The sequence below is a fragment of the Podarcis erhardii genome (genome assembly GCF_964252035.2).
Source record: "Podarcis erhardii genome assembly, chromosome: 10".
Lineage (NCBI taxonomy): Eukaryota > Metazoa > Chordata > Lepidosauria > Squamata > Lacertidae > Podarcis > Podarcis erhardii.
Genome location: NC_138500.1, coordinates 50,756,315 through 50,900,493, shown reverse-complemented (window position 1 = coordinate 50,900,493; position 144,179 = coordinate 50,756,315). Strand labels below are relative to the sequence as shown.

At 41.8% G+C, this 144,179-nt stretch overlaps 1 protein-coding gene across 4 annotated transcripts; it reads right to left on the bottom strand.

Annotated features, from left to right (window-relative positions):
• Window positions 1-49,857: 49,857 nt before the first annotated feature.
• ADAMTS20 (ADAM metallopeptidase with thrombospondin type 1 motif 20) lies at window positions 49,858-124,605 on the bottom strand. 4 transcript variants are annotated; one of them, XM_081877775.1, is made up of 39 exons: window positions 124,382-124,605; window positions 122,672-123,018; window positions 108,610-108,775; window positions 104,345-104,604; window positions 102,726-102,809; window positions 102,025-102,149; window positions 101,469-101,509; window positions 101,114-101,219; window positions 100,038-100,184; window positions 99,504-99,645; window positions 97,593-97,697; window positions 94,685-94,830; window positions 93,107-93,288; window positions 92,874-93,010; window positions 91,887-92,004; window positions 91,057-91,152; window positions 90,595-90,761; window positions 90,360-90,489; window positions 88,766-88,892; window positions 88,234-88,444; window positions 87,779-87,943; window positions 87,010-87,174; window positions 86,435-86,557; window positions 86,215-86,322; window positions 85,254-85,418; window positions 84,716-85,006; window positions 83,651-83,812; window positions 82,599-82,775; window positions 63,196-63,363; window positions 59,777-59,950; window positions 58,832-59,002; window positions 57,797-57,997; window positions 57,558-57,687; window positions 57,353-57,447; window positions 57,174-57,268; window positions 56,463-56,596; window positions 54,453-54,544; window positions 51,814-51,918; window positions 49,859-51,142 (listed from the first exon to the last, which is right to left on the bottom strand). In XM_081877775.1, exons 1-39 carry the CDS (start codon window positions 124,470-124,472, stop codon window positions 51,053-51,055), a joined length of 5,739 nt encoding a protein of 1,912 aa, XP_081733901.1. In that variant the 5' UTR covers window positions 124,473-124,605; the 3' UTR covers window positions 49,859-51,052. The 4 variants fall into 4 exon arrangements, with proteins under 4 accessions (XP_081733902.1, XP_081733901.1, XP_081733903.1 ...); XM_081877777.1 differs by lacking the exon at window positions 124,382-124,605 and adding an exon at window positions 117,367-117,471 and having other exon boundaries at window positions 49,860-51,142; window positions 122,672-122,788; XM_081877776.1 differs by lacking the exon at window positions 54,453-54,544 and having other exon boundaries at window positions 49,858-51,142.
• Window positions 124,606-144,179: the final 19,574 nt, after the last annotated feature.

Here is a 144,179-nt window from a genome sequence, read left to right as displayed (position 1 = left end):
AGCCTTAAGAAATCGGAGTTTGACAGCTGTCAACTGAGCTGTCAAACAGCTGAACAAAGGACAAAATTGTATTACTATATATCTCTTTGGTTTAAAGGTGTTACATATAAACAGACGTGTTTTGAAACAAAGTAAATAAACAATAGGGTAAAGGATTGCTGGCGTAGAACTGTGAACAATGGAAATCCCCCTAGGGGAAACCAGTGACACTACAATGGCTGCAGAAGGAAAATTACTAGCACAAATTGAGAGAGCTTCTTTTCTCGTGGGAATCTTACAAGAACAATACACGACCTTGACTTTCAAAACAAACAATCTTGCTGACGGAACTAGAGATTTGTTCTTGAGAGACTCTGTAGCTCAACCAAATATGACATCTTTGGAGGGGGTGAAGGAGGAAGTCGGAGAAGAGAAAGTGTGGAAACCTATGGTGCCAGAGAACAAAGAAATCTTTTGGATTACAAAGTATGAAGACATGAGACTGAGGAGAAAAGTGAAGGAGGAAGCCCTTGGAAACTGTGGAATTATGAAAATTAAAGGAGTAAAGAAATATAACTGGGACTTCCTCCTCTTTTCTGGCCTTTATTATCTGCAACCTGGAGGACTTTTGGTAGAACCCTGGCAACAAGTTTTCTCAATTAGGTTTGAACTGGGAGAAGAGGAAGTAACTGCAACAGACACCCTTCGAGACCTGGAAACCAGCAAAAAGGAATATCAACAGAAAAACCGGAGAGAGACTGAAATAGACTTGAGGGCTGGAGATGTGAGGAATCCTGGCTAGGAATTTTATGGAAGGATAGCTACTTGGGAAGGGACAGATACCCGGGCAGGGAGGGAGGGGGGAAAACAGATTTTTGAAAAACTTTATGATTTTTGGCTATTGTAAATTCGATTTATACTTTAATATAAAAAAAGGGGAGATTGGTATATAAATTTTGATTGATCTTAGAAACAAGGATTTATTGCATATAAGAAGATAGGGTAATATTATGGGGTTTAATAAGATGAACTAAGTTGGAGAATAAAGAGATTAAGTTTAGAGAGAGGAATAAGAACTTGCTGAATTAAATGGGGGAAGTGGGATGTATGTGGGGGGGTGGGGGGAAGTCATATATGTTGTGTGTTGTTAAAAAATTTGAAAACCCAATAAAAATTTAATAAAAAAAAAAAATATTTTTGCTACCCAAAACTACTTCCACATGGTGGAACAAGCATAAATAGGAACTTAAGAGCTGTAAACCATTTGTACGAGGTCCACAGGAAAGTGCAATGCATCATGTGATCAGGTCAATATACATTTACAGACTTTGAAGATCGGGCCTCTGTGTGGAGCTCCGCCATGAGGAGGCATGGCCACCATCCCACTAGAGGCGTAATGTGGGCGGGGCAAGGGAGAGGCCATTGCCTCAGGTGCAGTTTTTCCCAGGGTGCATTTTGCTCCTCATGCCATCCCTGCATTGATTTCTGAGTCCGATGCCACATCCCATCTTCACAAAGCAGCGTTATGCTGGCAGGGCGTCAGGAGAACGCAGCAGCCATGTGTGATGGAAAAGTTTGTTTTGCTGAGCAGGTTGGGTCAACAAGTGTTTTCTTTTTCCTTTTTCCCTGCCAGCACCCCTGCACAGTCTCATCAGGGCTGACTTTAAGGCAATTGGAGCAATTGGGCCAAATTGGGCCCCACAGGCTGCTCCTAAGGGGACCCCTGCACCAGAGCAATCTACAGTGGTGCCTCGCAAGACAAAATTAATTTGTTCCGCGAGTTTTTTCGTCTTGCGATTTTTTCGTCTTGTGAAGCACGGACTTTGGAAAAGCTTCAAAAATCACAAAGTCTTCAAAAACCTCAAAAAAGGCTACCACACCGCGTGCTATGAGTTGCTCCTCGAAATGAATGCACGGTTTTAAGATAAAGGAAACAAACTTGCATGACAAAGGAAACAAACTTGCAAGACGTTTTCGTCTTGCGAAGCAAGCCCATAGGGAAATCCGTCTTGCGAAGCAACTCAAAAAACGAAAAACTCTTTCGTTTTGCGAGTTTTTCATCTTTCGAGGCATTCGTCTTGCGAGGTACCACTGTAGATGGATTTTATTTATATCTATAAGATTTTGCAGACTTTGGCTGTGAAGAGGGGCTCTACAAGGGGGGAAAAATTCAAGTTGTGCCCCACTGCTTCAAATTGGGGCCCACTGGCTAGCCCTAAGTCTAATAGTTGCTGGGCCTGAGTTGCCCTGCCCTTGCATGAAGTCTTGGGTTTACAATTTTGTGAGAGGGGAGACAAAACCAGTTAAGAGGGGTGTGGCGATCCCTTGGGTCTGTTACTTGGAGTACTTCAGGAGTAGGGTTGTCAACGGGGTGTGTAACTGACAGGAAGTACCACCTTGTTTCAGAACCAAAGTATTAAGCTGCAGCAGCTGTGCAACAACTGAGAAAGAACTGAAGTGAAATAGCATTATAATCTGAAGTATCCTATGTTTTACCCACTTTTTGTCATAAACTTCCTTTGTTTAATAAAATCTTTATTGTTTATTTGATCAAATCCTGCCTGAGACTCTAAATTATTATGTCCCCCCCCCACAAGTCCCCCACAAGATAATCTGGGGTAGTTTGTAGGAATTTGTGGAATTGGTGTTCTGTGAGGTAGGTGCACTATATTTAAGTGAGGGTGGGCCCAACAGCGCTAGGGAGGAAAGTGCCATTGTGCCATCGCACCATGCGCCCTTCCAATCAGTCCAATTGGGCTGATTGGGAGGGCGCATGCCTGCCCTGCTGCATCCTCCTCACGTCACTCTCCGCCCCCTCGGCACACCCAGGCGCTAGGAAGACATGCTCCGCTGCTGCATCCCACCTATGTCAAAGTTAAAGTTAAAGTACCTTTTAGCTCAGCTGGAGACCAAGGGCAAAGCTAAATGTTAAATGTTTTTAATATGTCTTGTTCTTTACTTTGAAAAATAATGACTGGGGAGGGTTGGGGACCCTCGCTTCTGCCTCACGCTGCTCTTTCCTTCCATTTGGCTTCCTTCCTGGTATGGTTATCAGCTGGGGGAGAGGATTTTGCACAGAAGCACACACTACAGGAGGGAAGCATTGCACCACTTCCTGATACTGATTCCATCATGACTGTCATCACCACACAATTGCTATTTCTGAAATAGAAACAAGTTATGTTCAAGTGCGTATATGCACTTAAGGTATAGTCTCAAGAGCTACATGCAGGAGCTTAGCATGAGAAGTCTGGTGAGATATTTCCATGTGGGTCCTGCGTGTCTGCTCTGCTTTCGATTTTTGCATTGTCTGTGCTGACAGTTGCTACCTCTCAGCCATTATTTCACAAACTCCAACTGTTTAAAGAAATTTTAAAAAAATATTATCACAAAAGTATTATAAGAACCTAGGCTGTCTTTTCTGATGAAGACAGACCCTGGGATCTGCTCTTAGGGGAAGATCACTTTATTACTATAAAATTGCATCTGCATATGTGCAGTGCTCTGCTGCAGGACGGTGGAAAATATGCTAAACTTGCACAAATAAGATGGGAAACAATGCAAAGCTAACAAAATAAGAAGTTTTTTGACATTGGCTTTCTGAATGAAAACAACGGCAGTTTTTCAAGATCAGCAGCCAGAAACAATCTTTCCTAGGGCTATGTATTTTCCCAGGGCTATGTGTGATTTTGTGTATGCATGCCACACGTTATAGCCTGGTGGTCCCACAGATGAAAGTGCATTTGGAGTACAGTGGTACCTTGGGTTAAGTACTTAATTAGTTCCGGAGGTCCATTCTTAACCTGAAACTGTTCTTAACCTGAAGCACCACTTTAGCTAATGGGGCCTCCCACTGCCACCACGCCGCCAGAGCATGATTTCTGTTCTCATCCTGAAGCAAAGTTCTTAACCCGAGGTACTATTTCTGGGTTAGCGGAGTCTGTAACCCGAAGCGTATGTAACCTGAAGTGTATGTAACCTGAGGTACCACTGTATCTATTTTGGGGTATCTATTTCAAGTAACATGTCTCCAAAAACCTCTCTCAGCACCCAAGTGCATGTTCAGAGAGCCTGTTCCCAGTAAGACTGCATACACACCACACATGTAAAACATGCTTAAAGCACATGGCTTCCCCAAAGAATCACGGGAACTGCAGTTTGCCACTCACAGAACTAGGATTCCCAGCACTCTTAACAGGTTGCAGTTCCCAATATTCTTTGGGAGGAAGCCACATGCTTTAAATGTGTTATAAATGTATGATATGTGCACAGCCAAAGGCAAGTTTAAGTCATGCCACTACAGTAAAAAGGTAAAGGTAAAGGACCTCTGACAGTTAAGTCCAGTCACAGACGACTCTGGGGTTGTGCCGCTCATCTCGCTTTACAGGCCGAGGGAGCCGGATTTGTCCACAGACAGTTTTTCCGGGTCATGTGGCTAGCATGACTAAGCCGCTTCTGGTACAATGGAACACCAAAACCAGAGGAGCACATGGAAATGCTGTTTACCTTCCTGCCAGAGCGGTACCTATTTATCTACTTGCACTTTTTGGCGTGCTTTCATATTGCTAGGTTGGCAGGAGCTGGGACCGAGCAACGGGAGCTCACCTCGTTGCAGGGATTTGAACCCCCGAATTTTTGATCAGCAAGCCTCAGAGGCTCAGTGGTTTAGACCACAGCGCCACCCGCGTCCCATTACAGTAGCCACTACAGTAGTGGTGTGCTACTTCAGGCATATTGCCAGAACCAGGAGCTTTGAATGCACAGTGAAGATGCCCAGGCTAACTTTGATCCTAGATATTAGTGTCATGCTTATGGCTCTCTTCCAAAACCTGTGAAGAAACCTCACCCATTTTTGCCCTCCGAAAGCATCGCTGTTACTTCTGCCAACTCATCCTTAATTCCGCTATTTGATATTTTTTTTAAAAGCCCCCTAACTTTCAGATCCAGTTTCTTTTTACACAGACTTTCCATCTTAAAACGACCCGCCAATTTGTCTCTTTTAGATTTTCAAAGAGATGTTGTTTTATTTATTTATCTTTCCTGGGTAAGGAAGATATCAGATGCATGCATGGAGAAAATGGGTTGCAAGCTGTGAAATCCCCATTTCACACGCTCGATAGGCAAATGTGACAAAGTTTCTTGAGAGTCAGTGAAACAGTTACAGATAAGCTAATTTCCTCCTCCTCTTCTTCTCCTCATCTGAAGAGCTGTTAAAGTCATCATACTGAAACACTGCACTCTGAGGTCTTTTTCAATAAATAGTTTTATATTAATGCTCCAGACAGAATTTAACATGCCATTTTAAAACCGTCTGTCCAAAACTCTCTTTCTTGTGTTAAGGGCTTTCATTTGGTAGTTTGTCTGCAGCAGACCCAGTAGGGCTGTATAAATCAAAGACGAATAATAATAGACAGCTGATGCAAACTCTCATAGCCTGATTGTTCACCTTCTTCCTGTGCTAGTCTTGTAAAGGGAGTATGGAGATTCTCTGACTCTGCCAGGCTCTCTTGCTACTTTGGCCTTGAAGCAACTGCAAACGGTTTAAGGGAAATAATTGAAACTCAGGCTATGTACACATTGGTGGCTTAAAACACAGCATTTCACATCCACCCTGCTGCACTTCAAGTCACATTTTCACCTCTTTGGTCTCCCTACCCACAAAATAACACACCTTTGTTGTTGTTTTTGTTTAGTCGTTTTGTCATGTTCCACTCTTCGTGACCCCATGGACCAGAGCACGCCAGGCACTTCTGTCTTCAACTGCCTCCCACAGTTTGGTCAAACTCATGCTGGTAGCTTCAAGAACACTATCCAACCATCTTGTCCTCTGTCGTCCCCTTCTCAATGTGCCCTCCATCTTTCCCAACATCAGGGTATTTTCCAGGGAGTCTTCTCTTCTCATGAGGTGGCCAAAGTATTGGAGCCTCGGCTTCAGGGTCTGTCCTTCCAGTGAGCACTCAAGGCTGATTTCCTTCAGAATGGAGAGGTTTGATCTTCTTGCAGTCCATGGGACTCTCAAGAGTCTTCTCCAGCACCATAACTCAAAAGCACCAATTCTTCGGCGATCAGCCTTCTTTATGGTCCAGCTCTCACTTCCATACATCACTACTGGGAAAACCATGGCTTTAACTATACGGACCTCTGTTGGTAAGGTGATGTCTCTGCTTTTTAAGATGCTTAGCTAGCCTCAGTTTGAATGTGGCTTAAGTTTTCCTTTTGGACTGAAGCAGGTTTGAGGGAAGATGCATGAAACAGCAGCATTTCTCAAAAAACTACAGAATAGCTCTGCATTGTGGGTAATGTCATGTGTACATGGATTCAAAAACCAGCATTGGGAGCACACACTAGAGCCAGAATAATGTGTTTACAAGCTTAGAAAGTTTGGTGTTCATTGCACACAGATTTCTTGGCACAATGTCACCTCTTCCTTTTCCCCAACCCTTTGAACCTGCCCCCACCGCCATACACACCCTGACAAACACACACTTTATGTACAGATCAGCTCTTTTCAAACATATTGTGGTGATCAGTTGTTAGAAGCATTCCTTCTTTGAACTTCTGGGAATACGTCAGCATGTCAGCAACCTGTTTTACATAACAAAACCAGTCAGGACTTGTAGGTCTCTCAAGGTGTATTTAGATGGAGATTTTCTCAAAAGGAAACAATAGGTTGGCTAAATCAAAGCAGTGTGTGTTCCACATTTGTAATCCCCTGACCCCATACATTGTGTGGGTAGTTATTGCTCAAGTAATGGTTTAATGTCATCATATTTTTTGTGTGGTCTGCCTATTTCAGAAGTGTTACCTTGCAGATTTCGGGCAGTCAGTATATATTGGTGTCATTGGTCTGTTTCTAGCACTGCTAAGAACCCACTGGGTGCTTGGCACTTGATCTGAAGTATGGGTGATCAAAGGCAACTGAAGAAAGCATGTCCTTTGCCACTGAATTTGGTCTTGCCAAAGCTGAAGGCAAGAAACATATGAGAAATCCCAAGGGCATAGCAAGAGTTGCTCCCGTGAAATCCAATGCAGGGCCTCTTTTTAAGGATTTGTACTCTGCCAAACTGTGTATTATGTTTCCATAATTTCCTTGCATTGTTCCTTTTGCTTTCTCCAGTAAGAATCTTGAGAGTTGCTTTTTGGGTTGTTGCTAAGTTAACGATTAAGCCAGGGATAGCCACTGTGGTGCTCTCCAAAAGTCGTTGGGACTACAACTCCCATCAGCCTCAGCCAGCATGACAAGTGGACAGGGGTGTTGGGAATTGTAGTCCAACATCTGGAGGGTCCCACTTTGGCTCTTCCTGATTTAGATCATCCTCGGCGATATTTACAGGGTAGGAGTGTGGCATGCGCTTCAGATTATTTTGACAGCAAATTTAGAAAAAATGACTAGTCTGGCTTGAGTCCAGAGGAATCACCACAAACAGATGTGTCTGGATGAATAACAACACTGCCTTATGTATGCACAGAACTCTGGATTTAAAGGGCTGAAAGATTCAAACCATTTATGAAGGGATATTTGCCTCATGGGGCTGAATTGCTTTTTGTTTTAGAAGTTATTAATTTCACTATGTGCAAAGTGGCTTAGCTAGTGTAATCCCAATGTTAAAAAGTATTCCTGCTGTTTCAATAAATTAATGTTTAAAATACTTGACCATGATTTGATAATTGTCTAGGTGAAGCTATTCATCTAGAGAAATACTGTCTACAGAAAATACTCATCTAGACCAGTTTTCAAAAGGTGTGGGACGCCACATTGGTGTGGCAGGAAAGGATAAGTGTGATGGGAAGTTCCAAGAACAATCAAAGAAACAGTTAAATATTTCTGTGTGGTATATATTGTATGGCATCAATTTTTTTTTTTATTTGCAGAATATGGATGGATATCCTTTCAGAATGAGAGCAAGAGAACGAAGAGATATGGAGGACAATTCTAGTTGTGATCTAGAATTGTTGTTCAAACAGAGTGCTGGAGAAGGTTGGTTTATAATTAAATTTTGGGAATGATCTGTGTTTTTATGTAGCTGCATTGTTTTATACTGTCCTGTGATCATATTATAAAGTTGTTGGTGTTCGGTGTTATAAATCAAGCCCTCCTAGCAGTTGTTTCTTTTTCCAAAGTATTTCTTATCAATAAAAAAAAGTATGTCACGAGTAATTTTTTATTCTGTGTAGCCCAGAGAAAAAAGTATGAGAACCATTGATCTATTCTACACAATTGGCAGAGGGTTTTTTGTTTTTAAGGCCAACTCTATCTCAAATCAAGTGTAAGTCAACAAATGGCATCCCTGTGCTGTAGCTTTTTGAAGACACCTCAAGGCAACCCTATATCAGGAAGTTTTTAATGTTTGATGTCTCACTGAGTTTTTAAATTATGTTGGAAGCTGCCCAGAGTGGCTGGGCAACCCAGTCAGATGGGCGAGGTATTATTATTTTTATCCCTTAAATATATTTTTCATTCTAGTTATCAGTCATAATGTCAAGCATCTTAATGCTGTCCCTCACATATTAAGTAACTGGAAGGCCACTTTCCTTAAGAAGTAGAAAGTAAATATGGCATGTCATTTTGTTTCCAGCTTGAATCCAAAAGAAGAGAGATAATTGACCATAATATTTAAGTGGCTATTTAGACATATTATCATTTTGTGCCTTTAGACTGAATTTACAAGGGGATGGTCATTCAATAGATTTCCAGTCATATTAACAACGCTTCAACTAGAAATTTATTATCATTACCCACAAGGGTCTTTCGCAAAGGACTGGGAGCTCATGTCTATGAAAGATGCAGCTGCATTAAATAACATTTTTCTTCTCCATTAACTTAACAACCATAATGTGGTTTCCTGCCATATGAAATTATCTGGCTAAGCATAAACAGCAGCAAAAGGAGTGTTGGGGGATTTACTCTTCGTCTTGTTACAGCGCTGGCCATTTTTATAATTCATCTGATAAAAAGTAATGAGTTTGTCAAGGTGCTGACATGGATAATCCAGATCACCATTGCTCCCTAAAATGGAGACGCTGGTTTTCCTGCTTGCGGTGGAATAGGTACCATGCACTTATACTTTAATTTTGAATCATTGATCAGAGTTGTTCTGGATAATTACTCAGAGCGCGACTGCAAGACAAAACATCATGTCCTTCTGCATAATTCTGAGGGTGATTTATCCCCAATTTCTGAATCTTCTTGCAGACTTTTATCCAACAGTATTGAATAATAGTTTGTAAATTCTCTCTGTCTCTGTCTGTCTGTCTGCGCTCTCTCTCTCGCTCGCTCGCTCTCTCTCTCTCTCTCTCTCTCTCACACACACACACACACAAACATTTAGGGAAAGTCAGAAGAGCAGCCAAAGTTTGATGAAGCTCAAATTGCTCCCTGTTTCCCATTTTCTTATTCAACCCAGAGGTTCAGATGCAGCTGAAATAAAGAACTTCGTACATTCTCTGCTCCCCAAAAATACCCCTTTTCACCTTGCAAAGGTCTGGGCCAGTTGCAATGCCAAAGGAGGAATATCCCAGAAACAGGGATGTATGACCCGGGCTAACACAAAGTTAAATTAGTAGCAAAGCCTCGGAGTCCTTATTTGTGGATATAGTGGCAAGAGTGAGGATGTTGTCCTTATAAGCATCTGGCCCATTAAGTAATGCTTTGGACCTGATATTATGTTAGGACATCACAAAAGAGACTGTTTCCCAGTGGCAAGAGTTTATTGTTTTGGGTTGGCCGAATCCTGAGTTTCCTATTGGTAGGTATATGCTTGCCATCAAGACATTATGCTTCCTGCTTCCTGTATGAAAATGACATTTTAGACCAGACACAATGCTAGATCATCTCATAGGAAAGAGTTTCCCTATAGCAGTGTTGTGACTATGGAGTCCCTCAAAAGTTATTTTGGGAAACAAAGGTATGTATCAGAATGTTCTTTATGCAAATTGCTGGTGTGTAGAATAAAGGAACTGGAAATGAGGAACAACCTTTGCCTTTGAAGTCTTTGAATGTTTAACCCGCCCTTCAAATTATTACCTGTAGAATGAATGAACACGGGGGCAGTCTTTCTAGCTTGTCCAGAAATTATTAGAATTAGTTATATCAGCATATTCTCCTTCTCTGTATAGCATATAATTTTATTTCACTTTCCAGTCCATGGCGGAATTATTTTTCATGCAACTCATGTGCTTATTTTCTTCAAGTTTGGGTCAATTTAGGAAACAGTTTGACACAGCATATTTTTTTAGTGATTTACTTGGAGTGGATGGATGCGAAGCCTACTCTCTGTGTCGCTGTCATAGTGCCTCCATCATCATAATGTTAAGTATCATACAGTGGAGTGGAGCAAACAATTAGAGCACACTCCACAAAGTGCCGACTCATCACAAGCTGTTTTGAAACGGGAGTTGCACGCAGCTAGCGCTTAGTGGATTATCCTCTGAAGCGAGAGCCTACACAAATGAAAACCCGATAAGATAACTGTTATGATGAAAAGTGCACACAGAACAAAGGCACATAAAGGATGAGAGCATCGGTCTTCCCGCTAGGGCAAGAATGACTCAGCTAAGATGATAGGCCTTGCGTGACTTGCTCAAGATAAAACAGAGGAAGATTTGGGTTCATATTTGCATGTTATCAGTGCTATCAAGATAATGGCCGAGTGATGCTGATCTCGGGTGCTATGGAAAGTTAAGCCATTATAGCAAGATCAGCAACACTGGGCTATCTAGTCTTACAGGCTGGTTTTGCTTATGGTAGAACAACCAACCATTTGCCCTAAATCATGTAAAGCAAGTCTCCTTTACTTGCAATAATTTCTGATTTCTTTCTTTCTTTTTTTACTGTTTTTTAAAAATAAATAATAATAATAATTAAGTATTTACCTGGAGGGTCCAGGCCCTTAGTTAATCAAACCCTTATAAAATTCCCTTGCTCAGAATTAGAATTGCTCAGTTAGAAGAGGATTTATCAGCACAGTAGTATCTGTGGCAATGGAGTTGTCAGCTGCCGTAGATCTTAAATGTCCAGGGTGGAATATACATAAGTATTTTAAAAAACACTGTGAAAATGCTTTTAAAATAAATGCTTTTTTAAAATATATTGAATTTGCCATTAGCTCACCATCGCCATCTAGTGTCATATTTGTAAAATGCACTTAAAACATTATATCCACAGCTGTATAGCTGAGTCCCAGGGCTGGCCCAATACATTCTGCTGCCTGAGGCAAAGGACAAGACTGTGCCCGATGGTGTGGCAGCACACCTGATGGTAGTAGGCTCACACAGGGAGTAGGGGTGTGCTGTGTGTACCCCGCATTGTGAGGCAAAGCTGGGTAATTTAAGCAAGGTCATCATATTTCCAAGTATGAAATGTGACATTCTGCTTATTCCAGAAAAAGGCAACTATACAAAACCAACCATGAGGAGCCATAAAGCACAACCCAAGCAATTTCTGGTCTTATTGAAGTCAATGGCATTTACTGCCAAGTAAGTGTGGCTAGGATTTCAGGCTGAAATATTGTAGCAGCTTCCACATTGATTTTGATGGGTCCTAAGTGTAACTTTGGGATGTGGGTGGCGCTGTGGGTTAAAACCACAGAGCCTAGGGCTTGTCGATCAGAAGGTCGGCGGTTCCAATCCCTGCGATGGGGTGAGCTCCCGTTGCTCAGTCCCAGCTCCTGCCAACCTAGTAGTTCGAAAGCACGAAGTGCAAGTAGATAAATAGGTACCGCTCCAGCAGGAAGGTAAACGGTGTTTCCGTGTGCTGCTCTGGTTCGCCAGAAGCGGCTTAGTCATGCTGGCCACATGACCCGGAAGCTGTACGCCAGCTCCCTTGGCCAATAAAATGAGATGAGTGCCGCAACTCCAGAGTCGTCTGCGACTTGACCTGATGGTCAGGGGTCACTTTACCTTTACCTTAAGTGTAACTTCATGGGTGTCAGGGACCCAACTGGCACCAATATTTCACGGCATGGATTTCTGAAGGATTCATGAGATAGAGAAAATGAAGAAGTTAAGAGTAGGGAATGATGGTGTGATAAAGTACTTCAAAAAGAACTCCAGTAGTAAAAAAATACTTCCAAAGGGCATCCAAGAATGGGAAGTACTTCAAACAGGGATAGAAAGAGGGGAGGGGGAACCACCCTCCCTCAAGAGATTGTTGAAAATTACCCTGTAGCACAACTTCTCTCAGTTCATTATAATTAGTATTACTTTTTTAGTTCTGCTTTTAGAACACCCGGCAGTGTAATAGGGTGCAGAAGTCCTCATGTCATACCAAGGAAATACATACTCCAGAAGGGAGATGTGTTGGCTGCAGCAGCAGCAGCAAAAACAAAGAGTCTTGTTGAGTAAGGGCAGATGTTTTGTGAACTCTAATGCATCTATACCAGGGGTAGGCAACCTAAGGCTTTTGGGCTGGATGCGGCCCAATCACCTTTGAAATCCAGCCTGCGGACGGTCCGGGAATCAGCGTGTTTTTACATGAGTAGAATGCGTGCTTTTATTTAAAATGCATCTCTGGGTTATTTGTAGGGCATAGGAATTTGTTCATTTCCCCCAGAAAAATATAGTCCGCCCACCACAGATCTGAGGGACGGTGGACTGGCCCACGGCTGAAAAAGGTTGCTGACCCTGATCTATACTGTAGAGCAAGTCTCACCAAGTTCAATGGGGCTTATTCCTAGGCAACCATGTGATCCCTGCATATCCTTCCTGGGCCAAAAAATGGCATTCTCAGAAGCTCCTGTGTGTTCCCTCTTGCTACAGATACTCTACTTTGCAGCATGTTAAGACATTCAGTGACATGGCTCATGTGGGGCAAACTACACATTATGTTTAATGCATGATGCTTAATTTATTTTTTTAAATTGCAGGTACAGAGGTAATTGCTATCATTGTAACAATGTGTAGGGAGGAGATGTGTAAAGGTAACAATAAAGGACCCCTGGACGGTTATGTCCAGTCAAATTTGACTATGGAGTTGCAGCATTCATCTTGCTTCAGGCCGAGGGAGCTAGCATTTGTTTGCAGACAGCTTTCTGGGTCATGTGGCCAGCATGACTAAACTGCTTCTGGTGCACGGAGCACCATGACATATGCCAGAGAGCATGGAAATGGCGTTTACCTTCCTGCCACAGTGTTACCTATTTATCTACTCAGACTGGTATGCTTTCAAACTGCTAGTAGCTGGGCAGGAGAAATGGGAGCTTGCTCTGCCATGGGGATTCGAACCGCCAACCTTCTGATTCGCAAGCCCAAGATGCTCAGTGGTTTAGACCACAGCGCCACTCACTCCTAGGTGATGTGCACCCCTCCCTATTCCTCATAGTTAAATGGGTTATGCCAATGGGAGTCTTTTTCTAATCCTCATATCCACAATTTTCACACAGATGGCAAGGGAGGAGGGAAGGGATATATTCCTCTTCCAGTCCCAGTCCTAATAACATTTCTAATAAAATTTGCCTATTATTAAATAAAGGAGGGGAACTAGAAATGTACCTGTGTAGTACCCGTTAAACGTGACATGCAATTTGATCCTAACATTTCTTGACTGTGGAAAGATGCAGAATGGGAGCGAATCTAGGTGACTTTGGGCAGATCCACACCATACATTTGAAGCATGTCCAATGCACATTTAAAGCACATGACTTCTCCCAAAGAATCCTGGGAACTGTAATTTGCTAAGGGCACTGGGAATTGTAGTTCTGTGGGGGGGGGGAGAGTCACAATACCCATTATTCTTTGGGAGAAGCCATCTGTTTTAACAAACCTAGACAACATCTTAAAAAGTAGAGACATCACCTTGCCAACAAAGGTCCGTATAGTAAAAGCTATGGTTTTCCCAGTAGTGATGTATGGAAGTGAGAGCTGGACCGTAAAGAAGGCTGATCGCCGAAGAATTGATGCTTTTGAATGATCTTGAGAGTCCATGGACTGCAAGAAGATCAAACCTATCCATTCTTAAGGAAATCAGCCCTGAGTGCTCACTGGAAGGACAGATCTTGAAGCTGAGGCTCCAATACTTTGGCCACCTCATGAGAAGAGAAGACTCCCTGGAAAAGACCCTGATGTTGGGAATGATGGAGGGCACAAGAAGAAGGGGACGCCAGAGGATGAGATGGTTGGACAGTGTTCTCAAAGTTACCAGCATGAGTTTGACCAAACTGCGGGAGGCAGTGGAAGACAGAAGTGCCTGACGTGCTCTGGTCCATGGGGTCACGAAGAGTCGGACACGACTAAATGACTAAACAACAACAACAAATGTGTTTTAAAAGTGCGTTGAATATGCTTCAAATGTATGATATGGATGCATACTGTGTCTGCTTCAAAAACAGGCTCAGACACTGTTTCTCTTCTAAGCAATGGTCCTCTGAGCCTGCTGTCCAGAACACAACTTGTCTTTCCCAATGGAAGAAGACACTTCTGGAGAAGCTTTGTGCCAGGGAGTGTCAGGGGGTGGGCTTTAGCAATTAAGGCATTTCCACATTTCTCCATTATCTTAGAGTTGAATATGTCTTAACAAAATAAAAAAATTCCTTCCAGTAGCACCTTAAAGACCAACTAAGTTAATTCTTGGTATGAGCTTTCGTGTGCATGCACACTTCTCCAGATACGAATCTGAAGAAGTGTGCATGCACACGAAAGCTCATACCAAGAACTAACTTAGTTGGTCTTTAAGGTGCTACTGGAAGGAATTTTTTTATTTTGTTTTGACTATGGCAGACCAACACAGCTACCTATCTGTAACTTTAATATGTCTTGTCTCTCGGCCTAAGGAAGCAGCCACACCCACCCACAACACAACCATCCATTTCCATGCAGCATAAATTCTGTCCAGACCCAAAGCCAGATATCGCAGCTTAATCCAGCCAAAGCCTTTCGAGAAGCACCACTTCACTCTTCTACCAATGAACTATGTCACTTGCAAAAGATCAAACAGAGCATCAGGAAAGCTATGCACATGTCTAGACTTGTCTCACCAAACTTCAGTCAGTGTGCTTTAATGCCATCTTTTCCTCCTGAAGCTTTCTGTCGCCTGCATTTCTTGATAATCTAACAGCATAAGATACTTGCCAAGTATATAACGTCTACAAGGGTTTGTAATATGATGGGGGTGGGGGTGGGGCGAGATAGCATTTTAATTGCCAATCATTGCACATGGATTGTTTGTGGCTCATGGGCACCTGGCGTCATGTGGGGGGGGGGGGGAGAAGCAGGCTGTATGAGAGACTGTTCTAATCCCTGGATTCAGGAAATGTTAAAATAGAAGCCAGGGTAGCTTCCTGATGAGGTGATCGCCTGGCCATTAAGAGAACAAAGGAAATGGGTTCTGTGTAAGATGACAAATGGGTATCCCCCACTGGTTCTGGTTGGTAAGAAGGATGAATCCAGAATTTAGAGCTGTTGCTATGGGCTGTGTGAATAAACATTTTATTTGTCTGTCCTTTAGGGACGTGGGTGGCGCTGTGGGTTAAACCACAGAGCCTAGGACTTGCCGATCAGAAGGTTGGTGGTTCGAAACTCCATGACGGGGTGAGCTCCCGTTGCTCGGTCCGTGCTCCTGCCAACCTAGCAGTCTGAAAGCACGTCAAAGTGCAAGTAGATAAATAGGTACCACTCTGGTGGGAAGGTAAACGGCATTTCCGTGCGCTGCTCTGGTTCACCAGAAGCGGCTTAGTCATGCTGGCCACATGACCTGGAAGCTGTACGCTGGCTCCCTCGGCCAATAAAGTGAGATGAGCGTCACAACCCCAGAGTCAGTCACGACTGGACCTAATGGTCAGGGGTCCCTTTACCTTTTGTCTGTCCTTTATCTTCCAACACTCAGTTTCATTGAATGTACCCAGGTTCTAGTATTATGTGGGGGAGGAGAAAGCTTTTTGGTGTCCACTTTCTATATACATAATTTTGTCCACTTCTACTATGATGCCTGTTCTCTGAACTAAAAATAATCAAATGCTGTAGCCTCCATTCCCCTTGATGACTTTGGTTGCCTTTCCCTGAACCTTTTCCTGCTGCAGTACAATATTCTTTTTGGAGCGAGAGACAGCCAGAATGGTGCACAGTATTTCTAGAGAGGTTGAAAGATTTGTAAGCCTCTTGAAGGAATTGCATTTGAAACTGTATATTGTAATGTGTATAACATGAAATGGGTTGTGCTTAAATTGAGCTAGTGAAACGGAATGCTGGAAAAGGGACATGTCTTTTTCCCTGACCTTGCAGTTGGCTACAATAATCTTTCAGCCCAATAATACTGATTCAGTTCAGCACAACCTGAAAATTATTGCCGCACTCTTCAGGAGTGTGGAGAAACACAATAATACAGTCCGAATAACCCTGGTTCTGAAGTATCAATGCTTACTTTATTTCACAAAATTTATGTACCAGTTAATAAAACAAAAAAAATCTCTAAGTGGTTTACATAAAATAATGTAAAATATTTCAAAATAGTTGACAACAAAAACAGTAAAAAGACTAAAATTATAAAAATATAGATAAAATTGGCAGTTTTAAAAGCAAATATACACAAAAACATTGTGTTTTAATTGTAATAATGATGATGATGATGATGTCTGGTGAACTTGCTCAAACAAGAAAGCTTTTAGCTGGCACCTGAAATAATTCAACACTAAAAGACTGGTTTCTTGCAAGTGCAAAACAAACATCATGTGGAAGTTGTAAAAATGCCAGTTTTTGTAGTTCAAAGTGGTTGAGTGAGTGGGTAGGCAAATAAGGGAGTAAGAGACACAAGTTTCAGAGTGGTCTAACAGTCAATTGCACTTCCCAGGGAACTCTGGGAACTGTAGTTCTGAGAGAAGAATAGTGTTGTAACACCTTTCAGCACCCTTAACAAACTGCAGCTTCCTGAATTCTTTGAGGGAAGCATTGGCTGTTTAAAGTGGTATCATAATGCCTTAAATGTATGGTGTGGATGTGGCTTAAACCACAATGGCTCTTAGAACAAATAGCCCTACATTCTAGATGAAAAAACCTAGTTGCACACCCTGGATAGAATTGTACAATATTGTTACAGGCCACTCCAATCTCCAAGTGGTGTGAGATTCCAGGAATTCCAGGATCCATGTTTCCTTTTGGAAAATGAGGCACCGACTGTGGTGTCTTTATGATATATGGTTTGTTTACACATATGTACAACCTGAGCATATGTGTAAGGGGTTCCTAGCGTCACACTCCAGGAGGGTCTTTCTTAATCCATAAGCACAGCCTTGTATTCCAGCCAGCCATTGCTCTGCCTCCTGCTTCCCACTTCTCACGGAACACAACTCCTCTCAGCTTCTAACCCATGTTGCTTTATCTGTGGAGTAAAAGGGGCTCTATCCCTTTGCCGTTTCACACAGAGTTCCCTTTGAAGTTTTGTTGTCCTAATGGGTCCTTACCCCCAGGCTAACACCTCACGCAAGAAGCTAGTCCTGGCTGAATTAGCTTTTGACACATGTTGATTACAGGATTTAGAAGTGTCCAATACACAGCTTACATACACACAGGTTTGGCCTAATACACACAAGTCTAGCTATGTTTTGACACTCCTAGTCTTAATTAACTTCTATCACCCACTGGACCCAGGAATTTAAGGGTGTTCTGCAGCTGCAAGTCATAACAATATCGTATTACATCGATACATGCTGAAAGTAAAGACCGGCAGGCTATGATTTAATATTGGACCCAATGGTCTTGCTATTTGTCTATGTAAGCTCTAATGTCCTTCCTGAAGACAGAGCAATGGTAATTCATTTATTAATGGCAGAAAGAATGGTCATAGGGAATAAGTGTAAAAAAAAAAATGAATTCACTTTTTATCTGTGATGGGTGGTTACTAGCCTGAAATATGTTACAAATATGCTTAGAACCGAGACACTAGTGCAATTGACTTCAGCAGGATAAAGATGATTTAAGTGCATTGACTTAAATTTAAGCATTTTGGTCAGGCTACATGGTTATGCTGATTAACCTGGGAACCCATTCAAATGATGCTTTACACAAAGGCAGCAATTTCCAGATCTAAATCCTGCACATATCTATACAGAAGGAAGTGTACTTGAGCTTCAATCCATACCCTCTTACCTAGGAGTAAACCCCACTGAGGTCAGTGGGACTTACCTCTGAGTAGATGTGTATAGTAGGATTGCATTTTATAGTTTCTCTCTTTTCAATAGATCTTCTTTTCCTGGCATCAAAGGAAGGGATTTAAAAACACCAAATTGCACTATCCAGACTTTGAAGAGTAGCTTTCTGGTCAAATATGCTTGTAAGATTTATGTCACCAAATACATAAAGACAGAGCTTGAGGCAAGAAGCTGATGAGCTTTAGGAAAGGGCTTGTTGCAAGAAAGTGTTAACATATTTATTGTCACTCTAGGGGAAGGTGTATTTTACAGTCTTATTAGAGCAGCTGCTAAACTATAAAGACACCGAGCTTTGCATCTGGTTTTGAACATCAGACGTGGACACATGATTGACATCCAGCGCCGAGCTGATCAGATCTATTTATTAACTCTTGTTACATTAGACCTTAAAGCGAGAAACCTGACCAGTGTGGCCTACATGCAGCAGTGGAAGTTTCTGCCTGTATTAATTTTGTTGTCAAAGATACAGCTGTTATAGGAAATATTTTGAATTTTTAGTACCATCTGGCATGTCGAAAGCGGCGGCAGCGGTACGTCAAATGTTGGCAGATTTCCATTTTTTAAGTGGGTAATATTGGTGCTTTGAAAAGGGGGCTGTCGGAACATGGGCTGAGAGGAGTCATTAATCTGGGCTGTTTTCATCTTTCAGTCGTGCTACAAATCCTACCATGCCTCAATTACAGCAAACATGTTTATGACTGTATAGGAGTCAACAGACAATGGTTCATTTCTATTTTATTTTTTTTTAAAAAAAATATATTGAGAGTTTTTTTTATTACAATAGAAAGAAGAAACAGCATAGCAAAAAACAAACAAAAAAGAAAAACAAACATAAAATTTAGAATCAAGACAATGGTTCATTTCTAAAGCTATTTGCATTATCAGACACTGATCCCCTGCAACTGCCCAAAGTTCAACAGTAAGGAAGAATGGTTGACTCACAAAGAATTGGGCAAACATCAGGAAAATGCTCACCTTGTGGCCAGGTAATGAAAATACATCATTAGGTGGGTGAATATACTTTCTAAATGACTATCATAGCATTTCATCTGCCTCAATAATCTTCTTTGCTTGTTCCCATCTCTTGCTATTCACATCATTTTTCCTTTCCTTTTTATTTTACAGATGGCTTATTTGAATGCTAAATATATTTAGTTGGAGAAATTTTTAAAAAGAAAACTATTGGGTTGTATCCAACTTTAACCCTATCCAGATTAGAGCAGTCTCAAGTGGTTCAGCCCATTCTGAAGTGTGAATAATTGTGAAGGTCTGAATAGATTACTTTGAAGAAATCTTGGAAAAGGCAAAAAGAACACCTGCAATTTGTATATAGGGTTTTGAGATCCCCACATCCTCTCCCCACTGAAATTTATAGCCACTTTCCATGGTTTCCCTACCCAGCCACCCATGTTACCGAGAGTCTTGTTGCATTCAATAAGCAGAGCCTGTTGTGAGCCATTGTGTGCCTTCAAGAAAGCTAGATTGTGAAAACAACTGCAACCTCAATCCATAAACTAGTGGTAAAGAATACAGCACCATTCCCAGCTTTCCATGGAGAATGGAAATAATGGCTCCTAGTCACAGTGCAGAGGTGGGCTGCACTGAGGAAGAATAGTGGGAGCTGCCACTCCCCTCCTGATCCTGAATCTTGCCAGGAGCAGGAGGACAGTATAGATTTGGAACAGTGGTTTGCAGAGGGGCATAGTTTCAGAAGGCAGAAGCTGGGAAATACTGGATGGGGAACAGCTAGCAGAAGAAACACTAGAAGAGAGAGACTTAACAGATCCACAGTCTCTGGAGAGTATCCACCCCACTTCCCCAAAGTCCCAGAGAGCTCAGAAAGCTCTGAACTGGATGGGCCTCTGGTCTAATCCTGCAGGACTCCTGTTTTTATGTTATGAACTGCTATAGAAGGGAGTGAACCTTCAAGGATAAGTGAGAAGGAGCGCTTAGAGTGTGAGCCCCAGAATTCCTTCATAAATCTGTCTTACCCTTTCAAGGATTCTATCCAGGTTATTTTCAGGTCAAACTTCAAATTGCCCTCTATTGACTGTCATTTGCTCAGCTCTGCCTGCTTTTATTAGGATTAAGGGATTTCTTGTTGGCAAAAACAACAGCCTTTGCTTTGGAATTCTAAATACTGCCAGATACATTTGTTACTACTCTGCGACTTTCTTGAAGTGGGAAGAAAAATCACACTATAGAGAGATATGTTAAACTACAGATTCACAGTGAATCGCAGAAATATAGCCAGGAGTAGAAAGGTGGAGGGAGAGCAATCTGCATGTGCATCTATCAGCAGGCAGAGCATTTATATTTGGTTCAGAGAGTTTCTATCTTCAATTTTGTAGCAAGAGCATCCTAGGCAGGGCCAAGGTTTCCATAAGCAGCAGCTGAATCAAGCTCTAAACTAATCAGGTCCCTTATAATGTTAAATAAGAAGAGGCTTGATGAGGCGCAGCTGCACCCAATCCTCATAAAACCTTCCGAAAAAGAAAAGAAAAAAATAAATTAAGGGAAAGAAGGAACATCATAATCATGGGATGGTCTCCTGCTGTCACAAAACCCCACAGTCCTGTACGTGACACTTCTTTTCAATGGGAGAGGGATAATTACCTCATCAATGTCTCCCACTCTTCGTTATTGTGCTTGATTTCTGCTATTCTAAGGGCTGGTTCATATTTTGTTTGTTATCTTCCCTGCAATGGCTCCACACCAATTCCAGCTTCTGGATCCCATTGAGTGGTTTCAGGTATTTTTCCAACCCTAAATTTGGCTTTCCACATTTCCGCAGCACATTTTTGCAGATCCTCGTGAAAATTCATCAACATCTTAGCTCGAATTTCTCATGGTAAAACACATTTCCGTATCCTGTTTTGACCAGTGCACATATTTGTGTAAGCAATTTCCCCTACTGTAATGGATGTCAGGGCAATCTGGCTGCAACACCTGTCACTCCATTGATCACTAGGATTGATTCAGCTGATCTGGCTAGCTTGTCGGGTGTCCCTCACCGCTCCATGTCCATCCTTCCCTACTATAATACATTTTTTTAATGTTATGTTCACTAATACATTGATTTTTCATGCATGCTTTTTCTAACATATGTGCTTTTATAAGCACTGTTCAGTTAGAGAGCTGCATCACAAAATTCGGATAAGAGCGAATTTTGAAAGATGACTACATTTCTGTTCTTGTATTGCTTTGGAAAGGACAAATTGGATAGACTCTGCTTGGAATGTGAACTGAATTGTCTCTCTCCCCATCTCCAGTGGTAGTCACGCAGCACCTCAGGAACAGACAGGTAAAAGAAGGATCTCTTCTTCGGTGTGACTCATCTTACCTCTACGACAAAAATGTAGCCCATGTTCAAATATATAAAAGGATGTCACATAGAGGAGGGAGAAAGGTTGTTTTCTGCTGCTCCAGAGAAGCGGACACGGAGCAATGGATCCAAACTACAAGAAAGAAGATTCCACCTAAACATTAGGAGGAACTTCCTGACAGTAAGAGCTGTTCGACAGTGGAATTTGCTGCCAAGGAGTGTGGTGGAGTCTCCTTCTTTGGAGGTCTTTAAGCAGAGGCTTGACAACCATATGTCAGGAGTGCTCTGATGGTGTTTCCTTGGGGGTTGGACTTGATGGCCCTTGTGGTCTCTTCCAACTCTATGATTCTATGATTTCTCACCTTGTGAAGTGGCAAACCTAGGTCTCCCATTATATGCACACTCAACTGAAAATACTGGATAGCTACTGTGCAGACAGTACTGAGCTAGATTGATAAATAGTCTGAGTGGCATAAGACAGCTTCCAATGGTCCCCTTAGCCACACACCAAAACAATAAACTGGGTAAAATGAGACTGTGTTCGTTTCTACCCATTCAAAGTATCTTGGCTGTGACAAATGAGTTTCCATCAAAGCATTGCTGGCTTGCACAGAGTTGTAATGCCCACACAGTGAATTGTTCAACACTGGATTGTAACACATTGGAACAATAGAAATGGAGGCAGAACTGTCATTCCTTCTAATAGCAAACACAAGTGTTTGAGCACCAACGGCAAACCAAAGGGTGACATCAACAAAGTATGCAAGACTACATTTTTCTATCTAAAGAGGGCAACCGCTAAACTGGAAAAGAAAATTGGAAGAAGCCGGATTGCCATCTGGAATCCTATAATACCCTAGAAATGGGCATGGGTCACTGGTACCCTGAAGAAGAGCTCTCCTGGTAGGGGATGAAGATATACTGCACTATTTTGTTGTAGGTCCTGGTTGTGACTGCGCCAATGGAAAATCCTCCAGCGTATCACAATAAGTGTATGCATTTTTTTCATTCCCTCACCCCCATGTCACACTCTACTCATCACCCTCGGGGCCAGACCCACACCTCCCAAAACTACTTAAAACATTTATGGCTCTCCCCAACTCAACCACCAGCCCTGGGGAACACACAGGTGTCTGAATTTCCCATTTCTTAAGTGCATCCAGCTGGACCTTTTGACAAGGGGGGGGCGAACTGGTGGAGCTGAGCAAATCATCTGAGAAATTCCACAGAACTAACCGAATGCCTCCAATATAGCATCTTCTGCCATAGCATATTTACTGTTGCTTCTTTCAACACCTTTATCATCAATCTCTATGCATAGGAATGCAGAGCAAGTTAGAATTAAACCTCGAAAAACCACAACAATAGGATGGGTTAGAAGACCAACAAAGCAAGTTTGTGTTCCTCCCTCTCTCTCTCTTTTACAACAGGGTCTATAAATTCTTCTTGGGAAAACTAACACAGATTTGCACCTGGTCTCGACTGCAGCACTTTTCTCTCTTGAAATCTTTAGAAACTGCATTCTTTGAGCCCATTGGACAGCAATCTTGTGCACACTAAATTGGGGAGAAAAGCCCACGGAACTCAGATTTATTTGTGGGTAAACTTGCACCTGAGGGTCATGAACTGATTTGAGGGTGAAGCATACCCACCAACAAAGAATACAGACTCTTCTTCTGTGACCAGGTCCTGCTCCCAACTTAATAATAATAATAATAATAATAATAATAATAATAATGATGATGATGATGATGGAGGGAAGCCTAGTAGTGTGATTATTTATGATGCACATGCTTGTATCACTGGGATACAGTTTCAATGGTGATTTCCACACAGCTGTGAAACTACCTTAAAATGGAGCGATTCAAGGTTGCTGGAGAAAAAAGCAAGAACAGCCAGAAGTTTTTTGCGATTCTGCTTAATGAAAGTGGAATTTTTGCACCGTGTTCCAAACGTCTTGGCATATCCCTTTGGCAAATATGGCATGCTGTATATGCAAAATGGCTTTTTTCAATTAAAAAAATTAACCCATTCTAAATGCATAGCAGATGAAAGCAGTGAGGTGGGTTGTTGTTTTTACAACTGACAATAGCTATGGGGCATAGGAGGCATCATGGCAATTTTGAAAATAGTAACATGCCAGGCCTGTTGTTGTTGCTTGATAGATATCAATTAATCTCTGAGATACCACACCTGGGACAGAGGACAGACTCTGCCAATTAACAGTCCACATTCCTTCTATTCTATGAGCTTTCACCTGAGAGCTTCCCCTTCTTTCACCAGCCTCCTGGGAGATCCTCTCTAGCCTTCTCCTCTCGCAAGGTCCTCCTTCTTCCATCCATTCCTGTGTGCATCTTCATTAATCCAACATAGGGAACTTCAAAAAGCACTCATGCCACTCATGCAACAGGTTATCACAGGCTTCCTCAACCTCAGCCCTCCAGATGTTTTGAGACTACCATTCCCATCATCCCTGACCACTGGTCCTGCTAGCTAGAGATCATGGGAGTTGTAGGCCAAAAACATCTGGAGGGCCAAGGTTGAGGAAGCCTGGGTTATCAGCTCATCCTGTCAGTTCTATATTCTGGTTTTAATTCTGCCCACTCTAAAATATTCTAGATTAAATTTGGCTTCATGGGTCTCTATCCCCCTCCAACCTGCAACTTTTATCTGCAGGTGGTTGAAGAAGAACTATGTAAGGAAATACATGAGTGCCCCCACAAGTCCGAAACAAGATAAAACAAATTAGTGATTTTACCAAAGATGGAAAATAATCCAAACTGGTTTTCTTATATCCCTTTAAAAATAATCATCCCAACTTGCTTCCAGGCTGAAATCAATCAAGTTTGCCCAAATTAAGTAGCATATGATTACAGATGAAAAACATAGATGCACATAGTATGGCAAGAATCCCATCATTTCTTCATATTTCTGTAAAAGAACAAGAAAAAAAATGCTCATTCTTTGATCAAAAAGACATGCCTAATCAGTAATTCATTTTTTTTTAGATTAAATAAAAGCCCCACACCCCTCAGCATGATGATAAATGAGATCCAATATTTCCCTGAAAGGGGATTATGAAAATGATTCTGCTGTGTTATTAAGAGCTCTGATTTCTTAGATAACCACTCATAAATATTAATAGACTTTTCAGCCCCTCTGGAATATTAAGAGACTATCAGCTGCTCTTACAAAGCTATTGAGATGAAGACCTCTAGATGCAAATAGTTGCTGGATGCTTCACAAAGGAAGGACACTAGCAGTAAACTGTTGGATGCAAGTGGATCACCATAATAACTGTGGCAGTACTGTCATCTTCAGGATGCTTGCAAAATAGGCAGGAATGTTTTGCAGCTTATTGTAGACCTTATAGGTAGGAGGAGGAGGAGTCTCATTTGAATTTTTCATGCTTTCTTTACAATTTACTTTTGCATAATTTTCTAGGTGAACTGTCAGAACAACAACAACACTGCCAAGGTGACCTAAGTAAAAACATACATAAAACCACAATGGATAGTTTCCATAAAATGCAATGAACAGCAGCTAAAAAGATCCCAAAGTCCCACTCAGAAGCAAACAAAACGAATTAAGCCACTAGGAAAACTTAAAGCCATTGGTGAAATTGGCCAGAAATCAGCCCCAGTGAGCAACTAGATAACTATTTGGCTATGAATAAAATATAAAATAAAAATCAGAGGTGGGGGAATAGAACATCTTTTGTGCTACCTGGAGCTCCTGAAGGAAAGGTGGGATATAAATGTAATTATAAATAAGTGTGAGGGCGCCCTAAATTAGAGGATTGATTGGGTCTTTCTTGAGATGTCCACATTAATGGTATGAGAATCACAGCCTCTCAAAGACTTGTCTCTTTCCAAAATGAACTCATCTTCAAAACTTTAGTTTAGAGCAGTTATGGGGAACTGTGGCTCTTCAGATGTTGTTGGACTCCATCAGCCTCAGTCAACAAGGTCCCTTGTCAGGGATTATGGGAGTTGGAGTCTAGAGGGCCACCGGATTTCTCAACCCTGTTTTAGAGAATCCAACTTTGGTTTCTTTTTATAATAGATTTCTCTTTTCTTTGCCCTTCTTTCCTCTATTAAAAATGGGTTTTAACCGGATATTTGATTTGAACGTTATCTGATAAGAGGCACTGTATAATTGATAAAAGCAACAGCAACTATTAATATAATTCCATGGGTTTATCCTGAATCTGCTGGAAGCTTTGCTTAGTTTTCTCGGCAAAGGAATTGAGTAATTCTCTTTAATCCCTTAAAATGATATTAAACAGAAAATGAGCTCACTGGGCTTTCATGTGGGAGAAACATATCATTCCACGTGGGCTTTATTTCAATTTGGCACCTACTTAAATCTGCTTTTTTGACATTTCGGCTGGAAAATGAACATATCCCAGAGGTTCTCACAATAGTCTCATTTAGTAATCTTACATCTTCAGTATATTTCCAAACACACGTGCGCACAAAAGTCAGTGGAATGAAAAAATAAGTACAACGGAACACAGACACTGATGTTTTATGTATGTGAGGGCTCTTTGCTGAGTGCAGCAATGTTGTTCTTACCACTATAGAACAGATTGTCTGCCTCTAGTTCAATTCCCATCCATAGCAGGCAAGCCTGCTTCAGCAGAGTCACGCATCCTCTTTGGCGGTTCCTCCTAACAAATAGCTCTCAAAGTAGAAAGTAGAAGCTCCTCCCTGATCTTTCCCCCCCATTTTTTTATCCATTCTTGAGCCAGAATTACAAATTTAACTTTTGGTGAATTACAAAAGCACATTATATGTGCTTCTCTTTCAAGAATTCTCCTTCTCCTCCAAGGTATTAAGAAGGCTACTACTGTGACATGCTCAGTGATAGCAAAGGAGGGTCTCTTCCTCCTCTGATTGCCTGGCCTGTTCCTCCAGCCATCTTTTTTTACCTTCCAGCTGATACAGTGGCGTTGCATGGGGGACCCCACCAGGGTGGTCACCCCGGGCGCAAAATTGTTAGGGGCGCAAAATTTCAACATCTTGTGCTGCCTCAATACAGTCGCGTGTTTCTGTCGCTGGGCTCTATTAAAAACAGCTTCTCCATGTGTTATGTACTGAGTTGAATAGGATCCAAAATGCAGCAGTCTGATTGGTCTGCAGGAGCCACCCAATCCAGCTCCAGATGGAAGTGAATCCACAACCTGATTGGCCTACAGGAGAATTCCGGAATTAGCCAATCACGTGCAGCCCATTGTGTAAATAATGTATATAAAGCAGATACTTTGGGGAAACTTTCATTCCTCCTCACCACTATGAGCTGAATAAAGAGCATGAAATCCACTCTCAACTCCGAGTATATTTCACCATGAGAACCAGGAAGTGACCTCTCCAGACAATGGAACAATTCTTCTTTTCTGATCTCTGTGGCTGTGATCTCCTGGGTGATGCGGATGCCATTATGCATGCATACTTCATCTGTTTCCTACCCTCCCACCCACCCTTCTCATGGCCCTGGGCGCTGGCAACTCATGCTACACCACTGCTGCATGGGCCATGACCAGTCTTCCCCTTCAAAGGCAAAATAGAGTCCCAATAGTCCTCTAGGGACTGAAACTAGGAACACTGTCTTTCTCTGAGCCCAGCTGGTGGTAGCCCTGAACAGTTGCTTCCCCCTTCCTTTTGTTTGCTTCAATAGTTTTCTGGCAGTCCAATAAGTTCCTTCTTCCCTCAGTTAGTCTTCTGGTGGACACTTTATCAACTGCTTCCTATGTAGCCCATCTCTGGATTGTTCCTAAACTATGACAGGAGAGTTCAAAATGGTGCTCAAGAAAATAAGAAGAAGAAGAGAAGAGTTTGGATTTGATATCCCGCTTTATCACTACCTTAAGGAGTCTCAAAGGAGGTAACAACCTCCTTTCCCTTCCTCCCCCACAACAAACACTCTGTGAGGTGAGTGGGGCTGAGAGACTTCAGAGAAGTGTGACTAGCCCAAGGTCACCCAGCAGCTGCATGTGGAGGAGCGGGGAAGTGAACCCCGTTCACCAGATTACGAGTCCACCGCTCTTAACCACCATGGGCTTGCACACCCGATCCTGTTATTTGCTCCTCTCCTTGACTAATGAATCTCTCAGCTTGTTGCCTTGCCTTCCTCTGACAATAGAATATGGTGATATGAAGTCTCTGTTAAAAGTGGAAGCACATCTCACTGAAATTATAAGGCTGAGAGCTTGAGTGGAGCAGCTGGGGTTAGTAAGCACATTTTTAACTTCAGAATCCTTTAATTCCCCCACCCCCTTATAGACATAAGGTATACTACTGATAGTACATCAGGGTGGATTGTTTTCAGCTTAAATTGTTAAGGAAAAAAAATACTAATTCAAAGTATGTTTCAAATTTTGAAATTTAAATATTTCCTGAACAAGCATGCTTAGTACCCGGTTGCTATACCAACTGAAACATATTGGTTTGCAACTGAATAAAGCCTTTATGCAACTCAGGAGCAAACTTCTGGCCACACAGCCACGAAGGAGAGAGCTGGCATGGCAGAAAGAGGTGTAATAAATGGGGATTGTTCCTTGTTTTAGGGGTACAGAAATTCTGTGGTCAAATCTCGGGATATTTTAAATAAGGACAAAGCAGAATGGTCAGCTATATTGATTGTTAAGAATATGAAATGGTAAAGTTTCTGTACAGTTGGGATAAACTCTTGGATAAACTTTGAAACCCACAATGTCTGCTAACTAGCTGCTCAATGATATAATTATGTCTCTTGATGAGAAAGGCATCAAATAGATTTTGCTAAGTGGAACAAATTGAAGTACTTTTGCTTTGCATGGAGTTCTGCAATTAAGATGTCAGTTTGGGCTATAGTTAGAGATAATATAGATAAACCTGTGGAATCCAATTATTAAAAATTAGATGGAGAACTTTGGTCAAGGGTACAAGCTGTTTGGATTTCAAATGTAACTTTTTAATTTTTTTGCCCAACCTTTCATACTTAATGCACAAAAATCCATTGTCGGGGTTTTTTCAAATTCTAAAAATAGCCAAATAGCCAAATTTGATGTGATGTTAAATATGTCATTAGAAATATGTCATTTAGCTTTTTTACATAATAAAAAAGCAGCAAGAATAAAGCAGGAAGGGCCAATTAAGATCACAGCACACAGAGAAGAATATTTCATCCTTTTTCTTCTCAGGCCTGGTCTCACTGAACAGCACTGAGGTAAATGGCAGGTTCTCTTTTTTTAAAAAAGCTCATAACTTTGTGTGTTGGTTGGCATCCATTTGTCTCAGAAGACCATGTGCCTTCAGTGGGGAGTCAAACCATTGGAAACTGATACAGGAGAGACATGTGTTGTTGCAACTGGGGCAGATGAAGGCATCTAGGCTGCTCACTAGGGCAAGACTTTTTGAGCATATTACACCAATCCTAGCTCAACTGCACTGGCTGCCAATTAGTTTCTGGGCCCAAATCAAAGTGTTGGTTTTGACTTATAAAGCCTTAAACTGCTCAGGACTGCAACACCTCAAGGACTGCCTCTCCCCAGATGAACTGCCTTGAACTCTGCAGTTGTCATCGGAGGACCTTTCTGGTGGTGGCTCCCCTCTTGTGGAATGCTCTCCTCAGGAGGCACCATCATTTTATATCTTTAGGTGCCAGGCAAATCTTTCTTCCGTATCTATACTTTTGGCCTTTAACTATCTGTGGCCTTTTAGAAGTGAGTGGGATGTTTTCAATGAATTCCACCCCACCCCCCGGTTTAAATGTATCTGTGTGGTGGTTTTGTTTGTTTGTTTGATGTTTGGTTGTTGCTTTGGGTTGCCTTGGGCTAGATAAAGCAACCAATACATTTAATTAATCATCATCATCAATGTTAGTCACTGTTATTACTTTCAATAAGTTTACTCTGAGTAAACATTAGCTGACTACAGGATCCTGCCTCAGTAACTTGGCACATCAAGCCTCTTTTCCTGAGTGCTAAAATTGTAAAAACAACAATTAGTACCATCTCTGGTAAAGCTTCAACTCATTAAAAGTCTTGTTACACAGACGGCTTGACAGGAAGCGATATGTTCCTCTTCCTCAGCTGACTCTAAGCAGTGACACTTGTTCTAAGAAGGTATGAAATGATTTGTGCCACTTTGTCGGGCAAAGTTTGGTTTTGTCCATGGTGTTGGGCTATTTTCATTCACACTTCAATTCTTTGGAGTGATAGAGCCGCTCGGCTGCTCAGCTATTCACTTGCTGTTTGGTGGACAATGTCTCCGGCTCTTCCCAAATCATCGCCTTGGCAAAGAAGCCCTTATTAACAGCCAGGATGGTGGGCTTCTTGATAAATGCAGTGATTTAGAACAAAGCCATCATTCTTCCGAGCAGTTTAATGTACCATAATGAACTAAAATAAAGCAGAATGGAAGGGGAGGGAGATACAAGCACTCTGCTGGAAAGCAAAGTCATTAAAAATAATGAGCAGCCTTTCACTTCCTTCTTTTTATTAACTTTCTGCAAAAGACAGCCCAACACTTTATTTTTAACGCAGTCGCCATGTTTCTAATATCCGTCAGACTGACGGCTGAAAAAAGTTTCCACAGTACAGTTCATGATATTCACAAACAACAACAACAACTCACAAGAATTGCTCTGCTTTTTGCTCTCTCCCCCTCCATTTTATTTCTGGGCTGTTATGCCTTCCTCGTTATTTTAAATGAATCTTTTATTTTATTGTTCTCATAAACAGGGAGAACAAACAACCAGTATGAAATTGCAAAGCTTGGAGTTTTAAGTTCTCCGCGATTCTGGGGTAGACTTCTAGAAATAGAATATTACCGAGATATAAAAGGAAACAGTGAAATAAAGCCCATTGCCAAACTCCAGCTAGTATCTCAAAAGTTGGCATCCTCAAGAATGTAAGAAAAGCCCTGCTAGATCAGGTGAGAAGCCCATCTGGTCCATTTTCCTGTTCTCACCATAGCCAACCAGATTCAACAGCATTCTCCTCACTTGTGACTCCTGACAGCTGGTGCCTTTTCCGAATACCTTCTCCTCCAGAAGATTTGCAAATTTTGCTAGAAGTGTTGGATGAATCCCTACACCAATACAGCTTCACAACACAGCCTTGTATAATAAATATTGTACAGTGGTACCTCAGGTTACATACGCTTCAGGTTAAAGACTCCGCTAACCCAGAAATAGTGCTTCTAGTTAAGAACTTTGCTTCAGGATGAGAACAGAAACCGTGCTCCGGTGGCGCGGCAGCAGGAGGAGGCCCCATTAGCTAAAGTGGTGCTTCAGGTTAAGAACAGTTTCAGGTTAAGTACGGAACGAATTAAGTACTTAACCTGAGGTACCACTGTAATGAGGAAACAAAGCTTGGGCTGCAAATAGTGCAATAGTGAAACAATGCCGAAAAGGATTTGGTTCCAGAGCCGATTTCGGGAGACAGTTCTCTGCATGAGGCAGAACAGCAAGTGAGCTTCCCTGCCCACTGCAAACTGGACGAGGTGTAGAACCATTTTGACACCTGAGGCAGAAAACCCCACAAAATAGCTCTTCCCCTTCATGGCAGTGGGGAAAAAAAATACAACAGCAGCAGACTGAATAATTAACAAGTCACTGCCTTTTGTGACACTTAAAATCAGCTGCCTGAGATAGCTGGCTCATTTCGCCTAATGCAGAGGTGGAGACCCTCAGGGCTACAGGCCAAATGTGTCCCCCTCAGACTCCTTCAGCTACTCCGTGGGACTCTTCCCAGGCTACATCCTCTTCCCAGTGTGGTGTAGTGGTTAAGAGCAGTAGACTCGTAATCTGGTGAACCGGGTTCGCGTCTCTGCTCCTCCATGTGCAGCTGCTGGGTGACCTTGGGCTAGTCACACTTCTCTGAAGTCTCTGAAGTCTCTGAAGTCTCACAGCCCCACTCACCTCACAGAGTGTTTGTTGTGGGGGAAGAAGGGAAAGGAGAATGTTAGCCGCTTTGAGACTCCTTCGGGGAGTGATAAAGTGGGATATCAAATCCAAACTCTTCTCCTTCTTCTTCCCAACTCCCTTTCTGCAGGCTACACCTCTCAGTGATCTCCCTCCTTGAATCTTCTTGCTTGGCTGACATGTATCCTTGGAACTGGATAATAACTCTGCCTGGTTTGAGGACAGAGAGGTGTATGTGTAGAAACTATGCTACTGTAGAACGGTAAAATTTATATTCATTGCCCACTTTTGCCTCTGGCCCCTCAAGAAGGTTGACCAGAATGGAATGTGGCCATGAGACTGAAAAGGGCTCTTCAGCCCTGGGGGACAATGGAAGGGTGAGCCCTGTATACAGTTACTCTGGCAAGCTCTTCCAGTCCTGCTGCTCTTCTCCCTCACTTTGCCAGTAATGAGCAAGCAGTGAATCAACCCGAGCAAGTAGAGTTAACTCTTTATTAGCAAAACCTGCACAGGAGTGTGAGGCCTAATGAGCATAGCAAATGATCTCCGGTAGGTCTTGCTCTCATGAAGCAGTTGCCGAGATTGAAGGTCCCTGCTTCTCCACAGCTGCCTCTTCAAGGTTTTCCCCAAGCAATCTGAGACTGCATCTGCATGCCTGTCTTTGCTCTTCCTGTTTCATGCCTCTTCTGGTTCTGGCAAACCAGTGGGGAGGGGAGCTTGTTGCAGCAGGAGCGAGAGATACCTACAACTCTTCACTAGCCTGACTTGGTGTTGGTGCTGACCTTTAAAGCCCTATTTGGCCTCAGCTCAGTATACCTGAAGGAGCATCTCCACCTCCATTCAGCGCAGACACTGAGGTCCAGCTCTGAGGGCCCTCTAGCGGTTCCCTCCCTGCGAGAAATGAAGTTACAGGGAACCGGGCAGAAGGGCTTCTCGGTGGTGGCACCCACCCTGTGGAACGCCCTCCCATCAGATGTCAAAGAAATAAACAACTATCTGACTTTTAGAAGTCATCTGAAGGCAGCCCTGTTTAGGGAAGTTTTTAATGCTTGATGTTTTATCGTGTTTTTAATATTCTGTTGGAAATGATTCTGTTGGCTGGGGAAATTGTTGTTGTTGTTCTTACAGTGGTACCTTGGGTTACAGACGCTTCAGGTTACAGACACTTTGGGTTACAGACTCCACTAACCCAGAAATAGTACCTCGGGTTAAGAACTTTGCTGCCGGATGAGACCAGAAATTGCGCTACAGCAATGCGGCGGCAGCAGGAGGCCCCATTAGCTAAACCGGTACCTCAGGTTAAGAACAGTTTCAGGTTAAGAACAGACCTCCAGAACAAATTAAGTTCTTAACCCGAGGTACCACTGTATTGCCTGAGTCATCTCTCCCTCTTGGCCTCCCTCACCCCACTCTCCTGCTTCAGCTTCTGCCTCTGATTCTGGACTTCTCTGCCACAGAGTCTGCCACAGACTCTCCCCACTCATTTAGCCCTGTTAGCCCTTCTGCTTCTGACACCTCCTCTTCCCAGTCTTCCCCCTCTGACCACTTGTCATTGTCCCACCATTCATATGCACCCAACCAGTCCCTGACAAGCAAGCTAAGAAACTAATTGCTTTCAACTGAACGTTTTTAGATAACCAAAAGGTCATAGAGTGAGACATAAAATGAGTTTGGTGGGTGCTTCACTTCTATCACTTCTGACACAAAGATCCAAATATGTAGCCTAGCATAACAAAATAGCTTTTGTGTCGTGACTGAGCAATGGGCCACTTTGATAGAAGATTCTTATTTATTATTTATTTCATTGATTACTGCTATTTATTATTGATCAACGCTTGGCATTAAATGTAAGCTGTAGAGCTTTCTGATGAAGTGCTGTGCTTTGGTTAGACACTCCATAGCTCTTCACTGTTCCAGTTGGAATACACACACACACACACACAGAGAGAGAGAGAGAGAGAGAGGGTTCTTTTATTAAAAAAATGTTTAGGACTACTCTCATTTTCCTACTCATATTGAAATACTGCCCCTCAATGAGGTCAAAGTTATATTCACAAAATGTTTACAGGTATGCGTCCCCCTTTGTCCCCCCAGAAAAATGCAATATATAATCACAATCCAGTGATGGATGTATGTTCATCCATCACTGGATTGTGAAACCAATGGATTCCCGAAGAGCATTCCATATAAAGAGCACTGGAGCCCATCCAAGTGCTTGCGTTAGTGAGTCAGCTATTATCGTCTAATAAATTCAGAATGAAAGGTTTGCAGTTTTAATGGAAGACTGCTAATCACTTTACTGACACAAGAGTAATAAAGAAATCGAAGGCAGACTTATGAGAGAATGTCTCAGGAGAATCACACACACACACACACATATATATTGTTGATCTTGACAATTTCTCAACACATTTCCCGACTGAGCCGACTACTGGGTTTAGTCATGCAACAATAAACAGTCTTTCCTGTCTTGCGATTTTTGCGCAAACACCTTTTGAAAGTGGGAGGGCTGCCATTTTGTGAAAATGAGGAAGGGCTGTTGGATGACTAATGCCAGTTCTAGAGTGTATGGATGAAGCAGAAATTTGACACAGTTTGCATTTAAAAGCAAGCCTAATAAATTTGCACCTTCTGAAACAATATGCGAACAAGCCAAACGCAAGTATGAAAATGATTGTGGCTATAATTCTTTGTTTATGGCTAGAGACGTCACTGAATTGTATCACTATTTGAGCACCTCATTGCTAATTGCAGGACCTAATGCTCCGAAGGGAGAGTGTGTGCCTTTTTTTCCTGGGGGTATGCAGAGGTACGCATACCCCTAAACATTTTGTGAATCTAGCGGGAGAAGAAACAAAACAAAAAAAAATAGTTTCTTCTCTAGCACGGTGAATCGTCAGTTCCATTGCTACCCCCAATGGCGGCCTCATTTTCTGTCATAGTGTTTCCTGAGTCTCAGACGGAAGCAAGCGTTTAATGTGTGAAGCAATGTGGATGTGTGGTGTTTAACTGATGAAAGTTTGACCTCATTGAGGAGCAGTATTTCAATATGAGTAGGAAATTTATTAACCTCATGCCAATGTGGAAGTTACTGTGAGCTGTCAGCTGTGTAATATGAGGCAATGCATGTTCTTTGTACTTTTGTCCATTTACTGTATTTATTTTTCCTGATTTGAACTATAAAATGGTGATTTTCTTGAGTCAAAATAAGAGTACCCCTAAACAGGGCCAGATTTAGGTTTGATGAGGCCCTAAGCTACTGAAGTAATGGGGCCCTTTATATGTCCAGCTGTCCTTTGCCAACAATGAATTGTCATTTTTTTGTGTTGAATATATGCTATATGGTAATTTATGAACCTAATAGGTATCTAAAGCCATTTGCACACTGTTGCTGTATGTAGGTTTTATTTTATTTGTTTTTTATCTTATATTTTGGAAATGTACATCCAGTTTTTTTTCCTTTCATTTTTTTTGGGGGGGGGGGCAAGAGAGTGGGGCCCTAAGCTATAGATTGTTTAGTTTATACGTAAATCCGGCACTGCCCCCAAACATTTGTTTTAGAAATAAAAGCAGTTTTTACATATTCCAGTTGACTTCATTAGTGATTTCATCTTGTTTTTTAATTGGAGATTAGGGACTAAAAGAAAAGGATTGTAAATCCATTGTCACCATCGTAAAATGAAAAGGGGAATAAACAGCAGACGATTTTCGATATCCTTGAGTTTACAAGGACTGATCTAATCAGATCAGATGTTCTCACCTAACACATAAGGCCATGTGCCTTGGAATATGAGTTGCTGAGAAATGCAGGTGTGCAGAGTGCTGATGCCCTAGTGTGCTACTCTCAGGCTTCCCACAGGCATCTGGTTGGCCAGGATGCTGGCCTAGGTGGGCCATTGACCCAGTCCAGCAAACTGTTCTTGTGTTCTTGTGGTGTAGTGGTTAAGAGCAGTTGACTCATAATCTGGTGAACCGGGTTCAATTCCCTGCTCCTCCACATGCAGCTGTTGGGTGACCTTGGGCTAGTCAGACTTCTCTGAAGTCTCTCAGCCTCACTCACCTCACAGAGTGTTTGTTGTGGGGGCGGAAGGGAAAATGAGATTGTTAGCTGCTTTGAGACTCCTCCGGGTAGTGATAAAGTGGGATATCAAATCCAAACTACTACTACTACTACTCTTCTTCTTCTTCTTCTTCTTCTTCTTCTTCTTCTTCTTCTTCATGGCTTTCCTCCTAATTTCACAGCCAAAGATTCAGCATCTTTGCGATCCTCTCAGAGAAAAAAGGTTACTGTCTATAATACTGTAAAGAATGAAATGAACAAAGCAAACCTGGAAGTCCAACCCCCCTGCCACAAATAAGGTAAGATCAACCCACAGAGACCAGTTTCTGAACTCTTTGGTGTGTTGTGGAGGGCGCTGGAGAGCAAGGAGCTACAGGTGACTCGAAACATGTGGGAAACCATTTCCTAGCCAATATTGCACCTTTGTTCAACCCAAGGCCAAGAAAGCATGTTAAAAACTAAAGTAAATCTGCAGAAACGGTGCGGCAGAGGTTTACTCACTGGCCATGTGGTGCATTTGAGCAGCCTTGGCAAGGAGCCCGTGTGTCTAGGAATGGGATACATTTCCCTCGCTTCCTTTAGAATAGCTGCTAGGCAGCAGCTGTCCGATGCACAGCTTGTCAGTATCATAGGCATGTACTGTGTTTATAAGAGGCTGTGTTTAGTGTAAAAATGACAACTGAGTTCTACCAGCAATGAAAGGTCTCCCGGCAGGTACTTTGGGGACTAAACTCTAAGGCCAATAGCTAGCTTGTCTTTCCATTGTTATCAATAAACTTCGAAGCGCACACACACACTCACCCCAGACAAATCGAATGGCATTCCCACTGCAACTAGTTTGACCTGGGAAGTTGTTTTCCACAAGCCATGCCCACCACCAAGCAAAGAGGTGAGTCCTTGAGACAGCTCATTGGTGCTTGCAGAAGCTGAGGACTTTGCAACCCATACTGGTTGCTAGCACTTGCAAAGACCTGTTTCTTTGCCCGTGTAGCTTGATTTCAGGCAAAGAATAGTGCTTGTCAGGCGACAGATAAGTGGCTAGCCATGCCCACCTGTCAAAATGATCCACAAGGGGGAAGGAGGTCAGGATCCAGATTGCAAGCTGCACCCTCCCCTGGCTTGTTTTAACTGGCACTACCTTTCAAACTATTTTAATTTGACTTTCTTTCCATCTTTCCCCCCTGCGGAATTAGAAATATCATCCATGAGGCCATTTCCTTGTTCTGATCCAGCTGGTATGTTTGAATTAGCACCAATCAAATTGGATACAGGGTTGCCGACATGATACCATCCCCATAAAAAATAATGATGCTGTGGACTACAGATCCCATGAGCACCAGTCAACACAGACAATGGACAGGAATGATGGGAGTTTGAGTCCACAACATCTGGAGGGTCTCTAATTGGTTCAGGGTGAAGGTTATTGGCCTTCAAATGAAATCTAGGTCCCATCTGCACTGTACATCTAGCAGGCATCTCTAAAGTCCATTTCGGGGGCCTAAGCTGGCCCTCTGGTCGATTTAATCTGCTTCCTGTGGCAGTTAAAATCCGCCCCCCCCCCAAGCTCTATAACTTCAATCCTAAAAAAAGCAAAGCTCAACAACTCCAATCCTAAAAAAAAAGGTCAACAGCTTTGGTTGGCCCTCATTCATGTTCACTTCATCAGATCCGGCCCTCTTTGAAAAAAGTTTGGGCACCCCTGAAGCATTATGAGATCACTTTAAACTGTTATGGTTTCACCAAAGAATATTGGGAACTGCAGTTTGTTAAGGGTGCTGAGAGTTGTTAGGAGAGCCCTACCCCCAATTCCCCTCACATGCTGCCACACGAAAAGTCTGATTTCTTGCAAGTACAGAACAAACATTATGTGGAACTTGTAAAAGTGCCTGTTTCCGTAGATCAAAGTGGCCGGATAGGGACACAGGGGGCAAGCGCTATAATTCTCAGAGTGCTTTAACAGTCAATTCCTCTTCCCAAGTAACTCTGGGGAACAGAGATCTCCTAACAACTCTCCGTACCCTTAACAAACGAAAGCTCTCAGAATTTAAAGTGGCTGAAAACTATTTAAAGTGGTATAGTAGTGCTTTAAATGTACAGTGGTACCTCGGGTTAAGTACTTAATTCGTTCCGGAGGTCCGTTCTTAACCTGAAACTGTTCTTAACCTGAAGCACCACTTTAGCTAATGGGGCCTCCTGCTGCCACCACGCCGCCAGAGCACGATTTCTGTTCTCATCCTGAAGCAAAGTTCTTAACCTGAAGCACTATTTCTGGGTTAGCGAAGTCTGTAACCTGAAGCGTATGTAACCTGAAGCGTATGTAACCTGAAGCGTATGTAACCTGAGGTACCACTGTCTAGTGAAGATGGTTGTGGGTGCCCTACACTGGCACCTGGGCGCTGTTTCAAGCAACCACTGTGGTTCTGCAATGCTGCTCCCCTACAAAAAAACCCACTGTGCTTGCTTCAAGCAGCCTGGATCTGGAAATTCTGGCCACATAGAGTCATGCAGATTAGACCAAAGGATAGGGCGTTTCCTAGACCCCTGTAACCTTTTTTTAACACAAACAAACCATTGCCAGCCAAAAATAGTCAAGCAGCAAAAAGAACTCTGGATTTTCTCTTCAGGATCTAGGGTGGCTTGGACTCCAGTGGCTAAATTCCCATTAAATTAAAAGAAACCAGATTTGCAACTTAATCTATTAGGCCATTAGGGATAATTCAATCTCTCCTCACACTCTTTTTAAGTTCTAAGTGTTCATTTACAATTCTTATTACATTGGCATTTCAGGAACCTCAGCTATATGCTTGAGTTTTCTCAGCCGGGTGTTTTAACGTCTCGGAAGCCACCCTGAACGGTTAAAGAAGCAAGGATATGTATGTGTGCGCTGCATCAAAATATCCGAAAGAGGCCACAGAATCTCAGATCCTTAAATGTGTCATTTAAAAGGCGTCCTAGGATCCTTGGGGCAGTCAGACTGATTGGGGGTGAAGGAAGCCCTCTTCCGTGTGCTTTCTGCCAAATCTCCACAGCCTTCGACGTCTGCACGAGGGTCTCTGATCATCATTTCTGTTTATGAATGCTTGGCAGAAACATCTTGCCTTGGATCCAGACAAGAAAGTTGTGGGCTGTACACATTTGGACTGCGAGGCGAGTTTCTGTCTCTGTTAATAAAACATCTCTTGGAATTAACGCAGAAAAGAGTGGGCGCCACTTGAAGTCATGCAAAGCCACAAGTTTCCTCTGCTTTAAAATTCTGCCAGAGATACTACATCCTTCGGAAAACTGCAACTAGAAGTAGTACATCTGGCAGAAACACGGCATCTTCAAAACTCAAAACAAACTAAATCGAACATGGATGTTCCCAAGTTTTTTATATCCACCAAAGTGCATATACTTTACTGGGAGTTGGTACCCACCCATATGTTATTTACATGTACAGTGGTACCTCAGGTTACATATGCTTCAGATTACAGACTCTGCTAACCCAGAAATAGTGCTTCAGGTTAAGAACTTTGCTTCAGGATGAGAACAGAAATTGTGCTCCTGTGGTGTGGCGGCAGCAGGAGGCCCCGAGGTACCACTGTATGGGGAAAGCATTCAGATGCAAGACTGGTATCCATAGATGGACAATTTTTTCCTAGACCTGGTTCTCCTCTTCACTGTCTCAACCTACATCTTCGCCTGCCTCTCCCTCTGATCATAAGTGGCTCACCCAGGGGCATCGCATGGGGAGGCAGTAGCCCTGAGAGCACAATTTGGGGGGAATGAACCAGGTGCCCCCATGCAGAGATCCTTGACCTGACCTGCCTGCTGCCAGGGGTCTCTGGGGCCTGGAGCCCAGACTTGCCTTGCTGCTGCACCCCTGGCCCCCTTACTGAATGGCTGCCCAGCCAGCATTGGTGATTAATATACACAGAACAATAATTATACATACTATATCAACCTTCTGAGAAAAATACAAAACATTAAACAAAGCCACAAAGACTTGCGAACCACCCAGCCTAAAATGAACTTATAATGTCTGGTTTCAATAGATTTTTCAAATGCTTAGCTCAGTCTTTTGGATAAGTTCATGAAGATACCAACAAAAGATAAGTTCGGTGATATTCACAATACCGAGAGGTGCTAGTAGAATTGTAGATAGATGTTAATAAAGTTGTAGACGACAGGGTGCCAGCGTTTTGCACCTGTTTCGCCCTGGCAGTCCAAGTAATCAAAAGGCCGCTGTTCGCCCCCGATGTGGCCCTTTAACTGGGGCTTGCAAGTAGCACACTCCCAAGATAGTTTTCCGGGCTTCTTCAGTGGTCTAATCCTAAACTCGATACTTATATTGATATTCAGTCTTATAGTGAATACTGTCTCTTGGCTTAAGCTTAAGAGACTGATTTGCGGGCCCCTGAACCCTCTTTGTCCTGTGCCCATCCAGCAGCAGCAGCGAGAGCTGGGCTAGTGGGGGGGGGGTGTTCATTTTCCACACCCAGCCCCCAGTCCTGCCCTGTGTAATTGAACTATATCCTTTATAACCAGTTTGGATACGATGCACTAAGTCTCACTGATTCAGGAGGACTTCCTTCTGAATGAGCATGATCAGGACTGTTGTTTGGTATTTAGTTGAGGTCAATTTGACGTTTTCTTCCCTAGAACGGCTAGTAGGTCTGTTAGTGGCATTGCTGCCAATTTGCCGGTGACTTTCTTTGCTGTATTATGTTTTTAAAAAGAGAAAAGAGCCAGTCCTTTGCCTAACTGAATAATTATTCCTGCAGGTTTCAGATTTATAGATGTGTGGGATTTATAGAGTATCCCAAACCTATTAGTAATAATATAATAATAATAATTTATTAATGATACCCCGCCCATCTGGCTGAGTTTCCCCAGCCACTCTGGGCGGCTCCCAATCGAGTGTTAAAAACAATAAAGCATTAAATATTAAAAACTTCCCTAAACAGAGCTGCCTTCAGAACTACAACAGACATGTAAGTAAGAAAGACCCCTGACCTAAGAAGTTTGTAATCTTTTTTTTAAAAAAGGTGCTTAAAATCTAAAATGTAAGCTCTCAGTTTATTATTTGCAGAATTTCCTATTCTGTTGCTCCCTTCATATTCAGATATATTCCATTCACCAATGTCCAACTGCTGTCATCCACGTGAACTGTCTGGATTGATGTGTGCGAGAGAGTGATTTATTCTAGTCTCCTGATAGAAAGGCAGCAGCATTATTCTTCCTTGGCGGGTCTTCAAACCTCTTTGGCCATTTTGGCAATGGCCTTTCAGATGTAGGAATACTGACCCGGAGTGGCTAGACTAAGGTACTGCATGCAACAATATTACTTAGTAGCACCACAGCTACCACCATACACTACTTCATGTTGTAAACCCCTAATTGCATTTATTTGGAAATTACTCCTACTAATGTTATTGGATCCTACAGCCAATAAAGTATGCACATGATCACTTCCACACTGGCTTATCTACTTACACTCTTCTCAGAGAACTGAAATACAAATTTGCCTACTGAGAGAAATTGAAATGGAAAGCTGTGCCACCCCTAATGTGCAGAAGCCGACTTCCATAAGCAATCCCAAGATAAATCCACATTGGGTCTGGAAGCAAACATAGACTCATAGAGTTGTAGACTTGTAAGGGACCGTGAGGGTCATCTAGGACAAACCCCTGCCTGCAATGCAGAAATCCCAACATGAGGTCGCCCATCCAATTTGAAACCATACCAGACTCTGCTTAGCTTTACAAATGTGGCACTATGAGGCCAACACTCATCAATATCATCTATCTATCTATCTATCTATCTATATCTATCTATCTCTCTATCGATCTATCATCTCCTGCTGATCTATAAAGTCCTATTTGGGAGTGGGAGCAGAGACTATGCAGTGTTTCTCAAACTCGGCCCTCCAGATGTTTTTGGGACTACAACTCCCATCATCCTTAGCTAGCAGGACCAGTGGTCAGGAATGATGGGAGTTGTAGTCCAACAACAGTTGGAGACCCATGTTTGAGAAATACTGATTAAAGAGTCTAAGGCAGGGTGCAGAACCTGTGACCCTGCAGGTGGTGTTCAGCTCCAACTTCCATCAGCCCCAATGAGCAAGGCTGACAGAAAATGGATGATGGGAGATATAGTCCAGAAGTGTCCAGGCTGGAAAACCACAGGATCAAACTCAATGGAACTTATTTTTGAATAGACGTGTATATGATTGCATTGCTAATTTATTATTTTCTTCACAAGTCACGGCTTTCAAGTTTCAGATAAGCTGGAGATATACCTAACTGGTGGGCCAAGTTAAAACCATTTGCTTTTTTGTGTTTTTCTCCCAAACTCCTTTGAACTATTTTTAAAGCTCTTAGCTCTATCATCAAATCCCTATCCTTTCCTGTTCCAAGTTTTCAATATCCTAAAGAGAGAGCTTTTTTATTTATTTAATAAGTGCACATGCCAATTGTATGTCGTATAATTACAGCTTGAATTATTTAACTGTATAAAAAGCATTATATCCCTCTTGACATATGGAATGTCCCGTGAATTAAACTTGTTTTGCTCCTGTATCAAAATTGATGTACCTTTTCAGATTGGAATGACTTCAGATTAGCATTTCTCCTGCTGCACAAGGCCATCTACATTAAATTGGAAGAGGGGGAACTTGTAAGGGGATACATAATGTGATAAACTGTGCAGGAACTGTTCTTTTGGCCATTTGCTTGCTTAAAGAATGGTTGTCATGAAGGTCATTGTGGAACAGACATTTTCAGACAACCTCCTTCCATTGAGGATTCTACTTGAGGTGGCCATAAAAGTTACCATGCAATGAGGATAACTGGCCTCTAATTTCTGCATAGTCCTTTTCAGGAGCTTGTTTTGAACACTCAAAGGGTAAATGAGTGTGTACAGGATGCAGCCCACCTCCTAAATGAACCTGTGTACGTCAAGGTCTAATTCCTCTGTTGCAAACCCTATGTGTAAGTGTGACACAACAGACACGCCACAAAGGAATGGAAAACCAACTGCAAGATGGTGAAAACTTTTCCACCTCTCCCCATCCAGAGAGGAAGCACATTTAAAAACAAAAAGCCAGAAATATCTGCTCCCAAACTGTCAGCAAACATCACAGCTACAAATGTGTAACAATTGTCTATGTTTCCTATTACAGCTTTTGGGTTTTACCAGGTTTTACTCAGAGTTGACCCATTGAAATGAATGAACCTAAGTTAGACATCCCCCTTCATTTCAAAGAGTATGGTTAACATTGGATACAACCTGGTATCTTGATCCATCTTTACAAAATAAATAAAAATACAGATAATATTGGAAAAATATGTGTAGGCTAGGAAATCATATTGCAATAATGTAAACATAATCCCCAAGAAACTTTTTCGAAAAGGGTTTCTTGGATGTAGTGGAGAATCGGCCGTGCGCCAGATCAATGTGTGCACAGCTGTTGATGTTTAAGGACAGACTACAGACATAAATATAATATAGCCAGAGATGCCTGTCTTGTGCTATGGTATTTTTCTTCAGCAAAGCATATTCAAAGGGAGATCTGTCATAACTGAACTCGAGGGAAACTTATCAGAAAACAGAGCACAGAATCTTTTCCTACAGCCAGAATAAACACATGCAGTACCTATGAAGCTGAAGCCTTGTAAAACGAACCGCCACAAACTGTAAAAGAAAAACTTTATGTGTTAAAAAGGGATCTGAAGCCAAACAAGCTAATCCTCTATGGGCTTAAGTATAAAAAAGGCCCAAGGATGCGGAGATTATGTACTTGCTATTCTTAAAATTACTGCCATCTTTCCCCCCGAAAAGAAAATCCTAATATTTGTGTTAAACTGTAGGCTATGTAAGAACAAGGGAGACTTTACAAAGCAGTCAGAAAGCTCAATTCTTCTTGCTTAGGATAGCACACTCGCTTAGGATGATACACACAGTGGAAGCTAGTTCATTAGGGCAAGTGAGGCAATGGGCCACAAAATCCACTCCATGCTCAGTCAGTCCCACCTGCCATAGGGGGACACCAGCTGTCCGCCTGCTCATCCTTAGTCCCAGTGTTGCCCTTATAAAAATGCAGCAGTTGTCTCCACCTACCACTGGCTCTAGCACCATCAGCCATTTGCTCTAGCGACCCCTACTGTTGTCCTCCCTAACTCCTACCTAGCAGTATCAATTAGTATTAGCCTCAAATGGTGGCACACCCTATCACATTCGATTTTGTGAAAACCACATTTAGTGTCGAACACACTGATCTCCAGCAAACCAGGAACGATTGCTTTGCTTAATCTGAATAACGTAGAAGAACTAACTCTTCTTCTAAGGGGAGGGGAAAAGGACTAAAGAGTGCACAGATCTGTCTTAAAACGTTCCTACTTGCAAATGAATTTAATGTAAACAGGAACACAATGTATTTTGCTATAGGAGGAATGACTGCAGCAAGGTGATCTGTGCGCCTCGTCATTAATTTGATGGAAGTTGCCCAGAGTGGCTGAGGTAACCAGCTGTGACTGGCAAAATTGTTGCAAGGATCTGAGCAAACCGCCTCCTAACTATATCCAAGGCTACCCTTCCTGAATCCCAAAATAGTTTTCGACCTTCTAGGCGGACAGTGGACATGATTTTCTCTGCTCGACAGCCTCAATAAAAATGCAGAGAGCAAAACCAACCCCTGTATACAGCATTTATTGACCTGACTAAGGCTTTCAGCACTGTAAATCGTAATGCCCTGTGGACTGTTCTTCTGAAAACTGGCTGCCCAGATAAATTTGTGGACATCCTTTGGCTCCTCCATGATAACATGACAGCAACCATTGCAGATAACAATGACTCTCAAAATGAACCATTCACAGTGGGATCAGGTGTTAAACAGGGTTGTGTTATCGCCCCAACTCTGTTTATTATTTTCACTGCCATGATTCTACACATTGTCAAAGGGAAACTCCTCACTGGGGTAGAAATCATATTTCGAACAGATGGAAAGCTGAAAGCAAAGAGTAAGGTTACCATAACTTCCATCATAGAGCTTCAATATGCTGATGACAACGTAGCGTGTGCACACTCGGAAGATGACCTCCAAACCATCCTAAATATCTTCGCAGAAGCTTATGAAAAGCTTGGCATATATCTCAACATGATACAGAAGGCCAACCACATGGGAATCCCTTGGAGACAATCGCAGTGCCTGAAGACAATCAGGTTGTGTGTCCACAGCAGTGACCAAAGGAAAGCAGAGAGAAGAAACACCATGGAACACCTGTAGCAGCAAAAATGGACGCCTTCATCGGCCTCACCTGCAATAAAACATGTCTCTTCTGTTTTGGTCTCTACAGCCACAGCAGGCGTTGTAACTTTCCTTGACTTTACCCCCAAAGGCACAGTCTTCCATCATCTCCCGAGACAGACAAATGGCAACAACTGCCTCAAAACTGCACTTTTCCAGCAAAGCATTTTATGCTTGTTTATAGGTCACTGGGCTTAACATCTGTGCATTAAATTGTAAGGATGGTTACTTTGAATCAGTGTAGTTTATAACAATGTTAAGCATAGCCACTAGATGGGGCTGTGCACATTATTCTACAGCACACATACCAAAAAAGAAAGAAATAAGAATAAGAATAAAATAAAGAGTGCTCTGTAAGTTTTCTGTCATTTCACTTAAGTAATGGAATGGAAATTCAACATGAACATGATATCACTGAAGCTTTCGTTTCAATATTCCACATTTTAACCCAGCAGCAAGTATCTTCAATCATATCAGATTGTCAGATTTGATATAGATGTTATAGACATATGGTCTTGCCAGACTTCAGAAGCTGACCACTCCTGATTTTTTTTTAATCAAATATAAAAAGTGTTGACTTTCTCCTTCCCATTTTGAATCCTAAAGCTTAGGATGTCCTGAAGTAGGTCACAACAGTGAAATATACTCCCTTGAAAGTACTGAAAATTAAAGATCTAGGCGAAAAACTTGGCATTCATTTCTTGCTTTGTTCAAACTCCATCTTTCCTTCTGTAGCTGTGAACTCAGAAATTCATCTGAAAATTTCTGACTTTTTTCTCAGGACATAGCCTTCAAGCTGAACAATGCCTCCCTTTGTATGAGCACCCTGTGAACTAATGCTGATTACCTTAACATCTCAGTCTGAAGAAGAAATTGTCTAGCGGAATATTATACATGCACTAAAATATGAATCCCCTGAGCCTGAGCCCCTACCAAGGTTGGATAAGCATGTTTCCATTTTCACTGGTTTACCTTGGCAAAGCAGCTGGGCTCCACATCCCTCCCCATACTTTCCCATCTTCCATGCAGATGTCATTGTGACTTTCAAGTACAAATAAAGTCATTTGCTAATGCCTCAGATCTTTTCTGTGGTGAACAACAAAACTGAGGTGCAATCCCAGCTGAGCCACACTAATAATAATAATAATAATAATAATAATAATAATAATAATAATAATACTACAGTGGTACCTCGGGTTACATACACTTCGGGTTACATACATACAGACTCTGCTAACCCAGAAATATTACATTGGGTTAAGAACTTTGCTTCAGGATGAGAACAGAAATCGTGGAGCGGCAGTGCAGTGGCAGCAGGAGGCCCCATTAAGCTAAAGTGGTGCTTCAGGTTAAGAACGGACCTCCAGAACAAATTAAGTTCTTAACCTGAGGTACCACTGTAATTTATTTCTACACCGCCCATTTGGCTGGGTTTCCCCAGCCACTCTGGGCAGCTTCCAACAAAAGATTAAAAATACATTAAAACAACAGTCATTAAAAACTTCCCTAAACAGGGCTGCCTTCAGATGTCTTCGGAAAGCCAGCTGGTTGTTTATTTCCTTGACATCTGATGGGAGGGCATTCCACAGGGCGGGCACCACTACTGAGAAGGCCCTCTGCCTGGTTCTCTGTAACCTCACATCTTGCAGTGAGGAAACCACCAGAAGGCCCTCGGTGCTGGACCTCAGTGTCTGGGTTGAACGATGGGGGTGGAGACGCTCCTTCAGGTATACTGGACCGAGGCTGTTTAGGGCTTTAAATGTCAGCACCAACACTTTGAATTGTGCTCAGAAACGTACTGGGAGCCAACGTAGATCCCAGACTGTAAACATTTCTTCACAATATAGACTTAACTGGGTTTCACCAGCATCTTTTTAAACATAGCAATGCGCCAGCAAGATGGAGTGAAAGCTGTGAATTTGGATGCTGCTTCCAATAACTTTCAAGGAAATCTCGAAGGAACACGATGACATGGATATGATGTCTGGCTGTGATAATGAGCTAGAGGAGAGCTCAGAGCCAGACAAGACAGACATGCTGTCAAGTAGATGGTCATCCCTGTCTGGATGAGTGGTGTTCAACCTGTTCAGCCTTGTAGCTTGGGAAACAGGGGCACACCTAGGGGTTGGCCAAGTTGGCCTCCGCCAAGGGCTCAGGCCTGGTGAGGTGGTCATGAAAATCATGCCTCTGTGCTCTAGCTCAGAGTGGCTAGGAGCCTGCCCTCCCATGCACATGCTCCCCCAAGGATTCTGCTCCACTGCTCTGGGGGTGGAAAAAACCTGCCATAAATAAGTCATAAATTAAATTGTTATAACAAAAGGGAGGGGGGAGCCTCTGTCAAATTGCAGAGTAAAGTTTTGTGTTCTACAGCGCCACCTGGTGTTGCATGTTTATAAAATATTTAAAACACTGTTTTTAAACTTATGCAGCTGACTCCTGGGTGACCAATGTCTCCTTGCCAAGGGCACAAGGGAGCCTAGGGAGGCCTCTGTTTGCAGGTGCTCTTTGATCCATTACCTACATTGGAGGCACTAGTCTCCTCCATGACATGCACTACCTTTCTCCAGCATGGGTTGGTATCCCAGTGATGCTGCTATCTGGCTCCAGGTAACCAGGCTTCTGTGACTCACGTTCTGGTACCCTACCATTTGGGTTACTGTAGTTTGTTCCGGAGGTCCGTTCTTAACCCGACACCATTCTTAACCTGAAGCGTGCTTTCACTAAAGGGGCCATGCCGCCACCGCCTGATTTTTATTCTCATCCTGGGTCAAAGTTCTCAACCTGAGGTACTACTTCCAGGTTAGCGGAGTTTGTAACCCAAAGTGTTTGTAACCTGAGGTACCACTGTAATGCCCTAAGACCAGGGCTTTCTTTTCCAGTTGTGCGTCATTTGCAGACCGACAATAACAAAAAGAAGTGAATGCTGATCATATTCCCTTGATGGATTTCCATTTCAGATGCAGGATTTCTACTCCCATTTCTGTATTCATCGGAATTATCTGATATCGCTACTCTCAGTGGTACCTCGGTCTACGAACAGCCCTGTTCACGAACAATTCAGACAACAAACTCCTCAAAACCGGAAGTAGGTGTTCTGGTTAGCGAACTTTGCCCTGGAAGCCAAACAGAAGCCGAACGGTGGAAGGGCACCGGTGGCGGGAGGCCTCAGTAGGGAAACTGCCCCTCAGTTTAAGAACGGTTTCGATTTAAGAACTGACTTCCAGAACGGATTAAGTTCGTAAACCGAGGTACCACTGTACAGAGGACTGCAGTCTTAATAAATTAAGTTGCACAGGCTCTTTCTTCCCAATGTAGAGAAAAATGTCAAAGGTTGAAGAGACGCTGAATGATTTGCACAAACATCCCATAAGTGATTTACTGACACATTTAAGCAGTGTATTTAAGCAGTGATCACATGGCATATTTATTACATAAAGTTTTTTTTATAATTTATAACATAGGTATTGTAAATGTAAACATTTCTAGGAAAATAATGTTACAGTTTTCATGTTTACAAGTAGAATAAGGCACATAGTGCAAAAAAAAAAAAATACTTTTCTGATACAGAGGTCACAAAATAGTTATCTATATGTGTTAGCTCAAAGGCAGTTAACTGCTCAAAATCCCGTGGTATGACTTAGCCCTTATTTTAAATATCTTTGTGGGTGATATTAGTATAGCTGCCATTTTTCCCTCTACCAATGCTTTACTGGCAGTTGACGGTATTTGGTTTAATTGTCTAGGTTGCAATGCTGATCCATTAAGATGAATGCGGTGTTTGTCACAGACTTGAATGGAATGAGGATTGTACCTTTAGCTGGTATTTGGCTTCAACAGTAGGCATCACAAAGAAAATAGAATCGTACTATATGTTATACATTCCAAATACCTGAGAACTTGTTATGAAATAGTGTCTAAATTCAATGTAATATTAATTATATTATTATAATTAATTAATATTGGGGGTTTCTGGCAAGTCCAACAACCAGAACACTTCTGAAAGACAAAACTCTCTACCTATGTGGAGACAAAGTGGCACAGAGCAATGACTTCCTGATGTGGAAAAAGCAGGACACTTGAACAAGGAGCACTAGGAGCACTAGAAATCTAAACTAGATCTCCCTAAAGTTAATGAGCTCTACTTCCTACATAGCTTCTTGCACGAGAGTTTCAAAGATGCAACAGAGGTTTCCTTTAACATATAGTATGGGCATTCATTCTGAAGTATTTGGGCAATCGTTGTATACTTCCATGTGTGTATATACACAACTGAATAAAAAACCCCCTATAATATACAAAATTAATTTGTTTTCATAGTACATAGATGAGAGGTAGGATCGCTAACATTAGGTTCAGAACTATGGTGGTTTTCCTTATGTGATTACTTGCTTTTAGCCACAATAGACATTAACTTTGCTAAGCATGTGCCAGGGAGATTTCTGAAGCTGAGCTGCTGCGTCTGTGTAAGTACCAAAAATGTGATGTGAAAAGAGGACAAGGGCACAATGAAGAAAGCTACAGGAACTGTATCAGCAGAAAGTATATTGATATGCACCTATCTGAGATAGATCTGGGGACAAATATAATGTCTGGCAGGGTTTTGCAAAGTTGATCAGTTGCCATCCTAAAGCAACTTACTAGATAGTAAGTCCCAGTGAACCTAGAGGGATTTAAAGATTATTAAATATATTTAGGATTATGCTGGACATTGTATATTTTAACACCTTCCATGCTTTCTAACGTAACTGATCAAGCCAGCTTAGCAAATGTGAACTCTTTGTTTTGTACAATAATAAGGATCTTAAGGGACGCGGGTGGTGCTGTGGGTTAAACCACAGAGCCTAGACTTACCGATCAGAAGGTCGGCGGTTCAAATCCCCGCAACGGGGTGAGCTCCTGTTGCTCAGTCCCTGCTCCTGCCAACCTAGCAGTTCGAAAGCACGTCAAAGTGCAAGTAGATAAATAGGTACCACTCCAGCAGGAAGGTAAACTGTGTTTCCATGCGCTGCTCTGGTTTGCCAGAAGCGGCATAGTCATGCTGGCCACATGACCCGGAAGCTGTACGCCGGCTCCCTCGGCCAATAAAGCGAGATGAGCGCCTCAACCCCAGAGTCTGCCACAACTGGACCTAATGGTCAGGAGTCAGTACAAGGATCTTAAGATATTCATTTAATAAACAACTTTACAAAAAGCCAGTTCAAGTTCTCTTCTTCTTTTTGCCAGGGGGTTGGGAGAGAATGCTCTAGTGCGAGTGAAATGTGCACAAGGGGAGCGCCTTCACAGGTCGATCACATGTACAGTAGCTCGGTTGGTGAGCGCGTGGTGCCGATAACACCAAGGTTGCAGGTTCAATCCCCATATGGGACAGCTGCATATTCTTGCAATGCAGGGGGGTTGGACTAGATGATCCTCAGGGTCCCTTTGAACTCTACGATTCTATGATTCTAATGGAATCGTAGTACCAAGCCCTACCCCCCGGCCTCCATGCAGCCACGTGCCTATCTGTTTGGTTTCTATGTGCATACAGACTGTGCAGAGAGGACCTGAACCTGCAGTTTGGAACTTTAATTTTTTGCAGGGTTGGTTTGCATATAGGATCTTGCTTCGGAGTCCCAGTGTTGCCCCGAGGAGGATTCTGATTCAGATGATGCCCCAGTGTCACACTTAAGGGAAATCCTCTGTACACTGTTTGGCCTGAAGTTGTGGCTCTGCCATCAGCGCCAAGCAGTGGGGGCTGGGCCCCCCTAAATTTGCAATGAAAGGGCCAATCCCCCCCAAAAAAAGTTCCAAAGTGGCCTTGCTGAGACTCTGCTATTTGTTACCATTTTCTCTGCAGGTCCCAAGGCCCAGCAGAACAGGATACAAACTGTGAAAGAAACATGCCCAGGCTGGAGCCAGCTACGTCCCCATGTACATTCACTATACATTCAGCCAATGTGTTCAGAGTGCTAGGGAGCTGCAAGAAACCCCGGATCTCAGAGAAATGTATTTATATGCTATGTGCATTTGTAATCACGTTTGCCATGTTTATGTCACTCGTTGCAGTTTTATGTGTGCGCATAAAACACCAAGGGGTCCGTTTTCCTTTTAAATGGGCGAAATGGCTTTAAGAATGTGCCCAGCAACCTGTGGCAGCTTCGTAGGAGGTTGTGGGTGTGGCAAGAAGCAGATTAACATAGAAGGAAGAGAAGGAATTCAGAGTAAACAAGCACTGGAGAGTTGAAAGGATTGAGGAAATAACAGCACCTTCAATATAATTCTTAAGGATTTCTTCATCATCTCCTCCTCCTCCTCCTCCTCCTCCTCCTCCTCCTCCTCCTTCTTCTTCTTCTTCTTCTTCTTCTTCTCTCTTTCTCTCTCTAGTTTATTTGAAGTTGGAGACCAGTGTTTCCATTAGGAATGCATTTCCCACAGAATCCTCCACATCTTCCATATATCTTAGTATCATCCTGGAAAGAACAGAAAATCACTTCATGAGAAGCATGCACTCATAGCTGCCTTGGAAGCAACAGCACCCCCTCGCTGCAGTGATGCGCAAGTTGTCTGAGAACCAGGAATCATGGGAAGGAGATGAAGCAATGACCTGCACGTCCTCTCCTTCTGTGCCATGTGGCAGGCAACTCCAAATCGCTCCCCCCACCCCAGCCGCCCTGCCTTAAAACAGGGCCTGCTTCTTCCAGATGTCTGTTGCCACTTTCCTTGTTCTCTTGCTTAAGAAGTCTTCTGAGATTAAGTCTTTACAGCCTCTTCTTCTTTTTTAAAGCCTGACGCTTTCCAACTCCTTAGTACAGTGGTACCTTGGGTTACATACACTTCAGGTTACATACGCTTCAGGTTACAGACTCTGCTAACCTAGAAATATTACCTCGGGTTAAGAACTTTGCTTCAGGATGAGAACAGAAATTGTGCTCCGGCAGCACGGCAGCAGCGGGAGGCCCTATTAGCTAAAGTGGTGCTTCAGGTTAAGAACAGTTTCAGGCTAAGAACAGACCTCCGGAACGAATTAAGTACTTAACCTGAGGTACCACTGTACCTGACTCAAGGTTCCTTTGCTGCTAATTGAAGCAGCTGGAGCAAACACCCCATCCCTGCAAATAATCATTGGTGCAAACAGACTTACTTGAGATTTGTGTATCTGAACTGTAACGTAATTTCCCTGAGCGATCCACTTTGCCGTAGGGGATAGCCTCAGCCCAGTTCCTGCCAAATTGATGCCAAACTGCCCCTTTTCAAGAGAGAGGAAAACATATAGATCAGCTTTAGAGCGTGGCTAGTAACATTGCTAATATTTGTGCAGGTGCGCCCAGAAATGAACAGCAGAAGCGGCAATAAAAGAAAGATGAGACAAGGAGGGCTGAGGTGGGGTGGAGAGGGTATGGGGCAGCATCACAAAAGAAGAGTTAAGAAAGGAGGATAAGGGGATAAGGGGGGGACAACATGTTGTAGCAAACAGCACAGTGACGTATACCGTATTTTTCGCCCTATAGGACGCACTTTTCCCCCTCCAAAAATGAAGGGGAAATGTGTGTGCGTCCTATGGGGCGAATGCAGGCTTCGCAGACCTCTCCGCAAGCAGCGGGAGCACTCCTGCTGCTTGCGGAGAGTTGCCTGCATGCTGAAGCCCGTGCACGCTGAGCTCAGTGCGTCCAGGCTTCGCGGACCTCTCCGCAAGCAGGGGGCTGGGGTCGGGGAAGCTAGGGCCTGGGGGGGGGAATATTTTTTTCCCCTTTATTCCCCCCCCCCAAAAAAACTAGGTGCACCTTATGGGACGGTGCGTCCTATAGGGCGAAAAATACGGTAATCGATTTAGAAAATCTTTCTGCTCTAACTACCAATTGGTTGAAAGGCAGATTTTAGCTCAAGAAAAGCTGTCGTATCACCCAGCTAGGAGAAATGTCACATGGTTCTTACCCAAAATATGAGGAAACAAGCAACTTAGAAGGCAAATTTCGAGACCGTGTGTATAAGGCCCTTAGTATTTCCAACTTCCTTCCTTTAATTTCTCTCTCTCTCTCTCTCTCTCTCTCTCTCTCTCTCTGTGTGTGTGTGTGTGTGAGAGAGAGAGAGAGAGAGAGTGAGTCAGCTGTTTGTGCAAGTGTCAGGTGGGCAGAAACATTGTCAGGTATGTGTGTGTGCTTTTGTTAAGTGTGTGAAGGGGTGTGTGTGCATGCGTGGTCATCTGTCCAGCATTGCACATTTTTGCTCCTCTGCCCCCAGCCCATCTTCAACAGGCACCAGTCGCTACCACGTTAGATATTTGAAATAATAATAATAATATGTACCCCACCCATCTGACTGGGTTATCCTAGGCACTGTGTAGCTTCGAGCACATATAAAAACATAATAAAACATTACACATTAAAAAGCTTGTCTATACAGGGCTGCCTTCTAAAAGTTACATCCTAGATACACCCTAAAGTTGGGGAACCTGCCATGGATTAGGGCTGTGTTATTCAACCAGTGTACCATGGCACCCTGGGGTGCCTTGAATGATGGCCAGGGGTGCTGTGGGCAACACTGGCCTCTGTCCCTCCTTCCTTCCCTCCCTCCTCTGATGCCTTCTCACGTCTCTGCCTCCCAAAGGCTTGCACAGCTGTTTGTTGCAGCAGCCCTGGCTACAAGCTCAGCAGGCAAATGGTGCCTCTGGGGCTGGTCAGGGGAGAGGAGAGGAGGCTGAGAGAACACTCTGCAAGGGAGGATGTTCAAAAAGGGGCTGCCAGCTCCCTAAAGGGGAGCCACAGAAATAATGCAGTTGGTCAAGGGAGCCATGGACTCAAAAAGGTTGAAAACTTCTGGATTAGGTCAATGCCTCTGTCGTACCGCTCTGAAAAAGACTGCCTTGACTCCAACCTAAAGCACAATTGCTGAAGAGAAGTTGTGAGATCACAAGAGGGCAGTGTTGCATTGCAGACTCCAGATGCAACGGGTCGGAAGGGAGGGGGGTCTACAAGAAGTGGCGAGACAAAGGAAGAGGGAAAGAGCAGGTGAACAGAAAGAGGGGATTTCAAGAAAAGAGGGGAAAGGGTAAAAAAAGAGAAAGAAACAGGAACAAAACACCTCATGGGATTTGGGTACTGATTTCTGCCAGACACTAGGAAAATTCTCACATCTCTACAGTGCTTGCCAATGGCTGAAAATCCCTCACACTTGCTTGGGAATGTGCCCCATCAAATGCAATGAATGGCAAGCCAAATTCTATAGTCCTTCTGATCATTGGAGTCACTGAACATTTGAAAACAGATAAAATGTGGGAAACCAGCTGAAGATGAGGCCGAAATGAAATAAAAAGGGAGCAAGCAAGAAAAGAGGGATATTTGGGTATTTAAAGATTTCAACAAAATCAACTATGCATCTGGGAAAGTTGTTTGTTCACCCCTTGTTTGGACACTTCTGGACATATTGGAATCACATTTGGTTCTGAGATCAAAGAGTTTGTTTGTTGTCTAGTTGGACACAATTTTCAAACAAGTTGGCAAACTTGACTTTCAAACCTTCCGTGATATTAACCAAATACGGCATAATGGCTCCTAAGATCAAGAGGGAAGGTTTTCGTCTATGTTTGGATACAGTTGGACACCATTTTGACTCAAGATGGCAGACCGAGCCTTTCAAAACTACACTGATTTCAAAACTGCACTATTCTTTCGATTTCTTAGAGTTCCTGAGCAACACTGGGTATGAGGCTGCTAATACTTAATGGACTGGGAAAAAATGCATGACAAAGGAAAATTGAGTCCCATCTCTATCCCTGACACGTACCTGTGGGCATCTAGCAGCGCTGTAACAGTCTCCAGCTGTGGCAAAAGGAACGGGCTTCCCAAGTATGGTGTGAGCAAAACGGAAGTCGGTGGCTAGCAAGCAAAAGTGAAAGCTTGTTATGGCCAGCAAAACTAGTTAAATTCTTGATTCGTGCCCGCCCCATGGAAGGTAAGGTAAAGAACCCCTGGACAGTTAAGTCCAGTCAAAAATGACTGTGGGGTTGCAGCACTCATCTCACTTTCAGGCCGAGGGAGCCAGCGTTTATCCACAAACAGCTTTCCGGGTCATGTGGCCAGCATGACTAAACCGCTTCTGGCTCAACGGGACACCGTGATGAGTGCCAGAGAGCATGGAAACACTGCTTATCTTCCAGCCGCAGTGGGACCTATTTATCTACTTGCACTGGTGTGCTTTCGAACTGCTAGGTTGGCAGGAGATGGGACAAAGCAACGGGAGCTCACTCTGTTGTGGGGATTTGAACCGCCAACCTTCTGATTAGCAAGCCCAAGAGGCTCAGTGGTTTAGACCACAGCGCCACCCGCATCCCCGTGGAAGAAAGGGTGGATGAAGATCTACATTGGGAACAAGGAGGGGAATAAAGGTCTACAATGGGAACAAGGGTGGGAGTGGAAGACCAGCAGCACCTCTTATACACCAAGACGCTGCTGTAGAGGCAGCATGGGGAGGCTGCCAGGGAGGAGGCAGAGCTGGTCTCTAAGGAAAGTGCCAAAGTTGTTGCTGCTACCTCAGCAGCAGCAGTAGCAGCAACATCATCAGGCAATGCATTCCCTGGAGGCCAGATTGCTGCCCCTGTGGATCCTGCCGTCTGAGGCAGTTGCCTCAGCTTGCCTCATGGGTGGACCAGCCCTGCCCTGCGCTTTCAGAACTCTGAGTTGGTGGAGGCCTAAGTGCATGGCAAACATGGAACTACACCACTCTGTTTCTATTCCCCCCCAGTTCCCTTAAAGCATCTAGTTTAAGGGCTGGAACAGACATGGCCATAAAAGTGCTTGAATAGGTCTCAGGTCTCTTTAAACTTTTGCAAATAGCAACCACCGTGGGGCACTGTGTGTGTGTGTGTCTCTCTCTCTCTCTCTCTCTGTGTGTGTGTGTGTGTGTGTGTGTGTGTGTGTGTGTCTGTCTGTCTCAGGACATGTCAGGACAACAGGGGAGGGAAAATATAACCCTTTCAAAGAGCTATTTCCCCACTGAAAATGGCCTTTCTGAAGTTGCTATCAGCCTATCAGGGCAGGGATAGCCTTGGCTGCAGTAATCTATGGCCTGGGAAGCTCAGTACTGTACTGAATTGCTACAAGGAGCTTTATGCGGGTCTGCCTTTGCAGACTGTATGGGAAAGCTGCAGTGGTTGCATCTGCATATCCAATACAAAGGACTGGTTTTGACCTATAAAGCTCTGTCCATCCCAATAGATATTTGGAGCGCCTCTCCTGACATGAACCTACTTGGATCCTGCCGTCTTCATGTGAGGCCCACTGCCCCCTCTGAGGGAGGTTGGGAGGGTGGCAAAAAGGGAGAGCTCTTTCCACTGTCATTCCCCTTGTGGTGTTGACATTAGTGCCATTAGGAAAACCATAAAAGCCTCCTTTCTGCCTTAATCTGGATTGTAGTTGCTATTTGCAAAAGTTGAGAGAGAGCAGAGATCGGATGACAAATCTCTAGCATCGCACTGAGTTTGGCCTTTGCACAGATTGAGAAGAGAGAACAATATGGCCGGCTGCTTTGGGGAGAGGCTACACATACAAGCTCACCTCTTGATAGAAGCATCACACCATAATGATGTGCGCATGCGAAAACCTATCACAAATCAAACCCTACCAAGAAGATATTTCATTGAATCTCACATCACCTCCAATATATCATTATGTAATGAAAGACGGGGGGGGGGGGGATAGACTTTTTATTTCAAAAGGGCACTACTGGGAATACAATTTGTGTTTTCAACAGTCACTCAGTCATTGCAAAACACAGTATTATTACATAAAGACTCACTTTTAATCTCCAAAGAACTGAGGTCAATTCTTATTTTCCTAAAAATGGTGTAGCCAGCTGCAGGGTAGTCATCTCTGCACATGCAGTCTTGCCGTCTACTTCCATTAAAAGGACACTCGTATGGATTTTGCAGCCTACAAATAAACGTTCTTTAGTTTTTGCCTTCATCACAGCAAAGTGCTATTCCTTATTAAAAGCCTGAAGAGGGTGAAAACTAATGAGGTTACATTATGCAACACGGAGGGTTGTATAAACGCCTACAGATTTGCAGCTGAAAGCTGTGAAAACAATCCAGGAACGCTAAACATCTTTTAAGTCCTGTTGATATTATGGAGAGAGGTGTAAGCATGTCCTTAACTCTCACATTAAAAATAAATAGGATTTAGAAATTCTTAACTGGATCATGCCCAGCATATGGAGCCACTGCAGATGCAATGCTTAGAAATAAGCCATGCTCAGGTTGTGAGTTTTGGTAGAGCTCTGGCCAAATAATAGCATGGATTATGGGAGCTGGAGTTTGCTCCAGATGAATTCTGAAACTATTTGCACATGCTCAGTTTGGAGCATGCAGGATACGACCATTTAGCAATTCCTAGGTTCTTCAACATTAATTCAGACCATAATAAGGAACAGACATATAATTCTGCAACTTACATATGAATACAGTATATCTACAAATAAAGAAAGGTTAAAAAAGTAAAATCACAGTACCTATATCCATATACTTCTGAAAAGTTATCTGCTTCCCCTTTGGCCAGTGTTAAATATTCTTTGGGATCCTCTAGCCACATGTCTGAACAAAAAATCTACAACAGAAACATAGAATTCCTTTAGAAAAAGATGGATTTCCTCCACATATCTCCCCTCTCAGATAAAAGGAGTAACAATACCTTTATCTTTCTTCCTTTAATGTTTAGCAAATATTCCCCATCCTTTCTAATCTTTTTTCTGATCTGGATTTCTTTGCAGCTGGTTATCATCTCACCTAAAAATAGACGTGTCAGGTCATTTTGTGTGTGTGTGTGTGTGTGTGTGTGTGTGTGTGTGTGAATGAAGCATTCCATTGTATCCGCGGCACATATCTGAATTACTTACAGTCTTTTGCATGGCAAATCCTTCTAGCTGCAGGTTTCAAATGTGACAGACACAAGTCACTGGGTGAACCACTTTGGGTCATGCATTCTACTCTTCTTCCTGCCGTCCCCTTTCCACAAGGTGCTGAACACTTAAACAGAGGTCATAGAAATAATTTAGACAACAGCAAACAAGTCAAGATGGAGGCCACAATTCCTTCCTGGACTGAGGCATCTTAACCTGGCTGAGTCAATACTCACCTGACTCCATTTCCCCACATTCCATGATGCGGCAAGTGGACACGCCACAACATTACATTTATTCATCAGTGGTGACTGAGCCAGTGGGCAATTTCTGTATGCTATTTTCCGAAGGCTGTTGGTATGGCTGCTCCAGGCATTGTGGGCTTCTACGCAGTATGAGGTCTTCTGCTGGTTCTCAAGATAACAGCTAGCTGGACACTAAAATAATATAATTACTGTCACAAAAGGCACATGAAGTTAATTGTTATTATACTTGTGAGTCGAGGACCCGCCACCCGCTTGAGGATAAGAAAGACAGAAGGACAAAGTATATAAAAATTCCTACCAGGCCCCTTGGACAACCAAGGCAACCAACCACAGGTCCATAGCAAGGTCAAAAACATGGAAATGAACTAAAGGGAGGATGGGTGGGTGATCCGACGAAACCCAGCAGCGCAATGAGAGGGCAATGCTGCCACTGCCACATTTGAGTAGCTAAACCCCACCCCCTCAGCTTCCACCTGATTGGTTGGTTGCCAGGGAGTGCGGCACGGCAGCTGGGACAGCAGACGAAGGGGCCAGAACGCCCCCTGCCGACATGGGAAATGGCTCCCGCTCACAACTCCTCCCGTCTGGAGATATTGCAACCTTCTTCTATGCATGTTTCCTAGAAGGAAGTCCCTTTTTCAATGGGCTTACTCCCAAGAAAGTAGGCATAGGATTTTATCTCTTGGTAGTTCCACCTCCCTCAGAAATTCAGGGTGGCAGCTGCTCTGCACAAGACATTTTTTGTGTGGCAACCCCTAAAATCTTTAGGCTACATGCCACAAAATACAAAACTTTTTCAACATAAATAGATGTTCATGTTGGGAAAAGCAGCTCCAAGGTCTATAACCATAACAAAAGCAAACTGAATCGGTGAGAGAATTCAATGAATGTTTTTGAACTGTTGGTAGGAGAGACTGTTTGTACTCCAATGCTTTTTTTAAAAAATGCATTTGTTCTTGTCAGGTATAAAATCAGACACCTGGTCACAAATGCACATATACATACCTGTGAGGAGTCAACTGTAATGACAATATATTTACAGGAAGCCAGTTTGCATTTCTTGCTGGATGGAGGTTTCGCGCCAGAATCACAGAGTCTTTCGTTTACTTGGATTCCGTTTTCATCCACACACCTCACCTTGCGGTATGTTTCCCTTTTTTGACATGATGAGGAACACTGAAGATGACAAGAACAAATCCTATAAGATAGACTACATTTCTGAAGCTGAGTTTTTCCCCCAAAGAAGCTTGTCCCAAATGTGGCCACTCTGAAAGCAAGTGGAATTCTGTAGCTACTCGTTTTTATTAAAGCTTTATATATGATATTAAGTGGTGGTGCTAAGAGTAGCATTTCAGGGTGGGCATCTCATGGAAGCTACATGTTTCATGTCTGCCCTAGTGGAGAGCTGTTCAAGTTGTTCCTCAATCAGGCATTTGGATTTTCCACACTGGGTGAAATATGTCTATTTCACAGAAGACCGAGAGTCAACGGAATAAGTTCACATCAAAATCACTTCTTGTTCCCTGTGTGTCACCATGACATTCAAAGCCACTCAGAGTTGTAAAGGAAAATGTATCACTGTTTTGATTTCCCCATTTACACTATTGGGGCACCCTATTAATGCAGCCATAGAGTCATATATCATAAAGCAATCTTCAGATCTTTCTTCAACAGATCGCCTTTGATCCTTAAAATATGTGTGTCAGTAGCGTTACCACCCACCTCACTTTACGGGCATCTTCATTGGCAGGGACTGAAGTAGACAAATATGTGGGCAAACAGCAGAATGCACAAATAATACACATATGGGAACGGTGTTTCATGTCACTATGATGGTCTTCCCACTGCAAATATTTTTTAACAAGTAGTATAACTGCAGCCAAGCCTGTAGACATCTGTAACTGGTTTAAATAATCTCAAGCAGGAAGATTATTTCTTGGCCATACTTACATCTTGCCATTCGTCAGTCAGCCAGTGATACTGTACACAGGCAGGCAGCCAACAAGGCCTCTTACTAGGTGGTTGCATCAGATAATTACACAGCACTTCATCAACTGTCCCGCTGCCTCTCAACCTACAGTAAACATCCCGATGTTGAACTCCTTCTCCACAGGTCACGGAACACTGAAATAAATAAATGTGCACACACAGACATAGAAAAACCAGGGAAATGAGTGAATGAGACATAACAGGGCAATCCAAACCATATCTGCACAGAGGAAAGCCCTGATGAGCTCAAGGGTGCTTAACCCAAGTATGTATTGTTAGGAGTACAACATTCATACTTTTTAATAGTCACTAACTCTGCTAGGGTATACATACTCTAAAATAAATCACTGGGGTTTACACCCAGGTAAGTGGAAACAGGACTGCAGCCTACCTACTTACCTTGGAGTAGGTCCTGTTAAACTCAGAATGACACTTATGAGTTGGCAAGTATAGATCTTTGCTGTAAAACAGCACAGGAAATCTTGCTCTATTAGTGGGAGACAATTGTCAGTTGTGAGCCATTGCACCCACAAGCCATATATGGAGAAATATATCAATGTAATTTTCTCTCAGTTCCCCATTTTTCCGATTTTAAGTTTAGATTTCCACATCAGTTCATGGTCTCTCCTAGAATCCACCTTTTCGTGTGCAATTTTGCCCAATATCTACATTTTTAATTTTTTTTTGCAAAGCAGCTTTCCCTAGTATAATGCATTTTATGTTGTTTTCAGTAAAATATATGCGCCTATATGCACATTTTACCTTGGTTTGGGCATCTTAGTACACATTACTTGGCTGAAGAACTGCATTGCAAAATTCAGGGAAGTGTGAATTGTGAAGGATGGCCGAACCTCAGTTTGCAGATCATTTTGGGAAATGTGGATTAAGTTCACCTTTAAACGCAGGCTGAATCAAAATTATCTCCCATCCCTTGTTGTGTAGGCAAAAGTGGAGAGTTCCGTCATTGGAAAACCACAATATATGGTTGTTAGCATGTATTGTCAGTCATGAGCTGTGCAGGCTTATAAGGAGGGCTGGAAAGCAACTGAGCAAATGTTCTCTTTATTTCTTAGCACTCGTACATGGCATTCATGTAAGTGGTAAAGAGGGAATTTATTCACATGCTGATGTCACTTGCCTTCTCTCTCTCACAGAAATCAAAGGCCCCATGCTTTCAAGCAGCTTCATCTTACCATTGCCAATGTTTTCCAGACTTCAAAAATGACTGAATCATATTTAGCCATTATTGCCTAGACCCTTTCATTGCATATTTGTTTCATTTTTTTTTTTTAAGTCATACTCTCCTCTGCAGCCTTTTAATGTTAATTCTCCATGGCACATTTCCTAAAATGTGTGCCTCTTGAACAGGCAGAATATATAGCCTTCTTGTACGTGAGTGAAAAAAGCACATACCACAACTTGTTTCCATTAACTTTATTTGAAAATCGCAGATGGGGAGCTGGAGTTTCTATTCTCCAGACTCATTTGTACCATAACTATTAACTTTATGGTGATCTGTATGTAAGCATGAAAGGAGAGCAGATCCTCTATACGTGTTTTGCTTTGTAGTCATCTCCATCAATTGCATTCACTGACGCAAGGCACATCCCTCCACAGAATGTTAATTAACTTCAGAACTGCATTGACACAATGCGGCACAATGAAAAATGATGTGTAATAATTTAGGACACATATATGACGCATATATGGCCACTGGTCCCATCACCTCCTGGCAAATAGAAGGGGAAGAAATGGAGGCAGTGAGAGATTTTACTTTCTTGGGCTCCATGATCACTGCAGATGGTGACAGCAGCCACAAAATTAAAAGAAGGCTGATCGCCAAAGAATTGATGCTTTTGAATTATGGTGCTGGAGGAGACTCTTGAGAGTCCCATGGACTGCAAGAAGATCAAACCTATCCATTCTTAAGAAATCAGCCCTGAGTGCTCACTGGAAGGACAGATCCTGAAGCTGAGGCTCCAATACTTTGGCCACCTCATGAGAAGAGAAGACTCCCTGGAAAAGACCCTGACGTTGGGAAAGATGGAGGGCACAAGGAGAAGGGGACAACAGAGGACGAGATGGTTGGATAGTGTTCTCAAAGCTACCAGCATGAGTTTGATCAAACTGCAGGAGGCAGTGGAAGACAGAAGTGCCTGGCGTGCTCTGGTCCATGGGGTCACGAAGAGTCGGACACGACTAAACGACTAAACGACTAAACAACAACAAATGACCGCATTGTCCTAATCATAAAGGAAGGGCTGTAGATCAATAGTAGAACATCTTCTTCCCATGCAGAAGGCCCCAGTTTGTATCTCTGGCATCTCCAAGGTAGGACTGAGAGAGACCTGAGACTATCCTGGTGATGATTCAGTGTAATGTAGCTTCCTAAGGTCCTATTATGCTTTCACCACATGTTAAGAGAGACTAAAATGAGATGGATGGAAGGGGATGATTGTAGCAGGCTTGCACAGCTTATGGCGTCTCAAACTGGCGACAGCTCTTGAGCCAAATATTGTGGCCTGCTTGGTGTCTGACAACCCATGCCAGCCCAGGCAGACCCCCAAATTCAAGAGGCCTTATTGAGTGGCTGGTAAGTTACTGTCTATTGTTGGCTCACTGTGTTCAGCCCAGTGGTGTGCAAATTGTGCATTTCTGAATTATAGCAACGGTGGTCCAATGTGTTCAGAATCAACCTGTGGCTAGCCTAGTATCTCAGATTTGCCACTTTTGTGAAATATTTCTGAATAACCAGAACCACACAATACAAGAGAATACTGCCTAGTGAAGGCTAAGCACTTAAAAACCTCATTGATTTCAATGGGAGAGTTAAAATCCAGTCAAATCCTGTGTTTACTCAGGATTCTTCAATGGGGCTTATTTCCATGTGACTATTGTGTCCAGATAATGGCCTAAGAAAATTAAATGCTGTAGCAAAACTGGATTGGTACCCCAACTTGGAAGTGTCTTAAATTCTTATTAAGAATGTATTTGTCCCCTGCCCCCAACATTTCCCAAGTGTTATTTTTTAGATTGCACTGCTTGGTGTTTTTTTGTATTTTGTTCCTTGAGTTTCATTGAAAGTTTGTATTTTCAGTTAATTTGTATTCTATTTTATGTTGCTGTTGTTTTACCTTGTAAAACTCTAAGAGCTTTTTAATATATTAATTGGTCTATAAACTGATTAAACAAATAAGTAAATAAATAAATAAATAAATAAATAACAACTGTCATTAGACAGTAGATTGGACCATACGAGCCAAACTCTACTGGGTGCACCACAGTACAAAAAAGTTAGGTACTATATTTCATTGCAGAAGGTATGACCTTCTCTCTGCTGCAGAACTGTATCGTGACTTGACTGCAAGACTAAAAAATACCTCATTCCACCTGTTGGCCTTCCATTCAGGACATCGGGCAGCTCTGCAAACTTTGTGGGTTCGAGGCTTCTTTAAATGCTGGCACATATTATCCCCTAGTTTAATTTGGAAGTTGTTAACGCAATATATGTCGCGATCCTTTACACCCTTCCCACAGGATACAGAGCACTGTAAAAGAAAGAAGAATCAAACGTTCTCAGCTGTTTGACTTTAGAATGACATTTTCATAGCAGAAGCATGGCCAATTATTGGTGCAAATATTGCATGGCAAATAAATGCTACTATGCTGAATCAGGTCCATTTTGGCCACAATCATACACCCACTTAAGGGAGAGGGCCCTATTGAAGATAGAGGCACTTACTCATGAACAAACATTCATAGGGTTCTACTGTGTGGTCAACCATGTGAGTCTTGAAGTTCTCAAACAGGACATGTTGGCCAGTGATGCAGTTACACAATTTTGGAGTCCAGACTTAACAGTCTTACAGAGAATCTCTCTGTGTTGCTTTGCTTACTTTGAAGTCAGCCCTGCAGTGTTTGGTGGTCCCCCTGCTCACTCTGCTAAGTGGGTCCTCCTCCAATTCTACCCTCAAGTCCTGCCCTGGCACCACCACTGATGTTGACAGTGACCACGTCCTGCTCTTTGTTCCCATGGCCTGGCATCCAAACATTCCATTTTGCTTACTTGCTTAATAGCATGTTGATATATCTATCCTCTGTGTGACCACCCATCTCTGTATTTTTACTCTGATTCTCACAAGTCTTATAGCGGTAGGAGGAAATCTTACTGGAAAGTCAGGTGGAGTTAATACCAGAGCTGGTCAGTACCAGAGCACCCTCCGAGGCCCTATCACTAACAATTATCTTTCTGTTTTCTGTTGCCCTGATCTGCCCTGGGCTTGGCAGACATTTAAATTTACCACATTGGCAGTAACACTACTACATGGTGGGCCATAATGGGAACTTAAAATAGCAGTTAGACCCAAATGCTCAGGGCAGCTAAAATAAGTCAGCAGTTGCCTGCCCATTTGTAGTTGTGTTTAAGATTTACCTACTTCAGCAGCCTTACTTTCCCCAAAGCAAAAATTAATACAGTTCTTATTTTCAGCAAATGGAAACATTTCTAAGGCTACTGACTGAGACTTGCATTTTACATCACTGTATCTAGCAGGATGTCTCATATTTCTATGGAACTTACATATAGATTGTATGGTGAAACTTGCCTATAGTTTTACTGAAAAGTAGGATTTACTTCATTGTATATACAGTTAGGACTAGGGATGTCAGTGTATTTGTTTTCTTATGCTAAATTTTCAAACACTACAGGCTTTGTATTCTGTTACACTTTGAGGGTATTCTAATGAGGGGGAAAGACCCATGCGAAGGATATTTGATATTTCCTGCAAGGTATTCTTTTCTCTTATCCAAGCCCTTGAGCATGAGGCGACAGAGAACCTGCCACTTTTGCAAACCTTATCATTATAAAGGCATTTCAAAGAGCCAGTTCTGGAAGGATTAAGTATCAAAGGACCCCAGTGATAAGCTCCACATTAAAGTCTTTACACTGTAAACAGAACTTGATAAATGGTGGCAGGTGTTTGAAAAAGACACCACGTATTTCCTATTGTCTCAAAAGGCTCATCTTTTTTCTTTCTTTTTTAAAGTTCACTTATACTGTAAGGCAGATCTAATCATTTAATTTCTTTATCTGAAGTACCAACATGAAAACAGATCCAGTGTCAGTGTATTAGGCTGTCCCCTCCTTCCTCAGCGGTTTCCATTTCCGCAGTATGAGCTATTCCTCACCAGATACTTCCATTTTTCCTCTGTTTCCGAGGTCTGCGGTTTCCAAACAATATTCACCGAAGGCAACAGTGTTAAGGTAAGAATGTTGTTCTGTTCTTTACTTTCATAGCAAGGAAACATGCCTGGTCTACTCAGTGATTAATAATAAAAAATTAAGGGTGCAATCCAGCCACAGCTAAGCAAGTCCTTTTTTCAGCAGGAATTCACCAGAGTTCAGTTCCTGCACCTTTCAGGTGGGCACCACTGACATAATAAGAGAGCAAAGGAGGCGTTCATCGCGAGTTCCGGCACCTCTTTTTCCAGAAAAACAGCACTGCTTTAAAAGCACCATCAGTTTCAATGGAATAATTAAGCCAGTGCTGAACTCTCCCCATTTGAAATCTACAGGATTTGCATTAGAAGGATAATGCTTACAGTGCCAATATAAAAAAGCAGACGGCTGCTCATTAGTAATTCAAACAGCGGCTTGTTATAAATGTATTGTTTGAAATGTGAAGATATAAATGCTTTAATTGTGACCTGCTGAATCCCTCAAATGTATAACGACAGCATGCAAATGCTCTGAAATAAAACCAATGCTGTCTTTGATCAAATGGGCACCAGTTTTGCTTGCAAGGAATATGGGGAATATTTTGCTGTTTACAAAATGCTCATTTTAAGTTGTGCTTGTATAGAATAACACAGAACAGGACGCAGACAATATATACTATAGAAGATGGTGTTTGTGCAAGTGTGTTTTATGAAGTCACTTTAGTAGGTTTAGCTTCTTAAGAGGATTTCTTGATAATGGTCAATGAAGTGTCAATTAATGTACAATAAAATAATGACAAAACAGACAGAGTATAGAGTGGAAGTTAGTAATTCAGAAAGGATAAAGAAAAAACATTAGCTGTACGCTAGTAATGGAAGGAAAGCAACAAGAAGTGCAGCAGCTGTGGAAAAAATATTAGGAGTGGGGAAAGTACCAAATGTATGATTTTTAAAAAAAGTCTTCCTTGGCCTAGTTTGATAATGTGACACTGCTTATAAAAAGTTTCAAAACATACATGCAAGAGAGTATTGTACTCTACTGAATGGGCAAGCGGATTCATCTGCCTTAGATAAAGCAACTGGTCTATTGCGACAGGCTGATGCCTGAAACATATTGGGAATTAAAATTATCTCTTTGTCTACTACACAGATGGTGCCAGAGGGCAGGATCCATCAAAGTTGTTCTGTCAGCACAAGAACTCCAGAGCAGATTTGGGAGAGGCACGGGGTGTGAGGAGAGGAGAGGGAGGAAAGTTCTGTTGTGAAGACGGAAATCTTTGTGCCAGTGGAATGACTTCACTGGATACTGCTCATGGTTTTTACATATATAAAGAGCTCTTAAGTGTTAAGACACTTATTTGCTCTAGATGAAAAAGCTAAAGGCCAAAGACTCATACTCCAGTGTTGCTCTCTACTGAATTTTACTAAAATCTATGGGATTTGTTCCTTACACATAACTGTGCCCGACTGTGTATCTCTATTATTAACTTTGCACTAGTGATGGGTGAGCCTCCTCTGCCTCGGTTCACTTCAGGTTGGCTTGGAAAGAAATTGAGTTATCTCCTCCCAAATAGGGTCCAATCCCAACCTCGTAGTCACTCACACTTATCTTCCACCAGTACCTCAAAATCCACCCCCACTTATCAGGTGGCAGTTCAAATAATAGTAATAGTAATAGTAATAGTAATAGTAATAGTAATAGTAATAGTAATAGTAATAGTAATAATAATAATAGTTGTTGTTGTTATTATTATTATTATTATTATTATTATTATTATTATTATTTATACCTCACCCATTTGGCTGGGTTTCCCAGCCACTCTGGGCGGCTTCCAACAAAATATTAAAATACAATAGTCTATTAAACATTAAAAGTTTCCCTAAACAGGGCTGCCTTCAGATGTCTTCTAAAAGTCTGGTCATTGTTTTTCTCTTTGACATCTGGTGGGAGGGCGTTCCACAGGGCGGGTGCCACCACCGAGAAGGCCCTCTGCCTGGTTCCCTGTAACTTGGCTTCTCGCAGCAAGGGAACTGCCAGAATGTACATTAAGCTGTAGGGAGACTGATGGAAGGGATGCCTTTCCTTCCTATTGCTCTTCTCTTGATACTTTTGTGTGATATGTAGTAGGGCACCAGACCAACCAAAAGGAGCCTTTGGGGATGTAGTCTGCATCTATTTGTAGCCGTGGCCTAGGGGCAGCGCATTTTCCAGGGCCCACTTTGCCTGGGTTGGCATATTGCTACACCCCATGGAGATGGGAGGCCTCTCTCTGTCACCGTTCCCTGTAGCCTGGACACAGTGCAACTTGCTGCTACAGCCATACTGCGGTCTTCACTGTAGTCCAGTTAGTGGTGTGGGACAGCAGGGTAGGGTAGAGGGGCCTGAGGGAATCAGCTGAATGGAGAGGGCTTGGGACACAATGAGTACAAGGAATTCTTCTCTAGCTCAGATCAGAATCTGAACTGAAGAAAAATCCAGGGATCATGTTTCGTGGTTGAGCTACTACTACCCCTTGAAACATGGATGCACTCCTTCCAACATGTCTCCAATGAAAATAGGAGTGTCCTACCTATTCCATCATCATCAGCATCATAATTTTATATATGCCCTGCCCACCTAGCTGGGTTGCCCCAGCCACTCTGGGCAGCTTCCAATATATAAAAACACAGCAAAACATTAAACATTTAGAAACTTCCCTAAACAGGGCTGCCTTCAGATATCTTCTAAAGGTTGTATAGTTACATATCTCCTTGGCTCAGGGGTGGCATAACTCCATACCTTCCAATGTTTCTCTGACAAAAATAGGGCCATTCTACCATACATTCCAACATTTCTCTGATGAAAATAGGGACGTCATAAGGAAAAGTGGGACATTCCAGGATCAAATCAGAAACCGAGAAGGCTTCTGTAAATCTGGAACCATTCCTGGAAAACAGGGACACTTGGAAGGGTCTGTGGTGTGTCTCAGCTTGTGGGCACATAAATTTCATGAAGGAAGTCCCAAACTCTGAGATTTGCATCACTTTCTTCCTGAGTAGAAGCAGTAAGAGCACCCACTAGCATGTAGTATACTAAGAAAACTATCAGCTGAAAATTCATGTGATCAACAAGGTGTATTTTGCATTCAGCTATCCATATCTAAGTGGAGAAAAAAGCACTAGGACCAGCATTTAAAGGTTCAGTAAATAATCCCTTGTTACAAAGGTAGTTTCCTGTAAATTGCCCTAGGCATTAATCTCTATAATAGATTAATAAATGCATTTTCCCCCCAGCCAAAGCACTTTAAACTCCCACAGGTTTCAACAGGAGAGATTTATGCATGTGCTTAAATCTCCCACTGAAATTAATAGGACTTAAAAGTGCTTAACTTTGGCTGGATCGTGTGAATTTTATTGCAAAGTTAAAAGTTTTTTCACTACTGCCACTTAATTCCATCTGTAAAACTAAACTGAGAAGTCTGTTCAGGTTTGTGTTCAAAAGCTTCTTTGCTTGCGCTTTAAAGGGTCGCTTTTCAGGAAACCGTACAGACAGGAACTCTTCATATAGCTTTTATATCTTTTCCTTTCAAGAAACACCCCACATATGTGCCACCAAGGGGCCTCCATCATTTGGACTGCAATTTAGATCAATCCTGCCTCTTCAGTAGTGGAAAACATTACCTTTTACAAAAAATACTGTGTGGCTATTTGGAAACAAATAAAAGCAGACTATTTTATAGCTACAAGAAAGGAGTAAGATTGCTTGAGATATCTGTTTCTAACTATGCATTTCTGCTTGTTTCAGGGCTTACAACATCTGTGCAAGGAACTCCAGTGCCCAAGAAACAGCTGGCCACATCTCTCTAGAAACAGTATATAGAGTGCATAATATCATATGTGTAGAAACATGGAGATACACCAAGTCAATTCTGCAGGTTCCAATCCATTGGATTGTGTCTAAGATCACAGGCCTAGGTTATCCAAATGGGTGGGTTGTGCAGACAGGCCTGGTTAACCATGGTGTCAGAGCTGCCCGAGGTCCCAGCTCACAAAGGACCAACGCCAGTTCGTTGTTATATACAAAAGTCTTTATTGAAGTTCAGTTTCAATTTCAAAGTCATGGCGTGCAGCTCTACATCTCAAACTCTAGACCGCCGAAGCTCCGTCTGAATCTCCTCCCCCCAGACACCAGTTTAAGACTCTAGCCCTGCTCCACCTCTTCCTCTGCTCTTTCCTCCTCTGGGTCCGCCTGTCCGCTGGAGTCTTGCCCTTTCTGGACTCTTCTGACGCTGAGTCCCCTGATTCTTTCCCCAGCCTCCGGCGGGCTTTAGGACCTGGTTCCCAATCCGGGTTTTCTGCTGTCCTGCGCGCCTGTACATTCGAACTTGGCGCCCGCGCCCAGCCGGCAACCTTCCTCCTGACCGTTACACTGCTCCTGTCACTGCTTCCCCCTTCGGGGGGGCTAGCTGGACCTGACCTCCCCTCCGTTCCCTCACTCTCCAACAGAGGCGTGGTCAGCCCTGACTCATCTTCTCTCCCTGCAGGAGGAGACGCTGGCCCTGATGCATGGGACTCTTCCCCCCCACTACGCTCTGGTGGGGGAACTGGTCCTGATCTTCCGCTGCTGCTTTGGGAGTCCCCGCTGGCCCCTTGCTTCTGGTGCGTCCCCCCTGGGACCCCCCTTGCCCTGGCCATTGGCGCCCCCCTCTGGGAATCTTCTGAATCGCTGGAGAAACACATGGAATCTCTCGGGCCACTGTCATACTCCCCTACGCTGCCCTCAGATTCTTCCCCTTCGCTCTCCGTTTCCTCTCTCCCCTGTGCCTCTGCTCCTGAACCCCTGACACATGGCTTTAGGGTTTTTCACCTCTCTGCTTTTCCCTAAGTTATTGGTTGCCAAGGGGTGGTGGGTGGAAGGAGAGGGATGCAGTTTGGGGACAATTTAGGGCAAAACCGACCTTTCTCTGTAATAATGGGATTGCATAGGCTATGCCAAAAGTCACTTCATACTTGTTTCCCCTTCCCTCGGGAGTTCTTGCAATATACGAACTCTTTCTCCACAAGCAAACTGTCCATCAAAATGATGGGTATTTAGCGAGCAATTATATAGCTGCCAGTTAGTGTCAATGGAGTAGAACTCTGTCCTTCCAACTTAATAAACACAATAGAGTTATCACTGCTGACACTTGGATTTAACAAGTTTCGTTTTGTGCTAGTTCAGAGCCTTTTCCAGGGAAGGTACCTGCTGTCTGACTCCTTTAAAAAATGATCGTATGTCAGGGACCGTGCTGAGGAGGGCTGCACTGAGGAGGAATGGAGGGAGACTCCCCCTCCCCCTGCTCCTGATCAGAATCCTGAATCTTCCCAGGACAGTATAGATTTGGAACAGTGGTTTGCAGAGGGGCATAGTCCAGAAGGCAGAAGCTGGGAAGTACTAGATGGGGAACAGCTAGGAGGAGAAGAACCGGGAGAGAGTTAACAGACTTGAAAGTGTTCATCTGCTCAGTCCAAGGTCAAGAAGAGCAGATAAGGTGGCAGCAGACAAAGCACAGTGGTTGCAAGATCAGGTTACAAGATGCGGTAGTGACGGGGTGACTAGGGAGGAAGTGGGTGGAACCCTTAATTGGGAGCACCTTCATTCCTAGGAATGGATTTTTTGCTCTCTCGCTGTGATCATTAAAGTTTCTAACTGGTAAGAGACTCTTTTATCTTTGTTCTGCTTATCTACTGCCAAAGGGGGAGGAAGGAAGCCAGTTCCCTGAAGCCTGACATCCTATCACACCCATTGGCACTTTATTGCATAAGTAGTTTTTGGCAAAGTAATCAATTGCTTGCTGCATCTCACACAGACAAAAGAAATAATTGGCTCTAGCCTTAAGGAAAGGCCCATTGAAACCAATGGGGCTAACTAAAATTCCATTGATTCCAGTGGGTTTACTCTGAAAAGGATAAGCCTAGCTAAAGCTCAGAAAAATAGTATAGTCCCTTATGGGCAGATGCAAACACTTTCTACAAAAGTGCCCCCCCCCGCTCTGTTTTTTCTAACCATTTTATTTCTCTTTGAACATTTTTGCAATTATACTCTTAGAAGATATGCAGCACAATCATCACAATCATCTCTACATCACCACTCCAACGTAAGTCTTATCATTGTCAATGGGACTTACTGCCAGGTAAGGGTGCACAAGATTTCAGTCTTAAATCTAATTCATTTGATGATTTATACAAAATACTTGCATTGGACGTAGCATGCAGAAACCATTCGCCATAATTTGAAGAATCAAATATACCGACTAAATTGAAGCTGAATGATCTCTTATTTATGCTAAGATTCTATTACTTATCTCAACTGGACTAAACTAACATCTGTTGTATGGCAGATTCTTTTAAAAATATTAACACATCAAAGGGCAAAAGCTGGATTTGATTAGTATTGTTCAAAGTCTGTATGCTTCTCTGGTAACTGGGCTTTGTCTGCTAAATCCCCTTTTCCTTTAAATAATAACATTCAAGGGAGATCAATCAAATGCAGCCGCTGGAATACAAATGAATTCATATGATACAGGTGTAATATTCACATTCAGACACCTCAAGACACAGTTGATTGCAGAATCCTGAATAGTTGGGATGTTCTGCAATAAACTGTACTGGAAGAGATTGAGGTGACAAGGCCTGTGAAATTTCATGAAGCCATTCACCATTTCTCTCCCCACCCTCCTTCCCCAGCTATAGTTCCTCTTCTTCCTTTTTGCACCATCTTTCTCCCCTCTTTCCTTTGCCTTAGTGAGGAATTTTTACACTCAAGCTTGAGCTTTCAAGAGGCAAGAAAAACCTTCAAAAAAACCCCACACCCATTACAGTAGCCTTTCAGGTTTCCCTAGCCCCAATAATATTGTTGCTTCAGAGCCATCTGCAGTGATTCTTCTTCACTGAATGATCCCAACCAGTTAGGGATTACACAGAGAACCTCTTAGGGGGCCCTTCCAACTCAACAATTCTATGATTCCATGACTGCAGTCTGACACAGCCAATGAGATTAGGCCACATCACTAACGGATAGTGAAACCACCCCTTCGAACAGTGGAGATGCGCTTCTAATATTCTCGCCTTGCTGTGCTGTGCAGGAGGTTACATTGCCTATTTAGCCCTGCACAACCAGGCTTTGTCCCCAGTCCGACTCTAGTGGCACGTTGCCGTGTGTGGCTAAGTGTGGTGGAATGTGGATGAAGTTAAATATTCGGATGGGAAAAAAAGCAACGTGTTGTGAATTAGTGACATCAGCTTTTGGCTGTGCATCCAAAGACACATCTTCAGCCTCCTTCGGCTGCAACTGTGTCGGATTGGATCAAGATGAGAAGTATCAGCCCAGTTTCTCTGGCAACAACAGCACATTCCCTCTCTCCTCTTTTTTTAAAAAAAATATTTTTATTGATTTTCCAATAAAAAACATCCAATCAACATATCCAATCATAATCCAATTAAAACAAAACAACAACAACAACAAAAGACGAAATTATAATCCAAATTGTAATTATTGATTTTTCGGGGCTCCCCATAGTCTGGACCTCTGAAGCATATCTCCAAATCTCAGTCCTGCCTCTCCTTGTTGTTTTCATATTTTCCACATCCCAATTTAACCCTCTCTCCTCGAAACACCACCCTCTTGCAACCCTCCACAAAGAAGTGCTTAAATATTATATCAATCCATCAATCGTCTTCAGGCACAACGAAGCACTTCCATCTAATTATCAGGACAGTTATTGGCATATTAGGTGGAGGGGAGTCAATACCTCAAAGCTGAATCTTTGAAAAGACAAAGATGTTGTGTGCCGCAAGTTCTCATGCCTGGGAAGTGGGGAGACAGCTCATTCTGGATGGGGTTGCACTCCCTTGCAAGGCGCAGGTCCAGGGGTGACTCCTGAATTCAGCACTGTCACCAGAGGCTCAGGTGGCCTCAGTGGCTAGGAGTGCTTTCCCCCCAGTCTCACTGGTTTGCCAAGCTCTGGCCCCTTTTGGACAGAAATGACTTGGACACTGTACTCCATGCTCTGGACACCACCAGATTGGACTACTGCAATGCGCTCTACATGCAACTGGCTTTGAAGATGACTCAGAAATGTCAACTGCTCAAAAGTGCTGTGGCCAGATAAGAGGTTGCATTTAGATCTCTGTTTCAAAACAGAGACACATCTGAAAATGTCACTTAATGGCTTTCAGCAAACGCTAAAGTCTCAGCTCTTTACCGTGACCTTTGATACCTGAGATACATATTTTTAAGACCTTATTTTGAGATTGTAACTTTTTTAAAAAAACTGTTTTTAATGTTGTATTTGAAATTGTTGCAACCTACCCTGCGACTTCTGAGTGAAGGGAGGGTAAAATATAGCAGCAGCAGCAGCAACAACAATTTCAGAATCATGATTCTGACTAGGTGTGCTAAATTCAAATGGACTGCAGGACCAATAATTTGCCACCAAGCAAGGAACACACCCATATTTTAAACCTGAAAATAAGTCATCTGTCTGCATCACTGATCATGATGCAGCGATCATTGATAGATTTGCACCTTTGTGCTTAAAAAATTAGCTTTGTAAAGAATAGAGTTGAATGTGAATTCAATTCAATTCAGTAGAATGTGTTCTCAACTATTTATGAAGTATAGGTTTTTTGGTAATTGCTGAATATTATAACAATTTGATTATTGTGGGATATTAAGAGAAAATCTTTATTGTATTGCTAATTGTTTATACCAGGAATAACAATGACTTTAGTATAGATTGTCTTCAGCTCTTAAATTGCCTGATTGTTTATATAGATATTTTTGTATGTATAGGATGCTTATAAATAAATACATTGATTTTAAAATGAACATCAGATTTCAAACTATAAAGATAATTCAATAGTATATTGTGCAGGAGCATTTCAGGAGGTCACTAGGCCATTATGTTTGACATCTCTATTGCAACTGAAATCTCTATAATAAAATCATGTTGGTCTACTCTTCTCAGCTATGTCCCCCCCCCTCCCCAGGATTAAACTACATATTGGAAAAATTATAATGCTTCTAAGATTCAATTATTATTGAACAATATGTAAGCGTGTCACTATATAAACTGATTTTCACACTGCATAAAAGTTTAAAATTACTTATTCAGTACTTACTATCAATACATGCTTTCCCCCAACTGCACAGATATATCATCATTTCATGCAGTATAATATGCTTTTTTAAAATAATAAAAAAGACATACACACAAACTCGTTACAACAGAAGGAACTATTATTTTTGCTTTTGTCTTAACAGGGGTCTTTGCTGTGGCATCTGATTACCATACAAGAATCAGAAAATCTCTCTCTCTCTCTCTCTCTCTCTCTCTCTCTCACACACACACACACACACACACACTCTTAATTTTTCATTTACTCATGTGGTGGGATCAGCTGTCAATAAATTTCCTCCCTACTTCACAATTTGAAGGCCAGTCATTATTTCAAGTAAAGATGCCATTACAATATTATCACCAGCTGGTAAAATGGCAAAGTTTTAAAACCGCTTGATATATCAATCATATGGTTACTGTATGCATAATCACAAATGTCTTCCCATATACACTATACACAAGTGTGCATTATAAGAAAGGTAAAAAGGTAAAGGAGTCCTGGACAGTTAAGTCCAGTCAAAGGTGGCTATGGGGTTGTGGCGCTCATCTCGCTTTCAGGCCGAAGGAGCCAGCGTTTGTCCACAGACAGCTTTCCGGGTCATGTGGCCAGCATGACTGAACCGCTTCTGGTGCAATGGAATACCGTGATGGAAACCAGAGCGCATGGAAACGCCACCACAGTGGTACCTATTTATCTACTTGCACCGACCTGCTTTCGAACTGCTAGGTTGGCAGGAGCTGGGAAAGAGCAATGGGAGCTCACGGGGATTTGAACCGTCAACCTTCTGATCAGCAAGCCCAAGAGGCTCAGTGGTTTAGACCACAGTGCCACCCGCATCCTATCTATGCATTATATTGCTGTTCAGATATAATCCTTTACTGGATATACCCTTTGCCAGTATACTGAAGTGCACCTTATGAAGTAATGATTATAATAATTGGGTATCTATTGAGGCTAAACCAAAACAATGACTTTGCAGCCCTGCAAAAACGAGGATCCCTTTCCAACATCCTTCTGGAAGGCTCAAAAAGGGGCAAAGTGTTTTTAGCATGGCTGCATAGCTGTACTCCTATTTCCCTTTAGGTTTCATTCCGCATTACCTGTCAGTTGGATGGTGTAGAGTTGGATGGTCTGGTGTTCATCTATTTCTGCAGCGCTATTTCTCTTTAAACTAGTTATTTTCCCATAGAAGCAAGTGAGTTCCTGCATAACCAGATTTGGTCACATGAGATTATCACTGAGAACCAACAAGCTAATTCGGAGTAATGTTCAAGAAGCACTGCCTTCACTCTGAACTGATTTCTTTGGTTTCAGTGATGTTGCTATGTAGCAACACCTGACTGACATGTGATGATGCCAATATTACTAACAAGATGCCTAAGCTACTTCTCTTTTAGAAAGAAAAAAGTTCAACAGCTGATGAGGCTATGTAGGCACACTAAACGAGCATGAGAGAATGAGATTTTCAGGGAACATCTTGAACCACCCTAAAACACCATCCAAAATGTTTAGCTGTAACTATCAATCCCTCCACCCACCTGCTTCAGAAATGAGGAATGCATGCATTTATCACAAGATGAAAGTCACATTAGGGAAAGAACACTGACAAAGATGATGGCTGGAATGATTCTGTCAACAGCAACAAAAGAATTCACACACGAAGATGAAAGTATGAATAATTTGCTAAAAGATCACAGAAGAACCAAAGAATATTTCAGCATGTTCCTCTTCAAATGTAAGAAAACTATTACAATATTGAGACAATATTGAGACAGATGTACTTTACAATGTAACTGCAAGTGTTGGGCATGCACAGGAGCAAACGCAGGGACCCATTTGCTGTGTGTTGGGTCTAGGTTAAGCATGGTGAATGGCAGAGGGATCTGCTGTGTAAATCAAGAACATTTCAGCATGGATTGACAATATGGACAGACTAGTTACATACGAACGAATTGCATATCGACGCAAATTAAGAATGGATAAATATGAAGAAATCTGGAAGGAATACTTAAGCGATAAGGCGGGAAGTAGGGGGAAGTAGGGGGGGAGAGGTGGGAAAATATTGTTAAAAGGGTGTAGTTATAGGTATATCAGTACTCAAATCTGAATTGTTAAATTGTATTATTAGTGTTATTGTGGTATTGAAAAAACGATTAAGTAATTTTTTTTAAAAAAAGAACATTTCAGCAGGGACAGCATTAGAATCATGAATCATGAATAGGACTGATGACATTAGTAAATTACATCATATTATTTAATATATCTTTAGGAGCTTATTAAGAGAATTAATGATATTCTCTAAACACATCATATTACTTAATGTAATTACATATATTTGATGATAACAATGAAATGTTAATATTGAAGCAAAAAATATCAATAAAATGGTCGAAGAGGATACGTTTGAATCACCTCTTGCTTGACAAGAGTCCTGCTAGAGAACAAATAGCTGTGTGTGGCAGAAAAAGTGGGTTTCATTGAATTTCCATGCGGAACTGATGCAACTTTTACAGGAGCAGATTGGAACAAGTACAGTTTGATTGACTGATTCATGTGTTTCAGGAACAACAAAAACAAAATAGATTGAGACATTCTGTTTTCACTGAGGAATACCCAATTAAGGCAGATGAAATTTAGGATTTAAGAACATAAAAATAGCCCTGCCTGATCTCAGGAAAGGCACATTTTTGCAAAACCACAAGCGAGACAGGAAGGGAAAAGCCTACCCCTGCTGCTTCCTCCCAGAAATTGGTATTCAAAAACATTCTTCCTCTGAACATGCAGGTAGCCACTGATAGACATATTCCCCATGAATCTGTTCAACTCCTTTGGTTTCATGTCATTTATGTACATAAGAGTACCATACACACAGTTTGGGGGTCACAAATGCCTACTGTGGGAAGTATAGTGATTGTTCTGCATGAACAGAAGTACTTTCCAAACTAAGGCAGCTCATATTTGCAGCCGTTGAACGATCTAGCAAAATGTATTTTAAAAATTGTTGTAGGGAAAACGGCTTAACAACTTATTATAGCTAAGCAACTTAAAAGCAGCTCATTTTGTACATACCTCTTCAGGTTAGCTCTTCGTTCTTCCCCAAACAGGGTAAAATATGGTTTGGGATGCTGCAAAAGAATGAGCTACAACTCAAACCATGTCGTTTCACAGCTCCCCCAATGCCTGTATTATGAACTTGGTGGAAACAACCTCAGGATCCAGGAAGATCTGCAGGCACCAAACAAAACTGAAGAAGCAGAGCTCACTCCATCAGCTCTGCTGCAACAGGCCAGCTCCATCAGGCCTCCTCTCCCTTCAGCTGTCATCTGGGCAAAGCCATTTCATCAGGCTGCCTCAGTGGGAAAGATAGGAAGCAGGGTTCATTGCATCCACTTTTCTGGAGCCCCAGCTCCACCAGGGACCTCCTGCCTCTCAACTGTGCCTGCTTGAACAATTGTCTACAAACTCGTGCCTGAGTTTCGAGTTTTATTTTTATCTATCCTCCTTGTTCCTTTTCCTTTGTGTGTTGTATTTTAAATTATTTATTTGAATGTAAGCCTGCAGGTAGGGAGTGTCTTGCTTTGATTTCATGTAACCTGCTCTGGAAGCCTTTTTTGGCTGCTCTAAATAAATAAATGTGCTCTAAATAAATAAATAGATGTACACACACACCCATCTCTACAAAACAGAGTTCACGTGTAACAATAAGCAGCCAGGACTGCTGGCTTATGGTGGATTGTTGTGCATAAGAAACTTCCTAGTTTATCACTCCTGCTTCATTCCTTCCCAGGAATGAGTAGAGAAACAAAGTAAGACATGGTTGTGCTCAACCTCCCATTACATCCAAACCTAAGATGCAAGCATGTTGCACTCTAACAAGCCAGGTTTGGAAGCCAGGAACAAACCACGGTTTAAGGCTGGCTAGCAATCATGGCTTGCACAACCCTGGGTTTGGTTATAACAAGAAGCCAAGCTTGATTGTGGCTTCCTAGTTTGGTTCTCCCAATTGTGTCAGAGGAGGAACGAAGCTGGAGTAAGCAAATAGTGTGTCTGCACACAATAAACCATGGTACACCAGCAACCCTAGTTACTTGTGACATAAGAATGTGCATAGTGTGCATATTTAATCCGTATTAGCTGTTAATATAGTTACTTCAGTGCCAAAGGCAGAAAAATACCACCTTTCCCCTTCCCTTGTGGTCAATGACAATTGCATATTAAATTGATAACAATTTGTATTTTTTCTCTTTCATAACACCCAAAACCTACTACTTGAGATGTCTAAATGCTAAAGGACCCCTGGACATTTAAGTCCAGTCAAAGGCGACTATGGGGTGCGACGCTCATCTTGCTTCAGGCCAAGGGAGCTGGCGTTTGTCCACAGACAGCTTTCTGGGTCATGTGGCCAGCATGACTTAACTGCTTCTGGCACAACGGAACACCGTGACAGAAACCAGAGCGCACAGAAACACCGTTTACCTTCCCGCCACAGTGGTACCTGTTTATCTACTTGCGCTGATGTACTTTCAAACTACTAGGTTGGCAGGAGCTGGGACAGAGCAACGGGAGCTCACTCCATTGCGAGGATTCACACCGCCAACCTTCCAATCAGCAAGCCCAAGAGGCTCAGTGGTTTAGACCAGTGCCACCTGCGTCTACTGTACTCCACCTAATGGTAGAACCAGCCCTGATTGAAATGACACAGTCATATTGAAATAGTATTTGTTCTAGATCACATTGGTTAAAGGATTCAAACTGCCATGAAACTTTAGTAGTTATGGAATGATTTCCTCCTAAGGAATGTACCTAGATTCCACCAAGCGCTAAGTGTCTTTCTGGTTCAGAATATATTTTTGATAATAGATAATATAAGTCCACACATAAAGGCCATGACAAACTCTACAATATTTCAATCTTTAATTATTTAAGGGTGTTGTAACAATTATTCCCCTATGAAAGCATTGGCACTGAAGAATAGCACATTTATTGTCATATAAAACACTTCCACATCAATGGTTAATTCCAAACAGCAATCCAAAAACAAAGGATGAATTAATAAAAGCACATTTAATTATTAACAATTATGAAGCCACGAAAGACAAATGACACAACAATTAAATCAAAAAGCAATTATTTTGCATAGACACCAAGTAGTATCCATATAATTAAATTAAATTATCAGACATAAATTATTATTTATTATTTTATTCTGTTAACTACAAGGTAATAGAACATTAACATGGACATTTTTAAACAATAACAACAACAACAATACAATCAACACATTAAACTTGTTTGAGAATTTTAGAAATGTCTATTTTGTTCTCCTTTTTCAACACAATTATGCGCTGGATGGAGTGTCAAGTGTTTAGAGTCTTTTGATTTCATTGTATGAATTATGTCAGGCATTGGCAGATCATTCTTTTCTCCCAAAGCATTAAAAAAAAACAGCAATCAGCATATAGTAAGACTGAAGTTAGTAAACAAACCATTGGACAAATATCAGCAATGAGGTATTCTGACGCTTGGCAATATTCAGCAGCAGAGGAAGAAGTATGTAGTTGGTTTTGAAAGCAAGATCCTGACTTCCCTTTTAATATAAAAGACTATTAAAAATATAAATACTTTCAGGCACTATAATAAGTGAGTGGAGGCACTTTTATGACAGAAAATTCCATCTTTACATTAACACGGGTCAAATAAATATTCTTTTATTTATATATACTTCATCTGACTCCAAGGACTACTGAAGCCAAGAACAGATGGTGGCCCCTGACTTAATGGTGAAAGGGGTTGAAATATATAAACACAGAAGAGGATTGATAATATCTACTGCATCTTGATCTACAAAATAAAAGGAAGCTAAAAACTGCACAATAAATCTTATTTGTACATAATTTCAATAAACAGAATTAGCTGCATCCTGAGCAAGTTAGTTGCACTTGGACCCCACTGACAACAATGAGAAATATCAGGAGGAGGAGGAGTTTGGATTTGATATCCCGCTTTATCACTACCCGAAGGAGTCTCAGAGCGGCTAACATTCTCCTTTCCCTTCCTCCCCCACAGTAAACACTCTGTGAGGTGAGTGGGGCTGAGAGACTTCAGAGAAGTGTGACTGGCCCACGGTCACCCAGCAGCTGCATGTGGAGGAGCGGGGAATCGAACCCAGTTCAGCAGATTACGAGTCTATCGCTCTTAACCACTACACCACACTGGCTCTCAGCAATCATGACTAACTTCCCACTGATTTCAATGGAGCCCAAATGCAATGAACTTGCTCTGGATCCAGCCCAATGTACTGATGAATTAATGCATTTAGGATAAAAATGTCAGTTCACTTATAAAGCTTTATGAGAGAGAACAGAAACTCATTTAGGAGTAAATACAGAAGTTCACAGCTTCACCAAGTTGGTTGGTTACTTCCATTCACATGAGAGGGTATTGGAGCTACAAATGAAGACAAAAGTAGCTTCACATATTCTAATAAACTTAGAGCCTAAATAATTTTCTATTGCATTTACTTTTAACTGAGTAAAACTATTATTCTTTCCAGTACTGGCGGCTTTGCCATGTCTTGATCTTATTTTCATTTATGTTCTAGAATCCATGCCTCGCTAATTGGGTTACTGGCATATTCATGCATTAGTTCCAACATCATTAGTTTTTACCATTTCAGAGAGTCATTAAGGAAAATAAATATTACGAGGTATGATCCAGACACATCTTTAGCACCACTGAATTCAAATGGAGAGAATTCAGCCAGAGTTTAATTTTACAATTTTACAATTGTAATGAGTGCAATTTAAGCATGGAAATGCTTCGCAAAATATTCTGGTGCTGAATGTTCAGTATGCTCTAGATTGAAAGTTCTATTTGCAGCATGAAAAGGTTTTAAGAATTACTTAAATATTTTTCGGCATATAAAATGTTTGTTTATAAAATTGACTTCGAAACAGCGGAAGAAAAATCACTGCAAATGGATACTATAGTATTAACCTGATAGATATTGACATAGTTAAAGAGAATGCTGAACAATTTTGCTTGCAAAATTGTACTTAATAAAACCAGAGGCTTCTAATAAATGCAGTGAGTTTTCCAGCACGATCTGCTTAGCTAGACTAATCAGTGTTATTCTGTTATCCAGTAACTCCCACTATCCAATTCTACTCCCAAAATAATAGTATTGTGATTATACTAAGAACATGACTCAAGCATCTTTAACTACAACCTACTTAGGGCTCATCCATGCTTACCTTAGCTCCGCACAGGTCTGAACTTTCCAAGTCTGTGTCTGAGCGCTTTTGTTTCTTGCCCCAGCACTTTCTCCATGAAAACCTGCTCTTTACCATTGAATCGGAGCAAATGGCAATCTGCAGAAAACCTGAAGTGCCGTTTGCTCCAATTCAGTGGTAAAGATTGGGTTTTCCTGAGGGAAAATAGCACTTGGGCACAGACTGGGAAAGTGCAAACCTGTGTGGGAAGCATGGATAAGCCCATAAACTGCTTAACTTTGGCTGGATAATTCACATTTTTGGGGGGGAAATGGCACTTGTGAAAGCATCAATGGCAATAGCTATGTATGTTTTTGGTATAACCAAGGTGTGGTCTTGTTCAAACACAACAATAAAACATGCCTTGTTGCTCTCCCCTTTGTGTGTGAAGGGAGGAGACTTAAATCTCATTGGTTTGTTCTAAACCATTTCCCCCCCCATTTCATCTGAACTCAGGCAACTGCAGTCTGTACAAACCAGGAATAGATACTTTAAATATCCTTACTCTCACACAAATGAGACGGGGGGGGGGGGAGGAGGGGACACAATCCCTAGACATGTGCAGACTAGTGCTTATAACTTCAAATCAAAATCTATCTGAACCATAAAATGAAAGCTGCTGTATTTTATACACAAATCAGTATTATACATATTTCTGTAGCCAGCAAATATGAGTCTTTATCACACACTGTATGGATGGCATGGTATACATTACTGAATATAAGGCAAGCCAGCTATATACACAACAAAGTGTTCATTATTTTCTATGTACAAAAATAAATATGTAGAAAACATTATAGACTTTTACGCTGACTTTTAAACAAGTCCCCCTTTTCGTTGTCTTCAAAACCAGTTAGTAACAAAAAGCTTAGTCACTCTTGATGATCAGAAACCTACATGTTTGTTCCCACACCCTAGAGTGTACAAAGCATCAACTTGACTTCACTGAAATTGCCACCATTGACTAGCCACTTCCAAGGCTTGTAGCAATGCAGCAGTTACAGGGGTTTACACCAAGTAGCAAACTACATATACAAAATGCATACTGAATGCACTGTTCTTCTTGTATTTAAACAAAACTTCTACTTAATAAACAAAAAGGCAAAGGGGAAAGGAAGAAAGTAAAATAAATATGATAGTGAATACTACCGTACCGATTTCCATGGTCCACGATGCCATGAAACTTCAACAGGACACGCATGTATGTCGCACTGTGCTCTTTCAGGTGGTTTCTCTAACAGTTCACAGTTTTGATCATTCAGCACTTGGCCATTTGCAAGCTGACAGATCACCAGTCGCGTCTTTATTCCATCGCCACATGTATGAGTACACTGGAAGTTAAATACAGATCAGCATTTTCATGAATGGCACTGTTATCAAGAAGAGCCTGTAGTTTATTGCTCATAATTTTAATTATCAAAGACATCTGTATTCCTTATTCCAATCAGCTGTGTGTGGCATTCATTGGGCTTATCCTTTCCATATGAGGAAAACAAAACTGGTGTAGCCATTTCTTTTACATAAATGTGTATACTGCCTGATTATCTAGAACTGGTGTTTTTTTGTAAGGAAAATAGCTATATTAGCATTGTTCTTACATGTTTACGTTGGTTAGGCTGATACAAGGTGATTGATCCAAGGTCACTTCATGGGTGAGTGGAAATGTAAACCCTGGTTCCCCAGGTCCTAGCCCAACAGTCTAAGAACAACTACTATGAGTATTACCATAGAATGCTTTTTCAAAAAAGAACTAGCTAAAAGAGGAAGCCTATATGGGTCTAATGGGTTTACTCCCAGCAAGTGTAGTGAGTTGTAGCCTGTTTTATATACCTGTAGAAAAGGCGTACAATAAAGAAGACATAGATATTTGAGAAGCATGACACAAAATGACAGGTGAAAACAGAAGAAGATAAGGGGGATGGATTATTGGAAATGAGATGGAATATCCACTGTTAAAAATACAACAGACAGCAGTGAAATTAGCGTTTCTTTACTATGCTAAAACATCTGCAAGTCAGCCTCATTCTCATTCCCTACTTGTGAACCAGGGCTGGGTTTGTCTAGAAAATGGACTAAATTGGTAACAAATGTTATATTGCTGGGTTCATAATGCTGCGTGGAATTTGTCTAACATCAAATAGTAAGTTAGAAAGCATTAATAGAAATAAATACTCTTTTTTAACCAAATGGAGTCTAATCATCTTACTTCTCCCCAGTCCCCATAGTTCCATCTTGGACAGGGACCAGAATCGCAATGGCTGGAGTCAGGTGGTTTCAGTGCTTCATCACAGAAGCTAGCACTTCTTCCTTCCTCATCTTGGCACACCACGACCCGGTGGTGAAATCCACCAGCACAAGTACTTGAGCACTAGGAGGCAATAAACACAATATGCTGCCCTAGTTGTGTGAATACCAAAAGAATACAATGATCCAGTTCACACTTAGCACAAAACTCAGTGCATACACACAGGTGTGTTGAGTCAAGGAAATGAGATCACAGTCCCTTTGCTCCATCTTTGGTCCTACATCTGCTGTGGTGGCTGTGAGCCGCTCTGAGCCCAGCTCCGGTAGGGGAGGGTGGGATACAAATAAAAACTTATCATTATTGGCTAAGTGTGCCACCTGAATTCAGGCATGAGGTTTGTGGTGCTTCAGACAAACCAGGAGCTGCAACAAAGGCTTGCTCTTGGCTTACAGTTTGTGGTTTGTATGGAGTAGACAAAGTACAAGCTTGGGTTCAGACAGCACACAAAGTACAACCATGGCTTAGCTCACAGCTGCACCGCAGCAGCAGGTCTAGAGGAGGAGCAAAGTGGCTGCAATCTCCTCTCTGGAAGACTGTATTTTCACACTATGCCATCCTTCAGTTTAGAGTAAGGAAGGAGAACTTTGTTTGCACCTAAAATATAACATCAGGGTTATATATAGTTGTGTTCAGTGAGGGAAGGGAAACATGTAAGGAAGATTACAGTATATGTGTTGACAGTTTGCATGTGGACACCTCTGGATCAGGGACCTACAGGATGGAAAAAGTGAACAGCAGCAAGATCTGTTCACCTTTAAAGCCCTAAACGGCCTCGGCCCAGTATAACTGAAAGAGCGTCTCCACCCCCATCGTTCAGCCTGGACACTGAGGTCCAGCTCCGAGGGCCGCCCAAAGTGGCTGGGGAAACCCAGCCAGATGGGTGGGGTAATCATCATCATCATCATCATCATCATCATCATCATCAAATGTTTGCAGAAAAATGTACACAGACAATGATTTACTTACTGCTCCCCATGGTCCTGTTCTCCACTGGTTTCCTTGAGGAGAGTGGTGATTCCTTGAGTTTACATTGTCATGTGAATCATGGACCTTGTGTATTGGAGGATAATCCTGGTGGTTTGGATGTTCACGTGTATCCGGATTGTGGTGATAAACTGGCTGGCAGGGTGGCATGTTACATTCTTGTTCTTTTGCAGGGTGGCCTTCGGGATCACAGTAATTCTCATCAATTTGTTGATGGTGGTTGACACAGACAACTTGCCTTGTTACTATTCCATTACCACATGTAACTGTGCACTGACCAAAAATTAACCCAACATTTATGTGACACAACGTAACAGGAAAAAGTGATAACCAATGATTAACAATTATTTTTAAAAATTGCAATTAACAATTATCTACATTTGTGGAACAAGGGCCAAAGCAACTCTACGCATGCCTCATCAGAAATTAAACATAGGAAGTCTTTCTACCTAGGTGTACACTGACGTTCTAATATAAAATAGGAAAATAAAAAACAAAATGGGAAAAGAGTAATATTTACAGGTGACCAGCTTCCAGATTGCCAAACACCACAGGGACTAAAGCAGCTTGAAAGTTCTTTGGGTCGTGGCAAATGTGCACAAAATGATTCTTCTGCTACTCTGCCATGACCATCCCGGCAGCTTACGTAACGAGCGCGGTTCCCCTTCCCACAAGATGCGGAACACTGCAAAGACAGACCAAAACCAGAATTGTACTATTCTAACCAAACAGGAACATACTCAGGACCCAGAGTCAAGAAACCTCTCCTTCCCTAAGATATTAAGTGTAGCTAGGGTATGTTCCTTAGTTAGGGATGGCATGCTAGTCAGCTGGGCGCCTATGGTCAAATACTGCCAAATATTCAATGAAGTCAAGAATGTCACTGTGTAGTTGGCAGTTTACCTAGATTATTTTCATTATGGTGCATTTGTTAGCACTTGACTCCCTAGCCCTGCAGCTGTCAAGGTAAGCCATCCTGCACAAAAAGACTTCTTATAGTGGCCTTGCTTGAACCCCAACCGGAACAAAGGACCCTGACCAGGACGACCCATCTTACTCGGACAGCAGGTGGGCTGTTCTATTACTGATCCTTGCCCCATGCCAAGTCAACCCCATGTTCTTGCTGTAAATTGCAGCCTGTTGTTTTTTTTAACCCACAACTAGTCTGCCTACCCATTATTCTGCTCCTGGGGACAAGGTGTCCTATGCATGGTGCACAATTTGAAACAAGAGATAAGACCAGCGAACAAATGCATAATGTTGTACTATAAACATTGCAAAACAAATGGGCTAAATTAATTTGCCGAAAAGCGATGCAGGAGTTTTTCATCTCTTTTTCATATCAAGAGAAGACAATTCTTAAGATCTTATCCTTATCCCAGTTTACTTATAGAGTAACATTTTGAAATGGAGAAGTTTAAGTAATTGTGAAATAAAGAAGGAAAATGCATGTTTGATTGCACCATTGCAACATCACTCACTGGAGTCCATGATCCATATCTCCACTGAGCCACTTTATCAGTCTGGATCACAGGAAGTGATGTTGGCCACAGCTTGATGGTCTCTGGACAAGAAGCCATTTCACATTCCTAAAGGTGACAAAGTACATTTTGGAAACATGAGATGGCTGGAAGGGTAGAATAAAACTCACTTAATTGTTATTTTTTCACAGCACTTTCTCTAAATACTTGTTTTGCTTACTTGGCTGTCTCTTGGACGAGTTGCAGTGCTGCACTCTCTGTTATCGTCCAAAATAGTTCCATAAATGCCAGCAACACATTTGACTGCACGCACTTGATATCCATGCCCACATGTAACAGAGCACTAAACACAAACAATTCCATAAAGATAGAACAGATTAGACTTAGGATCCACAGAGATAAATGGAAAATTCTTCAGTTCCAACTGTTGCTAACCATGTATTCCTCTTCTTAAATTTCTACAATGGATTCCTATACTGCTTTGAATGAATTTGAAGGTTCTAGCTCTTGCCTTTAGAGCTCTCTATCTCCTGGTTCTCTCTCTATATATATATATTCTCTTTTCCCATAAGTTCCTCCATTGCCTATTTGTCAAGTTCTCCACCTGATCCTCAAAGTCTTTCATCAAATATTCTTAGGCCATGTACAAAGACTTAGGCTGTAATAAAGATTTTTTGGAGCATCGTTAACCTCAGTGTACCTGTCCCCCTGTCTTCACAGAAATGGTTTAAGAAGAAGCATTTTAGTGGTGAAATGCTTGAAAATAATATTATGTAAGGACTTCTATGTACTCACTGCTCCCCAGGGTCCCACTTGCCAAGCTGCACATTCATTAAGTTCACATGCTGTCACTGAATGTGGCATAGAGTTTGGATTGCAGAAAATGTTTTCCAGTTGTTCGTCATTCAGTTGACACCATACTTGTCGATGCCTCATTCCCTTCCCACAAGTCACAGGACACTAGGCAGAGTATCAGAGATGGTAAAAGGATTTGAGTGTTATTTGTTGATTGATTCATGCAGCTTTTATATTACATCTCCTCCTCCAACAAGGCTCTTGGAAGTAACAAACAAAGTAATAAAATCTGCATAAGTAAAAAGAAAAATCCTAACTTTTATTATCACCCGCTATAAGTTCCTCACACTAACAGCATGTTAAACCTATGTTAAAAGCACAAAAATCAGCAAACCTATCATGCCACTCCCTGCCAGGTGTCTGACAGCTGTTTTAGAGGTGGGTGCCTGCCACTGCCACTTTTAAATGTGAGTCAAGCTTTGCTCCCATCCATGGCAGCCCAAAATGTACTGTCCAGCCCACAGAATTATGAAATATATTGATTTTAAATGAGGAGTGGGAGCTGGGCTAACTAATGAGTTTGGGCAAAAGGAATTTAAGTTGAGAAGGGATCCCAGGATGATAAGAACTCCAAACTCAGCCTAAAGGCGCAGTTCACCAGGAATCTCTGGCAATAAGAGACCCATTGGCATTCTGAGTATCCTTAGCGGATACTCAGTGGAAAGGGCTTAATGGCTTCACAACAGTGAAGTCAATCTGAACACATTACCTCACTCCAATCACTAGTGGTCCAGCTGGGGCACAAGAACTCATTGCAGCTCTCCGTAATAATCTGTGGAAGTTCGTGACACTCTCTATCTGCCAGCCGGCGGCCAAAGTTGTTCATACAAAAAGCTTCTCTGGTTCTCGCACCTCGTCCACAACTCCTCGAACACTGGTTTAATCGAGAAAAGACAAGAAACGTATTATTATAAAATAAACAAGTGTGTGTTAAGGAATAGAAGCACAGATGTACATCAATGCATGCTTTGGGCTGGAAAAGATTTAGCATCTTGTTCTGCGGTTGTTATAAACTGTTGAACGCTTAAAAAAAATTCTTATGTTCGAAAACGGCCGGTGGTTTACACACGAATGGAGCTTTCTGTTGCTTATCAGAAAATACAGTAAGGCTACAGGACACTTGTTAATGCTAAAGCGAATCATAGGAAGGTTCTAGATCTGTACCTCGGACCATCCTGTGTAATGCCAGCTTGTTAGAAGACAGTCTCCATGACAGGGTTCTCGGATTGGTGGTTTCTGTTGATCAGCACAGTATTTATCATCCACTGGAACACTCAGTCCCTTTGAAACAGAGTACTTCATACAGTGGATGTCTAAAGATCGAAACCCCGGGCCACACCGAGTTGAACACTCACTTTTGCCAGTGTTATGCCACCTATAAGTATAAACTATTATATAAAACTAAATATGTTTTAGTGTGTAAAGGTAACCTAAATTATGAAGGTCTTCAAATAGAATGGGGAGCAAACAAACAAACATTAAGCTTACTTTTTTATTATTTGTAATCGTTCAATGCAAGAAACAACAACTCAAGGAATTTTTTTAACACTTAAGGAAATCATATAAAAAAAATCCAAACACAGTGAATTAAATGAGTTTGTGGAACACACACTTCAAAGTGACAAAAGGAAATCCAGAATATGTAACAGTTTGAGTTAACGTTAATCTAGTGATACAGTTTGATAAATGTTTATACCTTAATTCACATTCTGTATTACACTGTTCTGTTACGGCTGTGGGACGGGTTATATGCTCACATCTTTGGTCAGAGACCACCAAATGATCACTCCTTCGTATGCATGTAACCTTCCTCCTGTGAAGACCTTAAATAAAAGGTTTAGAAAAAGTTAAAGATGAGATTTATACAGGATGAAAGTAGATTTTATTTCAGGCTTTAATCTCATCAAAGCTTAATCTCATCAAAATTTGCAATAAACGTTTTATTGCCCCTCCCCATCTACCTTCCTTGTTCACTTCAGAGAGCTGACAGTCTCCAACATCAGGGAGGAGACTCAGCACTGATAAAACTGAGGTAGCCATGAGGAGTTCGATTCAGAAGTTTTCACCTCCATTTGAATTAAACACAGCCTGTCATATTATTTGAGCCCAATATGTGGTTAATCTTACCTATGGTTTGTTTGAAACAGACACCAACCTGTGAGTTATGAAGCTGTTGTGTTTAAACAAATATTGGTTAACATCAACCACATTTTAGGACTGAATTACTTACTAAACTGCAGTTAATTAAAACCAGTGAAAGCTGCCCATCTCTTTGCAGTCTTGCCTTGAGGAGGAAGGGAGAAGTGTGAAAGTGAGAGGCTCAACTCAGGTCTATTCCTGCCACACTAGTAGTTTAGCACAACATCAAAACACAGGGATCATACATATAATTTGCAACTTAGTTATGAACAGGACAGCATTCACAAAATGCAAATTTTCTTGCATGGACATTTCATAAAGATGGGAGCTTTTCCCTAAGCTTCTTGGTATACTGAACTAGAAATGTCATTTATTTATTTATTTTTAAAATTTGTTTTTATTGAAAGATTCTCATGGATAACAAGGGTACATACAACATCTCTGTTTTCAATTCACAAGATCTTTTCTACAGGCCAGTTACATTTGGGGTGAGACATTGCTGTGTTAAGCATTGTGAGGTTGGGAGGAAAGAATTGGTGAGTGAGAGGGGGAGAAAGAAGGGGGGGATAATGTTATTTCAATCTTTTGTGTCTGGAGGTTCTTTATTTGTCTGTTTGTTTGTTTGTCTGTCTGTCTGTCTGTCTGTTTGTTTGTTTGTTTGTTTGTTTGTTTTGGTTGGTGGTGGAGACGCTGGGAAACCCAGAGCACAGTTGGACGCATTCAGTGAATCACAAAGTGTTTTGTTTGTGTATGAGAGGGGGTGGGGGGTGTTGGGTCAATTTAGCCATATCAGTCTACATGCTGTCAGGGGGATTGTGTTGCTGTCTTGTATATGTAATAAAAGGAAGCCACACAAGGGTGAAGGCATCCTCTTTTACTTGTCCCCATCTAGTAGAAGCATCATTTCCGATTATTTTTCCATTGTTCCAAAGTTTTTAAAATCAGAATTTCCTTGCTTTTAAACAGTGAATCTTAGGAAAATTATGACGACGGTCTACCAAGTTGCGACCTACACAAAACTATGTTTCGCACACATTTCCATGATCAAACCACAGCAAGGTGATAGAGAAATAAATATAATTTATAGCAGGCTAACAACAAGAAATTTTGAAATATCTTAAAAATCACATCAACCAAGGAAACGACAATACCTTGACACATTTTGCTGCAGTCCTGCCAAAGCCCATAGGGGTCCCATATAAACAGATCCTGGCCTTCTTCTACAGGAACATTGAATGAGTAGCGAATGTCGGGGTTGTATAAATTCCCTACGCACAACACCTAAACAAAGATGTTTTAAAAACTGTTTTTCAACGAATTTTTCCTCACTCCTGGTGCATAAAAAAATGCAAATGTGTACTATTAATTAACATATTGAAGATTCACCTGCAAAAGAATCTCCTCTTCCAGCTGGCCAGTGCTGTTTATTCGCTCCACTGTGTTGTTTGACCCACTGTACTCAAAATTAGTTCCGTACATACTGATTTCTTTTTTAGACAAGCTCACAACAAAATTTCCATTCAGGAAAAAATGCCCCTGAGTGTTGGATAATGCTATAACAACATTAACAGAAACAATCACCATTAGTGCATCTTTCCTTCATACTTACATGCATCTTGCACATTGGTAATGATTTAATTATTGCTAGGGAATTACGATATGGAACATTAAAACAAATTCCAAGATTCAATTAATTGTAAGAATTAATCTGATAAATACCACTGAACATGGTAAAATACCACTGAGTCAGCTTATAGTAATATTATGCAAAGGCGTTCAAGAGAGTCTTAGGGCTGTTGGATTTCTCATAGGGAATAAAGCCAGTAATGGATTATCTGAAACACTTACCAAGATAGTTGTCGTCTTCTGGCTTCCCTGAATAGCTGTGCTGATGTATGTCAAGGTTTGTTGCTCCTTTGGGAATTTTTACTACAATGTTATAGCCTAGAATATAATTAAACTTAAATTAATCCTATGAAAGATTATGCTTGTAAACAATAAACTTCCCAAGAGAAGTGATAAACCTGAAGAGAAATTAAAGCAGCTTTTTGGTTTGTTTGTTTTTGTCCCCTGCCAGAATAACAAGTTACCGCTAGATAATCACTTCCAAGGAGCAACAGAAACAATTTATTCCCTATATAATATTGCTTTGTTTATTAATTATCTTAATCACAGGCCATAACAACAAAGACAAAATAAGAAAAAGAAAATTATGTATCTCACAAGTAAAAACACAGCATTGGTAATGCATGTTTGGGTTAAAGGTGGGCCCCAGGTCTGAAAAAAGTTTTGAACTACTGATTTAAACCATTAAAATATGTGGCACTATACTAAACTTGCTCATAACACTCCAACAGCTTTCCTTTCTGTAGCTGGGTTTGGGAATGAAATGAAAGTGATGTTAGAAATAAAAAAGATTATAATATAGGGGTTTGAAATTACAGCCTTTTTTGAAAGGAAAATATGTCTGGCATAGTGGACAGCATTGTGGAATGTAGAAAAAATGATTTAATGCCAATATTTATTATTTTAATTTTGAATTGTTTGAATTCGCTACTAGAAAAACACAGCTGACTGCACACACACAAAATCAAACTTGAGAATCTGTTTGGCATATGAAAGCCAGTGTCATATGCAATTAAATATGTAAATAGATAGATGGATATCAAGAAACATACCATAATGAGCACTATTGAAAGTTCCTGCAAGAGTTCTACATGAAGAATCATCACCACCACAGATTCCACATTTATCTCGCCTTGCCTTAGAGTTTAACACATGATCACAGCCTGCTTGCTATGGAAACATGTCAAAATGTTTTTAAGTACATGCAACAGCATTCAATTTACAGGTAATTCAAATTGCTCATTTTAACCTCTCATTCCTCACACCTTGCAAGTAATAATTCATTTAACAATTCTCATAATCAATAATGCATTTGGTGCTGTGTTGCAACAATGACTAGCTTTACTAGTCTATAAAAGAAGATTTCCAAACAAACGAGCACACCAAAACCATACTTCTAATTCATGTGTGTTACAACAACAAAATATGAAAAGCATAGGTGTGCTGGATTGTGTCTAGGAGCGTGTTCGAAACAAATGGAGAGGTTGTGCTCAGGGGAGGAACAATCAGAAATGGGGGTGTGGCAATAAAAAACACCCACCAACGTGTCATCACACACATCATCTGTCTTCAAATGGTTTTTTGTTTATTAATTAGATTTTCCATGCTCAGGGAAAATTCAGGTTTAATATGAAAGGTGTGTGGACTGGCAATTTTATGATGACAACATCATATGGACATTGCTGTACATGTATGTTTGTGTGTGTGATCTGGAAGCTCCCTATGAACTTGATTTTGTGGGCAACAGTTCACAATACCAATTTCAGGATGTCAGTTTTATCAACTCCAACTAGGTTGGGTGTTTGTTTTCTAATGACCACTGTTTTTAGCACTATTTGTACTTCTCTATCTTTCATTTCCCTCTGACCTCTCGCTGTTTACAACTCCACCTCCCAACAATGCACACATATGACATCTGCTATAGTTCATGAAAGCTTATGCCATAATAAATATGTTAGGACTTTAAGGCACCACAAAACTCCTTGCTGCTCTCAAACAGTTTCCAAAAAGATTTGTGTTGTTTTAGTGAACTCAATTACCCTGCATAAGCCTTGCACACATATATCATGAGTGTCCATTCCACATGGAGTACCATCAACAACCCTGTCTTTCAGTTGATAGTAGGATGTTGTGCCAGAAACACGGCAAAAAAGCTTACAGCGATCCTTCGTAGAAACTGTTGGGACAAAAAAAGCCAAGTATGTTTTTTGTCACATGTGAAATTTTACGCAAATGAATATTTAGTTTAAAGAGGAAGTTTCTCATTACTTACTGCCAGTGTATTTTGGAAGCCAACGCACGGTAGATGTTAGTCCGTTGATGTTGAAATGTTTACCATCAAACTCGGAGCACTGCTGCTCCCGAAAATCTTTTCTGCCTTTGGGACATGAATCAGTATTACAGGATCGAAATTTCATCCTGCGGCCAACGCAGTATTGTCCTCCATGTTTTGGCCTAATGAAAATTGCATTGCAAGCATGTTAAGCAGAGTCAGTCAGTCATATTCAAAACAAACTTTCCAAAGAGATCTTACTGATTTAATCTAAATAACATGGATGGCTATAAAAGACGATTGGACAAATTCATAAAGGAGAAGGCTATCAATGGCTAGGCTTTGCCTGCAGAGGTAATGATGCTTCTGAATACCAGTTGCTTGAAATGACAGGGAGGAAGACTGCTCTTGTGCTCAGGTCCTCCTTGTGGGTTTCCTACAGGTATATGGTTGGCCACTGTGAAAACAGGATGCTGGACTAGATGGGCCATTGGCCAGACTCAGCAGGATCTTCTTAAGTTCTTAAGGTGATGGCCACCATTGCATAGCTTTAACAGACTTCTATTACAACACTATAAACAATATTTTCAGATCTAAACTACACTGCTGTGATTTTCGTTTATATACACACACACATACACACACACACAGCCTTTCAATTAAAATTCTCCAGAGCAGCTTTCAATAGGTAATAAAACACATTGCAAGCATGAATATTTAACACAGCTGTAATGTCATCATTGCATAAGCATGCATTTTTACAAACCTCACCACATTATTCTAAGGCTTCACTATCCACTGCCAAAATGCCAGGATTAAATAAACCAACTATTATAATATATACAATAAAGATAGCTTATGTTTCATTTGGTTTTGAGTAATGCACTATTCATAATTTCTGCCTTTAAATTTCAAAAGACACATTGAAATTATGATCCAAGTATGGTAATGTGTCTTTAAGAGCTCGAACAGGCATGCTACTCTTGATAGACGATTCAAAGTATAGCAGTTCGAAAGCATACCAGTGCGAGTAGATAAACAGGTACCGCTGCGGTGGGAAGGTAAACAGCGTTTTCATACGCTCTGGCACTCGTCACGGTGTCCCGTTGTGCCAGAAGCGGCTTAGTCATGCTGGCCACATGACCTGAAAAGCTGCCTGCGAACAAATGCCGGCTCCCTCGGCCTAAACTAAGATGAGTGCCTCATCCCATAGTCACCTTTAGCTTTTACCAAAGTATAGTCATGTGTTTTTAAGAACTCAAACAGCCATGCCTGCCTGCATCTAACTAAACAGAACAATAAAATTGGGTTCCAGATTAATAGCATCTGTTGTGTGGCCTAAGGGGTTGAAAACAAGCTTTGCGGTCCACCACTCACCTGTTCTCATGTGGCAAGTAGCAATTCCTTCCAGGTAAAGTAGGTGGTTTCAAGTAAGTGATAATGAAAAGGCTAAACAGTATGTCATTATCTGATATGCTATGGAAACCTGCTATTAATTTATTATTGCTTTCAGAGGACTAAGCAGAGTAAACGAAGTCTCAATGGACATATATTTAAAATGAAGAACAAAACACATACTCTGGCCGATTACACAGTCTGGTTGCGCTTTTGATGCCACCTCCACATGTCCTGGTACATGAACTGTAGGGTCCCCAGGATCCCCATTGTCCATCTACAGGGAGCTTTTCCTTTTCTTTGCTTACACAAATCCCATGCCGGCAATGCTGTTGAATTAACAAACATAACAAAATCATCAAAATTAGAAAAAAAAACTAATTCAGTGTGCACAGACTCTGATAATCAAATAGGAGAACAGGAATTGATATCAAAGAAAATTAAATTGGTGTTTGTGTCATTTAAACACTATTTAACAAACTTTACTTTCAAAATACTATTAACAATTCAGGAATCTGGAAAGTTCAGCATCTAAGCTTTCTTTTATGCATTTAAATGAGATGTCTAGCAATTCAAAAGCAATCTGCTCCTAGTATCTTTCATTCAGAACATCAGAAAATCTGGCAGCTGATATTTTTACACATACACTGTGCAAAGAAATAAGCATGAAACCCAATTTATGCTGATCAGAATAGAAAGCAAACCTAAAACATGTGCAATAAGATGGGCCTCGAATATGCAACAGACTAAAGGAGTTTATGTGTGTAAAACTAGTGTTTATGCACAATGGATTTGTTCCTATGAAACATGGGACAATAAGAAAACCAGCTGTTTTCATAGCACTTGTAGAAACTTTTTCATTTTCCACTCAGACAGGATAGATTTCCTGCTTTCATTCCAAATTAAGGGGTTTATTTTCAGTATGGTGTGCAGCCACACAATCTACCCATAGCATGTGAGTAGACAATGGAGGCCTTATGCAACCATGCCAGTCCAGTCAGATAAGGTACCTTTAATCAGGGGTGCCAACATGGCGACCTCCAGCTATAGCTGGACTACAACTGGTATGGCCCCAACTAATAGTCTAGTTGCAGCCACTGAGAATATTCCCCCTTTACTCCAGACAAACTTGTTTCAACTCTTGGTTGTTGGCATCAAGTTGTCTTGAGAGGCAGTGCAAGAGTGTGCTATTGGGAGGGTAAAGTCAAACCTTTAGAAAGTTACAGCGCCTGCTGTAGAAACCAATAGGCCTCACCTTCTGATCTTAAGAGAGTGGACAGGATAATATGGCATGATACCTGAGAGCGAACTGTGTAGCACATGAAATAAAAGTGGAGTTAGTTTTATATTTGCCTGGAAAGACGATTCTGAAATGTTTGAAGTTAAACCTAGTAAATGTTGTACTAATATGGCCACTTCCATAGAACTGGAATAAGCCCATGTTAACATCTGGGATTTAATAGCTTATTCAATAAAGATGTATCAGTTTTTTATGCGGTGCAGCATCTCTACAGAAGAAACAAAATGAAGTCACAGTAGAAAAATTACACACCAGACCTATCCCAGATGTTCGTGTCATGCAGTTTTTCTTCAACCTAGCAGTGCTTGTGCTTCAGATATACTTATTTTATTATTTATATATCAAGCAATGCACGCAAGACTTGTAATCCATGAGCACAAATGCAAAGATAGGAGTCCAAATTAAAGGGTAAGAAGAGCCATCTCCACTGATAATTAAAGCTGTGATAATAATGCCTTTTGCTACAGGGCATTACTGAAGCAAGTACCCCGATTTTAGGTTTGTTTAGTGTACTTCACAGGAAAATACTTTATGAAATGTTAACTACTGTGAGAACAACTATGTACTTCCCACAGTAAACTCCAGTCATAAATCAGCCACTGTCTGTTCTGGATATAAGGAAAGGGCAATGGGATTTACCCCCCCCCCCTTGGCGATTAGGTCAGTGGCTTTAACACAGCAATTGCTTTCCCACTCTGCCAACTGCCGCAACTCCTTAGAGAAACCATCCCTCTATTCTAGCCATACACCTCAGAACACAGCAAGATATAGGGCAGCCTGAGCTTAGAGAAAATATTTCCACACTCACTCCAACTATTTTTGTTGCTGAGGAGATCAGCTGGAGATTAGCCCCTGTACAGTCGTACCTCGGGTTAAGTACTTAATTCGTTCCGGAGGTCCGTTCTTAACCTGAAACTGTTCTTAACCTGAAGCACCACTTTAGCTAATGGGGCCTCCTGCTGCCGTCACGCCGCCGGAGCCCAATTTCTGTTCTTATCCTGAAGCAAAGTTCTTAACCTGAAGCACTATTTCTGGGTTAGCGGAGTGTGTAACCTGAAGCGTATGTAACCTGAAGCGTATGTAACCCGAGGTACCACCGTACTTGTCCTTGGAATATAACGCTGCTAACGACTGCCACTTGTGAGGGCTGTAGACTACCTTCAGGATGCTATAGGAATAGGATGTCTCTGAAATCTAGTTGATGCCTCCACATACCAAAGGCTACTGGTGTTCAGAGACATTCATTCACTGGGACAACAACACAATGAGAGGGCTATTGTGGGCTTCCCATTGGCACCTGGTTGGCCACTGTGAGAAAGAAGATGCTGGACGAAATAGGTCTTTGGTCTGATTACCCAGTGTAAGGACTCTTATGTCACATGTCTCTACCATTGTCTGGACTGGGTACAGGGAAACACTAGGCCAGATTGCTTTGCACTAAATCTAAGCTGCTGATGGGTTTAATGGCTGCCTTCTAGTGGAAAAATGGATTACAGCAGGAAATAAGATACTGTTTCCCTCCAATGGAAGCATAGATACGTTCTGAATTGTTAATTCAGAATTGCCTTCTACATCACAGTTTTCATTCAGAGGAGACCTCCAGCAATGCACTCCAATAATGAAAAATCAAGATTGATTTCTTTCATTATTATTGGTATATATATATGGATGTAACAGCAGAGAGATCAGGGAGGGCATGAAGACATTTGAAGATAAGGATAGATCTAGATGTGGACAGAAAGCAAGTGATTTAAGGAAAGGGAAATGGTAGACGTGGAAAAGAAATCTTACCATTCCATGGCCACATTCTGTTCCATCGGCCAAAGGCATGTGCTGCGTACGGCAACCCTTATGAATGCCTTCTGCACTTGTGCACCACAAACGTTTGCATTGTTTCTACCAAACAAACAGGATTTACTTTGTTACATGAGTAACACTTATTTTTCATCAATCTATAGATGCAATATCCCCAACTTAAACTATGTTTTGGTTTTAAGCTACAGGCCAGACCTAGTTGTCAACTGGGAACAACCCCAAGGGTGTCTGGAAGAATGCAACCTAAGGAGAAGGATGTTTTACAGAATATTGTGTGGTAGATATTTGGTAGATCCCAAAGTAGATCCCTTAGCATAAGGCACCGTCCCCAAAATTTCCTCTGGAGGGTTGTGAGAACTCTCAGAACAGTTGTGGGAGAGAAGGGACTGGAGCCAGAACCATTCCATAGCCAGAAGTCCTTGCACTAGCAAAACTATATCATTAGATACCACCCATGTGCCCTGAGTTCGAACACCAATATTCTAATATACTGAATTAAAAACGAAGCGTGCATGCATTCTTAAATGTGTCTTCAAATACTTTCAAGGAGCAACCAGGAAAAGATTGTGGTCCTGTTTACATTTTAAAGCGAAAAGCCCTGTTTGAAACATGGACCATTTATCTTGAACATGATCCACGTGTATTTTGTACTTAGATATCTGCATGCCAAATACAATCTTGTGGTGAGTGAGGCTAAGAAATGTCTAAATGGTCATGTTAGAAGGTACTCACCCCACGAAAGGTACAATCCTATGGCTATCTTAAAGTGCATAGGAGTTTGGGGAAATCTTCCTCTCCATGGCCAAAGCAGGTGGTTCAGCTGCAGAGGCCTGTTTGTTGCAGCTGCAGAAACCACAACAGCTGTCTCTGCTCCAATGGTGGTTGGAGGGAGAATGGGCATATCAGGGATGTGCTGAGGGTAAATGGATTTAATCCAAAGCCCTCCCATTTCTAACATGCCCTCAAATACTGAAGTACTCCACTTTGGGATTGGGATACTTATTTCCCCTCCCCAGTGGGACCAACAGGAGTTTCAACAGAAGAAGCAGGGGATGAAATATGCTTCTTCCACATTCTGTCAGGCAAAGTGAGTCCATTTTTTATTATTATTTTGGATATGACAGTAACCACTCAGTCCCCCAATCTGGTAGGACTGGTCTGTTATTAATAAAGTTTACATTATAAACTTTTGGTCTTGAGCTAAGATCCAAAGAACTACACTAGGTAAACTTTAAATTCCATTTTGGAATCAAAGGAGGGGGAAGAGGAAGGAAGGGACAAATCTATGTATCTGATAATACATCTCTTTCTTAGCTCAGTGTGATTAAGAAGCATTCACAAAATACATTTTGGTTACTTATAGATTAGCTTTTGTGAATTTGCTGCCCCTTTACTATCAAATTCTATTTCGATACTGCATTTCAAGCAATATCTTACTTCTTCTGAATATTGCCCTTTGCAGAGGAATGAAACCTCTACCTTGGCAAGATTTTTTAAAGATGCTACTTTATCATTTTATTTATTTTATCATTCTTTTATCTTCCTGCTAACCTTCCTTTATTACTGATTACTGAGTTAACAGAGTTGATGTATTTTGTTTCCATTAAAAGTATTCATTAAATGTTGTTAAATATTTATTTCTAGCTCCTCCATTACCTGGGTCACTAACAAAAGAAACAATTAAAAGCTAATAGAAATCTTGTGGTATGGCACTAAAATGCAGGATACATGTGTTTCCAAGGATAGCAAAGGCAACAAGGAATTACAAATTAAAGAGGGGTGCCAAAAACATTTTCAAGCATCTTCTCAGGATTTCAAGATAATTTCAGCAAAGTTTTGAAGTGTTATGCAAGTATTATAAATTGTGTTTTGCATTACGTAACTTACCATGTAAGGACATACTTGTGACCCAGGTCCAAACATAAGCTCACACTGCTTGTTCACATCATAGAGGGAACCAGGCAACTGAGACTGAAAGTCATAGATTCTTCCATTTGGTTTGTCAAGAAGGCATTCCCCATAACCAGTGCTATAATAAACAAGCAGAACTTCTCTTAAACGACCCATTGCTTTTGACTCAAACATACTTTGTAAATAAATTTTAGGACTGGGGTTGATTTGCTATGGCACACTGCTATTAAAGAATTCAACTTAATGCAGTGCTATTACAAGAAATCAACTCTGGGTTTGTGAATTGATGCATAACCTATTTTCTGACACAAAATAAGCACATGTTCAAATGTAATATAGTTGTGTTCTAAACTATGATGAATTGTTTTTACCTTTTGTAAGGAAACCCCAAAATGTTAATTTATTTGAAGCTTTTCTCTTGCATGACAGAGAAATCACACAAATGCCCACCACTACAACGTCCACGTGCTAAACATATGCAGAAGGTGGCTGGACTGGAACCATACTTACTCAAGAAATTCAGTAATGTACTTCTCACTGCATTTTGACCAAGTCCATGGGTTTGAATGGTAGTTTAAAGTCGGGGCCATTACATGATATTGATGTTTAATCCCAACTTCTTTACATTTAAAGCTATCATCATGGGGAACATTAAACCTAATACAAATACAAAACAAATTCAGAAAGAGCCTTTTACTTTTCAATAACGATACGAGCAAACATTAAACCGATGCATCGCCTCATTGATTATGGCAGCACTTGAATAATATAATGGTGTTTTAGGGGTTATTTGCCTTTCTAACAACTCACCTATGGAAATATATAATTTGAATTTCAGCAATGTTTTTAGAAACTGGGAATTAAGATATTGAAGAGTAAGAGCTGTGCATATTTGGGGGCAGAAAGTGAAAAGACACAGGCGAGTCTCAACACAATAATATTCTGGCAGATTCCTACACAACAGCATGGTGGGGCAGCAGCGCTCACCTGACCTCTGGCCAGTCACATTGCTGCTGCTTATCAGGAGGTAAAAGTGGGGAGGAGGCAATGGTAAGATTGGCCCAGTACAAACACACTGGCAGAGCCACTCTACTGCTCCCACCAGTGCATTTACATCTCACTAGCCTTGCCCCTCCCACTCTACTTCCTGGTAAGCAGCAGCAATGCAACCAATGGTCAGATGAGCACTGCTGTCTGCTACTTAAATTCATTTCAAAATATGCCAGGTTTCGATGATAACCTGGAGTAGCACAGCGGCCAAGATATGATCCTGAGTTACATCAGAAGGCCAAGATTCAAGCTATTCTCAGCAACACCACTTGTAACGACACGAGATATCTTACGATGTTCTTGTTGGGAATCAGTAAGATAACGTACTGTATATGAACCACTATGAACACTCCCAACTTTAGAGTCTAAACTGCTATATGAATGCTAAATATTAGTATGTAACTATAGCACTTCCTTGCAAGCTCATGCTTTTTCAGCCAATCATGTAGAGGCTTCCCTGCAAAATAAAAATAAGAATACTGTGTCCCCTACGTAAGGAAAATGCAAGATTTACTTGGTAGAAAAGACAGACTTACACGTGTCCAAGTTCATGTGCTATTGTGAATGCAGCACTTAATCCATTTTCCTCACTGATGGAACAGCTACGCAGTGGGTCACACATTGTACCCAATTCAGCTAAACCTATAAAATGGAATTTGTTACCTGAATGCGAAACAGGTTATATAGCAGCAGTGTTGTCTTCACAGACAAATGCAGGCCTAGGACTGTGATCCAAATTTATCATCATGTAACCATATGCTTAAAAAGGTTCAAAATATGTTCCAAAAGTTTACAAAACAAGATAAATTATATTAAATACCCATTTACAATTTAAAATAACATTTTTTCTTATTTGCAGAAAAATTGCATGATCTTTTTGCTTTAACTTACCTAAGGTGTCACATTTTTCTCTAGCTCTGCATATATCTTCCCTTAAAGAAACAAAGGTTTTCCATGAAAATTTCAGTCTTAAAAACAACAGGGAAAACATATTCCAGATACCTATACATAGTTTTCTGAATCCACGCCCCACCATTGGAATTCTTTCATTAAAATTTCAATGGTTTTAATGGGCAGGTGCTCCATTTGACTGGTTCTCAAAGATGTACTTGGAGCAAAGCAGCACCTTGGGATCAAGGTGCCTAGTTGTGACCCTATGCATACATATTTTTTATTAAGATCAATGGCACTAAATTCCAAAAGAACATGCCCCACATGGTTACAGGTGTATTATCAGCCACTCCTCAATCAGACGAAAACTGGAAGTAGATCAGGGGTTTATGCATTCCTTCTCAATATCCCTTCCCTCTTATTTGCAAATTCCTCCTCCTCTTCTTCTTAATCCTGATTGTTCACACAAAGCTTAAGAGGGCCTAATGGTACTTCTATGCAGTAATTTTATGGAACAGGGATAGTAACGAAAAATGAGTTTTCTCAGATACTGTACCTAGTGATAAGAACTGCAGTATCGTGGTGAGAAGGATGGGCATCATCCATAATGTTTTGTGTCTGCTGCCATAAACAGAAGTTGCGAAGAGTGGTAGCTGCGTTAAAACTGATAGCTGGTCCTTCCTGTGCATAAGTTGCCAAGACAAAACAAGGATGGCAAGTTTAAATCCATTGTAGTTATATTATAATGTAAGACCAGCTCTGGAAAAGATATATCAATGGTACATATCTGTATGAATTTTGAGCAATTAGATGACCAGAAAGACAAGTTGGCGGAGTCAAGGCTGAGCCTGGTTAGCATTAAAGTATATTATTATTATTATTATTATTATTATTATTATTATTATTATTTATATGCCACCCTATACCCCGAGGTCTCAGGGTGGTTCACAGAATAAAATCAAAATATAAAACCACAAAATATATAATCAAAATAAAATCAACAACCCAATAGCCCGCCCGATAAATAATAAGCCTGGCCATGTTAATCAGTATTAATAGCTAGATCCCAATTCTAAACATTTGCACCAGCCTGCCTGCCTGCAATGTATGTGCAAAATACTTGGCAGAGCAGCTAGCAAATCTCATTTCAAGCATTTCATTTCAATACTTTTAAAAGCATTAACTTCTGAAAGTACACGTTAAAACTGAAATTTGCAGCAAGTTACTCTGAATGGCGAAATGAATGCATTTTCTTACCTGTTCATTGTGAACTACAATTAATTTTACAATCATAATATTTATTTGATTTCCTATACTTGAATCTTTGTAGATTGTAGCAACCTAGATAAATAAAAGCCAGAGTGTTAAAATTCTATGGTACTGTACATTCAGTGGATTCCAACATTGCATTGAACATTCATTCAACTCCTCTGCCCTATTTGATTTAGCATGCAATCCTATCCATATTTTCCAGACAGCAAACCCCACTGAATACTGTGGGTCATTAGGAATAATGAAGCATAGCATTGCACTGTCTGAACCAATTTTCATGTCACATTTTCTCTAACTGCAATATATACACAAGCAGAGAAACTAACAAATCCCACTTGAATGCCAAGTCCCAGTCAGAATCAGCAAGACAGTTATTTAGGGCAAATGTAATATGAAAATTAGTTTATTGTCCTGTTGTCTCCAATGGCACAAACCCATCAAACTTGAGAAACTACTGGTACATTCTTGCCATACCAGGAAAAGGTCATGTATTATGGCAAACTCTGGCATAGTATTCAAATCTCTCCCCTTCCATAAATTCTAGTTATTTTCTAGGTGCAGCAAGTATTTTAATAAGCCTGTACACTGGGTTAAGTTCCTATTTTTCTATTTAATAAAGGCAAAAATAATTCTTATGAGATCATATCTATGCTTATACACACAAACACACACACGTTCCATAACTGTCTTAGATGTAGACCTCATCCACAACCCAGTTAAGCCAAAGTTCTTTAATTTAAATGAAATGAAATAGGTTTATTTTAATCCATATTGTCCTGTACTGTACATAACCGATTAGTAGAAGCAAATCTGACATTATATGTATTCACAGCATTGTTTGTGGATATCTGGGGCTCAACATTCCCCTGACATCATTTTTAGAACCAAATTTACTGTCAAAAAGAATTTGTCACTGGATACAGCCAACCAAGTAATATGGGCCTGGATCCAAAGAGCTGCCTGGGCTTGTGCCAGGTTACTATGCTAGCCCAAATGAATGTGTTTTTTTTCTTGAATAGCCATATCATTCCTTCTAAAAGCAAAATGTGTGACCCTATGCCAATCAGCTTGGAAGCAAAACTGGACATTCACAAACAAGGTCTTTTCTGCATACGCAGGGGAACCCTGAGGTATACAGAAGCCTACTTCTTTCCTCTTTATAACCCCTTCCTGCAAAAGGGAGTCAATTTTTCTCCAAATTAAAAATGTTTGCATTATGGAATCCTGGCAGCAAGAGGCTGGAGTGCAGGTGCAAATCTTTTGCTCTGTAACTGTGAAATCCCCTATCTCACAAGGCTGTTTAAGCTGGGGAGCATGTTTGGCTAATTCTCCAACTCTCCTTCTGGAGGAAGACCAGGGAAATTGCACTCATAGGCTCACAGATACACTGCAACATGTCATCAGGTAGGGGAAGGTTGCCATTTGGGGGACGACGACACAAAAAGCCTTTGATCACAATCCTGGAGGTTGCTTAAAACAATGACAGGGAAGCCAGGAACAGTTGTCTGGGCTCTACTTTGGTCCCTGCAGTCTGACAGGGATACAATATTAATTCTCCTCAAGTACCTGTTGGAATACATCTGTAATAATATAGGCTTACTTACTATTGACATTAGCGTTAATACATAATGCTGCAAGTTCCGTCCATGGTGCTGAACCATTCTGGCATCAGCCGTAACCATCACCTCTACGTATCTTGGATAGGAAAGGAAACGTTTCCTCCGGGAATGTGGGTTGTTTCTATCACTCTTGACAGAAAGGTTTTTAGAAGCATATTCTACAACAGTGTGCTCCTGAAGTACATTGATGTCTTTCATTAAGCTGCTCTCATATGGAAATAGTAAAGTGCTTTTCTTTGGCTCTTCTGCAAAACAAAACAAACAATTACTATTGCACATACAATTTGCAAGGCTAACACCCTAATGCTAAACATATTTCTTGCAGTCCCCTTGCAGCTTAAAGGATCACACAGAAAGTGGGGGAATCAGCTTGAAGAATGAACCTAAGTTTTTGTCTGTTTGGATTTCAATTCCTCCCTCTGCCCTTTATGCGCTAGGCTGAAGAAACAAGTTACTTGCTTTGTTTAGGTGTTAACTCCGAATTCTGGCATGTGCGGGCTCACACCTGAGTTCTCTGGTGCTTCACATGCACACTGCTCAGTCCTTATCTCTTTCAGGTCGTTTTGGGGGATAGTTTTTTAATATAAAAAACAGAAATGGGATTTGCTTGCATAGTTAAGAGGACCCTTTGCACGCACAGGAACTCAGTTCTGCCTTTTTGCTTTTCTTGCTTTGGGCACCATTGTACAAACAAGGGGACAGATAGAAAAGAAGATTGGAATGTTACCAATCTGCCCAAAAGAGAACAGAAACTAATCTATGCTCACTTGTCTATGTATGCCAATGAGCAGAGTCAGGCTAGCATAGAAATTCGTTTACATTCAATGTCATTACTACATTCAATAGCTAAAATTTCAGCTTGGGCTATTTGGGCAACACAAGCTCTTTCTCTGCCAGTCAATAATTGCCCACAGGCACCTTATAAAGATCCAGGACTCATGGGAACAAGGCCAACAATCCCCAGCCCTGAAAAAGAAGCCTGAATCAGTCTTGCTCATATTCTTCACCCCATTCCAAACAAAGATGGGGATGCTGAATACCAAAAGAAAATGTGTCCTAAACTTCCTAGTTTGCCTGAAGGCTTTCCTATAACGCTCTACTTCTGTTGTTCTCGGTGGATAAAGCAACTCTGAAACTTGGCATTTGCTACATAACACATGCACAATAAGAACAAAAGTGTTATTCCAAAACCCATTGGTTAGAAATCCAGACACCATATGGCAACACCTGTGCGTGGAGACAGCAACCCTTAAAGAGGCCTCTTCACTGCTGGCTGTTATCCAGTACATAGTGTGCTTCTTCAAGTGTGTAATGCTTATGGAATATTGTCTACCACCTTTCCTTTTCCCCAAGTTTCAATTTCCCTCAAAACAAACTTTAACAAGAGTACCCCTCTTGGTGCTATTGTACCCGCTACCAATGTTTTGTGTCCTGTGAATCTTTTTCTGCTTAGTTCAATGGCTTAGCAAAAAGGTTTCTTTTCACAGAACAAGAGGTTGAGAAGATACAACCCATTTATACACAATGTGGAGTTATCAATCACAGCATTAGGGAACAAAAAAAAAAATGGTTGAGATGCAGTGATAGAAAAACAACTGGCCAGTGATATTAATGATACGCAAAATTAAAAATACAGGAATGAGTCACAAAAATGGCAGATTGATAAACTGTGAATTATAAAGTCATAAGCTACAAGTATTGCGTACTTATAAAACTGCCTTCCTACCTAGCTATATGGAAGGGAGAAACTTTTGTAAAGAAATGGCAGTAATGCACAGTGATGAACATGGCTTGGAAATTAAGATGTTGAAAAAACTCCACAAGAATAAATAATTACTCTTATAAGAAGAAACAGTTGCTCTCATATGAAACAGTGAAGAACTAACAACACTGCCTAATCTACACATAAATACTTCAAAAAATACACATGGGATTGCACCACACAGACCTTCCTAAGGGGACACAATCTTCTTGCTAAACATACATTTCCCACCTAGTTTTCCATGAATGAACACGTTAAATCTGAAGACTGACTTTGCAAAACTGGTATTATATGTCTTGACCACCTACGACACCATTATATACACAATAAAAATTCCAATAGATGTCTACTTGCACTATCTAAATCCTACAAAGTTCAATGGAACAGATTTCCAGTTACCGTAAATGTGTATCGGATTGCAGCCATAATTTTTTAAACAGCTATACTGCAGGGTGGACACCAGGGGGTGACAAATGTAAAGGATAGAGAAGCAGATGTTGCTCTGATGCAGGTGGAGAAGAGTGACACCACAAACAGAAGGGGGTGCCACAGATTTAATTTAATGCAATCTGAGTTTGATTAGTCACAAATATGACATAACCACCAAAAATCTCAATAGGCTACATAATGCACAGCCCTTGTAAACCCTAGTAAGCCCTTGTACGACTCCTGCTTTGTCTGGAGAGAGATAAACCAAGATCCTGAATGAAGATGCAACATTAAGCCAAATCTTAGGCTTAGGTCTGCATAAACGCCCAGAATTTATTATGCTTTATTTTGAACTCAGTAGTTGTGATTTTGTGGGATTTGGATTTTTCCATTTTCTAGCAGCAGGGTGAGTAAAAAATGGAGAAGTAATTTGAGGAAGCAATGGAAAAGTCTGATTGGCAGGTGATGTTGGGAGGTAGCGTTGGCGTATAGTTATGTTGGACACAGAAACTCCACTCCCCGTACAATGCTGCCTCTTTCCCTCACCATAAGAGGAATCACGGTATACAAGAAATGCCTTTTTAAACAAAATGCACTGAACAGCAAGTTCAGTGAATTCCTATGTATCAAATTAAGAAACAATTCTGCACAGGATTAATTGCAGAAAATTGCCAGTCTTGCTTCATCAAACCAAAATTGAAAGGCTAAAGTATATCCTAAAGCATTCTGCCTTCATTTCTCTTTACCGCCCTACTTCACAAAATACTGTTTAAGGGGCATTCTGCATTATTCACAATTGTCAGAATATTCTTAATCTGTATGCAAGCCCTAGGCTGAGCACTTGGCAATGGTGCCAACTCTCAAAAACACATGTGATCTAGTTAAGAGAAATGCTGCTCAGACAGCATATGTTAAAACAACAGCACGCATCTACCATTTTTGCTGTTTCCAAACTTATAAACATAAGCCTTTTCCTTCAAAAAGCAAACAAACGCTTATCCATTTTTAATGACAGTCCCAGGTTATCTAATTATAAATCATACAAATTTCCACTACACAGGAATTACTGGAAATGCTAGGTCCAATTCCTGGAAAAGTAATGGACACTGTTCAGTAGCCAACCAAACACGGCGGGGGTGGGGGGGAGGGAGAGAGTATTTTGGCATTATCTGATGCCTGATCAGCCAAGTGTCACGACACACCTCCAGACTGCAAAGCCTTTTAATGAAAGGAAGCCATGTAAGACTAGAAAATGGCCTGTTCACATCTTCCAATTAAATTTCTAAAGCTAAACAAGAACTTTATCCAACCTGATTCTGCAATTAAACCCTGCTTGGTATTCTCCATACAAGCGCCATTCTCCTCTGGAACTAAAATACACAATACAATTTTTAAAAACAGCTCTAGTCCAATCATACCAAAGGACACTGCAGCCTTTAAGATGGAGCATCTAATAAAGAACATGGAAGAAAATGCTGGCCAGGTCTCTTGAGTACAGATCAGAGCAGCCGTATTTTACTAACCAGCCAACCTTTCTTAGATGCCAGCAGTAGCAGATCATGTCACTTCAGCACAGATACTGAGGGGACAGCTACACTGCAGACTTCAACTAGTTTAACAGTCTTTCCCTGCTCCACATGAAATGGGAAATGCAGTTTTGTGAAAAAAGCTGAGGCTCTCTAACATAATTCTCTGTCTGATACCAATTCCTAGAATTCTATGTGGTAACAAGTCTGTTAAATGTGAATTCACTGCTTAGATACACCCTTCATCTTCAACAATCATGTACAGCAGGTATAGGGAACCTTTGACCCTAAGTTGTTGCTGAACTACAACTCCCATCAGCCCCTGTAAGCATGACCAATGACCAGCATCTGCAGGGCTAAAGGTTCCCCACACCTGACTTACAGCATCTTACCCAACACCACCAACATGATAGAGAAACACAAGCATATCTCGATGAAGACTAATATCACCATGGGATAATATCAACAAACCACTGGTGATTCTAACAAGATAATAAATATATTGTCCATCACTGTTTAAGATTTAGTTGTACCTGAAGTTTCACAAGGTTTATAGGAATTCTGATAAGAATCTTTCTTAAATTCTTCATGTTTATATATTAGATGTGGTTTATTATGGTCATCTTCTTGTTCATCTTCAGCTGCTGTCATCAAAGGTTCCAAAAAGTATTCACCGTCATGGGACTTAAATGTGCCCATCTGAAAACGAAAGAGAAGGTGTCACTGGAGAAGCTGCAGCAACTCAAATGTGAGTAGGTTAATGCCTTAAAAAAATTAATCACAGTTGCATTATTTATTATATGAATTAATGGTCCTTAAACCTTACAGGAGGGACGCGGGTGGTGCTGTGGGTTAAACCACAGAGCCTAGGACTTGCAGATCAGAAGGTCGGCGGTTCGAATCCCCGCAACAGGGTGAGCTCCTGTTGCTCAGTCCCTGCTCCTGCCAACCTAGCAGTTCGAAAGCACGTCAAAGTGCAAGTAGATAAATAGGTACCACTCTGGCAGGAAGGTAAATGGTGTTTCTGTGCGCTGCTCTGGTTTGCCAGAAGTGGCTTAGTTATGCTGGCCACATCACCTGGAAGCTGTATGGCGGCTCCCTCGGCCAATAAAGCGAGATGAGCGCCGCAACCCCAGAGTCGGTCACAACTGGTCCTAATGGTCAGGGGTCCCTTTATCTTTACCTTTAAAGCTTACAGGCAAAACTGGGATTCCAAGCTTTTTGATGATGCTGAAACACTGATGTTGCAATCCTATATGCACTTACCTGGGAGTATGTCAGAATGAACAATATAGGGTTGGCGTATTTCAAAAAGTGAAAATCTGGACACAAAAGGCGGGGGGGCAAAATCTAAATTTAAAAAGGAGATGTTTTTGAGTTATTTTGGGGGAAATTCATGCTGAGCTCCAGGGATATGTGCATTTATCAGACCAAAATCAACCCAGGCTTGCCCAGCTGCTTTGATGATTCTAGATAACATTGGGTCAATCACACACACAGACACAGAATCACACACACACACACACACACACACACACACACCGTGGCGGTGGCAACACATTAAAATGTTTGCCCTATCAACTTTTGATGGTACTTTCTGTGCCTACCATGGTGACCAATCAGTTACGGTTCCTTTGTTCACTCCCACCATTCCTTGGATAACTGTAGTAATTCTAGAGCTAATAAATGCCAACAAACTTATTATAGGATTGCCTTATTTCAAAAAGTGAAAATCCAGACACAAAAGTTGTCGAACGCTTTTTTCCCCCGCTTGCAAAGTTGTTGAGCTTTCTCTTTTTTGGGTGGGGGAGGAAGGAAATCTCTTTGATGAACGAATCCCATCTATGTCCAGGAACTTCCGAATGCATGGAAGCCAGAAGACATGCCCAGGATTTCATTATTATACTTGTAGGTAGTTTCAAGAAAGCAAAGATAAATGTAAATTAGAGACCAAAGCTTACAATTCTAATGAAATTATTTCTAGAAGTATTGCATATTTAGTGGAATCTGGGTTAAACACATCAATTAACAATTTAAATTATCATCAGAATAAGTGAGTTGCAAATTCTACTAATTTATAAGTGACTGTACTGCAGATAGTTACGTCAGTCATCTACAAGAGCCTTTATCTGAGTGCCATATCTAACTTTTAAAATTAATTATTGTATACTAAGAATGTATATTAAATTAATCGCTCTCATTTACAGCATTTTTGGAAACTGAACAAAATGTTTCTGATGTACCAGGCACAAAATTCTAGAAACAGTTGCACAATTTACTCCTGCCTGGAAATCTGTAGTAGTACAATTACAGATCTACATTCTTATTTTATAACAGCACTGAAATGTGTATTAAGGTATTATAGTTTTGCTTTATGAACCTTTTCATTTTCTCTAGAAACTGTGGTCAGTGAGAATTCATGTCACCTGAGCACAAGAGTGTCTGATTTATTATTATGCTGAATGCATACCATGCTGAGCACTGGATGGTTGGCAAAACAGCATCCACTACAGTCTGGTTTTGCAGCCTAAATTGCAGCAGCTGAAACACAATGTGGTGTGGGCCTTCCACCAAATAATATTTTACTTTGATGTTGAACCAGGCAAACCACGTATTCCAGTTATCAGTCTTAAGTTGTTGAGGGTTTTGCCTTTAAGGCCATGTTTTGAAACTCATATGCAAGAAAGCTTGTTTGCTGTTGTTAACCACCTTGAATGGCTCATTCAACCAATTTCAAGAAGGGCCAGATCTGTGGGAAGTTTTCCTATCCTTATTGCATGTGTGATCTGATACCTGTATGCTTGATCAGTAGACAGATCCTTTACAACATTGTCAATCAGTGAAGTAAGAGGCTCTCCAATTGAGAGTTTTGTGAATGAAAGCTCAATTTCAAGTTATGTAGAAGTGTCTAGTATCTTGCCAATGTTACCTGTCCACTTGTTGTTAGATAAGGTGTTCCCATCAAGTGTTGTGATCAAGTGTTGCAAGGGTAAGTCATTGGTGCAAAGAGCACAAACCAACCAGATCAAGCTTACGACCAATCTTGACCTGTACCCACTGCATGGTAGCATGCTCCCAGCCTGTGTTAGCATTTGTATAATCACTTTCAATGGCCTGAAGGTTCTTACCAATGCCCTTCGTCTTCATGACATCTACAAGATCATTAGCAATAACATCAGCTGTTTTTTCTCTCTTTGAGCCTTTTTCCAGAGTGAAGTAGTAGAGATATTTCACGGGGCTCACTGTACACAGAATAATGCTGTTCTGGTGCTGGGGGACTGGGGGACTGCCATTGTGAATTGTCTGCTTTCAGCATAACTTTAGTTGTATCTTCATGACTATCAGAGGAGATGCAGTCAATTTCACCCTTCTGACAAAGATAATCCAATTGCTGATCCAGAGACTACATAACTTTTTATTGGGGTCCCTTGACTTTATTGTGATAAACTCCAAGTCTCTTGTCCTCTCAGTGATCAAGCCAGCATCCATAAAGGTGGTTGTGGTGATAGCAGCTGTGGCACGCAGGCTAACACCCATAGCAACATTATGTATTTCTAATGATGCTGTACTCTGCCTTTTTATTAGAAGTGGAAGGTTTACTTGGTTTTCCTAATGTCAATTCATAACGTCCATCATTTCCATCTTGGACATCAGGTATTTGTTCTTTTATTTTCATCAGCAGAGAAAATTATTTCATTTGATGGTGTGGAAGCATCCTGTTTACTTCTTTGCTTATATCCAGAAAGGCTTCTTCTCTTGCCTTCTTGCTGCTTCCACTTTTTGACTTGCCTGTTATTTTCCCAAGCAAGAGGATATCCCACTGAGTCCAATTCTTCAGCCTTAATTCTTCCAAGAACTTGGAAAACTGCAGTTTATGTAACAGCAATTGCTGGCTGCTCATTTTGTAATACTGTGAGATTTATGTGAAACAAAACTTAGAAAAGTAGCTATGGCAGGCTGCCATGGGTTTTGATAGACTTGGGCCTCCAAGGACAGCTGTAAGTAATTGAAAGATGGCTCTTGGGGAATTGTCAGTCACTGTATAATGAGCCCCAGGTGAGAGGAAGATGGGGCTGATTAACAATAACAAATCTTCAGCCAGAGCAAGCTTGAAGAGGATGTTAGAGAGTCTGGTGGTCTCTGATCAGGATTATTGAACAAAAAATATAAAGCTGAATAAAGGGTTGTCCAGTAAATGAAATCTTATTCTGGAACCAAGAACTGGAAAATTAATGCATTCAGAGAATCAGGAAGCATTTTTGAAGGTTATAAATCCAAGTGTATGAACTTATGGGTAAAGGTTTTCCTTTGAAAATATGTACTTCAATGAGGGATGGATCTATACACAGGGGGCGGAAACCACTATAACTAAGCTATAATTTAAATTGTTATAACAAAAGAAAAAAACCCACTATGTAAAATTACATAGAAAAGTTTTGTGCAATACAGTGTCAACTGGTGTTGCATACTTATAACACATTTGAAATGCTGTTTTTCGACTAATGTAGCTGAGTCCAAGATGATGGTTCGGTGCTGATAGAATGAGGTCACCCCTCTGAGGTGCATCATGCTCTGACTTTGCTCTTTCTTTGCTGACAGGTGAAAATACACCTTTCAGGCCTTTCAGGAGGGATAAAGTGCATTAGGTACCGATAGCACCTTTTGTCGCACTATCCTGATTTCTGATTTTGTTGCTGCGGTTTTATTGCAGATGTTTACTATCAATTGTTTCTTGATGGTGTTGATTTTTGTTTATCTTGTTGTTGTATTATTGTATGTGTATCCCCCCCCCCCCCGGAAACACTGGGTGAAAAACAGACTATAAATGCTTGCAATAAATAATACGTTAGTTTTGGCCATCCAGTAAATTCAGCATGGCATTTCTACAATTAAAACATTATAACCAGTGAACATAAACAAGTTCCAATGCCATGTAACTCTAAACATGATGAAGACATGAACAGCTATTTCAGATAAGTGTTTTGTCATCAGCTATGGAGGCAAAGAGCGTTTGCTCAAGATGGCATACACACACACACCACACACACACAACTGGCAAGTCTGCAGCAGGGGAACTATGACACCGCAATTCAGACATAATCACCAAAAAAACCTGACACTAATTTTGAAATGGCTTTACAGTATTATGGATTATATGAAGACAGGAAAAACATCTTCGAATGGCTAAAGACCACTTGTAGAAAGATGGTTACACACTTCTGCACTAGCACACGCACAAATAAACATACACTTGCACAAACTATCTTGCTATTTTCAAAATAAAAATCCCAGGTATGCACAAAGGCAAGGTGGAGATGCCTACTTTATTGACTTATCTATCTGTAAGTTATAATTTAAGAATGGAACAAAATAGACAAGTTGCCTCTTTTTCTTCCTAGAATGAGGCAAAACAAAGACTCCTGCATTCCTCTTCCCCATACAAAAAAGAGATATCTTTTTTTCTATCTGTTTTTAGCAGTAACTCTTTTAAATAGGTTTTGGATTTTGGTGAATTATGGCTCAATACACTCTGGCCCACACAGCTGCTTATGCAGCCAGGTTCTCCCATCAGAAAACATTAATAAACCAAGCTTTGTTCATGTCCCCCAGAAACTCCCATTCCTGACTGACACGGCCTACTAGGACATGCATGGGAATCAGCGGAGAGAGAAAAGGCAGGATCAGATTAATAAAGGCTATGGTGACCTTGCAAGAACCCACATGGCAAGTGAGCGAAGGTCTCAATTTGCCTATTGAGTGAGGACCAAGGGTTTCTTACCCCTGCTGTTTATAAAGAATTATACATGATGGGGCAGGGAGGCGGCATTTCTTAAATGCATTCACTTCAAATAGAATTTTAATATCACTGCACTATGTGATAAAACGGTGAATGCAAGGTGCTGTAAACAAAAGCACATAACAAACAAGCTTAGCACTCCAGGATAAATCATCAGTTGAATCAAGTCAAATACTCCTTTGTAGAGCAATAGACCACAACTCTATCAAAGGCTGCTTTAAAGCCCACTACATAGCCATGAGGTCAAATTCTGCCTTTCCATCTACAAGTTTAAACCTCTTTTACTTCAATAGGAATTGTACATGCATGAAGAGGACAAAAGCCCTTTCATTTGTGCATACTAAATGATAGAATGCATCTTGGAAGGATCTTCTCAGTCTCCAAGTTAAAGAGATAGAAGAATGGTGTGTTGAAAACATTTTACAGTTTGGCAATAAGGTGTGCTGACTCTGAAAACAATAACCTGTGCTCATTGCTTAACAAAAACAATATTAAACACACACACAAAAGGAAACATGGAGGCAATCAACTGAAACATGGCAGGCACAAAAAGAACAATGTGTAGATTTTACCCTGGATCATGTTCTGGACCTAGCCACTAGGCTAAAAATTGGGTTAAGAAACATTTAGCATTGGACAGCAAAGCAAGTTTTACTAATCAGGTCACATAATAGGATTAATGCGTATGTACCAGGGCTTTCCAAGCCATTATGCTTTTGCGAAATGAGTGTGAAATTTTGTGCATGTACTCATGTATGCAATAATACCGTTACCCTTCTAACATTACTATCTGTTAATATAATCAGTTCAAAATTCTATGAATGGAAAGACTGAATAGATTCTTTGGAATGAATGTGAGCTCTTTAAATATTACCAAAAGAGGAACAGTTGCTGAAGGCTATCTTAAATAAACAAGACTTAAAACAGGAGAATACAAAATGGCAGAACAACACTCCTTGGAAGAAGAATGTCACATTTCAAGACAGTTTTACTTGTTTAGCTAGGGAAGGGGTGGCGAACTTCTTGTCTATGAGCCAAATGTAGCTGGGCATGGGACCCTAATAGACCCATGAGGTCATTTCCCCAAAGCCACTTTCACCTACACCCAAAAGGTAATGATAGGGCAGCTTCAGATTGGATGAAAATGATTTTCAATCTGGTTTCAAGTCTGGTTTGGGGTACTCAAACTGCTTGGTGACCTGTGCTGGTGTCTTAAAGACTAACAGCTTTATTGGGGTATAAGCTTTCATGGACAAAAACCCACTTAATAAGAATAAAGGCACTGGTGGGAATTACTCCAGTGATGAACTCCATATTTGTATTAAATGAGAAAAAGAATACCTATGACTGACTTTTTTCTATAGATAAGGATAACACATTATGATAAAATAACTGCTAATACTTGGGGGGGGGGGAGAACAACACTCAGTTGTGTAGCAGAAAATTTCCCAATGCTTTATTTTTCCAAGGTAAAGTCTTCATTTTTGAAGTTCCTCAGTAACAATGAATGGGTATGAATTGCAAATAAATGTTATGCAATATGGTTAGTTACCAAGTAGTTAGCTTTGTTTATGAAATACAAGTAAAACAAACATGCTGAAATACATAACCTTCTAGGGTCTCAGAACTTTTTCCAATGAAAACTGAAAATCTACAATACAAATTACTATATGCAAATTTACTTAGGAAAATTTTCTAATTCAAAATTATGGACTCAACTGAAAATTGCAATGATTACTAACAATGTGATCCTGACCTATGGTATCACAAACACCATTTAGACATAAATCTTGAGCCCTAATATTTTCTGTAATGGAGAACTACAAAGACACCACAAAGCCAAACCTCCTAGAAGACCTCACAAACAATAAATATTGCATCTTTTACTAAAGTGGCACCTCCTAGATTTTAAAGTATGAAGCCACATCACTGGAAATGTGTTTTATGAATGTTGTTTAATAAAGAAATAAAGAAATAGCTCATACTGTTTTGTCAAAACTGGACAGAATAACAGCTCCTGCAGGAGAAATATCCAACTTTCGACTCGGACGTGCCACAAATACTATTCCACCTGATTCTAATACCACATTTTCCACCTACTAGAATGTCTAAAGGCATTTTCAGTAGGGCTGTGTCATTTCTATGTTTAGAATATGATCTTACAGACCACAGGCATCTAGCAGACTATGAGTATCAAATAATTATTTAGCAGCAGCAGCGGTGGTAGTAGCAGCACTATAGTCATTTTGACCCTATATAACAAAATGGGTCATTCGCCATGCAGTAACCCTTCCTTAAGGTTTGCAGAGTATATCATGAGGACGCAAATGAGACCCAGACCTATATAGATCAAGTAAGGGTGGACCCATAATGCACAAGGCCCATATCTTTTTCTGAGTGAACCAAGTGTTTCTGGGTGGATATGAATTTTGGAGGATATAAATTGGGGGGAATAAATATAAGATGGCTTTTCCTAGATGATTTGGGAGTGATAGAGAAGCGTTAGTCAAATGGAATTAAGAGTTCTTTGGAGCAGGACCTGTGAGGAAATTAGTTTTGGGTAAATGAATTAAAAGATGAATGGATTTCAGGTGATCTAGAGTGGGATGCAGGGACGCGGGTGGCGCTGTGGGTAAAACCTCAGCGCCTAGGACTTGCCGATCGCATGGTCGGCGGTTCGAATCCCCGCGGTGGGTTGTGCTCCCGTCGTTCGGTCCCAGCGCCTGCCAACCTAGCAGTTCGAAAGCACCCCCGGGTGCAAGTAGATAAATAGGGACCGCTTACCAGCAGGAAGGTAAACGGCGTTCCGTGTGCTGCACTGGCTCACCAGATGCAGCTTGTCACGCTAGCCATGTGACCCGGATGTGTCTGCGGACAGCGCTGGCTCCCGGCCTATAGAGTGAGATGAGCGCACAACCCTAGAGTCTGGCAAGACTGGCCCGAACGGGCAGCGGTACCCTTACCTTTATAGAGTGGGATGCAAAGAAACTTACACTGAATTAACTGAATATATAGGGGTTATCCTGATTGAAAATTAGTGAGCTTGCCTTCTGTAACATTTAAATTATACATTTGCATACACAGATATAACTTGGCATATGCAGATATTATTGTGTCTACGGGTCTGTGCCCTGTATCTTTCAAGCAACTACCCTGGGACCATTTAGACATGGAATGCTGATATCTTAACCACATATAGCAGAATTAGATCCACAACATCTGGAACTATGGAAAAGTGAGGTAATATTTGACCATAAAACTGGTTTAATTACAGGTAAGATGATTCACCAAATCATATTGTGTCTGCCAAGAGTAACACCAGATTCTCCAAGAAGCCAGGCCTTTTACATTAGGAAAGGACTCTCCCCCCCCCCTCTAAATAGTGACTGTCCTATTGAAGAAAGACTGTATTGTGGTCAATTGTATACTTCACCCTGCATTTCTTAACAGACTTTGGTGACAACTAAGTTTAATAAGAATTAATATATTTTACCTCTTTGTTTCCTCTCTGGACTATGTTTAAGAGGCCATTTTGATCCACCTGCAGCCACTGAAATCCTCAGCAGATCTGGTTGCCCATTTCTGTAGGAAGCTAAAACTGACCAATGAAGTGAAAGTAAAAGAAAAATATAGAACTTAGAAAAATGTAGTTAGTTTGTGGCGTCTAGAATGAATTCTAAATTTTGTCTGCCTGCCTGCAAATGATCAGACACTCATGCCATTGCACATAACTCCTGTGTCCTTTGGTTACAGCACTGATACATATTTCCATTTTTTCCCTTGGCTCCCCTTCTCAATCATTCCCTTCTAACATCTGCATGCCAGAACGTATGCACATTGCATGACTGAATCACATCTTTAAGAAATGTTTCTAGTTAGCCCACAGCATTTATTCAAGAAGTACTTGTCATATGCTTAGGACCCCTTCAGTGTGTTTGTGTGTACGCGCGCACACAGCAAAAACACTTCCATGTAATCTGTTCGACAGTGGAATGGTCTCCTTCAGGAGGTTGTGGTCTCTCCTTCCTTGGAGGTTTTTAAGCAGAGGTTGGATGGCCATCTGTCATGGATGCTGTAGCTGAGATTCCTGCAATACAGAGGGTTGGACTTGATGACCCTTGGGGTCCCTTCCAACTATTCTATGATTCTATGCAGAAAATGTTATATACTATGGTATGTTTACACCTGGCAACCTATACATAGATTTTCATTAGATGTGCTTTCCATACCTTGTCATATCTGAAGCAGTGCTTGTAGAAGTGCCCTCTTAATAGTACACCCCTAAACATGACTACTCAGAAGTAAATGACCTTTTGTTAAAAGGGGCTCACTCCCAGATAAGTACGTGTAATATTGCACACTGGAACCCGCAGTGAACAGTAATGAATGTATCTCATTTATTTCAGTGTTGAGTACATATATTTGAGTGAAGGACTGCAGTCACTGCGCCTAGACCTTCAGTCCTGGCACTGCTATAAACTCTGTTTATTTAAACAGGCTTGGACAAATGCAGAATTATGATAATATACTCTACTTAAGTAACTATATATCTGATTATATTCAGGCAAATTGCATGCACATTCAGTATATGTTTGAAATCTTAGCTTGTAAATGTCTTGTAGGCTTTTCTAAGTCCTATTTTTTTCTTTCTCTGACATTTACAGCAATGATCCATTGCAGTTCCTCACAAATATGTGAAAGTGTGTGACATAATTGTCATCAAATCAATCAAAGGAACTTCTCATACTTCAATTGCAATAATGAAAGGAACTGTTCTCTAATGTATCAGGGTTTGGCACAAAACGAGGAAAGATTTTTTCATCTGGAATCATTTTCACACTGCTTATTACATAATTATTGATATTAATATAACTAGCCTTCTACAAAATAAGATTGCATCCCCATAACTCCAAAAAAATGATGCCACTTGATAATGACACAACTTGGTTATTGATATTTTGAATGATTTACAAATGCTGAAGACATGGATTGGTTTGGATTTAATATCAAACTATGGTTTGGTGCTCTTGCAATCCTGATTTGTCTGGTTTGGAAATACTTCCTCATATGGTGTAGAATGAAAACAGAATGCAGAACACTCATTAGGTAACAAAAGCATAAACATGGGTACTCACGAGGAACGCACAGGAAGAGAGATAGGGTAGAAAAAGATACATATTCCCTGCCCCAAAGTTAGAAGATCCTTCAAAAGCTTGGACCATTTCCACTAAACATTAGATATTAAGTGCTGAGCCAATTCAGGACTACCTTTGCCTGGAGGGTACCAGTAGATTGAGAGGCCTTTAGAGCAAATGTGGGAAATGTGTGGCTAGACTACAAATCACATCACCTCTGGCCCTGGGGTGGGAATAGGCAATAAAGATACAGTTTAATTCCACATAGCCAGAGTTAGAGTCCTGGCTGCCAAGGACCACACCTGTGTCCTAGGTTTTTCTTGCAGCTTTAAAGTATGCTGAGAAGCTTTCTGCTGCCTTGTGAAAGAAGAACAAGGGTGAGGGGGGTGTCTGTCATGGGTAGAGACCATTACCAACCCTTTAGCATTTCTCCCACCCCGATTTCTCAACTTCTGTATTAAGAAGCATGGAAGGGAGGTTACAAGTAGGTTGATAATTACAGATTTTCTGTGTAGCAGACCCAGATTTGTCAAATAAAAAGGGTTTCTTTGACTACGTTCAAAGAAAGAGGAAGAACAAGCAAGCAATAGGTCCCTTGAGTGAAGAAGATGGAGAAATGCTATTGGGTGACAGAAAGAAGGCGGAGCTGCCTCTCTCTTCACCCAAAATGAAATGATAATGGTAATGGTAATTATAAAAGTACAGAAAACATCAAACATTAAAAACTCCCTATACAGGGCTGCTTTCAGATGTTTTCTAGAAGTCAGATACAGTGGTACCTCAGGTTACATACGCTTCACGTTACATACGCTTCAGGTTACAGACTCCACTAACCCAGAAATAGTGTTTCAGGTTAAGAACTTTGCTTCACGATGAGAACAGAAATCGTGCTTCAGCAGCGCAGTGGCAGCAGGAGGCCCCATTAGCTAAAGTGGTGCTTCAGGTTAAGAACAGTTTCAGGTTAAGTATGGACCTCCAGAACGAATTAAGTACTTAACCTGAGGTACCACTGTAGTTGTTTATTTCCACAGAGTGGGCAAAACTACCAAGAAGGTCCTCTGCCTGGTTCCCTGTAATCTCACTTTCCACAATGAGGGAACTGCCAGAAAGCCCCCGGAGCTGGATCTCAATGTCCAGGCTGAATGATGGGGGGTGGAGATGCTCCTTCAGGTATACAGGGCCGAAGCCCTTTGGGGCTTTAAAAGTCAGCAGCAACACTTTGGATTGTGCTCAGAAATGTGCTGGGAGTAATGGATTCTTTAGCTGAGATTCTTGCACTGCAGAGGATTGGACTAAATGACTCTCCAGGTCCCCTCCAACTATTAATTCTATGTTTCTATGAAATCTCTTTTTGTTGACTGATAATAGGCAACAGTGAAGCTAGAAGATACAACATTGTTAAATTATAACAAATAAGACAAACTGAAACCACAACAGCAATATCCTATTTTGAAGTTACAGTATGCTCATAATGTATCTCTTAGTATGCAGGTTTGCCAAAACGAAATTGAGAAATAGGGGCTGGAATAGTACTCTGGAAACAAACCAAAACGGCAAGCCACAAATTTTCACATCTTAAATATGCATAACTCTAGATCATAAATCTCAACACACTTTGAGCCATAAATGCACTTCAGCAAAGGGCCGAAAGAGATACTAGAACAACTACTGAAACATGTGTAAAGATTAAGCACCAATTGCACCATCAATTTTACTTCCTAGGAAATAATAGTAAATAAAATGAAATCCTAATGTGATTAATACCAATAATAAATAAAGGTTTTTTTTGTAAATAATATAAACAAAGGTAAAGGTAAAGGTACCCCTGACCGTTAGGTCCAGTCGCAGACGACTCTGGGGTTGCGCACTCATCTCGCTCTATAGGCCGAGGGAGCCGGCGTTTGTCCACAGACAGCTTCCGGGTCATGTGGCCAGCATGACTAAGCCACTTCTGGCGAACCAGAGCAATGCACGGAAATGCTGTTTACCTTCCCGCCAGAGCAGTACCTATTTATCTACTTGCACTTGACGTGCTTTCGAACTACTAGGTGGGCAGGAGCTGGGGCTGAACAACGGAAGCTCAACCTGTCGCGGGGATTCGAACTGCCGACCTTCCAATCAGCAAGCCCTAGGCTCTGTGGTTTGGACCACAGCACCACCCGCGTCCCTGAAATAATATAAATAGCTTTCAATAAAAGAGCCAAATGGTTCTCAGGAAACAGTTAAAACACTAGAAAGCCAATCATTTCAACAGAAATTACACAGGATACAATCCATTCACCCTTTGCATTTACCCCATCACTTTTCATGCATGGGGATTTCTTGCCACTGACCCATACCCTCTCAGCAGCCCTCCTGTGGCCAAAAACTGGACTCACAGGATATTTATACATGCTCAATGGCATATGCTAAATGGACCTCAATGGACACATGCTCAATGGACCTTTCCATAACCCTCTGTTCGCCTTAAGTACCATCGCAGCAAAACACAGCTGGAACTCACAGTGGAAATGCCTTTGTAGGTTTAAATGGCTTGCAGAATATAGTCTATTTAACTCCATTCATCTATGTACCAGTAAAGCCTTATGTGAAAAAGTGTACAAAAGTGCAATAGCTAGATTCCCCCATTCTTTTCAAGATTCCAGCACTCAAAGAGTTTCAGTCTTCCATAGCTCAGATCTCAAACAAACTTCCTTAAAAAGAACTTAAAATGTTAGTTAATCTGTTGATATTGCTAAAAGTAGATCTGGACATAAATTAAGTCATAGCTGGAAATATGAAACACGGGCTGAAATTCAAAAGACCTGAGTTATTCCAGCAGCAGATGATGAATCCACTTTTTTGACACAAATCTAGGCTCAGAAGGGCTAGCTGGCTGTAGAAAGTGCTCAAATATCACACCCATAGGCAACACAGTAACTTTTTAGATAGCAGATAGCACATGGGACCTGAGAATTCTGCTTCCAAGCCCTAGCACAGGCTGTTGCATGGTCTTGGATACATCACTTCTCAGCCTTAATTTCCAATCTGTAAAAAAAATATACGTGAATAAAGCCTTGCAATTTGCTAGTGGTGGGGAGCACTTTCCCTAGTGAGTAGGGCGGACGAAACTTGAAATGAAGTGACACACCGTGTATGCTGCAACGGTTCTTTATAATCCCTTCTGAGTTTGCAAAATCTCACAAAACAAAAGACGAGTTTTTCAGCTGCTTTTAATGAAATTAACCAAAATCTACACTTCCTACATTTATGCGATTTCCAACATTTAACCGATTTCCACCCAGACTCTGTTTAAAAAGGCCATATGGCAATCCTACATAGTGCCATTGGAAAAGGCATACTCTACTGAATTCCAGCATCATACTGCACTTTGGACAGAGAAAAGAGACTGCCAGAATCCCAAACTGCAACACAGTTTTGTTGCATTTTCCAAAGTTCATGATATCAGACAGAATGCCATTAAGGTAAATGTAGATATTATATATAAGTGCCATATATGTATCCCAAAGAGTATCATCTCTGTTTGAAGCCAACAGCGCTTCAGAATCTCTTTCCTTTATGGTCAGCAACCCATAAAATCTCCACTTCAACAGCCAGCTGTCCAACAAGTCCGCTCTCCCATTCAGACAGAACAAACCTGAATGAAAGAAACACAGTACTTACCAAGCCACCACAAATGCTGAAGATTGCTGTGTGCATTTCCTGTGCATTAACATGCCCACGGTAGAAGCAGTGGCGCAAATCTGAGGGGGGCTGCCTTTCAGTGGCCCCCACATGTACTTCAATATAGTGAGGAGCGATGAAGCTGGTGTCAGCACTCAGATTCAGCTGGAAAACCTGTCCATAGGCACTGAGGCGGTAGTGAGTCCTGAAAGGGATGGGTTCCACACTTGTCTCCATGCTCCTTTTCCTCCTTTTGAAGTGGTGAGTATGAGGAAAAGTTTCTCCAAATTCATTCACCCGCGTGGGTGTCACTATTTCATAGGACGGCAGATGTTTCACCAAAGTCTCTGCAACAAAACAGCAAAGGTACACACTTTGAATATGGTGCAGATTCCTGATACAGGCATGGGCTCCATCACAGGCTACTGCCTACCAGAAGAGACAAGGCTAGACTTCCTATTCTTTGGGGAAACCAGTGCAATACAATCTGCCATTTTGAAAGCAGAGAGGATGAGCAAATAATCTGCACATACACCAACTCCAGATAGGATTGGGGCAAAAGCCCTGGTCAAGCACTTTGGCAATCCATTGCCAGTCAGTGTAGACCAGGCATGGCCAAACTTTGCCCTCCAGCTGTTTTGGTACTACAATTCCTATCATCCCTGACCACTGGTCCTGTTAGCTAGGGATGATGGGAGTTGTAGTCCCAAAACAGCTGGAGGGCAAAGTTTGGCCATGCCTGGTGCAGACAGCAATCAGCTAAGTCGGCCCAATTCTCTGACTCAATCTTTCGGTCGTCATGGTTTGAAAAAGATGTAGAAACTAACAATGATGCGATACATACATCATCAATATACAAAGGGCAGAAACAATGGCTTTTGCTTCACTCATACCTGACCTTCCTAACAATACAATACAGGCTATTTTTCTGGCTACGCTCCTACGCACCATTTTAAAACTTGAATAATGATGATGTTAAGTCACCAGATGAATAAAACCAGTCCAAAATCTCAGGGCTCTTTCTGGCATTCATTGGGTGCTAATTGGTTAAAATTTGCTCAGAGTACACATACTAAAAATTAACGAGCCTAAGTTAATCATGCTAATCCAGTGGGCTGACCCTGAGTAAAACTTAGCTGAATTAACACTGAAAGTCTGGCATATTCCAAAACACATCCTATGATATGAAACTGAGAAAATGTTATTGCCTCAGGGGCTTATGAATTAATTCCGACGTCCATGCAAGAATAACAGAAGGCCAGCGGAAACAGGCACTGCTCCTCTTTGCCCACTGAGTATCTCCAAACACAACCCAGGACAAATGTTTTTCTTATGGGTGCCTGAAATGTTATTTGCTCTGGCCTATCTGCCACAGTCTAGCCATGTACGAGGACGGGGAGAAAAAAGCCTTCCAGGCGGGAATGCGCCTGAAAGAGACCAGCGCCCAGTCCCAGGCGCGAACCCCGGGCTCTGCCTTCGCCTCAGCGCGCGCCGCGCGCTCTTCCCGCACGTGCGAGGCTCCTTGCGCACGCGCGCTCGCCTCACGCCGCCGTCCCTCCTCCTCCGCCAGCGCCGCGCCAAAGCCTCGGGTTCCTCGAAAGCGGCTGCTGGCGGAGAGGGGCGTGAGGCGAGTGGCCGGGGCTTTTCGCGCGGGTGCCCGAGCCCGGGCGGGCGGGCGGGCGCGCTCTTCGAACCGGCCGGCTCTTTTACCTTGCTTGGGGTGCAGGCGGGCTTCCCACGTCCTGGCGGCGAGCAGGGCGGCGAGGTACAGCAGCCGCGCCAACCCCTCCCGAGCCCGCATGGTTCCGCCGGCCTCCAACGCCGCCGGCGCCGCTCCTGGCTGCCTCAGCGGCGGCCGCGGGAGCTACTGCAGCCGCTCGCCGGCTGGGCCGACCTCGGGCGGCGCGGCTCCCTCATGTTCCCTCTTCCTCCTCCGCCGCCTCTTCCTCTCCGCCCCGGCGTCCCCGCTCGCCTGGGACTTCTTCGCGAAAGGCAACGCTGCCGGCTCGGCGCGCCCTGCTGCTGCGGCTGCCGCTGCCGCCTCTTGCTGCCGCTGCCGCCGCCTCCCCTCCACGTTCGCTCCCTCCAGAGCTGCTGCTGCTGCTGCCGCTGCTGCCGCCGCCGCCTGGCTCTTTCCTGCCGCGCAAGGAGGGAAGGGTGCCAGCTTCGCGGACTCTCCGGCCACCCCGGGACCCCCGACATCAAAGACTCTGCCCGCCCCCTTGGGGCAGGGACCTGACCAGCGATTGGAGGAGTGGCGGCGGCGCCCGGCTCGCTCTCGCCCACGGAGCAGGCTCGAGGTTGCGCGGCTGGCTTGCCAGAGGCGGGTCGCGGAAAGCAAACCGGCCCTGTAAGCAAGGCGTGCGGTTCTTTATTCCTGCATCTAGGGAGCCTCGGGACAATAGAAAGGGGACCCGTTGCGAAAATCCACCTTAAAAGTTCTGGGAAAGAAAGCACGAGAAATCGAATCCCAGTTGGGTTCTAGGCTTGCCAGATTTCGAAAAGTAAAAAACCAGGGCACCCCGAAAGTTCTTAGGAAGACCCCAAATTGCTGAACGCTTTTTTTTTTTTAAAGGAGACCACCTAAATCATTGAGCTTTTTAAAAGGGAAAGACGTGGAAAAAAAACCATGATTTTTCGATTGACTTTCCTGAACTCCAGGACAAAGCACCACTTTGGGGAAATTCCCTCCAATGTCAATTCCGCCATTGAAATCCCAGTAGTGTCCAGACGTATGGCAGTCCTAAACCCATAGAAGGCAGCCAGAACAAACCCCCAAAGTAAGGCGGTTAGTCTCACTGGACTGGGCAAAGATGCTTAGGGAGGAGAGGGGGCTGCACTCTAGGTTGATGCTTGTCTGCTACTGGATTTTTTATTTATAAAAAAACACACAAGGTGCTGGGGCCTGGATTCAGTGGTGTCCTGATATCTGTAAGTTATGTGGCATTGGCTCAGAAACCACAGCCATCCTTCCAGGAGTCTGCGAGGCAGAGTTTTGGGAAGCAGTTTTGTAGCCCACACAAAGAGGATGCAGTGCCATCTTCTGCCTTTTATCTAATTGGCTCTCGTTTCTATTTAATGCCTCAAACTGATAGTCCTCAAAATATTGCACACCTCCAAGAGGGAGTATGGCATCAGTTATCTTGGGATGGGATAGGATACTTTGGGCTGAATCCAGGTTTTCCCTCCCCCCCCCAAAAAAAAACCAAATTATCACCACTGTGATGATGCCACCAAAGCTTGTATACAGTGGTACCTCGGTTTACATACGCTTCAGGTTACAGACTCCACTAACCCAGAAATAGTACTTTGGGTTAAGAACTTTGGTTCAGGATGAGAACAGAAATCGTGCTCCGGTGGCACGACGGCAGAAGGAGGCCCCATTAGCTGGTGCTTCAGGTTAAGAACAGTTTCAGGTTAAGAACAGACCTCCGGAACGAATTAAGTACTTAACCTCAGGTACCACTGTACCTTTGGGGGAAAATAAACAACTGCAATGACTTCTTCATTCAAAAGCAGAGTCAGTTAAGGCTGACAATACACAGTGCTTCCTGCCAATACTGTAATTAAGAATAAATAATCATAGAATTGTAGAGTTGGCGGGGACTCTGAGAGTCATCTAGTCCAACCCCCTGCAGTGCAGGAATCTCAACTAAAGCATCCATGACAGATGGCCATCCAACCTGTGCTTAAAAACCTCCTAGGAAGGAGAGTCCACCACCGCCCAAGGGAGTCCATTCCACTCTTGAAGTGCTGTCACTGTCAGAAAGTTCTTCCTGGTGTTGGAATCTCCTTTCTTGTATCTTGAATCCATTGGATTGAGTCCTACCCTCCAGAGCAGGAGAAAACCGCTTGCTCCATCTTCCATGTGACAGCCCTTTCAATATTTGAAGATGGCTATCATATATTGCAAATTAGTCATGATTCTTCAGTGGAGTTTTATGGAAGAATGTTCTGAAATGAGGGTTTTCGACTATAACCCTTTGCTGCCAGGTAGCAGGGACCACTTTTTAACTGATACCCTAAAATAAAAGATATTTGATGAATGTGTTATCTTCAGTGATGCACAGCTGTTAGAATATACCGTAATCTTTGGGTTGCCCATGATTTTCATATCCCACCTTTCACCAATTAAGAATTAACCTAAGGCGAGTAACTATGCACACAACGTGGATTAATATTCTCAAACATTAAACCATTGACACTTTTTTCTTATAGTACTCCAAAAAAGTTTTTGTCAGATGGTTCAGACTATTGGACTAGGTCAGGGATGGAGGACCCTTTGGTCTGTGGGCCTAGTTTGGTTGCTAGGTCTCTCAATCTGTTTCCCAGCATTTGCCATGGACTGGAATAAGGATGAAATCGGTGCCTACCCATTTCAGCAGTGTTGATCTGTTGAAGGGCAGGGGTGGTCTGACTTTCATCTCGATTGTGGTATGCTGGATGGTGAAGTTTTAACCTCCGTGCCTCACACACAACAATTGGGAAGACCCCCCCCCCCCAATATTTACATGAATCATCTGATGAGTGATGGTTCATCCCCATTGTGGCACACTGAACAGGAAGGGTAAAACCTCCCCAGTGCACCACAATAGGGATAAAAACTGGACCTTCAAGGGATCCACGCCAGTCAGCTGAGGAGCAGGGAGCTTCACTTTTCATTCCTATCCCAGTGCATGGCCTCCCTGCCCACCCTGTTGCGTTAGGGATTAATACCAGGTCTTTCTCACTAGATGATTCTCCCAGGGAGGGGAAATTACTGATGTGGTGCAACTACCAAGGAGGCTCTGCTCCACAACAGTGCCAGCCTGTCTTCCAGCGTTATTCTTCAACAGTAGGGATGAGAATATGCAACACAGTTAAGGGAAGGAGAATTTAGACTTATTACAGTACTATCTTTCTCCATAGATCAATAAATACTACTTTTTTTTAACAAAATCTATTCTCCATTCTTTCATTGTAGAAGGGAATGAGAAATCCATTGCTCTGTAATTATTCTAGCGAGAAGTAAAATACAAAAACATTCATAGCTTTGACTATGTAGAAATTGATTGTTACTATAAACAAAGTTAGTCTGATGAAATCCATAGAAATATGCCAAGTTACACATCCTGGAACCATAACTTCTGGTGAGGAAACGTTTTCCGTTTCTTCAAATCTGCATGCATATTGTTGTTGCTAACAAAGAATTGCCTTTGAGAAAATAGTTCCAACTGCAGTGAAATGAATCCATCCACTTACATTGTCTAGTAGAAATGTATGGAATGATGTGCCTATGCCAGTTCCTTCAAAAGCCTGTATATCAAAAAACAAAATCTGTGCTTATTCATACTTTCTCCTTTCAGTTAAAATTGCAGTGATTTTTAGATCTTTTCAGTGGTGATGTATGCTGAAATGAATGTCCTGGAGATTCCCACTTAAAATTCCCCTGCATCTTACAAAGACACCATTGTATCCTAGTACTCAGTCCATTAGCCCTAGTAGCTTTGGGAGGAAAGTTCTCTGAAGGGGGAAAGAAATATTCCCAGCCTAACACATTGTAGGTACATCTACCCGCACTCACCATTTTACCAGGAGAAAACTCCTACTGTTGGATTGATAAAAAGCAGTACCTACTTTTCTTTGGCTCCGTCAACATTTCTCTGGCCTTTTGGAGTAAACCACCATAGTTTCTTCCAGATTTATATCCCCCTTTTTGAAAACACTGGTTCATAGTCATCCCACAATGTGTTGCTATGATTAGAGACGAAAGTAAGGAAGAACTCACTCTGTGCAAGCAGAGAAGTAATAAAACCACTTCCTGCTTCTGTCCACACTGCAAGTTGAATTACAGTCAGAATAACCAGTGCTTGATGTTTGGTAATTGAGTCAAACTGCAAGTGAGTTTGAAGGAGTTACCACTGGGGAAATACAGGTTATAGGAGCAATTCAAGTAGAGGTTGCACCTCTAAAACAGGTAAAGAAAAAGTGTGCATAAACCTCACCTTAAAAAAAAATGCATACTCCTCTTTGCAAGTCTTAAAATATATGACTTCACATTCCATGTGAATGAAGGGGCAGGTTATAAATTCTAAAGAGAGATAGGTGTTGAGTCTGGCATTCCAGTATGATAGATGCAAAACTGTTGCCAACCTATGCTACAAAAACTCAAGAAATCTTTTAACATTCTAATTTTTTTTATCACCCTTTTAGTTTATTAGGGATGTTAACCTTTTAAGCCAACCTCCTTTTATTAAAATTTAAAAAACAAATATAGGCAGTTTGTTATAGTGATATTAGGGCTATTAAAATGCACTGTCCTTTTTTAGGTTCACAAATGGCGCAAAAAGAAATTGGTTTAACGAACAGGTGCATGTTCCTCATTAAAAAAAATACAGAAATGTATGAAAAAAGTACTTACACCATGAAATGTAGATTCTTAGTATTTTGAGTGCACATTAGACACTAATACCTGCAATAGTACCTGCAGCAGTGTAACAACATCTTAACATCTTACATAAGGTTTTCTCAGTACTCAGATATCCTGCTTCTGTGTGAGATGTGCAATGCCCTGCAGTCGTCATGTACTGTAAGCAGATACCAAGAGCAGAGAATCAGAAGCTGGCAAATGGTTACTTCGTTTATGCTGTCGGGCTGGAAACAGCAACCAGAGAATGGCACTTCAGCCTTTTTTGGATCTCCTTCAGCACTGTACAGCTGTTATGTCAGCCGGTGGGAATTTTCAGCTACACAGGGGAGGGGATGGAAATGCAGGTCAGTGCAGACTCCCTAAATATATAAGCGTGCATGTGTGGAAAGCAAAGAACTTGCACGAGAACTGAGACTTGCTTCACACAAAACACAATCATGAAAAAATACTGCTTACTCCATTACTACAGAGCTAGAAAGTTTGGACTGTCATTCTGTCCTGGAGAGTCTTTTACTTCTAATCCTTAAAAAAAGAAGAAGATTACAGTTGTCATGAGCATTCTGCAGCTGTTATCTTGGTGAATGAGAAATAGCTCTCACAAGGAATAGATCAAAATCATCCTAGTATAACTCCACTCACATCAACTGTATTCCTACAGAGTTCAATCTGGCTCATAAAGGTTTTTTCTAATGACGGATCCCATTTTCCTCATGATGTTCTAGGAACAGCCATGATAGTTCCACAGTGGTTTCATAACACTAATATTATATAATCTTACTTTCCACAATCCCCCCCCCCCGAATCTATAGGCCATGAATTTGTTGTTTTATTTTATTGACATAATAAAATCAGAGAGTTGCAATAAGCACAACAAAACTGGCTAAACCACAGATTCAACATAAAAGTTCTCCAGTAAAACAAGCTGCCTCTTGAGTCCTTTGTTTAAAGGTTAGTCAAAGTTTAGTCAGTACATAGAACGTTGTGCCTCAAAAAAGAGCTCGGTGATCAACTATGTCCCTGCCAATTTGATTGTTCTGTGCACCCCAGTCTCAAGAGACCCCAGGGATTCCCACACTTATCCAGGATTCAGATTCTTTGCAATGAAGGTCAGTGGAGACTGTGATATGTTTATTATATGTTTTCATATACGCAGATATGCCACCTGATCACAGGATAGAGGGGTTCAAGGCATTAGCACCCCAATGGATCTTGCTTCCCCATTAGGGTTCCAGGAGAGCCCCCAAAAACAGATGCTGGACTTACGTGGGGCAGGCATGTCTGTTTCTCCAGCTTCCATCATCACCCAACACTCACAGACTCTTGGCTTATTGTTCCCCATGCTAGGATGATATGGCACCAAGCTAAGTGAGGTGGGAAAAGGCCCATGCAGTTGTCTCTATGGCATGCATCTGAAACTGGTTCTCACTCTGTGGCCCTTAGCTTTATTCCGAACAAATTGGTTTATGTGTGTTTCTTCAGGAATTTCATGTGCTTTTGGTACATCTCTGACTCTTCAAATCCTCCCTGTGAATGTGGCTTTAATAACAGTCAGAAAGTTAACTTTCACTTGAGCCCGGCATGCTGCTGACATGAATTCTGTGCACTCTCTTTATAAGTCACACGAGTGTAGCATACTACCATTGTGGAAGCATTTCCACGTGCATACATTTTATACAGTTTCCACGGAGCTGTAGAACTGGATGCTCTTAATTCTGGACCCAATGCTGTGATGAAAAAGATGACAGTTTCTCCAACAACACTCACTGTACTTCTGGAATTTTCAGCTGAAACACATAGGATGCATTGTTGACCGTATGGAACAATCTGCCTTTGTGTCGTTCAGTGGTGGGTTGCAGGGATATTCCAACCACAGAAAAAAAGATACTATCAGAAATATGGTAATGCTATGCTATGCCTTTCATCTCAAAATAGAATCTCATACATCTCATGCATATCACACAAAAGAAAATAAAAGTGACATTTCATGTCAATCGAGGGGAGGGGGGAGAAATTCAAAGCACACCTTCATAAACTTATTTGACTAATGGGCAGCTAATTTTTAAATAAAGGGCAGCTAAATTCGCACCCCAGTTAAGTCAAAATAGTACAGCCAGTTAACCAGATGCACTGCTGGCAGAAAAGCAGAAAGAATGAACGAGGCAGAAGCAGCGGCGGTGCTGATTCAAGGCTAAATAAGAGAAACAGCCATACACATGAAAATATGCAATATATCCACTATAGAGACCATTATTTTACCCAAAGCATTTGTTTTAGCAAAACCACACAAAGCAATCTGTACTAGGGGTGGGGAACCTGCAGCCAAGGATTCGTTTCGACCTCTGAGGCCCTTCCCCTCAAACCATGCTGTCCTGTCCCAGAGGTGATGCCATTTGTGACTATGGGTGTGGGGCAAGTAGAGATGCACAATTACTTGTGAGAAAACATGCATAGGATTGTGCTACATGTAGCTTTAACAGTGACCAGCGGCCAGCTGATCCCAGGTTCTCCCTGCAATCAACCCGGCCCTTAAAAGACAACAGTTGGATCCCTGCATCCATTGGTTCCATCTTGCTGATTCTACTACACTTCAAATGAATCAACAAAAAATGCTGGGGAGGTGAGCATGCCTGTCAATGGGTCTTAAGAAATGTAGTAAAGTAGGGTTGCCATACATCCAGATTTTCCCGGACGTATTCGGAATACAGTACTGAAGTCGGCAGCAGTGTCCGGGTGGAAATTGGATGTATGGCAGAACTAAAAAATAGCTCAAAAACTTTGCCCCTGCCCCCCCCAAAAAAGCTTCAGCCTTAAAGTTACATCTAGACACTTGGTGTTCCAGTATTCGTTTTTACTGCAGGGCATTATAATTTAGCTGCCACACTACCTAAATTTAGATCCTTAAATCTTACTGCTCTGGGACTCAGACCAAAAAGCCCCACAGAACATTGTGCAAGAGATAAGAAGAGAACTTGGTTGCTTCCCTTGGCCTGTTCTATCTGTGTGGGGCAGTGAATTGGTTGCAACCAGTTATTCCATGCAGGGAGTTGAGGAGTGACTGGCTAAGTTAGAGGTCTGGAACAGAAGTTCATAAGACCACGGCATTACATCATGCTCTGGTTCCCAACTGGTGGTCCACAGGCCCCCAGGGGGTCTACATAACCCACCCTTGTGGTCCATGGCACCATTCACATAACAATAAACTACCACAGAGATATCAAAATTGTGGGGGGCCATGGCTTGGCTTTTGAAAAACGGAGTCTGCAGTTCTTGGCTAATTGGGAATCGCTGCTCTAGAGGTTGCCAGAGTGGACATTTGCCAGTAGGGTGATCTATTACCACCAAAAAGGAGGAGGAAATGCATCATAATGCCAATTTATGTGTATACATGAAAATTTAGAAATATGTTTTACTAATTGTTTAGGTTCATTTATTACAGCGCTCTTAATTTAGAAAGCCCCAGAGTAGTCAATTACTATGATATAGTGGAGCAAGCTGTTCTGAGGTAACTGCTGTTCGGGTGCTAACTGCTGATGAGTCGCTGTAAGGGTCCTGCCCTCCTTCCTTATGGTTCTTCACCTTTAAACTGGGCTTTGAAAATGCATCTCTTCAAGAAGGAGGCAACTCCAAACAGAGCAGGTGCAGGGAACCTTAGGCCCAGTGGTTGAATGAAGCCCTCTAGACTTTTCTAGCTGGCCCTCAAAACTCTCCTCAGGCCACACACCTCATCTCCTCTGAGCACACCCCTCACTTGCCGTGCTTTGAGCCCCAAGTGTCTTGGTCTGACTGGAATGTGCCCCTGGACTCTGAAAACACCTTTTGCTTATCTGAAGGAAGGACATAGAGGTTTGTGTGTAGAAACTAGCCTACAGTAGAAAAGAAAAATGTACCTTTGCCTCTGGCCCCAACCAACACTGGCACATGTAACTCTCAGAAGGTTTCCCAAAAGGGAACATGGCACTTGGGATACAAAAGGTGGCCAGTGTGGTGCAGTGGTTAATAGCGGTAGACTCGTAATCTGGGGAACCAGGTTCGCGTCTCCACTCCTCCACATGCAGCTGCTGGGTGACCTTGGGCCAGTCACACTTCTCTGAAGTCTCTCAGCCCCACTCACCTCACAGAGTGTTTGTGGTGGGGGAGGAAGGGAAAGGAGAATGTTAGCCGCTTTGAGACTCCTTAAAGGGAGTGAAAGGCGGGATATCAAATCCAAACTCTTCTTCTTCTTCCCATCCCTGAAACAGGAGGACCGTCCTGCATAAAGGAGGACACATGGCCACCCTATTTATCAATGCCCCATCATTCAAGAAGTGATACTATTTTGCAAAGCATAACAAAGGAGATCAGATGCAGCCTCAGGGAATTATCAGTTGACATGGCTTTATTTTTCCAGGTTAGGGGGCTCGACTGAGGCTGCCACAACATGAGAGCCCTCAAATCCTAGAGCCAGTGTTGCCTGCCATACACACCAATAAATGATCTACAATTACAAGAAAGCTAAACAGTGTGCTGTTACGAGCTACAGTCCACTTCCCAAGTACAGCATGCTAATTCCAGACAGAGTTAGTAACTATCTTATACAGAGAGAGAGGGTGTTTCTTTCTTTCTTTTTCTTTTTCCAAATGCAAAGGGCACCACATGGCTCCTCTCCTGAAAGTCCATGCCAGGAAAGCCATCCATCAGGATATTCTGAATTCAACAACTTCTGTTACACTTTACCCCATTGACCTGATAACTGTGCCGAATAAGGTGAAAGGGCAGCAGGCCAGGGGTGAGGAAGAGGCAAGGAACTTTTGGTAGTTCGTGCTGATGGCAACAATCCAAGCACATGCTACTATCTGCTATGCTACCATCTACTATGCTTGTGAAGGCTGCAAGAGTACAGCAAAAAGATTTTTGCAAAGAGTTTTGCAGAATGCTAACATTACAGGGAGGACAGAAGGAATCAACCACCTCACCTTTTGTTGCAGACTGGCTCAGCCTCCCCTTAGCTACTGTTCTTAGAAGACAACACAAGGAGGGGGGCACAATTTGACTAAAACCATAACCCTTACACTTCCTCTAAAACCCAAGCCCAATTTTTGGCATTCACTTCACTAAATTCAGTGTGCATTTTATCTCATCTCTGGAAATCTGAAGCAATATTAGAAGGAAACTTAGCTACCACCAGGCAGGAGAAAGTGAAAGATCATAAGCTATTTCAAAATACTTTGCAACCTCTGTGAGTTCCTTGCCTTAGACAGGGGCCCAGGTCTCCAGTCTCCCACTTCCTCCTTTTCAGTCAAATGCCCTTTCCTTCCTTTCTTTCTTTCCCTTCATTATGACCCTTCCCATCATAAAATTAAAGGTAAAGGTACCCCTGACCATTAGGTCCAGTCGTGACCGACTCTGGGGTTGTGGCGCTCATCTCGCTTTATTGGCTGAGGGAGCTGGCGTACAGCTTCTGGGTCATGTGGCCAGCATGACTAAGCCACTTCTGGCGAACCAGAGCAGCACACGGAAGCACCGTTTACCTTCCTGCCAGAGTGGTACCTATTTATCTACTTGCACTTTGATGTGCTTTCAGACTGCTAGGTTGGCAGGAGCAGGGACCGAGCAATGGGAGCTCACCCCGTTGCGGGGATTCGAACCGCCGACCTTCTGATCAGCATGTCCTAGGCTCTGTGGTTTAACCCACAGCGCCACCTGTGTCCCTATCATAAAATTAGTCAGTTGCAAAGTCGGACTTGCAGCATAATGCTGCAGTGTGGAGTGTTCCTGATCAGGATGCTGCCTTCCATACTCCTTCCCGCCCAGTTTTCTGCCCATCTTCTCCTATCCCCCTCCCCGCAATAATCAATCAGCATCCCATGGCCACTGTGCATACTCAGATTTCATCATGACATTTTGGGGTTCCCCAATTTAGGAATTTCTACCTGAAGATTATACTTCTGCAATTTTTGGGGTTCTCCAAGCTTGCTGCTATCTATTGCATGGACGCTGCTACATACGGTAAGTACCAATACTTGGAGAAGTGAGATCACTGTTAATATGTATGATTTACAGAATTGTTATCCTGCTCTTCAAATAAATTCCCAGGGCAGCTTATGAAGATATCATAGAAACACCGAGAAACATAAAAAGACTCCAGAAGTGGTAAAAGACAGTTTTCCATCCAACTGTTGCTGAGCAACAGCATGTGCTCCCTTTCTTGTAGAATTAGTAAAACGGCAGATGAAGGAATACAGACACAACTAAAGCTGGACTGGAGGGGTGGAAGACAGCGAACTCCATGCAAAATGCCCTGAGTTGGCAGGCCATGCAATATTTGTGTAAAATGAACGTTTTTCCTCCATGGGCACTTCCAGACTGTCACTATTTTCGAGTTAGATTCAATCGCATACCAGAAAATTCAGGTTGCACAATTAATGCTGATTTGCAGCTCTTGTGCAACAAATCCAAAAGATCAGGCTTTTTTGCCACAAGGAAAGTGATGAGGAAATGGGAAGTGTGGAAGAACCTTTGCTTTGATACAACATCGCGGGGCCAACGCCATCTAATCTCCATGCAAACAAATTAGGATGAATGCTCAATAAGCAGGTCATCTAGAAGTGTCCTATATTGCCACAAAGACCTTTATGGGGTGGCTTTTTAATTTTAATATGCAGATTCTAATTTTTATAGGCAGCAATAAGAAGCAGCATCAAAAGCAAGCAGCAATATAGATCTATGGAGACCGGAGCTGGACAATAATTTTTTTGGAAGTTGAAAGTGGTCTGAGAGAACGGTCACTTTCCATAGAGTGCATGCACATCATGAAGAAGAAGAGTTTGGGTTTGATATCCCGCTTTATCACTATCCTAAGGAGTCTCAAAGCAGCTAACATTCTCCTTTCCCTTCCTCCCCCACAACAAACACTCTGTGAGGTGAGTGAGGCTGAGAGACTTCAGAGAAGTGTGACTAGCCAAGGTCACCCAGCAGCTGCATGTGGAGGAGCGGAGACACAAACCCGATTCACCAGATTACGAGTCCACCACTCCTAACCACTACACCACACGGGTGTACACCACACTGAGGATGGGCCATAGCTCAGTGGTTGAGTGCATGGTTTTCATGCAGAAGCTCCTAGGTTCAATCCTTGGCCTCTCCATCAGATGATAGGAAGGATCTATGTCTGAGACCCCAGAGAGTCACCACCACTTAGAGTGGACAATAATGGGCTAGATGGACAAATAATGGATTCGTAGAGTTGGAAAGAGCCCAAGGATCATCTAGTCCAGGCATGGCCAAACTTGGCCCTCCAGATGTTTTGGGACTACAACTCCCATCATCCCTAGCTAACAGGACCAGTGGTCAGGGGTGATGGGAATTGTAGTCCCAAAACATCTGGAGGGCCAAGTTTGACCATGCCTGATCCTAATCCAACCCCTGCAATGCAGGAATCTCAGCCATCCAATCGCTGCTTACAAACCTCCAAGGAAGGAGAGCCCACAACCTCCCGAGGGAGACTGTTCCAACAGCTCTTATCAAAAATCAACAATATGAGGCAGCTTCATGTGTTGTTTTGGCCCACGTTGGGAGGTTTTTGGAAAAATAAGAAGCATGCGACATCTGTTTGCTAGAGGCACAAGTGGGCAAAATGTTTGCATCCTTCCTCCTTCAAGTTCCCTTCTATCTGGAAAACTATCACTTATGTCCCACTGCTCTGTTTGAATCAGTGGCTCAACAGAATAGAGATATATTACTAGAACTAGAATTTGCCTAGTCATTTGCCAAAGGATCAAGTAACACCAGCATAACTGTCATCATACATATATATATATATATTCACAGCAGCATCACTCAACGCTGAACTTAAATGGTCCAGGTTGCTAGCAAAACAAAACTAGTAACTCAATCTGGCATCCCATGGAGTCAAGGGAGTGTTTGGCACTGATTGTGGCATGGCAAGTTGAAATCTTCAGTTATGGAAGAGGGCTGTGTGTGGCTCAGTGGTAGAGCATCTGCTTTGGAGGCCAAAGTCTAAGTTTCAATCTCTGGCATGTTCAGGTGGGGCTGGGAGAGATCCCTGCCTGAAATCCTGCAGTCAGTGAAACAATACTGAGCTAGATCTACCAATGGACTGACTCAGTTTAAGGCAGCTTCTATGAAATTCTGCTGAAATAATGCAAAGTAGAAGCTTGATCTTAACACTGGGTAGTTTGAAGCAATGGATGCCTCCCAGATCCTTAGACACACCTTCAAAGAGCCATACAGTGGAGCCAGCTCAATCGCAAAACACTTGACACTGTTTTTATAACTGTTGAAGTTAATGGAAGAGCATAGCCCACTTTTCACATCTAATTAAACTATTCTGGGAGAGACTGCAAGTTTCCATGATATCTGTTTGCTAAAATTACATGCAGATGGTGCCGTGCAGTTGTATAAACTTGTGCCTAGGGACAATTTGTAAGCCTTTAAGATCACAGAGTCAGTTTTTGATATAAAACCATCATTAGAAACACAATAAGCTATCGTTTCTTTTACACTTCAGTGGAATAAACCGTTGGCAAAAGGAAGTAAACATGCCCTGGAAAAGCTGTCAGTGTATATAACTAGAAAGATTCTCTACTTTCCCCTCTCTGGCCCCTGCCCCACCTCTCTCCAAAGACGTTATTAGAAACATCACCAAGTTTTATTTATTACTGAGGTTTATATATAATATTGATGTCTAACAAGGGAGGCTTATAAAGTGTGGTGTAATTCATAAAACTATTTACAAGCTGTTTGTTTTCATATGACCTTCGATAAATATAGTTATGTTTAAAGGTGTTTTTTAAAAAACACACACCGAATTACTGCAAAGTGTTTGATATGAAAACACAAGCTTGAAATATGCTTTTGCTCTGCCATGAATGGATGTTTGAATGAAACAGTGTAGAGCTTATTACTATAGCGAACATCTCTAAATATGTCTCTTTATGGCAGCCTAAGTATGGCACTTTGGAAAGCAAATGCTACACCCAAGAATTTAGGCCTGTTCGTGTCCAAATGTTCCTAGACTCCAGCTCCCATCATTCCAGGCCATTGGCCATGCTGACTGGGGTCAAGGGAAATTTGAGTCCAACAACATCTGGAAGTCCACAAATTCTCCAACTCTGATTTAGGCACATATCTCTTGAAGTTGGCATGGTGGCTAAATGGTTCTCCTACGAGTTCCAGTCCACTTTAAACCCATTATTAGCACTTCATTGTTGTGACACCTATTATAGGTCTCAGAAATGATGTGAAAAGTTAGATTTCCTTAGAGTTTATCTTGGTTGTATACTACTGGTCTGAGAGTAAATTCTTCTACCCATCTTCAAATGCATCAACAACTCTGCCAGGCTTGCAACATGGACAAGAATATGCCTTGGCAACATTTGAGACAGTGATTTGGATGGCTGTAATTCTCTATGTGGTGATACTTCCGCTAAAATGATAGCAGTGAGTCATTTCTTTCATTTCCCTCCCCTACTGTGTTTTTAAAACAGGCAGCATAAGCCTGAAATATTTTTATGACACTTGACATGGCACTCAAGCATCCTCCCTGCTCTCTGGCATCCCAGGTCCTAAATACTTGATTTTAGTGGAGATACCTTCCAAGCCAATGTGCTGAAGATTGTAGCTACAGCCTGAGGTAAATTTTATTGAATTTTCTTATAATGGCAATAGGATTAGGAACATGGATCAGGAGATTTGTCAGATTTGTTTTCTCTTAATTTCTCATTTCCCAATCTTATCTTCAGTTTATTACATTTCCATATCAATTTGCTTAAAAAGAGGAAGTCTGCATCAAAATTCATCAGCAAATTTATCATAATACACACATATTTGCATGAAAAATTTGCCTAACATACACATTTTTGCAAAGTGATTTTGCATAATACTGTGCATTTTTATGTTGTCGTCACCAATATATGAATTTTATGCATACTTTACCCTAGTCTATGCATTTTGATACACATAACTTTGTTGGAGAACTGCATTGCAAAATCCAGAGAAATGTGAATTTTGAAAGATGACTATGTTTCATTTTGCATACTGTTTCAAGAAGTGTGAACTAGGTAGGGAAACTGAGTTCCTCCTCATGTCTAACTAGGGTGGGTAGCGGGAGCCAACATTCCTGCAAGATCAGGGGCTTCTGTCTCACTTCTTTCATTTCAGAATGAGCTGTAGGTAAATAATTGCTGGGTTATGCCTGCTGAACAGAGTTCATAGCTTCATATGAATGCAATGGCAGCTGCATAACCCAATTTAGCTAGCAAGGGTGCATGACTGAAAGACATTAAAAGCATTTACTTGCTTAAACAGAGGATGTTGCCACAGGATTATAACCTGGAAATGGCAGTCTCCGAATCTTGTTTGTGCAAGGAGGTCTTTGGAACAAAAAAACACAGAGTTAACTAAATGAGTCTGTGGTGGCCTCATGAACCCAAGTTTCCTATATTCTGTATTCTGTTCACTGGCTTTGGTTTAGAAACAACCACCATCTCATAATCCAGTCCTGTCTCAGATTTCACTAGCTGAGGTGTTTGTTTTGTTTTAACTTACTGATTCAGAACTAATTTGGTGGGACTGTATCATTCAGCTTCTAGTGCGAAAGGTCACGGTGGTAAATATATCTGAGATCAAGCATATATACCGAGAAGAGACACTGAACATATTTCCCTACATGTAAAAAGAGAGCAAGCCCAAGAGGGAAACATGTTTTGCAGAATGAGTTGATCAATTATAAACAAGATTTAAACATTAATATCTGGGTCAGAAGCATGGTAAAGGTGTGAATCAGGAAGAGCCCAGTTCAGAAGACAGTTTTACCAAGTTACTTGAATTTAGTTCCACTGAAGTCTGTCGCATTAAGCTGGGGCCTACCTTGACACACCACTGATTGAACCCTCAGAGGGTGACCCTGGCTCGATGCCGTGTCCTCGTCTCTGCTGTCCTTGAAGGGCGCTATAGAAAAATCTCATATTTGGAGAGATGCTGTCCCTGTGGCTCTGGCCAAATTGAAACTGTAGAACACATGCTCCCCCACCCCCACCCCCAGTGTTTGTTTTATAGAGATTTACGTTCTGCCCTTATTCTACCAATACTCCAGAAATATACTGGAAGTTCTGAACAGTTCCTTGCCACTCTATTATCAGAACCGTTTCAACCTCTTATCGAATAAATGTATGTTATATTGACCACATTTTTAATTTAAAAGAAATAGGGTTTCGATAAAAAGGATCAGCAGGAAGCCCATTTGAAATGGCACCTGTGCTTCCCACAGCAAGCTGTTTGTGTGAATGGGTCACCAAGCATATTGGTACCCAATGAATTTTTCTCTATGCTGTGAAATAGAGACTCCTTGTTTGTGACACTGAAGTTTGTGAATTTGAAACAGGAAAACAGATCCAAGAGCAAGGAGGCACAACCCATAAAATGTATGTCCCTTTTGGAATTTAGTTAGATGTCTTGTCCCAAATCAGACCATTGGTCCACCGAGTTCAACACATTTCTGGCAGCAGCTCACCAGGATTCCAGAGAGGTATCTTCTCCAACCTTATGGAGGTGACCAAGATTTAAGCTGTGTCTGTGTCTATCCACTGGGCTATGGCCCTTGCCCATTGCTTTGGCTATTTCCCATGTCAAGGCGGGAGTTGGGAGCAAGTCAGCAATAACTCACAAGGTGTCTATGAAGTTAACTCTTTGTTCAAAGAAACAAAACAACTCAGAAACAAAACAACTAGTGATCCCCTCAATGCTTCCCAGTAGGTCTTTGCCCCAATGAGGCAGTTGTGAGGACTGAAGGCCCCCGCCTTCCACTTCTCTCTAAGGCTCCTTATCCCGAAGGTCCTTCCCCAGCAACCAGAGGCTCCTTCACCTTGTCTCTGTTTGTTCCACCCTCTTCATTCCTCTTGTTCTGGGAGACCCTGGGGAGAGCTGGTTTCCACAGGAGGGAGAGACTCCCTGCTTCTACAGCAGCCTGCCTCAACTCTGCATCTTAGCCCCCCCTCCTCACAAGCCTCCTCTTCTGTCTCTGATTCTAGACTGTTCTCTGCCATAGCCTCTTCCTGCTCACTAAACACTGTTACCTTTTCAACGCCCAGTGACTCCTTCTCCCATTCTTCTTCTTCCTCTGACCACTCAGCATCATCCCACCACCAGTTCCCTGGCTCTGAACCTTGTTCCCTAGCTGGTGCCTCCCGCCACTCCTCTGCATTCAGCCAGTTCATGACACCCTTCCATCTTATCACACTTGGACCCATTTTGAGCAATACCATTGTTTGTCACAAATCTGCTCTGCTGTCTCTCCTTAATGGATGCTTCCACAGTGGCCTCCTTTGTAATCCAGGTCATGCCAGTGCCCAAACTATAGGCCTGAGCTCACAACATTTTTCAAGAAGCTGTGAACAGAATTTCAGTACTTCCAGATCATCATTCTTTCCGTCCCAATTTATGTAATGGAATTACATAGCCCTTGCTAATTCAGATGAAGTTCATTCAGCAGGCCATATTATGTATGGCGTAATGTAACTGTGATTATGCCCATAAACACACTGCAATTTTGTAATGGGCAGTTATTGGCAGAACAAATCTATTAGCAGTCTTTTCCACAGCTGCAAACAGGCCTTTGTGTGTTCTTTTTTGTGTGTGTGCTAGTAATCAAAATGCAGAATTCATTTCTATTTTGATTTTTATATCTCTCTCTCTTTCTCAAAGGCTGAAATACTCAGCCTTCTAGGAATTAAGATTAGGAGAAAGCTACCTTCTCAGTTCTTTAACTCGTGCTTCTCTATAGATATATAGCCATATGGCATAGATTCATTTGGCTCATAACAGAACAGCTGCCTAAGTGCCAAAAAGATCATGATTTCTTAAGTAAAAAAGGCACTCATAAATGTTTGTGGAGGACTGGAGTGCTACAGTTGATGCCTGATATTCGCCGCTACACTGTTATCTAAGAACTCTAACATTTGGGAATTCAAAAGGGTCTGACGCAGTATGTGCTACAAAGCTATACACAGATCCCCTTTGTGCTAAGGCTTTGCCGTTTGATTTCATCTCTGTAATGGTATCCACAGGATCAATAGCAAAAACTAAGAGATGTTCATCTCAGAAATTATCATGTGTCCTTTTGATGCAAAGAGGACTGTAAGATGCCATCTTAGCCTATCAAATATTAAGTCTGAGCTAGGAGCTTCCATTTCAAGCATTACCTTTTGACCAGTAATGGCTTGGGCTGCCGTTTGGCTGGTTTTAAACCAACTTACCCATATTTATTGCTGGGTTTATCATCTTCCCATTTATTTCTGCCCTGCTCGACTTCAGAACTGATCAGTAAGACAGAACAACTGTGTTAGTATTGACTAGGGCTTAAGCTTAGACAACTTTTAAGCTTAAAACAAGACCAGGGAGGGTAGAATATTTCATCTCAAAAGCTACCTTAGCACAAGAAGATCTCCTGCAGTTTCATCCTTCTTTGATACTTGCTATGGGAGGCTTAACTTAATATGCACCTTCAGATGATCTGAGAGTAGATTTGAGTAGCTTAATTGCATACACCTTCTGCCGGGCTAATTAATGGAAGTTACCAACATCCCCTCCTTTCCATTGGAAAATGGTCACTTGATGAAAAGATTGGCCAGCGTGCTCTTGACAAATGCGAAGCGACATTTTGCCAATGTCTTTTGTAGACCCGTATAAAAGAATCAGTTCTTCAAAAAAAGAACCCTCCCCACCGGGGTGAAGTGAAAAAGACAATACTCATCCTTAAAGCGGGGTTGAGCTAAATAAGTGGTTCACACATCTTGATCACAAGAGATGAAAAAGGATGACTCTCAGCTCATTGTATATTTGATCACAGACAAGGAATCTTCCAGATCAAAGGGGAGCATAATAATGGAGCCTAACGAAGGGAACTTGATCCAAACACAACTTTAAAGGGTTAGACATCGACAGATGGAAATCTGCCACATTAAAGTATACTTACAAGAATAAAAGGTCTTGGTACATATTATGTCCCTTAACACACAGTTGAGAGAGAGAAAATAGATCATCAGCCAGTAGAAAATCCTGGAATTCATCAAATGCTTTAGGATGAATGAACTTAAATGCAGGAAGACCACTCTGGCCTTTTCTACAAGCAGACAATACCTTGGAAAGGGGCAAGACCATAAACGTGGTGGTGACCTGAATAAAAGCTCCAGTAATTTCCACATATCAGCAGGATAGGAAATGAGTCTGATGGTCTTAATCCAATTCCCAGTGTACTGGACTCCACAGCATCAAACTTATCCACTACAATTAGCACTAATTGGCAACTTTTTGGCAGTCTCTTGAGAAAGGCCGAGGCCTGAGTGAGTCAGGAGACCCAGTCCTCCCTTCATTTATGCTAAGACATCATCTCTTCGCATGGGAGGGAGACAGGTTGTGGGGCAACTCTGTGGAAGGTTTACACTGCTCCATTCTAACCGATTCTTTTGTCTTGGGTGAGAAAGGTCTTTTAGGGGTGTCATGGTGACACCTTGCATAACTTGGAGGTAACACTTGAGACAAATGTGAAGAGAACGCATGAAGGAGATGCAATTGCTTTAAACACGAAACAAACGAAATCGACAGAACTGAATCAACCCCACTTTTTATAGTTCAGTGTATTGTCCAGAGCAGCACAGATTGAATTTTAAAAAGTTTGCACAGAAAAAAACATAGATTTCCTAAGGCCTACTTTAAAAAAAACAAAAAACTTTCTCCAGAATGAAAGCGTTTCCATCATTTTCTCCTCCAAAAGGGGTGACCATTAATGCAAGAGATCAATTCCTCCAACAATGCTATACAGTAAGCCAACAACTTATGTTAATTTAACTTGTGCACATTCAGCTTTACACACTTGGAAGTTATATATATATCTCTAAAGGGTTGGAAAGGGGCTGGGCATCCAGGGGAAAAGACTCTGGCAATCCTATCCACCATTGCACCCAATGTGTTTTGACTATATGAGATTTGGCTTTATGTAAAAAGAATGTAACCTGCAGAAGGTGAGGGCTTGCTGTACAGAGGTACCTCGGGTTACATACGCTTCAGATTACATACGCTTCAGGTTACAGACTCCGCTAACCCAGA

Coding starts and splice junctions, on each gene's coding strand:
- ADAMTS20 (XM_081877775.1), bottom strand. CDS start 124,472: ATGCGGGCTCGGGAGGGGTTGGCGCGGCTGCTGTACCTCGCCGCCCTG. Junction 90,762..91,056: donor AGAAGACGACAACTATCTTG/GTAAGTGTTTCA, acceptor ATGTTGTTATAG/CATTATCCAACACTCAGGGG. Junction 88,445..88,765: donor AATACAGAATGTGAATTAAG/GTATAAACATTT, acceptor TTATACTTATAG/GTGGCATAACACTGGCAAAA.